At 36.2% G+C, this 110,811-nt stretch overlaps 1 protein-coding gene across 5 annotated transcripts; it reads left to right on the forward strand.

The window, feature by feature from the left end:
- Positions 1–25,561: 25,561 nt before the first annotated feature.
- On the forward strand, positions 25,562–107,302 carry LOC127880842 (sodium- and chloride-dependent GABA transporter ine-like). Of its 5 annotated transcripts, none has more exons than XM_052428316.1 (16): positions 25,562–25,658; positions 27,211–27,306; positions 30,674–30,810; positions 51,320–51,454; positions 60,374–60,623; positions 76,431–76,563; positions 82,462–82,596; positions 82,836–82,939; positions 84,568–84,692; positions 84,950–85,062; positions 88,283–88,423; positions 90,647–90,746; positions 94,730–94,830; positions 96,653–96,823; positions 98,438–104,992; positions 106,062–107,302. In XM_052428316.1, exons 3-15 carry the CDS (start codon positions 30,690–30,692, stop codon positions 98,621–98,623), a joined length of 1,815 nt encoding a protein of 604 aa, XP_052284276.1. In that variant the 5' UTR covers positions 25,562–25,658; positions 27,211–27,306; positions 30,674–30,689; the 3' UTR covers positions 98,624–104,992; positions 106,062–107,302. The 5 variants fall into 5 exon arrangements, with proteins under 5 accessions (XP_052284276.1, XP_052284259.1, XP_052284266.1 ...); XM_052428306.1 differs by lacking the exon at positions 25,562–25,658 and adding an exon at positions 25,815–25,976; XM_052428325.1 differs by lacking the exons at positions 25,562–25,658; positions 27,211–27,306 and adding an exon at positions 25,815–25,976 and having other exon boundaries at positions 98,438–101,291; positions 101,721–104,992.
- Positions 107,303–110,811: the final 3,509 nt, after the last annotated feature.

The raw sequence follows: 110,811 nt of genomic DNA on the forward strand, positions 1-110,811 counted from the left end.
TACAATATTGTCATCCGAGCAAGATTTTTCAATATTTAATGCTTTGGCTATAAAAGAACTAATTAAGAACAACTGCGAGCTTTTCTTATCAAATTGATAAACTTGGCTATGTTTATATTTATACCAAATTCTTTATAAAAAAAAATTAGCTATCTTTAATTTAAACCGCTGTTAGTTTACTTTATGACAAACATGTTTACTATTTTACTTTATTTGTACTTAAGAATAGTAGAGAGAAAAAAATCAGAAACTATTTGTGACTTTGTAAGTTATTTTGTTGGTTAAAGGGGTGGGTTATGAATTCCGATGTGTCCACAGTTGTAAGCGAACCTGAATATCTCACCACCTATAAAAGTGTGTTTTGAATATCAATTTATGGTACAAACCACTTCTGCTCTTTATTGCCTTAGTAATATGACATGCAGTTTAACACACGTATTGACACACTATTGATGATATTGGGATTCGCTTACAGTAACAATTTTAATTTCTTTCGTAATAAGAATGGTTGAACCCATGGAAACCTTGAGGTAAAAGACTGATTCGAGCAATATTATTTCAAAGCTGGATTATGAGCTGATGTCAAGCATCACAGGAATGTAACAGATTAAGCGCACTTTAAAATAATGTCGATTAATTAATTGGAAACTTTGATCTAGGTGTCTGTGAATTTGTGTATTTGTTGTCATTTAAAATCTGCACATTGTATGTATAAAGGTCCTCGCCTTGAAAGTCCTTAATTTGAAACGAACTTTTCCAGTGTTTGATATATATGCAAATGAAGGTCCTCGTGTTGCATGAAGCTGTCCAGTGTGTGTGAAATATGCAAATGAACGTCCTCACTCTAATGTCCTCGTAAGTGTAGCTCAGCAAGAGAGGTCCTTGAGGTGTTTTCTGTGGTAACTATTGCATGCATGTATGTATGTATGTATGCATGTATGTATGTCGTACGTACGTACGTACGCACGCATGCACGCACGCATGCACGCACGCACGCACGTATGCATGCATGCATACATGTATGTATGTACGTATGTACATATGTGACCATATGAGCATCTTGGTACTTCTATATGTTTTAATACAAATTCAATTAGTCGCTGCTGAGTGCTGAAACCTAAAAGGTTATACCTTATAGTGCCCATGGCATCAAAGGGCAATAACTCATCGAATCAGAATAATTAACATTGACATGAATAACATTGTTTTGTAGTTGTATTCAAATGTTTTCAGAATTAGAGAAATGGTTAAAGTTAAAAAAACAAACATTTGAACGTCAATCATTTGGAGAAAAATATATCATAAACATACAAACACTATTGGCAATAACTAATCGAATCAGAATGATTACATTGACATGAATAACAGAGTTTTGTACTTTCATTCAAATGTTTTGAGAATTATGGAAAAGGTTAAAGTTGAATAAAGAAGAGCTGTCTCCATAGGATGACATATGCCCCCGAAAAATGCTTTAATAGAAGTTATTAGTATTTTTCGAAACCTAAACGCTGATTTTGAAACCTAAACGCGGACTCTAAGTTCAAGGTCAAGGTAAAGTCAAAGGGGTCAAAAATTGTGTGCGTATGGTAAGGTCTTGTCCATATACACATGCTCACCAAATATGAAGGTTACATCTGAACCGACATAGAAGTTAAGAGCATTTTTTGAAACCCTAACGCAGATTTTGAAACCCAAACGTGGACCCTAAGTTCAAGAACAATGTTAAAGGGGTCAAAATGTGTGTGCGTATAGAAACGCCTTGTACATATACAGATGCATACCAAATATAAAGGTTACATCTGAAGCGACATAGAAGTAATGAGCATTTTTCAAAAAAGTATGACGGACAGTCCGATCACTATATGCCCTCCTTCGGGGCAATAAAAATACAAAAAAAAACAAAAAAACTTTTGACCTCCATCATTTGGAGAATAATATATCATAAACATAAAAAAATTATCCTTGAAATGATATCCCTGCCAAATAAATTGTGTTTAAGGATGGGTGTAGAACTAAAAGAAAAGGTATAAGTGAAGGGTTGTGCCTTTCCTCAATTTGTTTTTTAACTCATTTTGTACCTATGATGGGTTTTGCAGTCAACAAAATGCAGTTATTACAGATTCCCTTGGTGCATATCAAAGGAATGACTTAATAATGAATCAAATTAATGACCTTTGACCTCAATGTGTGACCTTAACCTTAGACACTAGGATTATGGGTGTTGAATGTGAAGCACCCCCAGATGATTGAGAACAACCATGGCAAGTTTCATAGCTCTGACTCATGTGTTAATGGAGATAAAGCTCTAAACTTATATTACAAAGCATTTTTTTTCAAGATATAAAGGGCCATCACTCCATTATTAACAGATGGCGTACAATGCAATTTGGCGTGCATCATCCTCTTATACATATATATACTCATACCAAATTTCAATAAAATCCGCCACAGCACTTCCAAGTTATGGCTCGGGACACAAAAGTGCCGGACGGACGGAAGGACGGACGGACGGACAGCGCCAAAACAATATCCCGCAGCCTATGGCGGGGATAACAAAATCAAGATTAACAAAAGACATAGCATGTTTAAACTTAAAAAAAAATGTCCCTCAATTACGTTTATCTAAAAGAACTGAACAAAAGTGTCACTATCTATGTAAAAGCCATACAGCACTAGTGATTGGATGAATCGTACTGAAAGTACTGAAGAACGCTCAATAGAACATTTGCGTTAAAAAACTGAACTAAAAATGAGCAAAAATAAACAAAACAATATAGCACAATAAAAACTGAACTAAAATGTTATTTCACAGTGAGTCGATATATACTAATCCGGCATGATCATATTATTTGGTTACCATATACGCTTCCATATTTTTTAAACAACGCCATTTGTCCACATAAATTATATCGACTCTTTAGTTATGTCGCCATGTCAACATTATGTTACTTGTAAGTCATCAAGATATATGCCGTCATACAGTAAACAATACAGAAATAGTTAAATTTACAAGACGGATAAAGGTTAAAATATCGTCAGAGATTTAGGCTCTTATGCCAACATGCGGGTTGTTTAAGTCTTGACAACTTATCTTATGTCGACAAATCAACATAATTTTAGGCGTCATGCTCTTTTGAAAATGACTTGCCATCGTAGTTTTAGTCGACATGATGAGTTATTTTTGACGACATGACACCTTTTTCATATCATGCCGTCATATAATGTTGACATCATCACAGTATCAGGGTGTACCATATACGTTTCCATATAAATGTGTCCGGCTTTTCCCGAAAATATATTCGGTCGACATGATCTAAGTCGACAAATCTACATAATTTTTGGCGTCATGCTCTTTTGAAAATGACTTGCCATCATAGTTTTAGTCGACAAGATGAGTTATTTTTTGCGCCATGACACCTTTTTCATATCATGTCGTCATAACATTTTGACATCATCACATTATTGCAGCATTGGTTCATGACTTCCGGGCGTCAAACAGAATTTTAGTTTCTGGTATATTCTTTCGAACCACGCAATACCTCAGACAGTCCATTTTTACAGCAGGAATGCTTGGTATAAACGTAAAAATAACATACACTGTTTGCAAGCAATACATATAAATGTGTTCGTTGGGTTTTATGAGCATTCAGAGAGCTTAAATCTCGATTGATTCATTTAGATATTTCTCCTTATATTTCTTCGTTTTCGGACGAACGGACACACAGACTAACTGACGGACAGTTCAACTGCTATATGCCACCCTACCGGGGGCATACAAATTTGAATATTTGTTTACAAGCCGGTATAGTTTTATATGAGTTGTGTCTACTTGTGATACACGTACCTAGATCGGACTATGGTCTGACCCTTTATATATAATATATATATGTATATATATATATATATATATATATATATATATATATATATATATATATATATATATATATATATATATATATATATATATATATATATATATATATATATATATATATATATATATATATATACTCAACCGGATTATTAATGTGTTGTTGAAAGCGAATTATGCATTTGATTGCCAATTATACGTTCAGTCATCATTGTAAAACGACAAAAGAGAACGGCGAATATAAAAAGTAACGCTTGACTTTAATGTCATTTTATTTTTCTTGCAGTTGACTTAAGAAATAATTCGACAACAAACTATAACGTACACGAATTATTTCGATTCTAACACGATTTTTACTAATAATTTATAGAATGTTTCTTATTTTTCTTGCATACTACTTTATGTGAAGCTCCGCCCATAAAAAAAGTTTTCGACTGTTCTGTCGATCAGATCTCCGCCCTCAATAACAGCCAAACTGGATGGAAAAAACCAATTTCATTTCTGCTGGTGGAAAATGTATCGGCATGTTTTGTTTAGCTACAGCGCGTGCTTTCAGTGTATAAGCTCCGCCCATAATTTGTTGCAAAATAACCCATGGACGATTTTCTTCTATGTTTATATGAAATTTAGCACGTGCCGTGTTAGAATTAAGAAATAATTCGTGTTCGTTATAGTTTGTTGTCGAATAACCCACGGCCAGAAGTTTAGATGCGTAGGGATTAAATCACGAGTGCGAAGCACGAGTGATTTGAAACCACGCATCTAAACTTCCGGCCGTGGGTTATTCGACAACAAACTATAACGTACACGAATTATTTCGATTCTAACAAGATTTTTACTAAAGATTTATAGAATGTATCTTATTTTTCTTGCATACTATTTTATGTGAAGCTCCGCCCATAAAAAATAGCTTTCGGCTGTTCTGTCGATCAGATCTCCGCCCTCAATAACAGCCAAACTGGATGGAAAAAAAACATTTCATTTCTCACGTTTGGTTAACTAAGAACAACAGCAACTTGCGTAAACTAACATGTTTTCACTAACGCAAGAGTGTTAAATCTACAAGAAAACAACTCCGATTCGAACTTCAGCCATTTTAGTATCGAAGCAGCAGACTAACACCGTGGGAAATTGGGTCAATTTTACGCATTCTGTTCATAGCGTAGTAGTTTGTCACGTGACTTTCATTCATAAAATACCGGATTATTACGCTGGTGGAAAATGTATCGGCATGTTTTGTTTAGCTCAGCGCGTGCTTTCAGTGTATAAGCTCCGCCCATAAGTTATTGCAGAATAACCCACGCTTGATTTCCTTCTTTGTCTATAGAAAACAAGTCAAGTGCCGTGTTAGAATACATAATAACAATTGCCCTATGTTCCACTAGTGTACATTATTCTGATTGGCTATGGTATATCATTTGACTGGGCGAGCTGCCTCCACGAAGCGCACGATGAAATCGAGCATCGAGCGTGGGACTACTTGGATTAATTATGCCACGTGCGACATGTACACAGTCGAAAAGGAGGCGCTTACTAAATTCATGAACGAATACATCCAAAATTATATTGTCTCTTTGCCAAACCAATGAAAACATATGCACATGCAGACTTATAATTGTAATTACATGTATAAGGATTGAAACGCTCGTTTCTTCGCGTCATCGATGTAAGTAGGTTAGTTTTGGTATTTAATTCGGCTTAATGCAAATTAGTTCCTCACAAAAAATGCACATTTTAAACTAGAGACAACTAAACATCTTACATTTAAAAGACCGGCAAGCGCGTTCAAGATAACACTTTAATAGCTGCAGTGATGCATCAAGCAGATACTATAATGGTGAGCATTAAAATACGATTCAAGTTCAGATTTAACAAAAGTTGAGCTTCAAATCTTCGCATAGAAGCTGATTATTTTAATTATAAATCTCTAATTCTAAATATCAAATTTCAAAAGATGATTTATAAAACAACATAACAGCTTATGAGTTTCAGTCTGTTCCTCAGTATTTATTCAGAAAAAGTAAGACAAATGGACTAAAGTTAAGGACATGTCCTTAAACAACAAAAACAAGTAACACAAACAAGAGGGCTAAGAGGCCCTGCATCGCTCACCTGAGGGAATGATATGAAAAGAAAGACGAGTTAAACTCGTGTGCAAATAATTTAGAACATTTATATGACAAAGGCTGACTTCAAGTCAAGGTTAAGGTCTTCCGAAGCATTTAATATAAGCAAATATAGAAAATTACCCGACCCCCTGGTAGACATGTTACCCGACCCCCTGGTAGACATGGCCCGACCCCCTAGTAGACATGGTTACCCGAACCACTGGTTGACATGGTTACCCGACCCCCTGGTAGACATGGTTACCCGACCCCCTGGTAGACATGGCCCAACCTCCTTGTAGACATGGTTACCCGACCCCCTGGTAGACATGGCTACCCGACCCCCTCGTAGACATGGTTACCCGACCGCCTGATAGACATGGTTACCCGACCCTCTGGTAGACATGGTTCCCGACCCCCTGGTAGACATGGTTCCCGACCCCCTGGTAGACATGGCCCGACCCCCTGGTAGATATGGTTCCCGACCCCCTGGTAGACATGGCCCGATCCCCTGGTAGACATGGCCCGAACCCCTGGTAGAAATGGCCGACCCCCTGGTAGACATGGCCCGACCCCCTGGTAAACATGGCCCGATCCCCTGGTAGACATGGTTCCCGACCCCCTGGTAGACATGGCCCAACCCCCTGGTAGACATGGTTCCCGACCCCCTGGTAGACATGGCCCGACTCCCTGGTAGACATGGTTCCCGACCCCCTCGTAGACATGGTTTACCCGACTCCCTGGTAGACATGGTTACCCGACCCCCTGGTAGACATGGTTTTTAATACTGATTGACCAGAACCATTTTACAACTCAAAAGTGTCAAGGAAACAAAAGTTTTGACCAAAGTTCATGAAGATTGGGCTAAAATTGAAACTTCTAGAGTTTTCACATGTCTGCATTATAAACAAAAAGAGAAACTGCCCAATCCACTGGCGGCCAATTCCCCCCCCCCCCCGCTCTCAGTACCAATTTCGAACTTGTCTGAAAAATCAATAATACCAATTTTCTGACTAAGTTCCATAACGATTGTCAAAAAAAAGTGACTTTAAGGGTGTTCATAAGCTTCTTTTACTACATAAAATATATGGAAAATGACCCCATGGTGACCATGTTTTTTGACGGACCAGAACCAGTTTCAAACAAACTATACAGATAGAGAAAACTGCCCCTGCCACTGAAAGCCATATTTCCCCACCGATCTTGGCAATTTTCGTACTCGTCCATGATTTAAATAAAACCATCACAAGGTCTTTATTCGTTGACCAAGTGACCTTGTTTTCGACCCGACATGACCAGTTTAGAAATCAGTTGAGGTATGATTTGGACCAATTTCCTGACAAAGTTTCATGAACATCGGACAAGAAATGCGATCTCTAGTGTTCACAAGGCAAAGGTTCACAACGGACACAGGTCGATCGAATATCACCATGAGTGTTAAAGAGCTTATGTGAGCTAAACACTGGGCAGCCAATGTATTGGCATAGGCATTGAAAGGACCAATATGTATGTATGTATATATGTATGTATGAATGAATGTATGTATGTATGTATGTATGTAAGTATGTATGTATGTATGTATGTATGTATGTATGTATGTATGTATGTATGTATGTATGTATGTATGTATGTATGTATGTATGTATGTATGTATGTATGTATGTATGTATGTATGTATGTATGTATGTATGTATGTATGTATGTATGTATGTATGTATGTATGTATGTATGTATGTATGTATGTATGTGTGTTTGTGTGTGTGTGTGTGTGTGTGTGCGTGCGTGCGTGCGTGCGTGCGTGCGTGCGTGCGTGCGTGCGTGCATGCATGCATGCATATATGTATGTATGTATGTATGTATGGATGGATGCATGCATGCATGCATGAATGCATGCATGCTTGCATGCATGTATGCATGTATATATATATGTAAATATGCAAGCATGCATGCATGCATGTATGTATGTATGTATGTATGTATGTATGTATGTATGTACATATGTGACCATATGCGCATCTTGGCACTTCTATATGTTTTTAATACAAATTCAATTAGTGGCTGCTGAGTGCAGAAACCTAAAAGGTTATACCTTATAGTGCCTATGGCATCAAAGGGCAATAACTCATCGAATCAGAATGATTAACATTGACATGAATAACATTGTTTTGTAGTTTTATTCAAATGTTTTCAGAATTATAGAATGAACGTCAATCATATGGAGAAAAATATATCATAAACATACAAATAATATTGTCAATAACACATCGAATCAGAATGATTACATTGACATGAATAACAGTGTTTTGTACTTTCCTTCAAATGGTTTGAGAAATATAAAAATGGTTAAAGTTGAATAAAGAAGATCTGTCTCCATAGGATGACATATGCCCCCGAAAAATGCTTTGACAGAAGTTATAAGATTTTTTTGAGACCTAAACGCTGATCTTGAACCTTAACGCGGGTATGGTAAGGTCTTGTCCATATACACATGCTTACCAAATATGAAGGTTACATCTGAAGCGACAAAGAAGTTATGAGCATTTTTTGAAACCCTAACGCAGATTTTGAAACCCAAACGCGGACCCTAAGTTCAAGGTCAAGGTCAAAGGTGTCAAAATGTGTGTGCGTATGGAAAGGCCTTTTACATATACACATGCATACCAAATATGAAGGTTACATCTGAAAGTACTGAAGTACGCTCAATAGAACATTTGCGTTAAAAACTGAAATTAAAATTAGCAAAAATGAAAAAAACAATACTGCACAATAAAAACTTAACTAAAATGTTATTTCACAGTAAGTCGATATAAACTAATCCGGCATGACCATATTATTTGGGTACCATATACGCTTCCATAATTTTTAAACAACGCACTTTTTCCACATAAATTATATCGACTCCTTAAGTTATATCGCCATGTCAACATTATGTTACTTGCAAGTCATCAAGATATATGCCGTCATACAGTAAACAACACAGAAATAGTTAAATTTACATGACGGCTAGGTTCAAATATCTTCAGAGATTTAGGCTCTGATGCCAACATGCGGGTTGTTAAAGTCTTGACAACTTATCTTATGTCGACAATTCAACATAATTTTAGGCGTCATGCTCTTTTGAAAATTACTTGCCATCGTACTTTTAGTCGACACGATGAGTTATTTTTGACGACATTGCACCTTTTTTTATATCATGCCTTCATAGAATGTTGACATCATCACAGTATCAGGGTGTACCATATACGTTTCCATACGTACCTAAACATCTTGCAATTTTACAAGATTACATTTGCACAGATGTAAAGTTTGTATTACATTTACACGCGGTGGAAGCGACAAAATTATTTTTTGTCTAAGCCAGGAACGTGCAACCACAAAAAAATATCTGTGATACTTTTGATTTAGATAATATTGTCAACAGTCCTACATGTTTTATTGTAAATGGAAAACCATCACTTTGAGATGTCATTTTAACAAACTGTAAATCTTTAGTTTTAAAATCATGAATTTTTTTTATGTGGTCTTTGCGATGTTCAAAACATTAATGGTTGTCAACATGAACTTGAAAATCAGACAAATAAAACTATTTCTGTTATTATATAAGTTAAAAAAAACTTTGATGTTGATAAGTTTAATCATGTATTAAATGATAAAATGTCTACTCTTGATATAAATGAAGATTTAAATACTGACTATGAATAATTCAGCAATGTACTTCTAAATTTAACAGATAAACATTCTCCTTTTAAACAGAAAAAGATGCTCCATAAACCAGGACCTTTTATGAATAAGACATTAAAACAAGCTATTCATCAAAAACGAATGCTGTTAAATACCTACAAGTACAAGAATGCAAACAACTGGGATAAATATAGAAAACAAAGAAATCTAGTTACTTGCTTAAAGCGAGTATGCACGATTTTGTCAAACATTTATGAATTTATATTAAATGTGTAAAAAACGTATTATACATATATTCCAATATAAATTAAAATAAAAGTGAAGAAGAACTTGTGTCGAAAAATGCGAAATAAGACAGGTATTTAATTCTGAAATCGAAAATGTCTGTACAGTCGAATTTGCCAGCATGTATACCATGCATGTACGATGTGAATCTAAACTTAGTTTACGGATAATTTTAATTTCCTGTAACGATATCTATTCATACGACACACGAACACTAACTCCGATCCTAATAAAAATACGAATGCTTCGATTATTGTAGGAAAGTATGTACAAAATATCTTAGTCACAATCGGCTCGGGGCGCTAATTTGTCTTTGCTGAATTTAATGAAATTCGTCTTCAATGTATACTTTTTCTTGCCTATTTTGTGTTATTGTAACATATTTTTATGCCCCGGGTAGGGTGGCATATAGCAGTTGAACTGTCTGCCGGCCGGCTGGCTGGCTGGCTGGCTTGCTGGCTGGCTGGCTATAGCTGAGGCATTACGCAGTGTATTAATCAGTCTTATGGTTGGGTTACATCCTCTTGTCGGACCAATGGCAGTAGTTAGGTGTGAGCCAGCACCAAATTTATTGCATTACAACGAGACGACGTGTTACGCAGATACCGTGTATAATTGGATTTGGGTAGAGTTAAGAACCCAAACAAGAACCCGGTTGCAGAAAAAATCTATTCTCTGGCTTGAATCTGAAATAGTTAGAAAAGAACCTAGCGGTCATCCACTTTCACCACTACAATTGGCAACTGCTACTGCGAGATAAAACTCCAGGATTCGACATGCAGGCTTTTTTCTAGAGAAATATGGACAATGAGAAGTCAATTCTCAAATGAGCAGATTCCCTTGTCTAATAGGGAGCTTATTTTGAAACAACATGATAACCGACTCAACAATCATCAGATGAATGCTAATTCTAAATGCAAAAGTTATACTTCAAATGCAGTGCCCAATAACAGTGTTGGTGATTTAGTGTATTTATATTCCAAAAGGAAGAAGCATCAATGTCGTGATCGTTATTTGGTTGTGTCTGTTGATAGTGCTAATCAGTGGTGCTTTAAAAAATTCATATGCAATCAATTACGCGCCTTGTCTTATAAAGTCAAGATAAGTGAGTGCTTCCATATTCCTAATCAATCAAGTGTTGAGTCGCGAGTACCTTTGTATCACAATTCAGTGGATAGTGATTCATAGGATTTACTGGTAACCCATCCGTACCCTCTATCCACGCAAGTCTTCGTTCCACCTACACTTACCCAGTCCAGTATGGAGATGGAGTCTCAAATTCCTACTCAGCAAGATTTGACTTCTTATGACAATCCCCAGGAAGCAGAGGTGCTGGTCGCTGCCATCGACTTGCCTAAAGGACCATGCAGTCAGCACGTTTCTAGGCCCCAACGTGCACGCAAACGGCCTAAGCATTTAAATGATTATGTTTTACTTTGAAGTTTGTACTCGTGTTTGTTACATTTAGTCTAACATTTTCTACTATGTAAAAATGCATATGTTACTTATATTACCATGTAAGTGTTTCATTTATGGTCCTTTTCAAGTAAAAAGTACTAAGGTTGTGCTAACATAAGCCTGCTTATCATTATTGCTGTTCTCTTTATTTTTATTACAAACTTAGTTTAAATTACTTGTTACTAGTTTGATGTTCATAGTACATGTCCAGTACAGTTAATCACTATTGTACTTATTAGCCTGAGATTTAATTAGATAACCTGCATGTATATGCATAAACATGTATTTTCTTAAAATAATCATTTATCACCTGGTCAAGTATGACTATTACTATTCCTTGAGACTTTTATTGAAGTTTTGGTATGTCCACATAACTATTAACATTTTAATTGCATTATTACTTCTCTTACACATATAAACCGTTTTATTTCATGTGTATGTGTTTTTTTTAAAAAAAAAATAATTTAGATTTGTGTAATGTTACTTAATGGCTGGCAGCTTTTATTCTCTTGAGTCATTGATATGGACAATTATGCATATACTATATTATGTCAGTCTTTGTGAGGGAGAAAAGAGGTAGCGCCAATATGTTTTGTTATTTTAGTGTTTCGTTATACTCGATTTGGGAAGAGTGACTTTTCTTACTTCGAATATGGCTACTGTTGTTTGAAATAATCGTTTTGCACAAACATTATTTGTTGTCTATCACACCTGAGGTTATTATTAACTACTGTCGCTTCAGTTCTGCATATGAAGTTTCAAGTGTGTATAGTCAAAGAGTTATTATCCAGGCAAAACCCTAAGTACAAATAAGAAACAAACATATATAACACAAAAGTTGTTCAGTCTAGAGAAGCCTTTATGAGTACTGCTCTTCTTCTTAATGAGCTATTTATATCTAAAAAGTTAACATTTTAAAGGGTTTGAAGTTATAAACGGACAAAACAACAACAAACATATGGGAGACATATAGCTTGGGTGAGTTCTATTGAGCATCCGCACATAAATGGGGTCTCTTTTAAGGAAAAATAATTCACACAGCTTTAAAGATTTATTAAAAAGAGAGATACATAAACAGTGAACATTAATTTTGCATGACATAATTATATTGCATAAGAGTATTTAAAATTAATATAAGTAAAAAAGTGCTTATTACTAAGACGATTATATATTGTATAGCAGATAAGTCCTTTAAAATGACATGTTCAGTGTTTTTATAGAAGGTTGAATCGAGAATGCTTTGTCTTTTTCACGTTTTAGTCGACTTACATGTAACTTTACTAAACCGATCGCGATTTGTCGTGACGGTGTTCCAAAGCTCCTTGTTATAAAACGTCAGGAGCCACTGACTCTCGATGACGTCATCTGTGTACGATATGGCAGACCATGACGTCGACGACTGACTGTTCCTAACGCAGTGAGACGGTCCATCCCATGATGACAGTGTCATCCGTTGCAACCAGGTATCTCCCTGACAACTGGTAGAAGGACGTCACATGTCCAACGGCGCTACAGTACATGCCTCTTATTTCCCCGTCACTGCACGTGATTCGCATGACTGAGCTGAGCTCATTCTTCCAAACCCCAGCCCTCGAGCAGCTGTTCTCATTAGACTGTATCTCGTTTAGCCCGCACATGTCTGAATAGAGTGCATGGTGTAAGTGAAATCCTTATATCACGTGCTGTAAATTATATGTATATCTAAACTATATAACTACATGTGTGCATATTTTAAGGTTTTGTTCACGATTTGGAAAAGGGACAAGTTTAGAAAGAAATGTTATTGATCAAACAAGAATGTATCTATTATATATAAACTAGAAAATTACACTACATACTTAGTAACATGTTCATTCGATTATTAATTTAAGTCGGGGAAATAAGCAAATTAGCATTTGTAACGCGTTTCGTTTCATCCTAGATTGAGCATAACCATATTTTACCTACATTGTATGTATTACAAACACGCTATTTTCCTCAGCGGTCCCTGCATCGAAAACAAGAATAGGACCATTGTGTATTGTATCTTTTCTTTTGCGACTACAACTATTAAAAAATATTCCAAAATATAGCATTTTTGCTAATAAAGTCATTTAATGACATTTGTCAAAAATATGATGTTTTAACATTCCCTTAAAGCGATAACAGAACGTGTTATGTAAGACGACGAAAGCTTTTTGTTGTGAAGCCATTACAGTAACTGAAGAACATAAATAAACAAAATAAAAAGAAAAATAAGACTGATACCCATCGTTATCGAGTCTTTTATAATGTAATTCAATGCATATTTGCATTAAAAAAAACATGCATTTATTAAAACGTCTTAACCGAAATACTTTCAAACAAATCATTACTTATGCAAATAAATTTTGTAAAATTACGACCGGAATACTTTAGCGCGTTATTTATATCGATATACTGATACACTTATGATACGTTACCAGACAAGCAGTCCATCCCACAGTTTGTACCAGAAGGGCATTATCCATTTCGTTGTGGTTCTCAGTACCTCCAAAATGCATTTCCACTGTGTCATGCGCCTCACAAGGGAACAGCATGCCTGGGACGAACAGCGCAGCCTTAAATCAGGGAAGGTAATTTTGTGCGTTCATATCATTATCATCACACGCATGACAAAGTTCTTGATTGTAATGCCACATGCATGACATGCTTATTGACAGATCAAACTGTTTGTGAAGTCACGGCATCTAGCCAATTTCCAAAGGTCGCTTATTTGGTATATTACCTTTATATGATGAAATAAGAAGCCGATTATCCTTTTAGCACCCTATCTAGCCTATTAAGCTTGTTTATTTAAATGGGTAAAATAATAAGCCTTTTTCCCGTATTAAGCTCCCGGTTAAGCCTATTTAGCCTACTAAACAAGTTTAATCAATATGATGAAATAAATAATTTTTTAATCGAAATTTAATTGACCATTTTAAAATTGAGTCTTAATCTGCCTTTTTTGCAAGCGCAACATGTAAGATCCCTTTAGCATTTAGAATTTTAGGCAAACTTGCAGATAACCATACCGGGGTCTTTGAATATTTCATGGTGGCCAGAGATAAGAGAGTACAGAGTTTCGGGTATTTCTGAAGCCTGTGGATACTGATATATCAATATTTCACAATTGAACTCTTCAGTATATATGGATCAGTATTAGATGTTGTTTTATATTGGTGACTATCTAAATAGCTAGTACCTAAAGACCGTACCACCATATGCTCATTGTTGGCTGTTCGCCCACTTTTAATTCATAATTAATACATTTTTTATGAAGAACATGTAAAAAATGAGACAGCTAGATGTGTATTTGTTGAACTTAACATGGTCCAAGATTATCTATATAGATTAAAAAGTATCACTTAGCTCGGGAGATACGAACATTGCTGTCTAGAGTGATGAGGGCGGGAGATCTGGAGGTTAAGGAGGGTCCCTTAATAAAGTATTGTTTCCTGTCGTTGGTGATACATGTATTGATAAGTGTGTAACTACTGGAAATTTCAATGCAAAAAGATTAAAGACCATGGAGCATTAACCAATTGTATTATCTGTCCATCAAAATTTATCAAAACTCAGCATTAAGAACACCTCGCATTAAGACTTTTCAAAAGTCTGACCAGTGGTCTTTATAGCGAGATTTCACTGTAAGCATGCGTGGTCTCCCATCTTTGGCTAGTGTGCGTCCATATAGGGACTGAAAGAGAACCAAGCCACTGACATTATCTAAAACCGTGCTATGCCACCTTATGGGGGGCCACCGTTTCTTAGCACTTATTTAAGACGCTGGATATATCTCTCTAGAAACCTTTCCGACGGATGGCTATGTCGCAAGGCAGCAAAGGTTTGAAATCAGAGTTTCCTTCTGCCTAGATGGGCTACCAACTAAGGTAAATGAGCCCCATGTACAGAGGCAACTGGATGTAAGGCGCCAGGGACCTACCTGCACCCCTTATTCTTTCAGTTAAAACATGGGCTTCCGGGTTTAGAAGCTTAGTCACTCGCAAATTCCAGCAGCTGGATTTTGGCTATTGGAGCCCTTTGTCGTGTTTGAGGAATCGCTAGAGAAGTGGGCACTTGCCCCACACTTCCATCCCGGCAATATCAACTTTTGCCATAAATCAGCTGCAGGTCTTATCACTGTCAGCGTCTATGCACTGCCCTTGTGCGCTTCAGATGATGACAAAGTCACCTTCAATGATCAGCATGGCTCTCTGACTGGTGGGATTTCCATGTCAGAGCCCATCCTGCTCCTCGGCAATTTCAATGACATACAGTATTTGGGACAGAGCATCAGTGATGGCCGTCTTGAATTGCACAGGTACTGGGAAGATGAACGACGTTTGGCACAGATTGCTGTGTTCTGTTCACAACTATCAAAACTTGTGCAACACTAACACTTTCTCTCAGTCTTAATCCTAGAACAAAGTGTTCTTGATAAATACCAATTCCCTAAAGTGGCACTTAATCCAACTCGCTATTACCAGACGCTACCTTCTTATTAGCGCTGCCAAGATGGGCGATTTCCAGCTAATGGAGAGATTTGCTTGCTGCCAACCTTGAGAAAGCCCTTTCAGCAGGAAGGGCTGAACGATTGAATTTTTTCAGGGACACCGTCTAAAATGCTGTACTAGCCGCTTTTGAAAGAAGTTTACAGAATCCTGATTGGTTCAATGCAAATCTCCAAGAACTTGAACAAGCCTTTGTGACCAAGCACTCAGCCTATCTCGCCCATATGATGTCTCCATGCGAGAAAACGCTGTCAGCTTGGAGTATAGCACGGTGCAGCGCTCATTACATCACCTTACGCTCTGGCAACGACTGCTGAGTGCAGCTTTCGAGCGCTCAGTCGACTGTTGTTATCTGCTTGGCATGTTCGGCAGTATCAATAGCGCAGTTGGTGGAGCACTACTCAGAGCTATACTATAGGGTAACTGTTTACACCAAGCCTGCCATTGAAGCCATAAATGACACGCCTGCAATGGAAGAGATTGATGCCATGCAAACCATTGAATAACTTGTGGGAACCCAACTCACTGAGCTGTGACAAAGCCCCAGGAAGTTACGGCATCCACCTTTGGCCATCTTCCACTAATGAGATATACATCCACACCAGGTCTGACGGTAAGCAGTTAAACTTTGCTCACGAACGAGCCAGAGCAAAAGGAACTGAAATCCCCATCAGATATATGTTGTTTGTTACGCATACAGAAAAGGCCCTCCAGAGACTCATAAGCTGTTTGCTTAAGTTTGTTCAGACTATTGGCTCAATGTCAGACTAAAACAAATATTATGGGCCTGGGTGCCAGCAACGTTCCCTGTATGAGACCCACATTGAGTTCATATGGGATCCGCATGGAGCTCATATGGGATCCACATGCTGTTTACATGATTCACACATGCTGCCTATATGGGACCGACATGCCGCCTATATGGGACCCACATGCCGCCTATATGGGACTTACATGCCACCTATATGGGACCCACATATGGAACCCATATGTATTGTATAAGGGAAACACATGCAGCCTATATGGGACCCACATGCCGCTTACATGGTAACCACATGCAGCCTACATGGGACCCACATGCAGCCTTTATGGGACACACATGTATTGTATATGGTACCCACATGCGGCCTATATGGGACCCACATATGGGACACATGTATTGTATATGGTACCCACATGCAGCCTATATGGGACCCACATATACGACTCACATGTATTGTATATGGGAAACAGATGCAGCCTATATGGGACCCACATGCTGCCTATATGGGACCCACACTCAGCCTATATGGAACCCACATGCAGCCTATTTGGGACCCATATGCAGCCTATATTGGACCCACATGCAGCCTATATGGGACCCACATGATGCCTATATGGGACCCACATGCCAACTATATGGGACCCACATGCAACCTATATGGGAACCACATGCCGCCTACATGGGACCCACATGCAGCCTATATGAGGTTCACATGCAGCCTATATGGGACCCACATATGGGACACACATGTATTGTATATGGGACCCACATGCCGCCTACATGGGACCCAAATATGGGACACACATGTATTGTATATGGGACCCACATGCAGACTGTATGGGACCCACATATGGGACACACATGTATTGTATATGTGAAATACATGCAGCCTATATTGGGCATGCATGCAGCTTATCTGAGACACACATATGGGACACACATGTATTGTATATGGGAAACACATGCTGCCTACATGGGACACACATGTATTGTATATGGGACCCACATGCAGCCTTTATGGGACCCACATATGGGACACACAAATATTGTATATGGGAACACACATGCAGCCTATATGGGGCATGCATGCAGCCTATATGGGACACACATGTATTGTATATAGGAAACACATGCCGCCTACATGGGACCGACATATGGGACACACATGTATTGTATATGGGACCCACATGTGGCCTATATAGGACCCACATGCAGCCTATATGTGACGCACATGCAGCCTATATGAGACCCGCATGCAGCCTATATGGGACCCATATGCAGCCTATATGGGACCCACATGCAGCCTATATGGGACCCACATGCCACCTATATGGGAACCACAAGCTGCCCACATGGTACCCACATGCAGCCTATATGGAACCCACATATGGGACACACATGTATTGTATATGGGAAACACATGCAGCCTATATGAGGTTCACATGCAGCCTATATGGGACCCACATATGGGTCACACATGTATGTATATGGGACCCACATGCCGCCTACATGGGACCCACATATGCGACACACATGTTTTGTATATGGGACCCACATGCAGCCTGTATGGGACCCACATATGGGACACACATGTATTATATATGGGAAATACATGCAGCCTATATGGGGCATGCATGCAGCCTATCTGGGACAAACATATGGGGCACACATGTATTGTATATGGGAACCACATGCCGCCTACATGGGACCCACATGCAGCCTACATGGGACACACATATAGGACACACATGACTTGTAAATGTGACCCACATGCAGCCGATATGGGACCCACATATGGGACACACATATTGTATATGGGAAACACATGCAGCCTATATGGGGCATGCATGCAGCCTATATGGGACACACATCCAGCGAATATGGGGCACACGTGCGACCTATACGGGACACACATTGACTCTATATGGGAGTGTCTACATTTGTATGCCCCCGGATCGAAAGATCGGGGGTATATAGTTTTTGGCCTGTCTGTCTGTCTGTCTGTCTGTCTGTCTGTCTGTCTGTCTGTCTGTCTGTCTGTCTGTCTGTCTTTCTGTCTGTCTGTCTGTCTGTCTGTCTGTCTGTCTGTCTGTCTGTCTGTCTGTCTGTCTGTCTGTCTGTCTGTCTGTCTATCTGTCTGTAATTCTTTCATGCATTGTGTGTGTCCCAAAACTTTAGTCTTGGTTAAAGTTTGATAACTTTTGCAATATTGAAGATAGCAACTTCAAGGTCAAGGTCATCCTTCAAGGTCAAAAGTAAAATATCATTTTATCACATGCTATACCCTGTTTTCCATGTAATACAACCATTACATATTTTTTTTATTACACATGTGTAATACAACTTTTTTTAGCGTTTTCATTGGCTTAGTTTTCGTTAATTGACCAATCGCATTTTGTTATTTTGCTGAAATGACGTTACGTAAAATGACGTCACGAAACGTAAACAACATTCGGGATTTATCATTATGTTTGCGTTAATATTTATTTAATTTGCTCATTTAAAAGCATGTGATAAAAAGATCTGACACTCGTTGTCATACTTACCATATTTTATTAAACTCGTCCAGGAAATTCGTTGGTAAGCTCGCCAAAGGCTCGCTTACTAACAAAATTCATGAACTCGTTTTATAAAATTTCTGACAAACACATTTCTTGTTTCTAATTAAATTTATAAAAACTGGTACTTATCATGGAATTGTTGAAAACGGATAAAGAATCTATGATTGACCTACCATAATAATATTGCCGAATATCTACATTATCCCCACGCTCCGAATTGTAGCGGGACGACTATGTGGTTTTCTCCGCCGTCCGTCCGTCCTGGCAACTATCTCCTCCTACACTTTTAGCACTAAAACCTGGAAACTTAAACAAATGGTAGCTATGAGCATGTGTGCGACAGTGCACTATTTGGAATTTTGCTGCGGCGTGTGGATACGCGTCGGCCGCGGCCGCGCCATTTCTAGTTTTAGATATTTCTGGTCAAAATTAAATTCAAATAGTTAACGTGATAGTGGTCACCCCCTGTACGTCGATAATCCAAACTGAGTTGGATAATTTAAACTGAAGAAAAAAATGTCGGCCGAAACTGAAAGGTAGGTGATTATTTTATCATTTCTGCTAATTTAGTAACTATAAGGACGTAATAGTTGTACATATGTGATAATGAATGTCTGACACACACGTGCTTTTTGAGTTTTGCAGTGATTTAATAGTTTTCTAGTAAAAAACGATAACTTTGTCTTCGGAAAATGCTAATGTTCATGAAATGCAACCTATTTGTTGAATTATTTACACGTTAATTAACAAAAGAGTGAACGAAACTGTAACAAAGATATGCCAAATTATATCATGAATGTCCTTTAAATTTTTACTTTTTACACCTAGTGTGTTTCTGTGTTAAAATCATGTGTTTGCAGGACGGGTATAAAAGTGTATGGATAAATCCAAACTGATATGAAAATTTCTGTGGATAATAACTAGGGATGGCGACGAATACCGATTTCGGTATTCGAATATTCGGTCACCCTTCCGAACGAATATTCGGAGATTCGGTCAACATCTGTTGGAAAAAAGTCAACTTTGTTTACCGTACCATTACTCCATGAATTCTACTTTCGTTTTTACCGGAAGTTCACCGGAAGTTACTTAATATTGACACAGCGTTGCCGTCGCTAATTCGAAGCTGATTTTGTTAATTACTTTTTATTGTTAAAATTGAATGACAAAAACTGTTTTTAAACTATTAATATCGTACATCAACAATAAAACGCGAAACATAATATTACATGACGACAAAATAATTAAATGACAAAATAGTTAGATCTACATATAATTAAAGCTGAACTTAAACGAATTATGTACATAGCCACAACACACTTTGAACCTGTTTAACAGACTAAACAGTCAGTCTTTTAAAGTTGCCACGTTTAAAAGACACTTGGATCGGCGACTTCTTATCGGACGATGTCGTGAAATACTTCCAAGTAGCGGAAGGCGTAGGTGGCATTTTGCTTGGACAGATATTATTTTACTTTATGCGTGTAGCAATTATAATATTTTCAATTAAATGAGGGTGAAATACCAAAAACATTTCTTAAAGTATAATACCTGATTGAATATTGAGTAATTAATTAATGTTTGGACCATACGATACGCAAATACTCATTAGAGGTTGAGTAAATTATTTTCTAAAAGCTTTTTTGATTGGACAACGTGATTATAACCATACGATCTGTTTTGTTGTTCACACCAAGTCGGCTCTTTCTTTACTCATTTAATCTTTGATCATTTTAAATGTAATTCGAGTTATTAGATCAAGACGGGTCGGTGTTTTAATTGCCATACGGTCTTATTTGTTTTTTACACACAGTTGGCTTTTCCTTTACTCATTTAATCTTTGATAATTTTAAATGTAATTCGAGTCATTGGATCAAGTGCAGGTCGGTGTTTTGATTGCCGACGCGATTTGCACCTATCATAATTTTGACACAAAGTGTCTGGCTTTGTTAGCGGGATTTATGACCGGTGTAGCGTGAGAATTGCAAGACCGTGAATTTCTTAAGATAAACCGGAAGTCTTGCATTTCTCACGTTACCCCCGTGAGAATTACAAACCCGCTGACCGTGAAAACATTAAGACCGATGTCCGATACAAGTAGCACTTATTTAATTTGAATTTTAGTAGTTTTGTTTATATTAAAAGTACACCTCAAGAATGCAAAAAAAACTACTGTTCGGATTGTTGTTATTTCCGGACATAAATGGTGAAAATTATTATTGGTAAAAATTACAACGGTCCCGAGGTAAAACGGACTCACAGGTTAAAATGGTCACTATTTAAAATCAATGTGCTTACAACCGGACCCAAATTTTTATGAATATGTTTATACTAAAGTGTTACCACAAGTATACTTAAAACGTTTAGATATCACACATTCTGTGAACGCTTATATGTGGAAATATGGTTAATTCTTAAGGTATTAAGTATCTGTAAGTGTTTAGATTGAATTATAATGATTTGTTATCTTGGTAAATTAATTTTTTTTAAATCCTGCCAAAATTACTTAAGATATGGGAACCAAAAAGTGAATATTGTTTTATTGTGTAATACATTTACATTTATTTCATCATTTGTCAAGTTATTAACCAAAATAATTGTGCTGGTGTTGGAAATATTTTATATTCTAATGGCTATTTCTAGCTTTTTCCCATTTTTTTATATTCCCAAAATATTGTTTTAAATTATAATTGTGGTGGTGTCCTATACGTATTGTCTATATCTAGTAATACATTTATTATAATATATAATTACATTTGATTCATGTAAGACTCACTTTAATATTGACTGAAATAATGATGTTGGTAACTTGGTTGCGGTGTATCATATTTTTCATGGCTTGCAAAAATGTTTGCCTTTTAGATTTGCAAAACCAACTTACAGACTGGCATTATCAGCTGATAATAATTGCCCTCGAGAAGTGCAAAACCAAGTAATTGTCTGAAATAATGATATTGGTGGTGGTTGTGTCTTATATTTGGCTTAAAATGCTAATACTTATTGCACGTTAGAAGTGCAAGAACAATCATTTGTCTAAAAAAATAAAATTGGTGGTGGTTGTGTCTTAATAATTTGCCATAACTATCTTATACTTATTGCCAGTGAGAAGTGCAATACCAAGTAATTGGCTGAAAAAAATGATGTTGGCATTGGTATTGTGTCTTATCTTTGGCTTGACCAGCTGATAGGAATTGCCAGTGAGAAATGCAAGACCAATTATTTGTCTGACAAATTGATGTTGGTGGTTCTGTCTTATATTTGGCTTGACTAGCTGATACAAATTGCCCCCCGAGAAGTTCAAGACCAAGTAATTGTCTGAAATAAAGTTATGTTGGTTGTGGTTGTGACTTATATTTGGCTTGACCTGCTGATACTTATTGCGGATCAGAAGTGCAAGACCAAGTTATTGCCTGAATTAAGGATGATGGTGGTTTTGTATTTAATTGTGCTTGACCAACTGATACTTACTATCATTAGAAATGTGCCAGACCAAGTAATTGTCTGATAATGATGTTGGTGGTAGCCGTGTCTTATATTTTGCTTGACAAGACCAAGTAATTAATAAAATCAGGATGTTGATTGAGGTTGTGTCTTATGTGAGGCTTGACCAGCTGATACGTATTGCCCATGAGAAGCGCAAGACCAGGTAATTGTCTAAAATCATGAAATTAGTTGTGGTTGTTTCTTATATTTGGCTTGACCAGCTGATAGGTATGGCCCATGAGAAGTTCAAGACCAAGTATTTGTTTGAAATAATGATGTTGGTGGTGTTTGTGTCTTATTTTTGGCTTGACCAGCTGATATGTATTGCCCATGAGAAGTGCAAGATCAAGTATTTGTTAGAAATAATGATGTTGGTGGTGGTTGTGTCTTATATTATTGACTTGAACAGCTGTTATGTTTTGCCCATGAGAAGTGCAAGACCAAGTAATTGTCTAAAATCATGAAATTTGTTGTGGTTGTGTCTTATATTTGGCTTGACCAGCTTATATGTATGGCCTGTGAGAAGTGCAAGACCAAGTATTTGTTTGAAATAATGATGTTGGTGGTGATGGTGTCTTATCTTAGGCTTGACCAGCTGATATGTATGGCCGTGTGAAGTGCAAGACCAAGTATTTGTTTGAAATAAAGATGTTGGTGGTGATTGTGTCTTATTTTGGCTTGACCAGCTGATATGTATTGCCCGTGAGAAGTGCAAGACCAAGTATGTGTTTAAAGAAGCAATCATACCACTTAAATGGGATTTTAAAATTTAAAATTGCAATTTTTAAACAAATAGTCATATATTCAATATGGAACGTAGGTATTATATTCAAACAAGCAAAATGACACTACCGGCTTAAAAACAATAACGGTGCTTTAATGGTTAATAATCAACTGAACTCGATTAAATAATAAAGCGCTTTAACGCTTTTCATTGTAACTTTGGAGAAAAAATCATGTGTTACTTTTAAATCGTATAAAATATACGATCTACAATAGTATAAATACGTATAAAATAAGATGCTAGCTTTTGGTAATAAAGGCCCGTGTCAAAATCCCGTGGTAGGCAATGAGATATACAACTAATGTGAAAATACTGAGCTCAAGCCCGGGATTGAACCCACGGCCTCCAGAGTGGTAGTCCGACACTTTAACCACTTCGCTAAAGAGCTAGCCCAACAACAAGGCTGTTGGAAGTGACATTATTTCACTACATTCCTCCCCCTTTTAATGTTTCAAGGCCCAGACACGCCCGATACAGCATGTCTTGCATCCGCATTGCCCTCCCAGAAACCATTAAACAGCTCAGACCCATTCCCGCATTCACAGTTCTTTTTTGCCTCGTCGCCATTAATGTGAAAATACTGAGCTCAAGCCGAGGATTGAACCCACGACCTCCAGAGTGGTAGTCCGACACTTTAACCACGTCGCTAAAGAGCTAGCCTAACAGCAAGGCTGTTGGAAGTGACCTTATTTCACTACACAACATTATTTATGGCTTCGTAATTGTTTTTACTTTGTACAGTTTTGTAAAGTTTATTAGGAAATAGACTTAATTAACCTTTTCAAAAAGGCGGAACTCGATGAAAATCTACGAAAAATCCTTTTTTACTCACGAAGTCGTTTGTGTTAAACATTATGAAACATTGACTTTGTAACAATAACATGAATATAATTTGTTGTAACTTTGATTATTATGTGCAATGATTGTCAATCTGTGATTTCTGCGTAGGTTAATAAAGGGGTGTTGGTAAGTGGCGTATATTTCTTTAAGCAAACAAATTCGTTGACCATTTAATGTTGGTATTGAACAACACTGAAGCTGTTTCAACATTCATATACTGTTTAGAGATTACAATTCTTCATTGAATACGAATTTTTTACGACACAAGTACTAGTAAAACGAGGTCAAAACGAAGAAAACTATATTTTTAAGTCATGGCATGACTTGCAACTGGTTTATAAGATATTTAAATGGATATAAAACGTTTATTACAAACCCCTTCCGCCCATCTTAGAAACAATGAATCTTTTTTATTTAAATTTTATTTTTTATATTGGGATCTTTGAGATTTTTGCTGGGCTGGTCAATGTCTGCGAAGGTTGAAGGTGGTGTCTCACTTCAAATAGATTGATCATTGTATCATAGAGGCAGATCACGTATGATAAAGCTGGATGTCAGCTTTAGAACATGCCACATCATATGTATGCTAACACAGGTGGAAGTAACGTACCCAGGATAGTATTTTTCATATATATATATTTTAGGAGCCCAATATATTCAAATTAATATATAAAATCATGTTTAATGAGAAAAAATTGACAAAGAGCCATGAAAAAAATCCCCACCCTCTGATATTGGAATCATAACAAGGTCATTAACTAGACTTTATTATAGACCTGTCTTCGCGGGCCGCAAAAATGTCAAAAAAAGCTTTAATCCAAAGCATCCCTTGATCCTACTATGGGCAATTGGACAACCTTTCAAAAAAAGTTAACTTCAAAAATATCTGTCCAGCCGTTAACTCACATTCGGTCGAAAACCGAGCTATATTTCGAGTCCGTTTGTCAACACGAATAAATCTTCTACAGACTTTCAAACAATATTTTTTAGTTTTTGCCCCTTAATCGATAGCTCCCGTCCTATTCCTTTGAAACAACGAAGCGTGTCAAATAATGCATGCATATGCAACCACACACCCCTAAAAACTTATTCCAATACAATCAGAATGATAATTAATTTCCATGTATTCACATTTATTAAAACATCGTTGTTGTTGTTGATTGGATATTTATGTGCCTGGCTCTGTCAGTGTAATTCACTGCTTAGCCGGGTTCAAGAGCGATGGCTTCTTTCGTTTTCAAGTAAATCAAATTTAGAGTTAAAACAGTTGTTGCAAAGAAAATATAACATTTTGGAATTAGTTTTTAGGGGTAAGTGGTTGCATATGCATGCATTATTTGACTGTCACTGTTGACGAAGCGTGTCAAATAATGCATGCATATGCAACCACACACCCCTAAAAACTTATTCCAATACAATCAGAATGATAATTAATTTCCATGTATTCACATTTATTAAAACATCGTTGTTGTTGTTGATTGGATATTTATGTGCCTGGCTCTGTCAGTGTAATTCACTGCTAAGCCGGGTTCAAGAGCGATGGCTTCTTTCGTTTTCAAGTAAATCAAATTTAGAGTTAAAACAGTTGTTGCAAAGAAAATATAACATTTTGGAATTAGTTTTTAGGGGTAAGTGGTTGCATATGCATGCATTATTTGACACGCTTCGTTGTTTCAAAGGAATAGGACGCGAGCTATCGATTCAGGGGCAAAAACTAAAAAATATTGTTTGAAAGTCTGTAGAAGATTTATTCGGGTTGACAAACGGACTCGAAATATTGCTCGTTTTTTGACCGACTGTGAGTTAACGGCTGGACAGATATTTTTGAAGTTAACTTTTTTTGAAAGGTTGTCCAATTGCCCATAGGAGGATCAATTGATGCTTTTGATTAAAGCTACTTTTGACATTTTTGCGGCCAGCGAAGACAGGTCTATGATAAATTCTAGTTAATGACCTTGTTATGATTCCAATATCAGAGGGTGGGGATTTTTTTTCATGGCTCTTTGTCATTTTTTTTCTCATTAAACATGATTTTATATATTTATTTGAATATATTGGGCTCCAAAAAAAAATACTATCCAGGGTACGTTACTTCCACCTGTGTATGCTAAAGGCTTTTGATATTGAAAGTCATAAGTGCATATGCTAAAACCCTGCAAACATAAATTTCTCAAGAGAGTTACATAAACTTCCTTAAGTATTTGTAATTCGTGAGACTAAAATGACAGGTAAAACATGTGTTTTCTCCCTTTGAACTCTACAAAGTTAACGCATTTGCTGTCCGTGACGACGATTAGAACATGTACCTCCGGGACTAGAATGCGTACAAGCATGAGGTCTAGGAGGGAATGACTGTAGACCTAATTGTATGACCAATACTTTCACGATGTATTGTTTAATTTTAAAAACAAAACGTTCATGACGATGTATGAGGAATACTATCATGACCTTGAAACTGAAAGTCGAATTGCAATCAGAATGTTCCCATTCCAACGATAGCATACTTATTTATAAATACATCGTATGCATTAAACATGTAATTGTTCTTGCTTTGAGACCGCTGAATTTCCTTAATTCAGCCGCCTGGTAGATCTACATTGTTTCAGCATATCTGGTAATTTTAGCAAAACTATTTTAAAAACTCTAATTAATAAACTGTGATTTTCCATCCGTCTGTAAGAACGTTACACACGATTGATTATTTTATATACATGATTTTCGACTGATTATTAAACATACCAAATTATAGTTTTAATCATTAATGTGGGTTCGCTCATTTACATATAATTTACTCAATGTTTTATCGTTTTTGTTGTCATTATGAAATTGCCAATAACTTTTTAAAACAATTCATTTTTTCAGTGAGGAGTTACCTCTCTTTGAAATATCAACGTTTCGATTCATTGCCACACTGTATAACGATTCACTGACTTTGAAAATAAAATAACATCAGTCGAGGTAAAGTTTATTCATAGTAATACCGCATGTGCATGTAGACGCCTACAGGAATGCGTTTAAACATAACTTACAATTTCTGCGTAGGTTTATAAAGGGGTGTTAGTAAGTGACGTATATTTCTTGAAACAAACAACTTATGCGTAGGTTTATGAAAGGATGTTCATAAGTGATTTAAGCAAACGAAGTCGTCGACCATTTAATGTTGCTATTGACAAGCCAATTGATAATAATGATGATGGTGACGATGATGATGATGATGATAATGATGATGATGAAGATGATGATGATGATGAATTGCCATTGACTCAGTAAAGCCCCAGATTCTGACCCATACTTTGAAATTTGTAAAACAAGCTGATCGAACAACTCTAATTTGCTATGTATTAAAATTGTTGGAAAATTTACTAAATATGAGTTAAGATTAAAAAAAGCCTTCCAGGCTTGGCCTCGAGAGTCGTCCTTGATAAGCATGTACAGACGAAACTAAAATTTGATTTTCGGTTAAGAGAGACTTCCCTTTAACAAATAAGTCCATTTACGCGAAAAGAGTCGTCTTGATTAGCCAGTTCAGACTTCACATGCATTAAGCCCAGCTTTTACACAAAAAGTTGATTAATTCACATAGATCGATAAAAAATTGTATAGGAAAACAATAAATTGCTACTCACTAACATAATTATAAGGAGAAAAAGTCTTGTTAACATCTGCTAGTCTTTAAGGAGAGTTATTAGGACGATACATTCAGCGTGACATTCCATCTGTTTACATAAAAAGTGTGGGTCACCAACATTGTAAAAACTATCTCTTATGTTTAAAGCGAGTATATTAGATCTTAATAGCCATTTATTTAAAAAAAATCCCGCGAGTAAGCCCGAATTAATAAATTACTGTTCTGCACCGGCAAACCGCAATTTACAACCTTATGCAATCTAAGTTACGTCGAAATCAAAATTAAAGTGTAATCATATTATCTTGAAATAATACCAAATTTGTTTTAGCCTAAAGTTTCTCACTGCCATCAAGATCTTAAAGATAAAGGCATAGGTATTGGAGGGATACAAAATAAAGCCTCATATATTTAAACAGAAAGTTGATATCGCAGAGTACTAGTACAATAACTGATGTGTTAAAAGTTGTGGAGTGTTTGTTAATGCTTTAATATTGTTGTTTTAATCTTACTTTATTGTATGCCCCTTTAACGACTTACATTTCATGACACGACAAAATAAGTGTTTTGCCTATCCGGATGAAGTAGCTCGTGTCAATTATTCGCATCTGCTGACGTCTTTGCTTTTGCAAAACATCCGTAATCATGTCTGAAAATCGGCTTAAGTATTATATCCTGAATGTATATTATATCCTGTATCTCATATAAAGAATAAGTGCAAAGATTCAACCTCAGGCCAAAACAGAAAATGCCATTTGTGTCAACTGACATCACAATAAGAAACTGTCACTTTTAACTCGTTCAAATTTCTTTAAAAACTTGAACTACGAGTCCAAAATTACCTGGTGGCGTCCTCAGTCAATGGACAATATGTTCGTAGCAACGATTTTGGCCTTACTTGCTTTATATACATATATCGAACGAATTTGTAACCTACCTGTTTACGCGGTCGAGTAAAGCTATCTGTCATCGACGGAACACTCTGCCATCGACGTGACGCGTAATACGGTGTGTATTAGCATAAACCTCAATGTTTCGATAAAAGATATCATAAGTGTTGACGACAACTTTAAAATCTTGAAAAAAAAAGCTGAAGCACCTCTTTTATTGACACATCCTTGTTTACAGGAAAAGTGATTTAAAAATAAATAAAACTGTACAGATATCGTTTCTTAAGATTTTCAATTGACGAGTTCAATTATTATCCAATTAAACGTTCAACGTGTTTGATTTTATCTACAACATTTCGTGGGGTGAATGTAAATTTAAATGTAATACTTTTTCACAAGTAATTATAAGATGAGAAGTCGTGTACCAATAACATATTTAGAAATAAACATTTAAAGCAACTATTAACATGCTTGGAAATTCCTCATGATATTGACTTCAATCATCTTCTAAAAATGAATTAATCTGAAACACGATTAGAAAATTTTTCGTTCGAATAAAATGGGTGGTACATGTGTATATTGTTTCATTTAGCATATGACACCATACGTTAAAATAAACCATGCATTACATTTAAATATTCGTGATTATACATCACTCGTTCGGTTTAAGGCCAAATGTTGCATGACGCGAAATTACACATTCTCAGCAGATACCTAAATGATTCTTTCTGCCTACGTGAATCCGGGATCCAAATTACGCCTTTTATCATCAAAAACCTAATGCGTCTTTCCACCCACGTAAATCCGAATTTATATATATATATGTATATCGAACAGGATTTCGAAGTAATAGAAATGTATACAAAACTCGGAGGTAGAAAATAATGCACTCGTCATTGACTGGCTGTAACATGTTATTTCTGTTTTGTAAACGTTTCACACTCTGACAATTCGCGTTGTCATCACATACGTAAATGCTTTTTGTTTGCCTACGCGAATCCGGATTCAAATATAAAGATTGAATGCGCATTGGGGGGGGGGGGGGGGGGGGGTAGAGGGTTAGGGTAAGGGTTAGGAGTCGGGTTTGGGTTAGGGTTAGCCTTAACCCTAACCCTAAGCCGACCCCTAACCCTAACCTAACCTTAACCCAGGGTTATCTCTCCTATACCAGGCCTGGCTCGTTATCGTTGTCCGCTTCCCACGTGCATACGGCACAATATTTAAACTTGCATAATATACATTACTCAGCATGTTCAAGGTTATTACTACAAGACGGATTTATTGTGAGCCGGCATTATATGCTATGTTTTTCGTGGGTCGGTCGGGTTATCCCAAACATTTTTTTCAACGTATGTGGGTAACATGTGTAGGCGTTGATAATTTAAGAACTTAATTCAGTACAAGAATAGAAACACTGGCATTATGAAGTCTTTTAATAACGCTATGCTGTCGTATTGACACTATTTATTACTGTTACTATACAGAAGGTGAATATCACTTACTGTATATAAGTTTTTAAACACATATTTTCAAGTACATGTGGCTTATGTTATTTCAGCAATGTCAACTGTTTAGTTCATAAGAGTCAATTCACAATTAATATATATATAATTATATAGAATCTATATATATATATATATATATACCAATTTTACTGCGAAAAATGTTTTGAAGATAATGAAGAAACGCTTTCTTTTTGTGCTTAGTGTACGGGGCGGGATCGACCCGTGCGAACTATGTCAATGCATCGAGTTGACCTATCAACTTGCAGATACGGCTGAACTGTTAAACGAAAGTAACTATCTTGCAGTGTGCGAAGAGTAACAATGGAAGACGGACGTGAGAAGTGGAGTCGGAAAATCGAATACCTTTTGGCCACAGCAGGGTATGCTGTTGGACTGGGGAACGTATGGAGGTTCCCATATCTGTGCTACAGAAGTGGAGGGGGTAAGCATACTTAATATGCAGCAGTAACATGCGTAAGGCTTGTCTTTGCATGCTAAATACTAAATTAAATTAACGTAGCAACCACCGCACCTAACTAATTCAGGGGAGATAAGTTGTTTTTTTGTATATTCACGAAAGCCGACCCCACTGTAGGTTGCCAAAATACGCGTCAAATACTCGTTGAAAACGTATTTTTAGCAAAAAAGTACATGGATTTAATAGAACGATGAACAAACTTGAAGAATTTGACCAACATATTTCGCGATCGCGTTGATTTCTTTGCCGATTTTTTATGGTAAGTTTTCATTTTAAATTATTTATTTGTTATATTACGAATTCTAAGTATTTACATGTAATGGTTTTATTTATTAGAAAAATGTATACTTTACATAATAAAAAATAAAATTCTGAAATATTTTGCGCGTACATGTATGTTTGTTATTTTATAATTACCTGGTAAAATACAACAAGGGAGGTAACTGTTACATTGTAAACAAACAACAACAACAACTTGGCTGTAACACTTGAGAAGTTTATTGGTTTGTTTTATAATTTAATTTTAATACTTACACCCGTGTATGTTTTTTTTATTTGTTTGAACCCATTGAACTTGTTTTTGTGTAAACATTAAGGATAACAATCGAATATAACTGTTTTATTTATGAAACAAAATTTTACGATTTATACCAAACTTCATTCGTGGGTGAATATTTGATTAAGTTCCATTCTTAATAAAAAATATTCAAAAACACAATTAGTAAAGCAGCGTCGACAGACTGTTTATCAGTTAGGTACATGTCAGACGGACGTCAACCTAAGCTGGGCACGACCTAATGGGACCCAGATCGCGATTATGAAGGCTTATTTGACGCATGTCAAAAGCTGTGAAGAGAACACCGCTACGGACATAAATACTTGTTTGATAATATTATTTTATTTCAACTTAATTTTAAAAAATTGGCGTTTCATTGTATAAGGTGATCATGAGTGGCTATTACATCAATTCCAAATTGTCAGTGACTTTATCAAAACATTAAGTGCGTAACAGTGTAAATACACGTTTTAATTAAGTTTTACAACTTTAAGAATTTCTATAAAATGTTTAGGTACATGTTTATATACGAAATTCTTCTTTCATTGGACACCTTTTTGACGACTTTATGATGTTAAAACACGTTTGCAGTTTTTGTTGAATCTTAATGTATATTAAAGTCTTCTTTTTTATGCGGCGTAACGGTGTTGTCACATTTGTAACGGTGTGGACAGATTGTCTTATACTGTCATATTCTTGTTTATTCGCATCGTGTTTTTTACTAGAAAGTATGTAAGATGAGTTCCATGTAAAATTTGTGATGCAGTGTTCGACACTAAAGGGAGTCCGGTAGTCTGAGACTCGTGGAAATGAGACTCGGACTGCTGGTTTTTGAATCAAGGAAGTCCATCGGACTCCTTCAAAATCATCTGTGAATTATAAAAAAATCCCTTTGTTTATTTATTTGTTTTGCAAGATCACAATGTCTGCACAAAGACATTTTTTCTCAGAGAAATTTTTCCTCAGAATAATCATTGTCGATCACTGTCTATAAAAACTTTCAATTTCAATTGTTTATTGTCACATTTCAATTGTAATTATTTAATATTCACCCTCTACATACCGCAGAAGAAAGCTTTTAATACCAAGTTATGACCTTACACTTCAACCACTGTTTGAAAGCTGTAAGAGTTCTTCTTAACAAGGAAGATTAAAGACAGCTGGACATCTATTGTTAGTGAGAAGTGTTCAATCAAAGCTAAGTGATGTCGGACGCATATAGAAAACAAGAACAATACCATCATTTGTACTATGCACTTGAATAAGTATTTTTCTATTTTCCTATTAAAACCCCTGTCTTGTCAACATGATTGTTGTCAGAAGATGCATTTTGTATACTTATAATTGTATTATTATAATGAAAATACTTTGTCAACAAAAGAAATACCATTTAAGAGTTTTAATCAAACAGCTTAGAACGCAAAGTAGACGTTGTTTTTTTCTCAGATACTTTCGCTTAAAAAATAGCTTTCGCTAAACAGTGTATAATCACTATAAACAATCATCACAATGCCCGTAATTGTTTACACAATGCACGTTTTACGGTCGCAATGCACTGAAGATTGGAACGACTGTGAATCATTGGTGCGTAAATAACCTCATGCCACTAGCAATGAGCTGTAACGACCAATCCTGAAGATCAACAAGCAAGCATATCAAAATGCATTATAAAAAATAATATTTTTTAAACTTACAATAATTAACTTAAATATTAATGGCATTTGTAAAATATTTTGCAATCTAAAATCACAAATGACAAGAAATATTGAACAGAAGTCACTTAGAACTTTGATATGAAACCAAACATGAAAGACGATTTATCAATTTATGGTTAACATGTGTTATTACCCCACAAAAAATACGGTATATAAAAAGTGTCATAATTTTTGGACTACATGAAGTATGATCGGACTCCTTAATTTCAGATGAAAGGAGTCCAATGAACTCCTTTCTCAGAATAGTTAGTGTCGAACACTGTGATGTTGTTTGAAAGACAAATCATATTGTTTGTATAAATTTCTCCACACCGTTACGATGTTGTCAACATCGTTTCTCATTCAGCGTAACGGTGTGGAACGTAACGGTGATGACATTCGGGAATACTGACAGAACTGATTCCAATTGTATTAATTCTCCATTTTTGTCTGATAAATTCCATGTAAAAGTTGCGATGTTGTTTGAAAAACAATCGGCGATATGAAAAAGAAGTTTATTCACACCATAATGTGTGTATATATTTGTGCACACCGTTACGATGTTGTCATCACCGTTACTCATTCAGCGTAACGGTGTGGACTGTAACGCTGATGACATTTAGGCATTTGACCATCCACAAACAGCATGCTACTTGTCTCAAAAACACATTACACACACATTATTTTGTGGCATCTAAGAATACATAATATTTGAAAATCATAAAAGAACAGGAAGTGGAAATAGCAAAGAAAATGGAAGAACGGTGTTGACACTGAATAAAAGTACGTTCAAAATTTTACTTACTTTTTGATGATTTTCACATTTTTTGCGCTCTTTTCATTGCTTAATTATGACGTAAAAGGTTGAAAGAATGTTTACTTTTCGGAAAAAGTTGTATCCCCGTATCATTCCCGTGCGGTAGATGAAATTTTCTTTGTAACGGTGTCGACTTAAAAAATTAGGACAGTGTTACACTGTAACTCCAATATAAAGCGCTCCGTTATAACGCTGAATCCAATATAACGCGGAGGGTGCTTGGATCCCATTTTTTCTCCAACCTTCCATTTGATTTTTGATTCAAATTCGTATTATGCAACTTCATGTATTTTCAGACAATTCAAAGATGGCGGCAATCACAGTCATGTTGATTGCTTTATTCAACCGTCCGTTGAACCGATTATAATCGCCTCGAGGTTAAACAACACCGACAGCTAATTGGTGTTAATCTGTTGGGTAATGTCAATAAAGGTGTGAAAAACTCGCGTGTCAGTGTTTATTACATGTATTCCTCATCAGAGCGGTTCAGTGCGATAATTTCCATAAGTTAAGTGCACGCGGGATAGTTATACAATTCAAGTAATTCAAAACGATTGAAACATTCTTACTTTGATATGGTTGCAGTTTGACTATGTTAAATGAGCGGCTGTGAAATATACTGCCTACTGTATAAAACAACTTTTTCTGTCATTTCATTATCATTCTAGTATTATGTCATTTAATCTTTCAGTTCGTGTATAAGAAATTAAATAATGCAGACGATTTATTCACATGCGAACGCAGTGTACTGGCAATTGTTAACAGAGTTTCACTTTCATTTTCGCGCGGTATCAGAAAGTCCCCGGGAAACACGTTTTTTTCTTGCGTATGACGCAATAAAACATTTTTTTGTACATGAGTCGTATTGCATTCAATCTAAATTTAATGTCGCTCGTCCAATGAAATCTCTGCCCCATAATGCACTGTACTCTTAACACTTCTGAAAATGGCATATATGCGTACGGTTGTGTTTACGAATTTCTTAAACATATATCGTCATTAATGTTCAACATTATTATTTTTAAGTGATGTTGCAATTTTATGAGATTATCAGATAATTGTGCACATAAGAAAAGCGGTATGTATACTGTTATCGATACGATTCGGTTTATATGCATGTATTTGCGTCAACACAGCATGGCAATATACATGACCTATATTATAGGCTATTCTATACCTGTTTTTTTTTATAGCGCCCTGCAGTAAATGAGCTCAAAACCTATAACGCGGATCCGTTATAACGCTGTTTCGCGGCTTGGACCCCATTGACCGCGCTATATTGGAGTTACAGTGTATAACTGACCATTTATAAATATTCTGCAGATAAAGCTACTAAATGTAGCTGTTATTAAGTTAAGTTTAAATATATTTAGCTCCATATGGTTGTTTTTTTTATATTTTCGTTTGACATTCTTTTATAAAACAATCAAGAAAATTACCCTTTAAGAATTCGGACAACACACCGTTACTAAAATACATGCGGGTTAGTTGCTTCGACAAAGCATAAAACTGCTTTAAGCGTATGATTTGCTAAGAACTCTTATCTCATATTGTTTACATATTATTTAACATTGTAATTATGAAACTTTTCTCTGTTAATGTCTACCATTTAGATAATTGTTGAATATGGACAGTTAATGGAACCTAATCAAATATTCACCCTCGTACCAAATTTCATTTATTTTACATAATTATTGAAAATAACATTGATACAGATAGTTGTACCTATTGATTGAAATTTTGTATATTATATAGATTACACAGTCACTAATGAACTATGAGTGAAGACCTGTATGAGTATGATTCTGAAGGAACTGATGGCAGTGATGCAGTTATAGAGGTACAGACACTGGCAAGCAAGGGGAAAGCAAGAATTATTTGAGAAAATCGTTTTATAAAAAGTTTAACAATTTGTATAAGTGCTATGTTTTAAAAGCAATACAATTTATATATATGTAATATATATTTTTGGAAGTTATAATTATTTTATATTCTTTAAAAGATATAAGATTATTAATTTAATTAAATGAGCAAATAAGATATTGATTTTATCATAACATTAATACATAAATATGGCATCTTTTAGATGAAAGGAAATTATTTAACCCATTGACTTGTTTGTGTTTGACATGAAACAATAACTTGTTTGTATATTAAATAAAATATCATACACATTTTAATAATGTTTAAAGTAACTATATACAATGTAACTATAAATAAATACATGTGTTTTAATACATTTATTACAATGTTATAATACTTTTTTTATTTAAAGATTTCAGATTCGGACGAAACTTTGCCGCCATCTGACAAAGAAACACAGCCACCTCTGGAGGAATGTGGTCAGGAAGTTGAATGGTCCCAGTCACCATTAGGATATTTTGTAAGTCATGGTGAAGGTAAACATGTTAAAAAGTGTCAAGTGATTTTTAACAGGACTACATTTTTATGCCCCAAAAGGTGGGCATCTAGTGATTGCATTTCCGTCTGTATGTCCGTCTGTCCGTCATACATTTTTTAAATATTGGTGCTTTGAGGTTATATTTAACTTTTTACATAAAATGTCAATGGAAGGAGTAGCAGATTGCAGATTGTAAGCCATCATGGAAGTTATAAGACTACATCAATGTTCACTTCATTTTCATCAACACACAGCAATAACATCAGTATTGTGGTCTCATTGGAGCAATTAAGCACTGAAATGGATATACATTTTTCACATTCACATGATATAAATGCCTTTTTCATTCTTTCTAACTTTCATCAACAAACGTTAAACTAACAGTTCATTTTGTTTAATACTAGTAATGCAAAATAAGGTTATGGTTGTTTTTCAATGTCATTGTTTGCAAATACATGTATTTGGTAATCATATAGTATAGCTTATACATATCTCATCTCTATCATTATCCCCATGTTTTTTGGAGAAAAAGTGGGGATATTGTGGTGATGTGCGTCTGTCCGTCCTGACCACCTGCTCCTCCTACACTATAAGCACTAGAACCTTGAAACTGGCATACATGGTAGCTATGAGCATATGTGCGACAGTGACAGTGACGGAATTTTGATCTGACCCCTTGGTCAAAAGTTATGGGGGTTGGGGCGGGGCCGGGTCAGAGATTTTCACTCATTTTTTATGTTATTTTACATTAACTTCTTAATTTCTGCACTGATTTACGTCAAATTGATACTGAGTCTCTCTTTTGACAATATGGTCAATCTCAGCTATGCATGGCCCCATAACCAACCCTGGGGCGCCCCGCCCACATAGGCCACTTCCACCCAAAATTGCCTTTTACTACAATTTCCTTATTTCTACACCGATTCACTTCAAATTGATACTGAATCTCTCTTATTACAATACAGTCAATCTCAACTATGCATAGCCCCATTACCAACCCTTGGGCGCCCCGCCCACATAGGCCATGCCCACCCAAAATTGCTTTTTAGCTCACCTGAGCGATAGCTCGGGGTGAGCTATTGTGATCACTCACCGTCCGGCGTCCGTCCGTCCGTCTGTCTGTCTGTCTGTAAACAATTTGTAAACATCTTCTTCTACTAAACCATTGAGCCAATTTCAACTTAATTTCATGTGGAGCATCCCTAGGTCATGGGACAAAAGAATTGTTAAAAAAAATTTGATCACATAACCAAGATGGCCGCCATGACCATATATGGTAAAAACCTTAAAAAATCTTCTTGTCAGAAACCGCTCATCAGATTTTCAAAAAATTTCACAGGGATGACCTTTGAAGGCTCCCCTGAAAAAAATGTTCAAAGAAATTTGATTCGTCAAAAAACATGGCCGCAGGAGCTCGTTGAACTTTGCATATTTATTCGTTTTTGCCTATTTTATGAAAACTTTCAAAAATCTTTCACATTTTTTGTCCGATCCTTTCCAAATTTGCACAGTGTCTTGATATCAATGAGGACACGAACCCTACAAAAAAATGAGCATTATTGGTCCATGAAGTACAGAATTACCTCCCCTTGAATTGAGAAAATGGTGTTTATGCAATAAAGTCCAAATTTTTCATCCAATTCTTTCCAAACTTTTAAGGATTTAGCATGGTTCAAACAAGGGAAACAACTACGGTTTATGCATGTTCTTTTTATTACAGATTTGCCTCCCTTTATTTCATTCAAAATCTCATTTTACAGCAGAGATTCCAAATCTGACCTGTAAATGAGCCCCATATTTACTGCCATTGCTAGGTTACCTTTTCCCATTTGATCATTCTTAAGTATTGGTCTTGTAATGCTGCTACTGCTTCTGCTACTGCTTCTGCTACTGCTTCTGCTACTACTACTACTACTACTACTACTACTACTACTACTACTACTACTACTACTACTACTACTACTACCACTACTACTACTACTACTACTACTACTACTACTACTACTACTACTACTACTACTACTACTTCTACTACTACTACTACTACTACTTCTACTACTACTACTACTACTACTACTACTACTACTACTACTACTAACTACTACTACTACTACTACTACTACTACTACTACTACTACACAACCACCACCACCACCACCACCACCACCACCACCACCACCATTCACAGTGACAAAAAACGTATTCACACAATGGCTGCTACAACAACTTATAGCCCATATAGGGGGGCATGCATGTTTTACAAACAGCCCTTGTTTCTATGGGATTTTAACCACAACTGTTCATGTTTATCTCCGACACATATTTTTAGGTCACCTGTCATGAAGTGACACGGTGAGTTTATGTGATCGTGTGATGTCCGGCGTCCGTTGTGCGTCCGTCCGTCAACAATTTGTTTGTGTAGACAGTAGAGGTCACAGTTTGCATCCAATCTTGATGAAATTTTTATCAAAATGTTTATCTTGATGAAATCCGGTTTGGGATTGTATTTGGGTCATCTGGGGTCAAAAACAAGGTCACTAGGTCAAATAATAGAACAACCTTCTGTAGACAACAGAGGTCACAGTTTTCATCCAATCTTTATGAAATATGGTCAGAATGTTTATCTTGATGAAATCTGGGTTGGGATTTTATTTGGGTCATCTGGGGTCAAAAACTAGGTCACTAGGACAAATAATAGAAAAACCTTGTGTAGACATTAGAGATCACAGTTTTCATCCAACCTTTATGAAATTTGGTCAGAATTCTTGATGAAATCTGGGTGGGATTGTATTTGGGTCATCTGGGGTAAAAATCTAGGTCAAATAAATAGAAAAACCTTGTGTTGACAATAGAGGTCACAGTTTTCATCCATTATTTATGAACTGTGGTCAGAATGCTTATCTTGATGAAATCTGGATTGGGATTGTATTTGGGTCATCTAGAGTCAGGAACTAGGTCACTAGGTCAAATCATAGAAAAACATTGTGTAGACAATAGAGGTCATAGTTTTCATCTGATCTTAATGAGTCAGGTGAGCGATTCAGGGCCATCATGGCCCTCTTGTTACTATAATTTCTTCATTTCTACACCGATTCACTTCTAATAGATACTGAACTTCTCTTATGACAAAACGGTCAATCTCAACTATGCATGGCCCCATTACCAATCCTGGGGTGCCCCTGGGTCAAACATGCGGCGTGGGGATACGCGTCGGCCTCTGCCGCGCCATTTCTAGTTGCATTTAAATTGTATTTAAATGAATCGAAGCGTATTGAATGTTTATTTCATTTTCAATATTTGTCATCATAATTAATGCAGCAGTACTGTGGGATAAAGTAAAACCACGTATTATTTAATTTTTATCTTTATTTCAGGATTATTATTATTTTTAGATTCCATCCTATGGTGATCGGAGACTAAGAAAACAGTGTTGACAAATTAGGTATTATTGATATATTTAGTGTATATTATTTACATAAGTATTTTCACAGTTCCAATTTTCAAATTATGTACGCAATGTTATTATTTATTTTTAGCTCACCTGAGCACAACGTGCTCATGGTGAGCTATTGTGATGGCCTTTTGTCCGTCATGCGTTGTGCGTCGTGCGTCGTCAACATTTACCTTGTTAACACTCTAAAGGTCACATTTATTGTCCAATCTTCATGAAACTTGGTTAGAACATGTGTCTCAATAATATCTTGGACGAGTTCAAAAATGGTTCCGGTTGGTTGAAAAACATGGCTGCCAGGGGGCATGGCAGTTTACCTTATATGGCTATTGTAAAACCTTGTTAACACTCTAGAAGTCACATTTTTAGTCCAATCTGCATGAAACTTGGTGGGAACATGTGTCCCAATAAAATCTTGGACAAGTTTAAAAATTGTTCAGGTTGGATGAAAAACATGGCCACCAGGGGGCGGGGCAGTTTTCCTAATATGGCTTTAGTAAAACCTTGTTAACACTCTACAAGTCACATTTATTGTCCAATCTTCATGAAACTTAGTCAGAACATTTGTTTTAATGATATCTTGAACGAGTTCGAAAATGGTTCTGGTTGGTTGAAAAACATGGCTGCCAGGGGGCGTGGCAGTTTCCTAATATGGCTATAGTAAAACCTTGTTAACACTCTAAAAGTCACATTTTTAGTCCAATCTTCATGAAACTTGGTCAGAACATGTGTCCCAATAATATCTTGGAAGAGTTCGAAAATGGTTCCAGTTGATTGAAAAACATGGCCGCCAGGGGGCGTGGCAGTTTACCTTATATGGCTTTGGTGTATAGTAAAACCTTGTTAACACTCTAGAAGTCACATTCATTGTCCAATCTTATTGAAACTTAGTCAGAACATTTTTTCTAACGATATCTTGGATGAGTTTGAAAATGGTTCTGGTCTGTTGAAAAACATGGCTGCCAGGGGGTGGGGCAGTTTTCCTTATATGGCTATAGTAAAACCTTGTTAACACTCTAGAAGTCACATAAAAAAACCATTGAATTTGACAAAAAGATGTTTTACAACCCTTACTTATCATTAATACTTCTCAGGTGAGCGACCAGGGCCACCATGGCCCTCTTGTTTTTTATATGAGCCTCAATTTGAGAAAATGAGCTTTATGCATGTGCATAAAGTGTCCTCCCAGATTAGCCTGTGGAGTCCGCAAAGGCTCATCAGGCACGACCATTTCTACAACAACTGGATATTTGTTAAGGGGAGAGATCTTTAAGCGAAAAATACAATAAAAGCAGAAAATGTCTTCCCTGATTAGCATGTGCTATTTATTGTACATATATAACCATTTGAAAAAATGATTTGTCATAAAATGTCATATAAATGAACTTTCATGTCGTGAAATAACATTGTGCAGGTATAATGAATTAAATACTCATATTACAATTATGCACTTTAAATAATTATATTATTACATTATATTTTCTTAATGAGGTATTTTTTTGCAAAATAGACACAGTTTTTTTCATTATTATCATAAAAAAATGTGCATTTCAATTAATTACAGCGTGCAATCCAGGAGGGGGAAGTTCTTAATAACTCGTATACAGCACTGTTGCAGCCAACCGGGTTTCCTTCTCTGTGTGAAATGTTTAATATATGTAAAATATGTTGATGCCATCTTTAATTTTGTCATATAAACAAATATATAGTACTTTTTAATGTGCGGTTCGATTTTCTTTCAAAATGTATATCCATTTATTAGCACCCCTGAATTTTGCAATTTTTATTCTATATTTAAACATTTCTCTTTTACATATAGGGTACAAAGTGTGTATTTTCTGATTAGTATTCACTAATTATTTAAGAAAATGTATAATTTGCCATTGATTATGGTGACATTAAAAATATGTGGTGGTTGTTAGTAAATTAGGTTACGTTTTCTTATTTTTATCATGTTGCGTAATCACGACATTGGAAAGATGCAATCGCTGTTTGACTTTGGCAAAGACTATTGCTGAAGCATCTGATAAGCAAAATGAAAAAGCTGATGCAAGTTTTGTTATATAAGGTGAAAAAACTGAAATGGGTTTGGAAATAAGACGGGCTTACCTTGTTTTTGAATGATGGTCAGAGACAGAAGCTGGGAGTTGTCTAAGTCCAAATAATAAGACGTGTAGGAGTTGGCTTATTCAAGGTGCCTGTACCGCTAACTTTTTCGGCTATGTGTGGGACAATCGGATGTCAACAAACCATTGCTTCAGGTACGTTTCTGATCATTTCTTCATTAATTCAAAACCATTAAAAAAAAAACAAAGACGAGAGCCCGGTCATTGTCAATATACACAACTGTGTTAAGTTTGCGCAAAATTAATTAAGTATTCTTCTAAAAAGTGCAACCGCGTGTTTGAAAACACACAAAGTGAAATGCTATGTGTGGTATATTTGTTATTCAATCAACAAAAACGTTCATTATAATATTGTTGAAGGTTTAAAAAATAGGACGGACATTGTAATTCTTCATAGAGAAGCTACATATATTGTATGTTTGCGCATATACATTTGATTCGGAGTCTTTGTATAAAAATGCAATAATGCTATGTGTGGGACACATTTTTGAAATGCTATGTGTGGTATGCAAGAATTTTCCCGTCAGTTCTGCATTTAATCTGAACACAGTTTTGTAAGAATCTAAAACATATACTTCAGTCTGTACTGCAAGTATATCAAATTTACCAAATGTTACATGATGGAATACTGAAGTAATTGTGTAATGTTTAGACAATTTATGTTTAATTGAACATAAATTTTAAATAAAATACACTGCGTAATTGTTATCCAACCAATGGTCTTTTTTAACAGACACGTTATGTTGAACTAAAATATTTTCGTTTTTTGACTTATTGTCTTTAAATAAATATCATGATTGATATTTCTGCCTGATTATTAAATTCGGTCCTTTTTTTATAAATGAATGACAAAGAAAGTAAAAGCGCTTGCTTTAAAATGGGTTTTACTTCTGTTGTTTTTCAGACTTGACAAGGATTAGTCGAAGGATTTGTAACGCTTTAAGGGGCGAAGCTGTGTTAGAATTAAATGAACACCATCAAACCACACGGAAGGTGTTTTGCGGCAAGTTAATTATCAAAACCACATGTTTATGTGTTTATGATGTTTATGTCAATCTTTCGATTCTCTAGTTTAGTTTGTATACCACACATAGCATTTCAAAAACGTGTCCCACACATAGCATTATTGCATTTTTAAGCACACACTCCGAATCAGAAGTATTTGTGCAAACATACAATGTATGTAGCTTCGCTATGAAGAATTACAATGCCCGCCCTATTTTTTAAACTATCGACAATATTATAATGAATGTTTTTGTTGATTGAATAAAAAATATACCACACATAGCATTTTAATTCGTGTCTTTCAAACGCGTGGTTGCACTTTTTGGAAAAAAAATACTAAATTAATGTTGCTCAAACTCAACACAGTTGTGTATTTTGACAATGATCGGCTCTCGTCTTTATTTTTTTTTTTAATGGTTTTGAATTAATGAAGAAATTATCAAAAATGTTACCTGAAGCGATGGGTTGTTGATATCCGATTGTCCCACACATAGCCGAAAAAGTCACGTGGTACAGGCACCTTGTTATTGCACCAAGGGATAACAGCTGTTTTTATGCTCCCCGAAATATTTTAGGTGGAGCATATAGTTGCCAGTTTGTAGTTCCTTACTTTCTTCCTTCCGTCCGTCACACTTTTATTACAGTTTCTCATAGCACCTTCAATACTTTACCGATCTCTTTCATATTTGGCATGTAGGTACCTTGCATGGACCTCTACCTTTTGATGAGGTTTGGGGTCAAGGTCAACGAGGCTAATAATAGATTTGTCCGTCACACTTTGTTACAGTTTCTCAAAGCACCTTCAATACTTTACCGATCTCTTTCATATTTTGCGCGTAGGTACCTTGCATGGACCTCTACCTTTTTATGAGGTTTGAGGTCATTGGGGTCAAGGTCACCGAGGCTAATAATAGATTTTTCCATCACATTTTTGTTACAGTTTCTCATAGCACCTTCATTACTTTACCGATCTCTTTCATATTTGGCATGTAGGTACCTTGCATGGACTTCTACCTTTTGATGAGGTTTGAGGTCACTGGGGTCAAGGTCACTGAGGCTAATACTAGATTTTTCCGTCACACTTTTGTTACATTTTCTCATAGCACCTTCAATACTTTACCGATCTCTTTCATATTTGGCATGTATGTACCTTGCATGGACCTCTACCTTTTGAGGAGGTTTGAGGTCACCGGGGTCAAGGTCACCAAGGCTAATAATAGATTTTTCCGTCACACTTTTGTTACAGTTTCTCATAGCACCTTCAATTCTTTACCAATCTCTTTCATATTTGCCATGCAGGTACCTTGCATGGACCTCTACCTTTTTATGAGGTCAAGGTCACCGAGGCTAATAATAGATTTTTTAGGTGGTTATTAACACATAGATTGACATCATCAGGGAGCATCCATCAGTTTCACTGATATTCTTGTTTAAGGAAAGCATGTTATTGCCAAGGTAAATTAACACATACAGCAGACTTTTTCAGTATACTGTTATATAACACACAGTACAGTTTTTCAACCAGTTCCGAATAATCAGCAGTTCCGATTAAGTATTTAATTTTCCATAATGCCCCAATAAAAACAAAATGATACGTGTCTAAGGTAGCATACATTAGTATACATTTTGACATTAGTTAAAGCAATAAATTAACAAAGTTCTAGCAAGAAAGCTTTTGTATTATGCTTACAGGGGGGATAAATGCCGCAAAAAGTTAACCGGAACTGATTGAATGAGTTATGTTTTGAAATGTGCATATGGATATAGAAGGCTTTATTATTTTCAAATAAACTTTTTGCTGATTGAAAACAAATGCCATGAAAATGTTTTGAAATACTAATTCTGTAAGTTGAATGATTTTTAATTGGGTGAACTTTAATTGGCTATTTTTGACAAAAAACTGCATATGCTGTCTAGCCTAACCTGTTATCATACAAAATAAATTTTACCCTTTATTTTTACATCTACTCACATTGACACTAAATCCTGAAAAAAATTATTGTGGTCAAAAGAATTAACGTTTTTTGCCGGGTGATTGTAAACTGGTTGAATGACTGTATTTAATGGTAGATGTATGGTTATCATATTAATGATATAGAGAATAATATTTAAGTGTGATTGTGTTCTTATAGTGCATCCAACGAGTTGAAGAAAGGTTAACATGGCGAGGGTAATGTTTCTTTATTTATAATTGTTTATGTCTCGACCCTCAAAGGGATGGTTTGTACGCAAGACCCAAGAGGGATATATTTTTATTCGTTTATTCATTAGCTCTATCAAAGAGCAACTTACTAACATCAATACATGCATACTAAATACCGCCAGCTTCTATTTGCTGAGTGTGCCAGTAGGGAGAACTTATCAGACATTGCTGACCATTACATGTACACCCCTCCTTTCTTTTAAGATAGAAGTTCAACAAAATGAACAAATATAGTGATGCATGATATAATTGATTATGTTGCTTTCTCATTAAACAATTGTCAAATTTCAGATGGTTACACTATTTATCAACACATTGTGTTACAAGATATGAGATACGGCTATTAATTGCTTTATTTTTATTTCCTTGAATTGTAATTCAACGATTTTCAAATAACGGGATTTAACATACAAACTATAATACAACTATCAAATCAATTACTAACAAAACATTCAAACAGTTCAAGCAAGCTGTTGTTTAAATGACATTTCCTGCCTAAGTGCCTCGGAAAATGTTCATCCACCAGGATGTTTGTTTCACAAATGTTTGTAAACTGACAAATTACTGATTGGAAATGCCATGCCATTCCTCCCCTAAATGAAGGGGTAATTGTTATGAAAGTTTATGTACACCATGTTACTACGTGTCTGTTATGCTGACTGACTCATTGACTAGAATGCATGAGGTGCCTGGAAATGCGAATCATTAATTTTAGGTGAAATATCACTGTTTAACTTTGACATTATTATGTGGTTGATTTCTTCTGGAAAAACGGTTAATTTAATCATGTAAAAAAACACTGTTTAACTAAGGCATTATTGTGGCCTCAGTCAAACTGATGTTAAAGCACTCTTCACAAAATTAATTATTTTAATAATAACCAAGTAAAATGCATTAATTCAACAGACATATGCATTTAAAATTTTCTCAGCAACACATCATAGCGGTGGGCCATTCTCCCTCTGAGACTGTTGTGGTCGGGAAGGCGTTGTTCTGCAATTATAATCTGTTGCGGCATGGACATCTGTTTGAACTGGCTTGAAATGTGATGCGTACAGGCGAAACAGTTTTTCTTGATGTTCTACTGTGATTGTAGAACCGTTCTTTTTAAAAACTTTGCCAGGCATAGAATTAAGTGGCATATCCTTTTTATGGAGGGGTTAAGACTCATTAAGACTATATGGCCTACGCTGATTCGTGACATTTTTATGCCTTGGTAGGGTGGCATATAGCAGTTGAACTGTCTGTCAGTATGTCAGTATGTGTGTTTGTCAGTCTATCCGGAAAAAAAACTTTAACGTTGGCCATAACTTTTGCATTATTGAAGATAGAAACTTGATATTTGGCATGCATGTGTATCTCATGAAGCTGCACATTTTGAGTGGTGGAAGTTCAAGGTCAAGGTCATCCTTCAAGGTCAAAGGTAAAAAAAATAAAAATAAATAATTTCAAAGCGGCGTTCTCATGAAGCTGCACATTGTGAGTGGTGTAAGTTCAAGGTAAAAGGTCATCCTTCAAGGTCAAAGGTAAAAAAGTAATATTTTTTTATATTTCAAAGCGGCGAAATAGGGGGCATTGTGTTTCTGACGAACACATCTCTTGTTGATTTTCGTTTGATATCTGCATTTCATTTTTTGATTGCTTTTTATGCCCCTGTTAGGGTGGCATACAGCAGTTGAACTGTCCGTCAGTATGTCAGTCTGTCTGTCTGTCTGTCCGAAAACTTTAAAGGTCATTAATTTTTCAATATTGAAGATAGGAACTTGATATTTGGCATGCATGTGCATCTCATAAAGCTGCACATTTTGAGTGGTGAAAGGTCAAGGTCATCCTTCAAGGTCAAATGTCTAATATATGGCTTCTGTCCGTCCGTCTGAAAACTTTAACATTGGCCATAACATTTTCAATATTGAAGATAGCAACATGATATTTGGCATGCATGTGTATCTCATGGAGCTGCACATTTTGAGTGGTGAAAGGTGAAAGTCAAGGTCATCTTTTAAAGTCATATGTCAAATATAAGGCGTCTGTCCGTCAGTCCAAAAACTTTAACATTGGCCATAACTTTTTCACTATTGAAGATAGCAACTTGATATTTGGCATGCATGTGTATCTCATGGAGCTGCACATTGTTAAAGGTCAAGGTCATCCTTCAAGGTCAAATTTCAAATATATGGCATCCGTCCGTCCGTACGAAAACTAACATTTGCCATAACTTATTTATGCATTCGAAGGGAGGCATATAGTTTTTGAACTGTCCGTCAGTCCGTCTGTCTGTTCGTCAGTCAGTCTGTCCGTCCGTCCGAAAACTTTAACATTGCCCATTACTTTTGCAATATTGAAGATAGCAACTTGATATTTTGCATGCATGTGTATCTCATGGAGCTGCACATTTTAAGTGGTGAAAGGTCAAGGTCATCCTTTAAAGTCAAGGTCAAAGGTCAAATATTGCAATATTGAAAATAGCAACTCAATATTTGGTATTCATGCATATCTCATGGAGCTGCACATTTTGAGTGGTGAAGGGTCAAGGTCATCCTTTAAGGTCAAAGGTCAAATTTTGCAATATTGAAGATAGCAACTTGATATTTGGCATGCATGTGTATCTCATGGAGCTGCACATTTTGAGTGGTGAAATGTCAAAGTCAAGGTCATCCTTCAAGGTCAAGGTCAAAGGTCAAACATTTTCAATATTGAAGATAGCAACTTGATATTTGGCATGCATGTGTATCTCATGGACCTTCACATTTTGAGTGGTGAAAGGTCAAGGTTATCCTTCAAGGTCAAAGGTCAAATATTGCAATATTTAAGATAGCATCTTGATATTTGGCACGCATGTGTATCTCATGTAGCTGCACATTTTGAGTGGTTAAAGGTCAAGGTCATCCTTCAGGGTCAAACGTCAAATATATGGCTTCAAAGCGGCGCAGTAGGGGGCATTGTGTTTCACGAACACAGCTCTTGTTGCAAATGAGTCCCTTTTTTGACATGCTCATCGTTTTCTGGTGCTCTGAAAATCAGAATTTTAGTTTCAAGTTTCCTTCCAAACATGATTTCTGCTGGTGAGCGGCTTGTGCTAGGATATGCTTTGGTTAGTCATTAGGAAGTTGCTCAGACCTTGTCTGATCTGTATTCCTTCTGTAACGGTCATTTTCAAAGCTTTCACAAGAGGCTTAAACTAGACCATAGGCTTGTAGCTGCAACGGTGTTACTCTGTGATGTTGAAATCCATATTTATGCCCCCCTTGGAAGTAGAGGGGATATATTGTTTTGCACGTCGGTCAGTCGGTCCATCTGTCGGTCTGTCGGTCCTTCCTTTCACCAGATGGTTTCCGGATGATAACTCAAGAACGCTTAGGCCTAGGATCATGAAACTTCATAGGTACATTGATCATGACTCGCAGATGACCCCTATTGATTTTGAGGTCACTAGGTCAAAGGTCAAGGTCACAGTGACCCGTAATAGTAAAATGGTTTCCGGATGATAACTCAATAACGCTTATGCCTAGGATCATGAAACTTCATAGGTACATTTATCATGACTCGCAGATGACCATTATTGATTTTCAGGTCAAAGGTCAAGGTCACAGTGACCCGAAATAGAAAAATGGTTTCCGGATGATAACTCAAGAATGCTTATGCCTATGATCATGAAACTTCATAGGTACATTGATCATGACTCAAAGATGACCCCTTTTGATTTTCAGGTCAACAGGTCAAAGGTCAAGGTCACGGTGACCCGAAATAGTTAAATGGTTTCCGGATGATAACTCAAGAACGCTTTTGCCTAGGATCATGAAACTTCATAGGTACATTGATCATGACTCGCAGATGACCCCTATTGATTTTCAAGTCACTAGGTCAAAGGTCAAGGTCATTTAAAAAAAGTTATGAGCTATTGTCATCACCTTGGCATTAGCGTCCGGTTAAGTTTTGTGTTTAGGTCCACTTTTCTCATAAAGTATCAAAGCTATAGCATTCAAACTTGGTAAACTTACTTTCTATCACGAGGGGACTGGGCAGGCAAAGTTAGATAACTCTGCCCTGCATTTTGACAGAATTATGTGCCCTTTTTATACTTGGAAAATTGAACATTTGGTTAAGAAAAAAGTATACTTTTTGCGATTGAGAATGTAGCCTAATTTCGGCTATAAAATCAGGGCCAAAAAAACAACCTGCTTAGGATCATGAAACTTCATACGTACATTGATCATGACTGGCAGATGACCCCTATTGATTTTCAGGTCACTAGGTCAAAGGTCAAGGTCACAGTGACTCAAAACAGTAAAATGGTTTCCGGGTGATAACTCAAGAATACTAAGGCCTAGGATCATGAAACTTCATATGTACATTTATCATTACTTGCAGATGACCCCTATTGATTTTCAGGTCACTAGGTCAAAGGTCAAGGTCACAGTGACAAAAAACGTATTCACACAATGGCTGCCACTACAACTGACAGCCCATATGGGGGCATGCAAGTTTTACAAACAGCCCTTGTTCATTTTTGGTTCGCAAATTTTTTAAAATTTTGGCTGTTAAACGGCGCTATATTGTCCGACTTTACTATGCTTTGAATCCCCATCATAGCGAATATTGTCTCCAGTTGAGAGAGCACTGTATGCACTGATACATGTCTGATAAGTTGGACAACTGGGAATCGGCATTAATCACATATAACTACCATTGCATTATCCCCATTCCGAAAAGGACCGCAAAAATCAATTGATACTTCACCCCATGGTCTCTTCATCAGCCAAAGATGATAAACGGGTTTGTTTTGCGTCGATTGTTTATGCCAAGTGTTGTTTGCTATTGCATGAAAGACAGATCGTAATATTTAATCTCTGCTGGTGGCCGTGGCTATATCCCCTAATGTCATTGAATCTGGTACTGCAGAAATTGCCAAGAAGATTACGTTATCCTCTATAAAACTTTCTATGTTATTTCCTGTCATTGTGTGTCTTGAGCAGTAATCAGGTATCATTTGATTCCCTGGGCGATATTTTACTGTGAAGTTGTATGTAAGCAATTTCAATCGCCACATTTCAAGTCGGGCAGATTGGATTTGTTTCGTGTTGTTGAAAATTGATTCCATGGGTTTGTGATTAGTGATTAATGTAAACTTTGACCCAAAGGGTACAGATGGAAGTGTGACCCTCACTCTATTTCTATGCATTCATATCCATGGTATCTTTCTGTCATGACCTTTATTTCAGCAATGTTACTATTTTTATGCCCCCCTTCGAAGAAGAGGGGGTATATTGCTTTGCTCATGTCGGTCTGTCGGTCGGTCTGTCGGTCTGTCCGTCCACCAGGTGGTTGTCAGACGATAACTCAAGAACGCTTGTGCCTAGGATCATGAAACTTCATAGGTACATTGATCATGACTAGCAGATGACCCCTGTTGATTTTGAGGTCATTAGGTCAAAGGTCAAGGTCACGGTGACTCGAAATAGTAAAATGTTTTTTTGAATGATAATTTTAGAATGCATACGCGGCCAACAGGGCACACTCTGAACAATATTACTGAAGCAACTGGTCTGTAATCCTAAATCTATAATTATCAGTCCAATGAAACATCATCCTTTTGGTAAAATCAGTGGATCAGTAAAAATATTATCAGAATATGAGAAATTTTTGTATATTTTGTATATTAAATATTGTGTTAATGTTTAATTTTGTTGATTAATATAAATATAAGCAGGACAGGGGAGGTAATACACTACAGGGGAAACAAATGCAATAAGTTTAAATTTATTGTTACAGACTTGCTTCCCTTGTAATATATTTAAATTTTACCAAATGTAAGGCTAACTGCATTTTTGTAATGCATACTACTACTACTACTACTACTACTACTACTACTGCTACTGCTGCTGCTGCTGCTGCTGCTGCTGCTGCTACTACTACTACTACTACTACTACTACTACTACTACTACTACTTCTACTACTACTACTACCACCACCACCACCACCACCACCACCACCACCACCACCACCACCACCACCACCACCATTCACAGTGACAAAAAACGTATTCAGTGACAAAAAACGTATTCACACAATGGCTGCTACTACAACTTATAGCCCATATAGGGGGGCATGCATGTGTTACAAACAGCCCTTGTTAAGCATTTATTTTGTTTAAAGGACAATTTAACCTCTTATTTTTCTGTCATACGATATTTTCTAAGACTGGCCCCTGTTCTGTTGTAGGGGCTTTCCTGATCCCATTCCTGATTATGCTGACCCTGTGTGGTATCCCTCTGCTTTACATGGAGATGGCAGTGGGTCAGTTCACGCAGCAGGGGCCAATAGGGGCCATTGGGAGACTGTGTCCTCTATTCAAAGGTAAAGTCATTCAGGGTGCAAGTGGTCAGTAAAAAGCGAGTGTTTTATGGATATATAGCAGCCCCATTCTTGGAAGACTGGGCTAAATGCATTTTTGTGGCGTAAGTCGTTACCATAACACAATAACTCCAAATATATGACAACTCAATAATTCAATTCAGAACAAAGTCGTTTGTAAAGTTAATTTTAATATAATTCTGCTTGAATAATAATTATGTTAATATGTTATTGAATTTTTATGCAAAGTTTCCAAATAATATAATTTCAAAGTCTTAAACAACAATTATCAGTTTCAATTTTATGAATTCAGCTGTAAGTCAAAAGGTTCTGATTCAAGCTATTGTTCAAAATGAGGTTAACTGAAGTACATAAAACATGGCACTTATTTATAGTCAAAACCACAAATCACCACATGGCTACTAAATATAGTACTTTGTGATCCACTACAGATCACACGTGGTTAGTGTGTGGCTATGATATTTATTAGTGAAATTATCATTTTGAATGATAAATAATCATATTTTAATGAAAAATCTACTTTTCTGAAAAAAATATTTCACTATCAAATATATATATAACAAGGTATCCAACTCAAAATCCGCCGAAAACAGAGTGCATCGCTTTGAACAGCCATAACGTCATCAGTTGTGCAGCGATTTTCATGATCTTGGTCGTATTCAACACAGAAATGAATATCCTTTCTGGATATGTATATATCTTGTTATATTTTAACAAATGCTGGGTCAAATTTTAAGAAATAACACGATACACAACTCATGTGACCTACTTTACAGCGATCAGACAGGATTAATGAATGAAAGCTTCAGGTGTAAAGACACACCTTCGCAATGGACCAATGAAATCACTCCTGTGTTTAAAATGTCGGTTAGTTGAAATGTATGTAAACAAAGGTTTCAAACGGCGCTGGACAGTTAATTTTGATGCATAATGCAAAGGCAAGCACGGTAAGAATGTTTTTTCATACGTTTTATTGAATAATGGTATCAAGGTCCTAAACTTTGCAGGGAAAATGCCCTTTACTTTGTGAAGATTTCATTCATTAATCCTGTCTGATCAACGTCAAGTATGTCACGCAAGTTGTGTATTGTGTTATTTCTTAAAAGTTTACCCAGAATTTGTAAAAATATTGAAAGACATGTACATATCCAGAAAGGAAATTCATTTCTGCGGTGAATAAGACCGAGATCGTGAAAATCGCTGCACTATTGATGAAGTTATGGCTGTTCAAAGCGATGCACCCCATTTTTGGGTGATTTTGAGTTGGATACCTTGTAATATATATATTTGATAGTGGTTTTTTTACAGAAAAGTTGATTGTTCATTATAAAATGATTATTTATTATCCAAAATGATGTTTTCACTAATTAATATCATAGCCACACGCTAACCACCTGTGTGACAGATGCATAATATCCTGTTATAAATATAATTATATTATAACATAAAAACTGTCTTTGTGTTTTCTAAATCAAAACTTATCTACATAACCAATGTCGATTCCCAATCATTAATATATTATTACATAAAAACTGTCCTCACATTGAATAAATTTTTGGTGACTTTAACAGGTCATTTTAATATTTTATCAATAAATTTAATTCTGTTATTCGATACAAGTCATATCCCAACAGCTGTGATTTTCTATCATCGGCAAGTTTGTAATATTTAATAAATTGTTATCTAAACTATGCATTAATAAATGTAAGGACCCATAATATTGATGTTAATATCCTCCATGAAAGGCATCGACGGTTTGCTATGTTAAGGCTAATACTGCTACATTCTCCGTTGATAGTGATCGGCTGACCTTCACATAGGTTTACTTTCATTATTCAATACTGTCTTACTTATCTTAAATTCTTTTGATAGAAATTTACCTCCACTGAAACTCCAATATAATGCGCTCAGTTATAATACTGAATCCAATATAACGTGGGTGGGTCTTGACTCCCATTTTTTCTCCAACCTTCCATTTCGATCTAGAGCGTTTTTTTGGCATTCAAATATGGCGGCGTCCGATGTGCTGATTGTATAATGGCTCAATTATAATCAATTAGAGACTAACCATTACTGGAGAATTTGACAGTATAAGTGTGATTATCTATTGTTCATTGCAATACAGGTGTGAACATACATGTAGTTTGCATTTCATGCATATGCTATCGATCTTTTGAATCATTGACAGCTTTGACAAGTTTTCAATACATGTTTCAAATCATTGTTATTTGTAGACAATATTCATTTAAATATTGTCTGCTAAAGTGTAATTAAAAATGAAGAGGCAAAGAGAAAATAATTAAGCTATCAAGACAAATAGATCCATCTAAACGTTAGGTAAATGTTTACAGAAATTTACTTTCATTTTCGCGCAATTTATAGGAAATGCCCAGGAAGCACGTTTTTTTTTCATCACTGAGGATGACGCAATGAAACCTTGCTTTGTTTCCTATTGCATTCAATCTAATTTAAACTCACTCATCCATTGGTTGTTACAATAAAATCTGAACAGTGCCCTATGAAACTGCTGTCCCATAATGCACTGTTGACTTTACACTTCTGAAATGGTGAATGTACAGTTTTTGAAATTCTCAACACATTTATTGTCATAAATGGTCAGAATTATTTGTTTTAATTGATGTAGTTATTCTTTACAAGTTCTATTACTTTTTAGGGAAAAATTCCATTAAAGCAGGAAATGTCTTCCTTGAATAGCCAGTGCAGACTACATAGGCTAATCTTGGATGACAGGCACAAGCATTAAGCCCTGTTTTCCCAGAGATAGGCTCATATACAGGTAGTTGGATAGGTATGTTTTTGAATACTCTGTCCAAATAGTTGGATGTTATCAATGTAGGCTGAGCTATACATTACATTTGTATGTGTGATGACTACTGAGGTAGCCTCCATACCAAGTCTTCACAGTTTATTTCATGTAGCAAATACATTTCATGTGATTTTAAATGTATCCTGATCAAACTTCAATGTAGCCCTAGCAACCAGTTCTTTCCACTGGAAATTTAACGGTCCCTCACAGGGGCGCTTGAATTTCGAAATCAGAGTCAGAAGGGCGCTTGGAATTTACCGATAAGTGTATTTTTCTGCACCTAGCCCTTCTAAAGATCAAAGCGATATCAACTTCGCCGAATATTTTAAGAGTTTCCTAACTAAAGGCAGAGCGTTGATTAATTGGAAAATCTATATTTGCCAATGAGAGGGCACGCTTTGCATGAGTGACAGCACTTGTAGACAGTCAATATCTGGTGTAAAATCATGCATACGAAGAGTGACGTAATTGCGATAAGTGCTTGATTTTGTGATAGTGTGTTTTCTACCAGACCTGTCGGTCTCTACGGTGTACATGTCAACGATTAAATCTCGGCAAGTTACTTGGAAGATTATGGCATCCGGGTGTAATTCTTGTGGAAATTGTGCATTTCATGCATACTATGGTCACACCATTTATTTGATTCATAAAGCTTTAAAAAAAATATTGTTGAATTATTTACACACCGCTATAAATGTAATGTTGATTTTGTTAATGAGCATAATTTAATTTATAATGCGAAACACTCTACCATTATTTAATGTTTGAGCCACTTAAATAAAAGCTAGCTTGAAATGAACAGAGCTTCATGTATAGTGTATTTCTTTGATTCAATAAAAAGTGCGTGAAAATTATGTTGACATGTACAACGTCTATTGTCGGCGTATTTATTGTTGTATCAAATCGGGAACAGCAAGTCATGAGATTATGCATGTGCAGTGAAAAAAACCCTGATTTCATCGAATCTTTAAATAGTCATATGCTTAAATAAATTTGATACTTAATAAAAATGACCAATGTTTCTGTTAATGAAATTTGTGAGCACTTTTATCATCAATATTTATCAGAATATGATTTTTAAAATGGAATATATGGGATTATCCGGTAATAAACAGTGATGGGAAAATACAGTAAGTATGCAATAATTTAGTCTGGTATATACGGATGTATTGGGGAATTGATTGTGTTGGGATTATGCATAACTATGCCTGAAAGGGTAAAAACAATTAAGATCAAAGCGCTGAAGGCATTGTAGGTGTTTGCTTTTGTATAAGTTTAGAAGCAACTCAGTTAAAAAAATTATGTTATAGCTTTTTATATTGCAAGCTTTAAATGAACACAACCCATTCAAATTTATAAAGAGTGTGTCTTAAAGCACAGGTCCAGATGTGTGTTTTTTTTTAAATCATTAATAAAAAATATAATTTAAGCTTCATTTTGGGAAAACAGGGCTTAATGCATATGCATAAATTGTCATCCTAGTACCAGAGACTCTCTGTAAACGAAAAACACCATTCAATCAGAAATGTCGTCCTTGATTTGCTTGTGCGCATTTCGAACCTTTTTGTCATTAAGAACACTAACTCTAACACTAGTTCTTTAGAGTGCTCTCCCTTTGTTGTTTTTTCGAAACGTCAATTTCATCGGTCAGACATATTACCATATATCCAATTCCAATTACAAAGGTTGTAACAAAAAACTACACATGAAGGAAAAAGACAGACAGTAAATGTACAGATGCCCCATTAACATCGTCAGCTTTTGTGGTGATCGAATCAAAACTAAGTTATTGTCAATTCTGTGCCTGAGAATGCAACCATGCAGCAGCCTCATTATACCATGGACAATGACATTGCAAAACTGTGTGACGAAGACTCTGATTGTGATTTTGATGACTTTCAGGATGAAAAGGGCAACACCAATTGTGCTATGTTATTTTGTTTTGAGTCTGACTAGAATTTAAAGCTGTTGTCCATCATACACTAATCACTAGAACACGCAAGTGTTTTGTTTTACTTTATCGAGTGTACTTATACACTGGCTGCACATTGCAATAAATATGAGTTAAACTTTACTTAATTCTTCAGTTATAAACTTGCGCTTTTCGGTCAAGTGAATTTTCGTCCGGACAGGCTAACTTTTCCATCAGCCTGTCCGGTTGACAGGCACTTTTTGGGACTTTTCATGAAGCCTTAGTATGTGTGAACAATATCAAAAACAAAACATGTTCATTTCACAACTTTTATTATTTATATCATTATACTATGTTTATTTGTAAAAACAATAAATTGTCACTAAAATCTACTTCATCATAACACATTTAAGTCATTTAACACATTTAATGTACTGGTAGCACCTTTTCATCACATATTTATCGTCATTATCATCATCCCTATGACTGCTTTTGTAACAAAACACAATCTTAATGCATGGAACATCTAGTATATCTATTACTGTTTATCCGAATACTATACATATCCGAAATATGTACACTTAAGAATGCCTTACCTGTTTCACTTTAATAATCCAAATTTTCCTTGTTGTTATCTGGTTTCACAAACCTTATCAAATGTTTGATAAATCCAGTTAATGCTGTCTCCATTATTAAATCACCATTACTTGTAATTTGAATCGCCAGCTTTGAATTGAACGCGGGTTGAATGTTATATACAATACGACCACCATTTGCAATGTTCAAGGTCATGACGTAGCAATTTAATTTTACTCGGATAATTTATACTTAATAGAGGAAATGTGTTTCTCAATGTTTATGTGTAGTATAATGACTTTTTAGTATAAAAAATGAACTGTTATTCCAATTACATTATCATTAGACAACTTGCGGCACACGCCAAGAAGCACGAGTGTGTTGTTATAACAACCAATAATATTAAGGGACTGCTTTGTCACGGTCAATTAATGATCCGTGCGTGGGGTGGGGGGCGAATCGCTTGCGGGCAGTAGCATGCCTTAGCAAAAATAATTGGGCGGCTTGATTTTCGCTTTACCGGTCTTGTTTACTCAAAAAATTGGGCGACTTAATCTTCGCTTTTCTGGGCTCGTAGGGCGAGATCACGGGCATAAGAGCGAAATTATCGCTCTGCCTGTAGGGTAGTCCCTGACAGCAAATTAAACAAGTTTAAATTTAATAACTGTACATTTAACAAGAAGCTTATATATGTCACAGATGGGATGCTTTCTATGGTGTACGAACTGGTCCAAAACTATTCTAAACCGTCTGTGACAGTTTGTAAACTGTCCGGGACGGTTTACTAAACTGTATCGGACATCTACATAATTTTGGTGTAAATTATAGTACGGCATAGGTTTTGAAGATGAGTCAATAAAAAAAACAGTATTTCTTTAACTAATTCAGAACATTTTCAATCTCCGGCTTTTCTTGTGGTATTTTTGTCAATTGCTTACTTGAAAAAGTATTATTCAGTCTATTAAACCTGTTCGGTTTAAAAGCTGCTTCCTTATATGTATCAAAAAATGCACTTTAAAAGATGAAATTCGTTACCTATGTCAGAAATACTTTGCGGGCAAATACATTTATTTTGAGTACTTAAAATATTCATTTTTAACTCTGACGTGTTTGGCAGCAATGATTGATTGAATATTATGAAAGTCATGTTTTGTTCGAGAAAAATAGCGTCGCTCCAGATGACAACGATATTACATTACGCTCCTAAAACTTCCAAAGTTAAGCTCTATTGTAACCCTACTCCAGCAATAATACCGTATCGGACAGTTTGAACCGTCCCGGATGGTTTATGCGCACGAACGGTCCTAAACTTTCATAAACCGTCTGTCCGGGACAGTTTACAAACCATCCGGGACGGTTTATAAATCGTCCGGGACGGTTTAGAATAGTTTTGGACCAGTTCGTACACCATAGCTTTATGGTGATCTAAAAACAAAAAATGAAATATATTAATATAATAGCAATTAATTTGTGATGAATTTTTAGTTTTTTAATTTTTTTAGAAATCTCATTATCAAAAGAATCTTCATTCACTTTTTACTAGGCTTTGTACATTCTGAACTTTCTATTTTGACGATTGAAACAGAAAAATTATGTCACATTTATTAAGCACTAATCAGTGCAAAACCTTTAATTATTGCCTTTAATCACACACATTTTGCTAAACACAAATTTTGTTGATTGATATTATTGTCAATCTAACATTCCTTAATCTGCTTCGTATAGCATGACAAACACTTCACCTATATCAAAAAAGTTGTTATACTACATGGTTGTCAGTCAGCATGCTTCAATGTGTACAGCAGTATCGCTTACATCATGGAGATCTATTGCATAACAACTGCCGTAATGCGGCTGGTAAACGGGTTTTTCTGTCATATTAAGGCAATAGTAAAAAAAAAAAAAAGTGGATGAAAAAAACAACAACACCATTTGTGAAAATTTTTCGCCATCATTTTTTATTTTATTGCCATTTGCAACAATGGCCATCAACAGTTGGAACCCTGAACATATTTTATGTTACAGGCGTAGGCATATTTTTGACGATGCTGGAACAGCGTCGTCTAAGGTTTCATAACCAGTAAAAAAATTCTTCACAATGGGGACCTATGTAAAAGACCGAGCCAGTCCGATTGAGATAACTCGATTTTTCAGTTACTTCCCTTGGCATTCGCCACTGCGAAGGAGATTGCTTGTTGATTTTCATTGATAACATTCTCCTAGCAGAGTTGTCGTTCGTGTTGATAAAGGTAAATATTAATAGAACAGCATATCCTGGGGAAACAGATTCAATAAGTGTATCAGAACGTTAATTTAAAATTAGTAATTTTACATCCATTTTATTTTTATGGACCAATGAAACAACTATATATTTTCTCTATTTTGTTTGATATTTGTTCTCGATTTAGTAAATAAATTGCGAATAAAAACATGTAATATTAACTTTTTACGTGATCACAAAACTAAAGAATGCGAACAATTTCGAACCTGCAAATTGTAAACGCTGCACGGCTATGATATATATATAGTTATAACAACATTTCTTTGCGTAATTGTTCGTCCCGCTAGCGCAGTGGTAAGGACGTTCGCTTTTTCACCTTGACGACACCGGTTCGATTCCCGCTCCCGGCGCAATGTTATATTTTGTCCGTTTTGTGGTCACCATTCCAGACAGGTGTTTTTTCCGGATAATCTCATCCCCCCCCCCCCCCCCCGCAGCATTTGACCATATAAAAAATTAAAAAGTATTTCAGTACAAAACAAATAGCTGGAAATTGCAGCTATCATTCAAAATTCGTCCCAACTGATGTCAATCTAATCTTATTAGGTAGGAGTGCTGGACACACTCCGGGTCCCAACATTATGCAGCCTCAGCGCGGAGGTAACTCATTACCTTGGAAAAACACAAATACACAGACTGGGTGCAGACTGGGTGCAGCCTAGGCGCGTATAGACTCAAACAAGGCAACAAACTCAAGTGTGGGCACTACATATTGAATACGATATTCGAACAGAAATTACACAACCACCTAAGTGTACATACCATGTTTGATATTTCGTTCGACTGTTAGATTTCAGCATATACATGTATAAGGTCATTTCGCTATTAGTTAACTTATCCATATGTTCGTGGGCGAACTTGGATAGTCAAGTGCTCATACGATTGAGCTCACATGGTCCGGCTATGTGCTCATACCTACTATCGAGAATCATCATGAAGGTATTGCCATACTTAATGAACAAGAATGTGACCCGCCTCCCAGTTTCGCTCAATGGGTTAAGTTACCCACGGGTACTACTTCCCCGTACCCCTAAACTTTTTTTCGTACCAAAAATGTTTCGTATGCAAATTTTTTTCGTACCAAATTTTTTTTCGTACCCAAAATTTTCGTACCCAAATTTTTTTTCGTACCCAAATGTTCGTATCAACATACACAATTGTGGTGATATAGATAGACTTAAATTGATGTTTTATATCCATCCTCTTCAAAAGCATCCTCACACCAGTACTGTCAGTACTTTGATTGAGGTTATCTATTGCCAGTTGGGCATGTTATAGTTGGGGTCATTTTTCTGTTCTTTGAAGGTGCTGGCCTTGCCACTGTGGTGATATCGTTTTTGTTTACAACGTACTACAACGTGATAATAACCTGGGCGTTCTACTACCTGTTCAGCTCGCTACAGGCCGTCCTACCATGGTCAGACTGCAGCAATGATTGGAACTCGGACACCTGTTTTGATGGCAGCAACAAGACTGTGGTTGACTTGACAACCAATATCACCATAATGGTCGCCAGGTCAAACAATAGCATATCACCAACAGAAGATTTCTATGAGTAAGTTGTAGTTTTACCTTAAAAATCATTTTATTGTCCCCTACCAGTTTCACCGGAGGGGACTTATGGTTTGCGCTCTGTCTGTCTGTCAGTTACACTTTTCTGGATCCTTCGATAACTTTAAAAGTTCTTAACATTTTGTTTAGATGGCAATATGGACATTATGCACGTCATCTCATTTTGTTCCTACGTCAAAAATTCTGGTTGCTATGGCAACAAATAGACTAGAAATACTGCTGAAAATGGTGGTTTTCTGGATCCTGCGATAACTTTAAAAGTTCTTAACATTTTTTCATGAAACTTGAAACATGGATAGATGGCAATATGGACATTATGCACGTCATTTCATTTTGTTCTTACGTCAAAAATTCTGGTTGCTATGGCAACAAATAGACTAGAAATACTGCTGAAAATGGTGGTTTTCTGGATCCTGCGATAACTTTAAAAGTTCTTAATATTTTTTCATGAAACTTGAAACGTGGATAGATGGCAATATGGACATTATGCACGCCATTTTATTTTGTTCCTACGTCAAAAATTCTGGTTGCTATGGCAAAAAATAAAAAAAAATATTCTGACAATGGTGGGATTTCTGACAATGGTGGAGCCGGTAGAGGACTATATTGCTTGGCAATAGTCTTTTTAAAAAAGTATTTCATTATTGAACCAGTGAAGTGCTATTATGGGGCCTCTTTTTCCCTTATCTGAAGTATGCATTTTAGGCATTCTGAAAACTGTTTATAACAAATAAGTAAACTAGCAAAAATAGGTGTATTAGATAGAATTGCTTGAAATAACATTTTTTACATATTTTCAGATGTTCCAAACTCCCTTATAGACTAATTGCAGCTCATTTTTCGGCGTAGCTGTATTAAGCCAGCTTTTCACCTTACCTGACCTTTGTAAGTGTCCAATAAAATTTCCCGCGGCTAGGTACGAATGAATACACTTCATTTATTCCATTGGCTGATTTGAGTATACCACCAGATCATTGGAAACATACCTGCGTCTTTGTAGCACTGTTTTACTGCATGAAACAATTTTATCTCTAATGAAAAGGCTTAATAGATAGAACAGTTTTACACTCAATTCTCGACATCAATACAGTTTGTGCGTGCACCTTTTATTTTCAGAGGATTGCCAGGGCAAAAGCGTTTATACTTAAAGGCTATGTTCTCATATTTAGTACTTACTTCCATATTCCTGTCAACATGGTTACATGTAAAAGTATAAAGAGCAGTGGAAGCGAGGCCTCACTTTTAAGCATTGCATTTCAACCCCCGAGGTATCGGCTCCATTCGCGGCCAGTGTGTGAATGTCAGAGTTTATATACAGGTCATCACTGGAGTGCGGCCAGTAAAATAATCGTTATATAATAAAGACGCTATCCGTGAACTAGGTGACCTTGAATTTTCTTTAGACCAGAAATATGTTTAATGAAGATATTCAGCAATATAATTATGGTATGTCAATAATAGATTCTTAATTTGTTTTCATTAATACAATGATAAATATTATTTTTGATTAATTTAACAATAATTATTCCACCATATTGACTAATGTATTAAGCTTGAGCGCGATGATTCTCAATACTGTTAATAATTGAATCAAATAGCAATGCCCGACAAACCACTAAAACAGGTTTGTTCGAAGAATGCGCCTATAAATACGGATACTTCGCGTGTGGCCGGTTGACTCATATGTTTTAATTTCACTTCCATTCTTCTTTTGGATTTCTGTTTTGTTTCTATAGGTTTATGACCAGCAATATGTAATATTGTAAAATAAGCTGCGAAAACTCCGCGTTACATACCGTACTGCGTGTGATGCAGCTAAGAACTGCACAGAAAAAGACATTCGCTATCCTTGATCTCATTCATTGAACTATCAACGCTGTTTATCTTTTTAGCTCACCTGATTGCTCAGGTGAGCTTTTCTGACCAGTCTTTGTCCGTCGTATGTCCGTCCGTCCGTAAACATTTGCTCGTAAACACTCTAGAGGCCACATTTCTTGTCCCATCTTCATGAATTTTGGTCAAAAGCTTTGCCCCAATAAAATCTCGGCCGAGTTCGAAACTGGGTTGTGCCGGGTCAAAAACAAGGTCAGTAGGTAAAATAAAAAGAAAAACCTTGAAAACACTGTAGAAGTCACATTTTATGTTCAATCCTCATGTAACTTTGTCAAAACGTTTGTCTTAATGATATCTTGATTGAGTTCAAAAGTGGTTCCTGTAGTGTTGAAAAACATGGCCGCCAGTGGGCGGGGCAGTTTTCCTTTTTTGACTATAGAGAAACCTTGTAAACACTCTAAAAGTCACAATTTTTGCCCAATCATCATGAAAGTTGGTCAAAACATTGGTTTTATTGATTTCTTGGACGAGTTCGAAATTGTCCAGATCGGTATAAAAACATGGCCGCCAGGGGGTGGGGCAGTTTTCTCTATATGTATATAGTAAAAACATGGGAACACTCTTGAAGTCACATTTTTGGTCCAATGTTCATGAAATTTGGTCAGAACATGTGTTTTTTGGATATGACAGTTGAGTTCGAAAATGGTTCGGATCGGTAAAACAGCATGGCTGCTGGGGGGGGGGTCATTTTCCTTATATTTATATAGTAATAACAGCTTTTGAACACTATATAGTTTATCATGTCAAGGGAATTAACTGCAAATGAAAAATTATGTTGAATTGACAGAGTTGTCTCCCTTTTAAAATATTTGTTGTTAGCACAAGAAGATTAAGTGGAATTAATTATAAATGATAGTTTTACATTCTGGAACATATCAAACTTTTGAAAATGTTTTTTATTGTTTGATGATTCTGTACAATATGGCATTCTTTTGTCAAACAATTAAAGCGAGACGATACGATTTTTGTATGTGTTAAATTGTAATATATTGATAAATACATGTTACAATAACACAAAATAGGCAAGATATTGAAGACGAATTTCATAAAATGCAGCAAAGACAAATTAGCGCCCAGAACTGATGGTGACGAAGATATTTCGTACATATTTTCCTACAATAAACGAAGAATTTGTCTGTTTATAAGGATAGGAGTTAGTGTTTGTGTGTCGAATGAATAGATATTGCTGCAGGAATTTAAAAACAACCATTAAACTAAATTAAGATGCACATCGTACATGCATGATATACATTCTGGCGAATTCTACTGTACAGACATTTTCGATTTCAGAATTAAATATCTCGCTTATTTCGCATTTTTCAACACAAGTCATGTTCTTCTTAAGTTATATTTTAAATTATATTGAAATGTATGACCTTGTTAACACTCTAGAGGTCACATTTATATTCCGATCATCATGAAACTTGGTCTGAAGATTTGTCCCAATGATATCTTGGATGAGTTCGAAAACGTTTTTTGTTGCTCTAAAAACATGGCCAGCAGGGGCAGGGAATTTTTCCTTATATGGCTATATATGGCTTTAGTAAAACCTTGTTAACACTCTAGAGGCCACATTTTTGTCCAATCTTCATGAAATTTGGTCAGAAGATTGGTCTCAATGATATCTTGGATGAGTTAGAAAATAATTATGTTTGCTTGAAAAACATGGCTTCCAATGGGGCGGGGCATTTTTCCTTATACGGCTATAGTAAAATCTTGTTAACACTTGTTAGTTTAATTCAGTTGCCCAATCTCCATGAAATTTGGTCAGAACATTGTGTCCAGTGTAGTAAAGTTTGGTTTTATTATGTCACTATTATGTACCATTAACTAAAAAGCTTGTGAACACTCTAGAAGTCACATTATTTGCCCAATCATCATGAAACTTGGTGAAAAGATTGGTTTTAAATATATCTCAGATGAGTTGGCAAATGGTCCCGATCGGTCAAAAAACATGGCCGTCAGGTGGGGGGGGGGGTGGCAGTTTTCCTTATGTGACTAGAGAGAAACCTTGTGATCGAACACTATAGAAGTCTCATTTTTTGCCTAATCATCGTGAAACTTAGTCAATACATTGGTTTTATTGATTTCTCGGACAAGTTGGAAAATGTTCCCTCTTCCAAGCTTTAGTGAAGGATGAGGGACATTATTTAAGTAAAGCCGGAGGCTGAGCATGTATATTTAGCATATCGGGATGACGATATCGAGTGATCCGCATTTTAAATAACGCGCTTAAAAAACCACATGACTCACCTACTTACCCAGATAATCAACCAGATTTTACCATTCTTTAAAACTGTTTTGTTGCTTCAAAATCGTACACAATTACGATCACTATATCTGCGAAGGCTGTAATACAGATATATAATTATTTATAGTTAATCTTGAAAATTTCAATATGTCTAGAATCAGGTTTGAATTTTGTAAACAGGTCTCTTTAATTTGATGCATATTAATTGAATCATCTAGATACAATATAAACACATGATTTCCATAAATCTAAACCAAGCCTGTATTGGCCGTAAATTTTATGTAAACAATTTTGGAGCTGGCGCTAAACCAAGCGTCAGGCAAACAAACTTATAGAGAGTTCCATTCAATCTGAATATTAAAATTTGTGTTCATGTTCATGCCAAGGTACTAAAAGTATATGTATCCTGCAGATCTATACTCTAAAATAATCATTCTTCTGAATGAGATCCAAAAACATTTATAACATTTCTTATTTACAGTGCTCATAAACAATTAATTCATTAGATATTTCAAATTAATTACTGGTCTATACTTCCCATTTGCTTTAGGCACTATAAAAATATTAGAAATAAACTGATTGTCTACATCACTTGACTGTACAAAAAATTGCTCCTTTTTAAGAAAAAGATTTACTTTCTCATTAACAATTAATATTTGATCAAAACTAAATGGAATTTCATTTGAAATAATGTTTAGCCAGGAAGTCTAGTATAAATTTCTCCCATTTTTGCGCATGATACTTAAATTTTCCCTCAGTGCACACCACTAGTTTATTGTCTGGTCAGCCATAGTAATAGTAGCATTGGGAATAGTCTACTCTTCTAAGGCCAGCATTTTTTTATTATTTGTTTTATGGGAGCGCCCGACCCTATTTTTCGACAAATACAAAAATAAAAGTCACTTTCGTTTTTTTTGTTTATATTTCACCCGCAGACCTGGTATTTTAACCAAAACTAGAAAAAAAAATTGGGCAGATCGCCGAAAGTGTCGTTCAAAATTTGTTTATTATACGGGTTTATTCATTGTTCCAAAATATGGAACCAGGTGGTTTCCGGATGATAACTCAAGAACGCTTGGGCCTAGGATCATGAAACTTCATAGATACATTGATCATGACTCGCAGATGACCCCTATTGATTTTGAGGTCACTAGGTCAAAGGTCAAGGTCACAGTGACCAGAAATAGTAAAATGGTTTCCGGACGATAACTCAAGAACGCTTAGGCCTAGGATCATGAAACTTGATAGGTAGATTGATCATGACTCGCAGATGACTCCTATTGATTTTCAGGTCACTAGGTCAAAGGTCAAGGTCACAGTGACCCGAAATAGTAAAATGGTTTCCGGATGATAACTCAAGAACGCTTATGCCTAGGATCATGAAACTTCGTAGGTAGATTGATAATGGCTTGCAGATGACCCCTATTGATTTTCAGGTCACTAGGTCAAAGGTCAAGGTCACGGTGACCCAAAATAGTAAAATGGTTTCCGGATGATAACTCAAGAACAAGACTAGCAGATGACCCCTATTGATTTTCAGGTCACTAGGTCAAAGGTCAAGGTCACAGTGACCCGAAATAGTAAAATGGTTTCCGGATGATTACTCAAGAACGCTTATGCCTAGGATCATGAAACTTGATAGGTAGATTGATCATGACTCGCAAGTGACCCCTTTTGATATTCAGGTCACTATATCAAAGGTGAAGGTCACGGTGACCCGAAATAGTAAAATGGTTTCCGGATGATAACTCAAGAACGCTTATGGCTAGGATCATTAAACTTCATAGGTACATTGAACATGACTGGCAGATGACCCCTATTGATTTTCAGGTCACTAGGTCAAAGGTCAAGGTCACAGTGATAAAAAACATATTCACACAATGGCTGTCACTACAACGGAGAGCCCATATGGGGGGCATGCATGTTTTACAAACAGCCCTTGTTATTATTGTAATATAAGTGAACATTATTGTCACTATCATAATGGTCCATTTTCAAATGGATGTTTGGTCAATTGTCTAAATTATGCCCATACTAGTGGGTAATGTTATCATTTTCCGTGACTACGTCATCGGAATTAACTCCAAGAGCAACTTTCAAATTGTCAATTTCTTGCTTGGACAATTTAGAAAAATCCAACACATTGGAATTCATTATTGAATTGATGCACGTGCTCGTAGAAGCTGACGACATATTTCTGTCAGTCTTTTTAACTTACTTTTTTATACGCCCGTCTATGACGGGACGTATTATGGTATACCCCGCGTCTGTCCGTCCGTCCGTCCGTCTGTCCGTCCGTCCGTCTGTCCGTCCGTCCGTCCGTCTGTTAATGTCGTACGCTACGTCAAATATCCTTGGACAGATTTTCTTCAAATTTTAACACAATCTTAATATTGATAAACCCTGATCCCCTTTCGTTTTTGACGGAATTCTGAATTGTCGTTCCAGAGTTATGGGACTTTGTTCGTCAAAATTTCGTGATTTCATTGAATGTCCTACTGTAGCTCAAATATCCTTCGATGGATTTTTTTCAAATTTCAACACAATCTTAATATTGATAAACCCTGATCCCCTTTCGTTTTTGACGGAATTCTGAATTGTCGTTCCAGAGTTATGGGACTTTGTTCGTCAAAATTTCGTGATTTCATTGAATGTCCTACCGTAGCCGTCCGTCCGTCCGTCTGTTAATGTCGTACGCTACGTCAAATATCCTTTGACAGATTTTCTTCAAATTTTAACACAATCTTAATATTGATAAACCCTGATCCCCTTTCGTTTTTGACGGAATTCTGAATTGTCGTTCCAGAGTTATGGGACTTTGTTCGTCAAAATTTCGTGATTTCATTGAATGTCCTACTGTAGCTCAAATATCCTTCGATGGATTTTTTTTTTTTTTTTTTTAGTATCCCTGAAAAATTGAACAAGGTGAGCTTTTTTCTATTCCGATTGTACACTACCACTTACCCATCTACATTTCTCTTTTATTATTGGTCAAAATATCTATAACAGGTTTACTTCAACTCCATATCCTCTAAAGAAATGCATACATATACTCAAAAAAAGATATGGTATGAATGTCAAGGAGACGGCGCTCCATGCTCATGTACTTATAAAATAAACCATGTATTCAAATACAAATAAACTGAAGTAAAAAAATGATTCAAAGGGTTATTTATTACCTTACTACTTCATTGGCGAACGACGGGCTTATCATGCGCTCATGGCGCAGCTCCTCAGTTAATAAATTACACAATTAGCAACCTTTGTGCAAACAACTGCCTTGCCTTTCGTTTTATTAATAACTACATACTTTAATGTCCTTTTGGGAACAAATGGCAATAAAAAATTCATCATATCCAAAATCCGAAATTTCGGACGGTGTTTTCCGCGAGCGAAGCTCGTCAGATATTTTTGCTCTAATTATTTCCAAACAAATTAAATAATAGGACTACGTCCTTAGTAATGCAGTATTAAACAATAAAAACAATAGATACAATCAATTTCAACAGGTATTTACCTACCTGTACAGAGAACAAACCACTCGACAGAATGCCAAATCGAAGAATGGTAAAATCTGGTAGAATATCCGGGTATGTAGGTGAGTCACGTGGTGTTTTTAAGCACGTTATTTAAAATCACTCGATATCGTCATCCTGATATGCTAAGTATACATGTGAAAGCCGTAGGCTTTACGGAAAATAATGGCTCAGATCGGTGAAACACACTTTTTAGCTCACCTGATTGCTCAGGTGAGGTTTTAGAATTGGTCTTTGTCTGCCGTCCGTTCGTCCACATTTGATTTGTAAACACTAGCATTCGCACTTCTCAAGCATTCTTAATGAAAGTTGCTGAAAGATCTCAGTCAAGTTTGATAATGAGCAAAATCACATAATTAATGCCATAATTATTGCCCTTAGATTGTCCAAATTTTCATTATATTATACAAAATCCTTGTAAACACTCTAGAGGTCACAATTTTGTTTCAGATTTTATGAATCTTGGTCAAAATATTTATTTTTGTAAGCAAAGTTTGATGTTTGGTAAGGGGGGTCAACTAAAATATCGGTCACCAGGTAAAATCTTACAAAAACAAAAACACTTTATACGCCAGAGTTTTGGTTCAATAATGATGTTTGTCTGGACAATATCTAGGTCAACTTTGACGTTTAGTAAAGATTAAATGAACTGATTCCTCTCAGGTTAGCGAACTAGGGCCATCTTGGCCCTCTTGTTGAAGAAGAGTGGATATATTGTTTTGCACATGTCGGTCCGTCCACCAAATGGTTTCCGGATGATAACTCAAGAACGCTTAGGCCTTGGATCAGGAAAGTTCATAGGTACATTGATCATGACTGGCAGATGACCCCTATTGATTTTCAGGTCACTAGGTCAAAGGTCAAGGTCACAGTGACTCGAAATAATAAAATGGTTTCTGGATAATAACTCAAGAACGCTTAGGCCTGCTATCAGGAAAGTTCATAGGGACATTGACCATGACTGACAGATGATCCCTATTGATTTTCAGTACTCTAGGTCAAAGATCAAGGTCACAGAGACTTGAAACAATAAAATAGTTTCCGGATGATAACTCACGAATGCTTAGGGTTAGGATCAGGAAAGTTCATGGGGACATTTTGTCATGACCGACAGATGACCCCTATTGATTTTCAGGACTCTAGGTCAAAGTTCAAGGTCACAGTGACTTGAGGCAGTAAAATGGTTTCCGGATGATAACTCAAGAACCCTTAGGCCTAGTATCAGGAAAGTTCATAGGGACATTGGTCACAAAGTTCAAGGTCACAGTATCTCGAAGCAGTAAAATGGTATCTGGATGATAACTCAAGAACGCTTAAGTCTGGGATTAGAAAAGATCATAGGGCCATTGGTCATGACTGACAGATGACACCTTTTGATTTTCAGTACTCTAGGTCAAAGGTCAAGGTCACAGTGATATTTTTGGATATTTTTTGTATCTAAGTTTTTGGACACAAAAAAAATGTATAATTTTTAAGTGTCCCAAAACGTAATTACGGTATGTCTAATGATACATTAAGCTATAGATTGGCATATTAAAAATGTATGGTTTTTAGCTCACCTGAGCAATAGCTCGGGGTGAGCTATTGTGATCACTCAACGTCCGGCGTCCGTCCGTCCGTCTGTCTGTCTGTCTGTAAACAATTTGTAAACATCTTCTTCTACTAAACCATTGAGCCAATTTCAACTAAATTTCATGTGGAGCATCCCTAGGTCATGGGACAAAAGAATTGTTAAAAAAATTTTGATCACATAACCAAGATGGCCGCCATGACCATATATGGTAAAAACCTTAAAAAATCTTCTTGTCAGAAACCGCTCATCAGATTTTCAAAAAATTTCACAGGGATGACCTTTGAAGGCTCCCCTGAAAAAGTTGTTCAAAGAAATTTGATTTGTCAAAAAACATGGCCGCAGGAGCTCGTTGAACTTTGCATGTTTATTCGTTTTTGCCTATTTTGTGAAAGCTTTCAAAAATCTTCCACATTTTTTGTCCGATCCTTTCCAAATTGGCACAGTGTCTTTATATCAATGATGACACGAACCCTACAAAAAATGAGCATTATTGGTCCATGAAGTACAGAATTACCTCCCCTTGAATTGAGAAAATGGTGTTTATGCAATAAAGTCCAAATTTTTCATCCAATTCTTTCCAAACTTATAAGGATTTAGCATGGTTCAAACAAGGGAAACAACTACGGTTTATGCATGTTCTTTTTATTACAGATTTGCCTCCCTTTAATTCATTCAAAATCTCATTTTACAGCAGAGATTCCAAATCTGACCTGTAAATGAGCCCCATATTTACTGCCAGTGCTAGGTTACCTTTTCCCATTTGATCATTCTTAAGTATTGGTCTTGTAATGCTGCTACTGCTTCTGCGACTGATACTGCTACTACTACTACTACTACTACTACTACTACTACTACTACTACTACTACTACTACTACTACTACTACTTCTACTACTACTACTACTACTACTACTACTTCTACTACTACTACCAGTACTACTACTACTACTACTACTACTACTACTACTACTACTACTACTTCTACTACTACTACTAGTACTACTACTACTAGTACTACTACTACTACCACCACCACCACCACCACCACCACCACCAACACCACCACCACGTCTACGATTACTACTTTTACTACTACTGCCACTACTACTACTACTTTTACCACTACTACTACTACTACTACTACTACTACCACTACTACTACTACTACTACTACTACTACTACTACTACTACTACTTCTTCTACTACTACTACTACTACTACTACTTCTACTACTACTACTACTACTACTACTACTTCTACTACTACTACTACTACTACTACTACTACTACTACTACTACTACTACTACAACTACTATTACTACTACTACTACTACTACTACTACTACTACTACTACTACTACTACTACTACTACTACTACTACTACACCACCACCACCACCACCACCACCACCACCACCACCACCATTCACAGTGACAAAAAACGTATTCACACAATGGCTGCTACTACAACTTATAGCCCATATAGGGGGGCATGCATGTTTTACAAACAGCCCTTGTTTCTATGGGATTTTAACCACAACTGTTCATGTTTATCTCCGACACATATTTTTAGGTCACCTGTCATGAAGTGACACGGTGAGCTTATGTGATCGTGTGATGTCCAGCGTCCGTTGTGCGTGCCTGCGTGTGTCCGTGCGTCCGTCCGTCAACAATTTGTTTGTGTAGACAGTACAGGTCACAGTTTGCATCCAATCTTGATGAAATTTGGTCAAAATGTTTATCTTGATGAAATCCGGTTTGGGATTGTATTTGGGTCATCTGGGGTCAAAAACAAGGTCACTAGGTCAAATAATAGAACAACCTTCTGTAGACAATAGAGGTCACAGTTTTCATCCAATCTTTATGAAATTTGGTCAGAATGTTTATCTTGATGAAATCTGGGTTGGGATTTTATTTGGGTCATCTGGGGTCAAAAACTAGGTCACTAGGTCAAATAATAGAAAAACCTTGTGTAGACATTAGAGATCACAGTTTTCATCCAACCTTTATGAAATTTGGTCAGAATTCTTGATGAAATCTGGGTGGGATTGTATTTGGGTCATCTGGAGTAAAAATCTAGGTCAAATAAATATAAAAACCTTGTGTTGACAATAGAGGTCACAGTTTTCATCCAATATTTATGAACTGTGGTCAGAATGTTTATCTTGATGAAATCTGGATTGGGATTGTATTTGGGTCAGCTAGAGTCAGGAACTAGGTCACTAGGTCAAATCATAGAAAAACATTGTGTAGACAATAGAGGTCATAGTTTTCATCTGATCGTAATGAGTCAGGTGAGCGATTCAGGGCCATCATGGCCCTCTTGTTTTAAATTTTTCCCTTAAAATATTAAGATGTTTTCATTAAGAGGGCCGATACTACGGATACACATGCTAATGTCAGTGATGTGCAGTAAATAACTAAAAATTTTAGTTGTGCGAAAATAAATTGTTTAGTTCTTTAACTACTTGCAATATGTTCAGTAAGAGATTTCGATCTACAAATTAATGCAATAACAAGCCCCAATTGCTTCAGCTAAAGACATCCTTCATTGATTCCCTTTTTGAGCTCACCTGAGGTGAGCATTTGTGATGGCCTTTTTGTCCGTTGTGTGTCGCCCGAAATGCATTGTCATTATTTAACTTGTGAACATTTATTGTCCTATCTTCATGAAATTTAGTCAGAACATTTGTCCCAAATATATCTTTTGACAAGTGTCAAAATGGTTCCAGTTGGTTAAACAACATTCTTTCCAGGGGGCGGAGCAGTTTTCCTTATATGGTTAAAGAAAAACCTTGTTAACACTCTAGAAGTCTCATTTATTGTCCAATTTTCATGAAACTTTGTCAGAACATTTGTTTTCGAATAATGTCTAGCATGATTTCAAAAATGCTTCAGGTCTGTTGTAAAACATGGCCTCCAGGGGGCATGCCATTTTTATACGCCCGTATAAAATACGGGACGTATTATGTGAAACCCCTTGGCGGGCGGGCGGGCGGCGGGCGGGCGGCGGGCGGAAGGCATCACTTTGTCCGGACTCTAATTCAAATTGTATTCATCCGATCTTCACCAAACTTGGTCAGCAGTTGCATCTAGTTGATATCTAGGCCAAGTTCGAATATGGGTCATGCCGGGTCAAAAACTAGGTCATAGGGTCAATAAGTGCATTTTCAAAGGGGCCACTTTGTCCGGACTCTATTTCAAATTGTATTCATCCGATCTTCACCAAACTTGGTCAGCAGTTGCATCTAGTTGATATATAGGCCAAGTTCGAATATGGGTCATGCCGGGTCAAAAACTAGGTCATATGGTCAATTAGTGCATTTTCAACGGCGCCACTTTGTCCGGACTCTAATTCAAATTGTATTCATCCGATCTTCACCAAACTTGGTCAGTAGTTGCATCTAGTTGATATCTAGGTCAAGTCCGAATATGGGTCATGCTGGGTCAAAAACTAGGTCAAAGGGTCAATTAGTGCATTTTACTTTGTCCGGACTCTAATTCAAATTGTATAAATCTTATCTTCACCAAACTTGGTCAGTAGTTGCATCTAGTTGATATCTAGGCCAAGTTCGAATATGGGTCATGCCAGGTAAAAAACTAGGTCATAGGGTCAATTAGTCCATTTTCAACAGCGCCACTTTGTCCGGACTCTTATTCAAATTGTATTCATCCGATCTTTACCAAACTTGGTCAGTAGTTGCATCTAGTTGATATCTAGGTCAAGTTCGAATATGGGTCATGTCGGGTCAAGAACTAGGTCATAGGGTCAATTAGTGCATTTTCAACGGCGCCACTTTGTCCGGACTCTAATTCAAATTGTATTCATCCAAAACTTTTAAACAACTTTTTATCCTGCGTCAAAGTGGTATGGGGGTATAAGTCACATTCAGTGACAAAGCTCTAGTTGGGATTGGGAACATAGCCGAATTTCGGCTATAAAATCGGGCAAAAAAAACCCCTGATATAGCATGATGTCCACTCTCTCTTATTGAAGTAGTTTTCGTCTGATCTTCACCGAATTTAGTCAGATGTTACGTCTAAATGATATCTAGGTCAAGTTCAAACATGGGTCATGCCGGGTCAATAACTAGGTCTCGAGGTCACTCAGTGCATTTCAAGCATTGAGCATGGTGTCCAAAACCTTCGAACGGGCGTATCTTGTGACAGTTTGACACTCTTGTTCCTAATATGGCTAAAATAAAACCTTGTTTACAATCTAGAAGTCACATTTATAGTCCAATTTTCATGAAACTTGGTAAGAACATGTGTCCAAAAAATATCTTCGCAAGTTTGAAAATGGATCCAGTTTGTTAAAAAACATGGTTGTCAGGGGTAGGATTTTTAGCTCGGCTGTTTTCGGAGAAAACCCGAGGTATTGTCATAGCCAGCTCGTCGTGTCGTCCGCTGTCCAACGTCCTACGTCCGCCGTCTCACGTCCGCCGTCCCCGTCATGCTAAAACCTTAACATTTTGTTAAAGTTTTGAACATTGCCTCTAAAATCAAAGTGCTATTACCTACAACTTTGAAGCTTCACATGAAGCTGCACAATGATGAGTTCTACATGCCACACCCTTTTTTGGGTCTCTAGGTCAAAGGTCAAGGTCATTGTGACCTCTAAAAAAAAAAAAAAATCTGACAAGCTTTCGCAGCCGAGCGTGGCACCTGTTATGCGGTGCTCTTGTCCTTATATGGGTATAATATTTAAAAACTTGTTTCTTCATGAAAATTAGTCAGAAAATGTTTTGTAATGATATATTGGATGAGTTCCAAAATGATTCCAGTCTGTTAAAAAACATGGACACAAGGGGAAGGGGTATTTGTCCTTATGTGGCTATAGTGAAACCTTGTTTACACTCAAGAAGTCACATTTTTAATGCAATCAAAATGAAAGTTAGAACACATGACTTCTCGGATGAGTTCTAAAATTAATCCATTTTGTTGAATAACAAGCTTGCCTGGGGCAATTTTCATTATATGGATATTGTTTAAACTTGTTGACACTATTAGCCACATTTATTTGACATTCTGCATGAAAGGTGGTCAGAACATTTGTCCCAATTAAATATTGGCTGAGATTAAAACTGGGTCATAGGAGCTCAAAACTATGGCACTTAAAAAAGCAAATTAATACTCTTGAAGTCACCTTTTTGGTTCAATCTTAATGAATCAGCTTGCACTTTCTCAGTATAGTCTAGTTCAGTGTTCTCTGAGCATCAGCAGCCATGTGGTTTTCCCCAGTAATTAGTAATTTTTGCGCCGGCTACTTTTCCCCCAAAAAATATTAATTCTAAACTACGCAACAAACCCCTATTATAGTCGCTTAGTGCTTAGTCGCTGGCTACTTTGAAAATATACATTGCTTCTAAAATATTTATGGAGGACACTGGTCTAGTTCCTTTGGATCTCAGGTAAGCCGTAGGGCCCAAATTTAACATCACTAAAAATAAAAGACATACAATTTTTATTTGAAGGAAATTTTATCTAAAGGAAATATCTATAATATTGTATTTAACATATTTTGAAATCAACACATTTATTCTATTTCTTGTTGGGATGTATACTTTTTAGGCCCCTGAAGGAGGGCATATAGTGATCGGACTGTCCGTCAGTCCGTCACACTTTGCGTTTAGGTTTTGAAAAATGCTCATAACTTCTATGTCGCTTCAGATAGCAATTTCATATTTGGCATGCATGTGTATATGGACAAGGCCTTTCCATACGCACACAAATTTTGACCCCTGTGACCTTGACCTTTACTTAGGGTCCGCATTTAGGTTTCGAAATCTGCATTTAGGTTTCGAAAAAAGCTCATAACTTCTATCAAGCGTTTATAGGGGGCATAAGACATCCTATGGTGACAGCTCTTGTTATAAAATAGTTTATGCAAATTTAATAGGAAAGGAAGTACATTTGGTATTTTTATGCGCCTGATAGGGTGGCATATAGCAGTTACACTGTCTGTCTGTCTGTCTGTCTGTCTGTCTGTCTGTCTGTCTGTCTGTCTGTCTGTCTGTCTGTCTGTCTGTCTGTCTGTCTGTCTGTCTGTCTGTCTGTCTGTCTGTCTGTCTGTCTGTCTGTCTGTCTGTCTGTCTGTCTGTCTGTCTGTCTGTCTGTCCATCTCACTTTTGCGTTTAGGTTTCGAGAAATGCTCATAACTTCTATGTCCCTTCAAATGTAACCTTTATATTTGGTATGGATGTGTATATGGACAAGGCCTTTCCATACGCACACAAATATTTACCCCTTTGCACCTTGACCTTGAACTTAGGGTCTGCGTTTAGGTTTCAGAATCTGCGTTAGGATTCGAAAAAGCATTTTTCGGGGGCATATGTCCTCCGATGAAGACAGCTCTTGTTTAAATATCTTTTTAAATTTTGTATTATTTATATTTACTCCTATGATTCAATATACATTCCAAATTATGTGCCATTAAGTTATTAATTTTAAAACATACTTTAATTTTATTTGTCAACATCACACGTACTGCATTTACATCCTTACATTGTAAATTTTGTCAATTGTGTTCTTTGTAGGAGCCGTCTCCTTCAGAAAACCTCCGGTATTGACTCCCCAGGGGCACTGAAATGGGACCTGTCCCTTATTCTGCTGTTCTGCTGGATCCTGGTATACTTCTGTTTATGGAAAGGGCCAAAACTGACAGGCAAGGTAGTAATTTATATACCTTAAGCCTATGTTAGGATCAATTGTTTGTATTACAACCTATCATAGTAATTAACGCTTAATACACTGCAACTCCATTATATTGCAGCTTGCAGAGTCTTGGGATTTGTTTCCCAATCAAACATTAGTAAATCATTAAAAGTTATGTGTACATGGCCACGGTTTTTATCAACAAATGAATTTAAATTAAATGGAATAGTTGCAACATGTTCAAACTATGTTATGAAATCAGGCAATAATAAACTTATTTTCCTGTGTATTTATACTAACTCAAGTTACTGTACAGAGTAATTTGCAGCTGGCCCTTTCATATCAACAAACTGCAATAATATCAAAGTAAGAATCTCTTACTAAACTTTGATTTAATAATTCCACCTTTACATACCTTATTGAACAAAGCACATTGAACTTCTTAAATAAGAACCCTAAACACTCAAACAGGGGGCTGTTTCATAAACGTAGAACAATTTCAACTTACGAGAGAATTTTGTAATCTGAATAAGTAGACGAACTAGCTCGCCATGCTCGTCAAATATATACGGCCCTTGAGATGCCAATGTAATTAATTAAGTACTGAAATTTTTTAATCATATGATATGGACATAAGCAATTATGTATCTTCGAAAAATGTATTGAATCGTAAATGGGTACAACAATGTTTATTGAAACGGTCTCCAGATGTTTTTCACACCTTTATTGATGTTGAATGAAAAATAACCAATTTACTTTCTACTGTTTTTAGCTCCACTGGCCAAAGGCCAGCGGGGCTTATGTCATGGTCCTGTGTCCGTCGTGTGTGCGTCCGTGTGTGCGTCCGTGCGTGCGTGCGTTTACTTTTTCTTTAAACATCTTCTTCTCCTAAACTACTGGTCCAAATCTGATGAAATTTCTCAGGAATGTTCCTGTGGTGAACCTCTTTAAAATTTGTTCAAATTATGCCCCTGGGGTCAAATTTGACCCTGCCCCGGGGATTCAAAAAATTGAAAATTTGCTTATATAAGGCCTATTTTGTGCAAACTTTATAAATCTTCTTGTCCATAACCATTAGGCCTAGGGCTACCAAATTTGGTATGTATTGACATCTTATAGTCCTCTACCAAGTTTGTTCAAATTATGCCCCTGGGGTCAAATTTGACCCTGCCCCGGGGGGGGGGGGGGGGGGGGGGTAAAAAAATTGAAAATTTGCTTATAAGGCCTATTTTGTGCAAACTTTAAAAATCTTCTTGTCCATAACCATTGGGCCTAGGGCTACCAAATTTGGTATGTATTGGCATCTAATAGTCCTCTACCAAGTTTGTTCAAATTATGCCCCTGGGGTCAAATTTGACCCTGCCCTGGGGGGTCAAAAAATCAAAAATTTGCTTATATAAGGCCTATTTTGTGCAAACTTTAAAAATCTTCTTGTCCATAACCGTATGGCATAGGGCTACCAAATTTGGTATGTACTGACATCTTATAGTCCTCTACCAAGTTTGTTCAAATTAAGCCCCTGGGATCAAATTTGACCGTTCCCCAGGGGTCACAAAATTGAACATATGACGTTTACCAGTGGAGATTACTGCGGCTGTTTGGCTGTGACCAACAACAACATCAACATCTTGTAAACATGAGATAAAACCCTGTCATTTAGTGCCATTTTAGGTCAGATGGTGACTGCTTACAAAGGCATTGAAGTAAGAACATGTGTTATGAATGTTTTTCTTATAAACTGAAAAAAGTCGGGTTTTATTTAAATATGTCGAAAGTGACCATATATCCGGATGAAAATATTTTGGATGACATGTTAATTTCATGTCTTTTTTATAGTGTTAAAACCAGTTTAATAATATATTATTGATTTAAAAAACACAGCTTCCATGAACATAATTATTTCAAGGAAAGTCAATATATGATACTGCACGGTAAACTCAAACTTTGTATCGAAGAGAAGGTGTTGAAATTAATGAAGTGCAATGTCTTAACTATCGTATATGCTGCTTTTTAATAACTAAGATTCATTGTTCCATTTGTGAATCGTGACTGATCATGAATTGTTGAAATGATTGTCAATTGCTCAACAATCCATATATATTTCTGACCATTTTATAATTTTCTTAATATAAGTTATGAATTGATCTTAGAAGTCAAATGTATTACTTAATTAAATACATTTATAAATATAAAGAAATAGTCTTTAGATTATCATAATATTCTCAGGCTTGTTGGTCTTAGGGATGTGTGGGTTGATGAGCAATTTCTCCTTTTATCACAATTATTTCTACCCTACCTGATCATTTCCTTCATATTCCATTTTAATTCAATTGACGTCTGCAACCTCTTTCAAATTGGGAAAGTCCAAAATGTGTTGTTTGGTAAAGGGTTAAGGAATTTTGATTCCTATGGGTCTTGTGAATCTGTTTCAAATCAAATGCGTAGATTTGATCTTCAGCATCTAAAAATATGTGAAATAGAAAGAACGACAATATATTTTGGAGAGATAAATGTACCTACGTTATAAGCAATGAGGACCTGTGCAACAATTCCCAGGCTTTTTTGTCTGTTTAGTTAACACGGTAGTAACTTTTTCCATATATAAAAATGCTCATCCTTCCAACTTTAAGCGCCCAGTGGGACGAGGGATAGAAAGAGAAAGTCACAATTTGCTTGAGTACATTTCAACCCATGCGCATGACACGTTTTTTTCGCAAAGAAAAAACAGTGGAGCGATGCAGGGCCATCATGGCCCTCTTGTTTTTAAATTTAAATTGATTCTTATTGGTTAATTAGTCTATTAAATTAGGCAAGCTGTGAGCACCACCATCTTTGAATGTTCTTATTCCTAGGATATGTACATTTGAACTAAATCCATGCATAATATGTTAGTTTGTTGAATAAACTACCTCAATATTTATCTAGCAATTGAATTGAATCTTCTAGTATTCCATCAACATTTAAATGCAGATGTGCATGGCTTTCATTTATGAGTTATGTACCCTATGCTTGTTTTAGGTGTTCTAATCATAAATTGAACATTGAACTTGGCAGGCATTTTAACGTACAGTGCGAAAACCGACGAACATGCTTATTTTGTTTAACAAGATTTGACGTACCTGTATTGAAGAACGAATTTCATGCGTTCTTTGAGTGTCCACAGTACACTGATATACGAACAAATTATTTGTATAATTGGTATAACGGCCAAAGAAACAAAACGTCATTTAATATCGTAATGAGCAGCACTGATATTTCTGTTATAAAACAATTAACATTCAATCTTACGAAATAAATGAATGTCATTGGGACTATAAATTTACCTTGATTACAAACTTTGTTATGTAATATTTATTGTTGTATAATAGTGTGTATTTGTCAAAACAAAAGTGTAAAACCACAATTTATACAAGGTGGCATATATCAGTTTATAATGTATCTGTAAATGAATGCTGTATTTGGGGCCGGAGGCCTTTATTTACATGATATCTAATAAATCTTGAAATGTTGAAAATCTTAAAATTATAAAGTGCAGACGCGCATGACTTTTTTTTCACATGCACTGATGCTTTCATTTCTGAGTTATGTACCCTTTACATCAGCAATAGCTGCTGTTCCTCTGACAAAGGTATTTGTCTCATTTGTTAACCAGGTTTTCCGAAGGAAAAAACTGGTTATTAGATTGGCGAATGCGGGCGGGCTGGCTGGCTGGCGGGCTGGCTGGCGGGCTGGCGGGCTGGCGGAATAAGCTTGTCCGGGCCATAACTATGTCGTTCATTGTCAGATTTTAAAATCATTTGGCACAATTGTTCACCATCATTGGACGGTGTGTCGCGCGAAATAATTACGTCGATATCTCCAAGGTCAAGGTCACACTTTGAGTTCAAAGGTCAAAAATGGCCATAAATGAGCTTGTCCGAGCCATAACTAAGTCGTTCATCGTCAGATTTTAAAATCATTTGGCACATTTGTTCACCATCATTGGACGGTGTGTCGCGCGAAATAATTACGTCGATATCTCCAAGGCCAAGGTCACACTTTGAGTTCAAAGGTCAAAAATGGCCATAAATGAGCTTGTCCTGGCTTTAACTATGTCATTCATTGTGAGATTTTAAAATCATTTGGCACATTTGTTCACCATCATGGGACGGTGTGTCCCACGAAAGAATCACGTCAATATCTCCAATGTCAAGGTCGCCACGACTAAAAATAGATTTAAAAAAAAAAAAAAAATTACAAAGGGGGTTAATTTTTTTTGGTCATTTCAAAAGTTCAGTTTGAGTTTTCTCCCTTTATCAAATTTTTTTTTCACAATGAAAACCTGGTTTTGTGACAATTTTGTCCCTTGTTTAAATGTATATTTATGTTTTTAACCAGGTTTCAGGGGTGGCGAAATCTCAAAAAACTATACTTGTCCACGGACAACCATTTAGGAAATTTAACTTGCCCGTTGCTGAACTACACTTGTCCGTTAATGTTTATATAAATTATAAACGCATTTATTGATTAATGTTAAATAATGTGGAATATATGAAAAAGAGTATGATTTGCTTGTTTTGTTTATAATTGTATTTCAATGGTACATTCATTATAGCAGTATATTATAAACAATATAAAGACTTTCTCAAACTTTAAAACTTGCGAAGCTAGTATTATTAAAACATGTGCTAAACATAAGTACATTGTAATCTTAACAAATTAAACTAGTCCAATATGTGGACCTCATCAGACTGAGGCTCCGCTACTGGTAGCAATTTGATTATATAAACTGGAAACCATTGAAAATCTGTTAGCCAAGTTTCTTGAAAAGTTCTGGTGCTTTTACTTAGATCCTATTTTTAATCATAATATTTTTAGTTTTTTGGGAGGTGGGCTGCTCAAAGCTTCGGGTTTCTGCTCCGTTGTTGAAGATTGAAAAAAAGTTTCATCTTTACCATTAAAGTCGTCTTAAATAACAAGGTAGACCGTGTTTTGATTATCTTAGATTGATACTTTTTATTTCCGTCTGATTGTAAAAATAAAGAAACCAGTCTGTACACTGTCTAACAGTCGGGCCGAATGTTGAAAATGCGGCATGCTCCCGGTCTCTTATATAATAAGGGCGATCACTGCGCAGGAAAGTGCACGTATTTTAGCTTGATTGCTCCGCAAATAGCATTGACAATGTAATCGCGTGTCAACATCCGGTTTTGTAAAACTTCATTACGGCTTTAATACAATGTATTTTTGTATACCTGGACGCGACTTTTAAAAAACTTGTTGTCCACGGACAACTTAATTGAAAAAAGTCAGTTGCCCAGACAAGCAAATGTACGACTCGGGCAACTCGGACATTTGATTTCGCCACCCCTGGGTTTTCCGAAGGAAAAAACTGTTTATTAGATTGGCGAATGCGGGCGGGCTGGCTGGCTGGCTGGCGGGCTGGCTGGCGGGCTGGCGGAACAAGCTTGTCCGGGCCATAACTATGTCGTTCATTGTCAGATTTTAAAATCATTTGGCACATTTGTTCACCATCATTGGACGGTGTGTCGCGCGAAATAATTACGTCGATATCTCCAAGGTCAAGGTCACACTTTGAGTTCAAAATGGCCATAAATGAGCTTGTCCTGGCCATAACTATGTCATTCATTGTGAGATTTTAATATCATTTGGCACATTTGTTCACCATCATGGGACGGTGTGTCACACAAAAGAATCACGTCAATATCTCCAATGTCAAGGTCGCCACGACTAAAAATAGATTTTTTTTAAAAACAAACTTACAAAGGGGGTTAATTTTGTTTGTTCATTTCAAAAGTTCAGTTTGAGTTTTATTCCTTAATCAGATTTTTTTTTCACAATGAAAACCTGGTTTTGTGACAATTTTGTCCCTTGTTTCTCTTTATAATCTTGAGGTGTGTTGTTACACTCTAGGTTGTGTATTTCACTGTCACATTCCCATACGTGGTGCTGCTGGTTCTCCTGATACGAGGTTTGACACTGCCTGGGGCTGTCAACGGCATCCTCTATTTCATTGTGCCACGTTGGGAACTCCTCCTGAATGCAAATGTAAGTCATTGGTGAACTAGACTAAGTCTTGGTCTGAAAGCAGAAAACAATCCTTGATATTGGAAGATAATGTTTTTTTATTCAAGTTGATGGTAGATGGTGTTATTAAGAAATGAGAATTCATAACGGAACATGATTTTAAGCTTTGTTGCCTGATTTCATATTTTAGATCATTATATACTTGCAAACAAACTACACAATTGTACCCAAAGATCTTTTATGTTGGAACTTGTTCACAGGTGTGGGTGAATGCCGCTGCTCAGACCTTTAACTCACTTGGTATTGCGTTTGGAGGCATCATCACCATGTCCAGTTACAACAAGCGTAACAATAGGATACTTAAGTATGGCCATGTTAAATTGATTGGTTTATTGTTGATCTTTGGTGTCACGTCTGTATTGATTGTTTTCCTTCGTAGTAATGTTAGTTTTATTTTGTGAATATTGTTAGTTAAGGCTTGAAAGAAGAACTGGGAAAGGTACTTGAACTTACCAGTAATATTTTTTAATTTGCAGGTTTTGCATATAAGCTGATGTGAATGAACATTGATCAGAAATGTTTATTATAAGACAATATAGGTTCTTAGAATGCATAATACTTGAAACATGTTATTTTTAAGGCTTCTATGTGTCCCAAGTATTTCAAGTCAAATTTAAATTTGACAATAACAAACAGTAGAGGCTTTAAAAGCAAACTATGACTTATCAAGAGAAAACTTGACCATGTAACAAGTGTTAAGTATTTGTAACATTTGACATCACAAAAAATACCATAATTGTTTGCTGATTAGCATGGATTTTGTGAGGCATCAATATGTGATATAATAGAAACTGATAATTACTCAGGAAACCTTTTTTTTGCTCACCTGATCACAATAAATTTTCTTTACCAAGACATTATATGAGCATATAAATACACATGAACAATTATCAAACCCCTTGCTACACATTTGAGAAGGTTATACAGAACACATCATGGACCCATGTCTGTTTTTCCAAGTTTTTATCAAGTCATAGTCAGTGGGGCTACAAGCCGTGTCTTTATTGATTTGCCACCATGCCCAAACAAAAGCTATGTATTGCCAGTGCCCTTCTATATATTTATGTTGCCCTTGGTGATAACTTTTTGTCTGATGCCAGTTAGTGACAAACTGATAAGGTCAGCTGCAGAGCCAGTAGGCTTACTAATTTGTGCAAAGATGCAATAAAATTTTGTGCTCTTGTTTGAAAATTATGATGGATAAACATTAATTGTTTGCCGTGTTCCTTGTATGGCTATAATAAAACGACATGAGGGCCTTAGAAGTCATATTTGTAGTCCATTTATCATTAAACTTGCCAATAACATTTTTTCTAAAGATATCTTGGATAAGTGTAAAAATTGTTGGCAACAGTTGAAAAAAATGGCACATGGGGGTGAACTCTCTAACAGTCACATTTTTTGCCTAGTCATGATGAAACATGCTTTATTGATGTATTGAGGGGAAAATTGTCCATGGGAAAGATGGCAAACAGGGAGCAAGGCAGATTTCCTTATGGTTATAGTGAAATCTTGTAGATAGTCCAGATGTCAAATTTTTGCCAAATTATCACGAAACTTGCTCTGATTTTTTGTTCCAATCATTGAGTCATATTTGAAAAAGTTCTAGTCTATTGAAAATCATAGCCCCTGAGAAGGGGGGGGGCAGATTTCCTTATTTGGCTAAAGTGAAGCCTTGTGAATGACCTAAAAATGCTATTTTAAGTCCAATCATCATAATTCGTGCTCATGTACATGTGCATGTTTCAATTATATCTTTGTGTTTAAAAATGGTTTTAGTCCATGGTTACCAGAGAGGTTTAAGTGCAGTTTTTCCATGTATGCCTGTAATGAAATCTTGTGACTGCTACTTGTTTGGATAAGTTAAGGGCCTCAGGTAAGCATTATAGGGCGTTTTACCATAATGTCGGAATTTATTGTTGTGCACTGCAGGGATGTACTTGCGATAGGGCTGCTGGATGTGTTCACATGTGTGCTGGCAGGCTTTGCAATATTCTCTATCCTTGGGTACCTAGCACACAACCAGGGCAAAGATGTCCATGATGTTGTCAAAGAAGGTCTGTTTAATAAAGAGTCAGTAATTTAGTTGTCTGTATTGATAAGAAAACAGTGTGTGTTTTTTTCTTTTTTGGCTTATTTGACAATTAGATTTTTTGCATGCTTTAATGAAGAAGACCATAAGCCATGTCCATGGATACACAAGAAAACAGCATTTTGTGTTTTGTTTTCTAGAATACATGTTTAATCTTTTGAATATTTACATAATATTATGTTTTACTATGTTTGCCTCTGCAAGTAACGTTTTTATTTCCAGGGCCAGGTCTTGTGTTTATCATCTACCCTGAGGCGTTCACCAGCATGCCTGTGTCTCCATTGATATCAGTACTTTTCTTCCTCATGCTCATCACCCTTGGAATAGATAGTCAGGTGGGTTTGGTCTTGGTTATAAATGTCTAAGTGTTGTTGATGATTTATAATTATGTGTTGTTGGCATGGTATTGATGGTTGGCAGTCTAGAATACCATTGTTTGATGTTGAGGTGAAACACTCGATGTTCCAGATGTTTCTTTTTGACCATGCTTTCTGTTGAGCACAACATTTAAAATCCCATAAACACTCAATATCAATGAATATTTCGTACAATATTTGAAAAAATAAAGTTAACAGATACAAAATCAATGTTCCTTATACCAATAGCTAAAATTTCAACACTTGATGTTGTGTGGAAACATAGATTTAATGCGATACAAAATACTCTTTATTATTTTTGTGTGTCACAATATATTCCATGTGAATTTCTGGCTAGGATATCCGAACATTCACTAGGGAGCGTGAGATTGGCTTTGGGCAGCTTCACAAGCTCAGCCTAGTTCTCATGAATACATCGTTGTTCTGACGCTGCCAGAAGCAAGTCTCGCATTCAAACGTATAGTTTGGATATCGAGGCGGGAAATAAACAAGGAATATATTCTCGCACAAAAATAAAAACAAGCATTTTGTTTCTTGTCATATCTATGTAACCAGACCACATCTTGCATTAACATTTAACGAACACTGATTTTTTTACTGGTTAACTTCATTTTTACGAAATATTTTGCGAAATATTTGTTCAGTTTTAGTATTAATGTTCCTTAAATATTTGATGTTTAAACAAATGTTTCTTCTACCATTTTAATCCTTAATACTCATCAAAATTATGGGGGAACCTAAGAGTAAAATGTGTAAATTATTTATATGCCTTATGGTTATTATTATAAGTTTGAAATATATTGAAAAAAGACGATTGGGATTTGATCTGTGTATATCTTTCTAAATAGATGACATGCTTCTTTTTAACTTTTATAGACATAATTGTTCTCTGCCACATTTTGATTTATCTCACTTACTTTTCCTATTGTTAAATCAACTTACACGTTCTCGCATAATTTTACCACAACAAAACATCGAGTTGTAATATATCCTGATGGGGTTATAGTTCTTAATGCACTCTTCCGATGGGTCTAAAAATATTAACACTGGTTTTAAAACTCGATACAAATTTACTGAAAGGTATGCAAAAAATGTATGTAGATGATTGCTTAATTTTCAGCTGATATATGCTTATAGTTCTTGTCTGTCTGTCTGTAAACAATTTGTAAACATCTTCTTCTACTAAACCATTGAGCCAATTTCAACTAAATTTCATGTGGAGCATCCCTAGGTCATGGGACAAAAGAATTGTTAAAAAAAATTTGATCACATAACCAAGATGGCCGCCATGACCATATCTGGTAAAAACCTTAAAAAATCTTCTTGTCAGAAACCGCTCATCAGATTTTCAAAAAATTTCACAGGGATGACCTTTGAAGGCTCCCCTGAAAAAGTTGTTCAAAGAAATTTGATTCGTCAAAAACCATGGCAGCAGGAGCTCGTTGAACTTTGCATGTTTATTCGTTTTTGCCTATTTTGTGAAAACTTTCAAAAATCTTCCACATTTTTTGTCCGATCCTTTCCAAATTTGCACAGTGTCTTTATATCAATGAGGACACGAACCCTACAAAAAATGAGCATTATTGGTCCATGAAGTACAGAATTACCTCCCCTTAAATTGAGAAAATGGTGTTTATGCAATAAAGTTCAAATTTTTCATCCAATTCTTTCCAAACTTGTAAAGATTTAGCATGGTTCAAACAAGGGAAACAACTACGGTTTATGCATGTTCTTTTTATTACAGATTTGCCTCCCTTTAATTCATTCAAAATCTCATTTTACAGCAGAGATTCCAAATCTGACCTGTAAATGAGCCACATATTTACTGCCAGTGCTAGGTTACCTTTTCCCATTTGATCATTCTTAAGTATTGGTCTTGTAATGCTGCTACTGCTTCTGCTACTGCTACTGCTACTGCTACTACTACTACTACTACTACTACTACTACTACTACTACTACTACTACTACTACTACTACTACTACTACTACTACTACTACTACTACTACTACTACTACTACTACTACACTACTACTACTACTACCACTACTACTACTACTACTACTACTACTACTACTACTACTACTACTACTACTACTACTACTACTACTACTACTACTTCTACTACTACTTCTAGTACTACTACTACTAGTACTACTACTACTACCCACCACACCACCACCACCACCACCACCACCACCACCATTACTACTTCTACTACTACTGCCACTACTACTACTACTTTTACCACTACTACTACTACTACTACTACTACTACTACTACCACTACTACTACTACTACTACTACTACTACTACTACTACTACTACTACTACTACTACTACTACTACTACTACTACTTACTACTACTACTACTACTACTTCTACTACTACTACTACTACTACTACTACTACTACTACTACTACAACTACTATTACTACTACTACTACTACTACTACTACTACTACTACTACTACTACTACTACTACTACTACTACTACTACACCACCACCACCACCACCACCACCATTCACAGTGACAAAAAACGTATTCACACAATGGCTGCTACTACAACTTATAGCCCATATAGGGGGGCATGCATGTTTTACAAACAGCCCTTGTTTCTATGGGATTTTAACCACAACTGTTCATGTTTATCTCCGACACATATTTTTAGGTCACCTGTCATGAAGTGACACGGTGAGCTTATGTGATCGTGTGATGTCCGGCGTCCGTTGTGCGTGCCTGCGTGTGTCCGTGCGTCCGTCCGTCAACAATTTGTTTGTGTAGACAGTAGAGGTCACAGTTTGCATCCAATCTTGATGAAATTTGGTCAAAATGTTTATCTTGATGAATTCCGGTTTGGGATTGTATTTGGGTCATCTGGGGTCAAAAACAAGGTCACTAGGTCAAATAATAGAACAACCTTCTGTAGACAATAGAGGTCACAGTTTTCATCCAATATTTATGAACTGTGGTCAGAATGTTTATCTTGATGAAATCTGGATTGGGATTGTATTTGGGTCATCTAGAGTCAGGAACTAGGTCACTAGGTCAAATCATAGAAAAACATTGTGTAGACAATAGAGGTCATAGTTTTCATCTGATCTGAATGAGTCAGGTGAGCGATTCAGGGCCATCATGGCCCTCTTGTGTTTTGTATTGTGTCTTGTTTTCAGTTTGCCTCAGTTGAAGTGATTGTTACAACCATACAAGACCATTTCAGCCTTCAAGTGAAGAAGTACCTCAAGAGGAAGGAATTCCTCGTACTGTTAGTCTGTTTGATCTCATTTCTTTGCGGCCTGCCAAATGTTACTCAGGTAAACAAGTCAGGTATATGATGGAAATCCTTATACAAATCAATGTGTTTTATTTTCTCTGGAATATAAGCATACAAACTTTTCCATGTAGGATTTGAACAAAAAATTGTTTTCTTTAATTGCGTTTATTTTCTTCTACATCAGCATGCCAGCTAATTAAAATACAAAAACCATGAAAAACAAAATACACACTGTGGCATAAACTGTGTTAATTAACAATTTGTGCTTATACTTAAAAATCTACCTTAACAATTTAATGATAAGCTGTACTGCATTAGGGTTAACATGAAATGTTAAATGTCAGCTAAGATCAGAGTGTAATGTTATGTACACTAATTGTTTGTTCGGATCTTACATTTGTTGATTGGTCTATTCACTAAATCAATAAAAATCAATGTCTCACACTAAAAGTGACTGCAGTAACTCATTTAGACTATTTAAATGCAAACAATATATCATGTTTAGATACGCAAAGCAATTTTAGAAAAAGATTTGTATATGTATTCCATTCTGGGTTTCCAATATTCCATTCTGGGTTCCCAATATTACATTCAGGGTTCCCAATGACAAGTTGTCTCCTCTAAATTTTGCCATTAAAAAAAAAATTAAGGTAATTTTATTGAACACAATTCCTTGTTGGACTTGCCACCTTAAGATAACCTTCATAAAATATTTATTATTTTAAACATTATTAAATCTTAGCCTAAAAGCTCTTAACAGAAGGAATTATATGTTTTCTGACAATTCATAATATTTAATAATATAAAGTGTTGTCAGCATAAATTTTAGTTTTAGGATCACTTTAATGTATGACAACAATTATATGTTTAGGTCGCTTGAGCACAACGTGCTCATGGTGAGCTTTTGTGATCACCTTTTGTCCATTGTGCGTTGTGAGGCATCAACATTGCCTTGTTAACTCTCTACAGGCCACATTTATTGTCCTATCTTCATGAAACTTGGTCTGAAAATTTGTCCCAATAATATCTTGTAAGATTTGGAAAATGGTTCCCATTTGGTTGAAAAACGTGGCCGCCAGGGGGTGGGGCTTTTTTCCTTATGTGGCTATAGTAAAACCTGGTTATCATTCTAGAGCCCATTTTGTCTGATCTTTCTGAAACTTTGTAAGAATATTTGTCCCAATGATATCTTGGATAAGTTTGAAAATGGTTCCGGTTGGTCAAAAAACATGGATGCCAGGGGGCTGGGCATATTTCCTTATATGGATTTATATGGCTATAGTAAAACCTTGTTAAAGGGGCCTTTTCACAGATTTTGGCATGTTTTGAAGATTGTCATTACATGCTTTATATTGATAAATGTTAACATTGGATATAAAAAGCTCCAATAAAAAAATCAAGAATAAAAAGAAAAAAAAGGTAACCCTCAGCAGGGCTCGAACCACTGACCCCTGGAGTCCTGGGGTAAAAGTCTCCCACTAAGACCACGCGGCCATCATTATGAATACAATGACAGGTGTATGTTTGATACATATAACCAATCCTCGTAGTTTCACAAAATATAACGACAACAACAGAACTCACCAAATTATTAATTCGTTTCGCGTTGCAACGCTTTTTAATGTTCGGGTTTTTAAATCGTCAAAAGATGCATATAATGGCTATTTTAGAGCATGGTAAATGTTCAATATTACTGTTTCCTCACAAATATCATAACTAAAATGAAAATTTGCCAATCTGAAACAACTTTTTTCAATTTTAACAATTTACCCAAATGTGAAAAGGCCTCTTTAACTCAGTAGTTAATTGTAAAGTTAATAAACTGGTAAATTGTTAAGAAATTCATATAGACTATGTGTTAGGGCTGCTCTTTCAATTTATGCTGTGCTAGTAAAAATATTATAAGTTATGATAGCCAGAACATGAATGTATGTAAGTCTTAAATGTTGTCTTATTTAGTATTAATAATGACTAGAAATTGCTTTTAGATATGATTTATCTGTATGAACTGGATTATCAGGTAGCGAATAACCATGTTTGTTTCAAGTTATCAATTTTATCAGGTTTATTAGTATCTTTGGCGATAAGGGTTTTGCAAATATTTTGACTAAAAGATTCAGGTTTAAATCAATAAATGGCATACTAAGTACAAAATGCATGCCCTATTTCAGATTTGAAGGGAAAGAAGTGAATTATATGCATCAGATTATGGAAGGTGATGTTCTAAATGTAATTTATTAAGTATAACTCCATTATGTTTCAGGGTGGTATATATTTCTTCCAACTCATTGACAACTTTTCGTCAGCCATGTCTCTCATGTATCTGGCATTCTTCGAGGTCATAGCTATCACATGGATCTATGGTAAGGCTGCCATTATCTCTTATATTCCACATATGATGCTTGATATTTGAAATAAAAAAAGCCAAAATTGCTTCTGTATCGTTAGACAAGTGATTGAAAATCCTAACAAGCTCTTAGGTAATCTGTAAATTACAAAATTTAATGGAACCTTAGGAAATCAATGTTTCTTTGTAGTTTGCTCAAAAGTACATTTATTATTTTGATATTACTTTAAATCATAATGATATGTTCATTTTTAGCGAGGCTGTTTTCGGAGAAAACCCGAGGTATTGTCATAGCCTGCTCGTCGTCCGCTGTCCGACGTCCGCCGGCGTCGTGCTAAAACCTTTACATTGGCTCTAAAATCAAAGTGCTTCCACCTACAACTTTGAAACTTCATATGTAGATGCACCTTGATAAGTTCGACACGCAAACTTCATATGTAGATGCACCTTGATGAGTTATACACGCCACAACCATTTTGGGTCACTAGGTCAAAGGTCAAGGTCACAGTGACCTCTAAAAAAAAAAAAAAAAAATTCTGACAAGCTTTCACAGCCGAGCGTGGCACCCGTTATGCGGTGCTCTTGTTCTTAATATTGTACAGTAGAAGATACAAAATACCTGACCAAGAACACGCAGACAATTAACAAAATATCCCATTTGCATCATTTTTATGTCCACCACCACTATAGTAGGGGACATATTGTTTTTGCCCTGTCTGTTGGTTTGTTGCTTTGTTTGTTTGCGCCAACTTCAACATTTGCCATAACTTTTGCCATTTTGAAGATAGCAATTTCATATTATACCCCCGTCACACCGGACTGGCGTCCTTACGGCGACCCAGGTTCTGTTAAGGACACAATAGTCTTAGTAGGAAGGTGGTAGGGTCGCTGTAAGGTCGCCATGGACGTCGTGCGGTCGCCGCTAAAACCCAAAGAAAATGATAATTGACTGCAAGGCGATCGTACGGCAACCTTTTTGCGACTTTAGTACGTCCTTTGTACGTCAATTGCATCCTCAGAATGACTATAGCGTCCTTACTGCGACTTCATTGCGTTCTATGGCGTCTATTGTGACCCTACTACGACTATGGCGTTCCTACTGCAACCCCAGTGCGTCTTTAGGGATGTATTTAGGACGCCGTGAGGAAGCGCAGAACACCATAAACCAGGACGCTGGTGTGGCGGGAAGGTGAAAAACAGCATTTTTACGGAAAAAGTCATTGGCGTCCTTACTACGACAATAAAAGTTTTCCAGAAACACAGTCTTAAGTCGCTGTAAGGACGCCAGTCCGGTGTGACCGGGCTTTTAGGCATGCATGTGTATCTCATGGAGCTGCACATTTTGAGTGGTGAAAGGTCAAGGTCATCCTTCAAGGTCAAAGGTCAAATATATGGGTCAAAATCGCTCATTTAATTTACACTTTTGTAATATTGAAGATAGCAACTTGATATTTAGCATGCATGTGTATCTCATGAAGCTGCACATTTTGAGTGTTGAAAGGTCAAGGTCATCCTTCAAGGTCAAATATCAAATATATGGGGACACAAACACATCTTGTTTAACATCCCCTGAAATTGATTTCTTTTATTGTATCAGTAAAACAATTATTTAAATTGTAAAGCACTTGGGTCTCTTTGCATTTTCAAAAACGAGTTATGTAAGTGCACAAGCTGGGATGGTTAAAGAAATGTCGCCCTTCATAGTCCCTTTGTTATCTTTGTACAGTTAAAATTGAACATGGGTAAGTTGACAAGTAGCAGGCAAGTTTCACTTTCTGCATTTTCTGTTTAATATAACTGGTTTTCTCAAGATTTTTATGAAAAAAGAAATGGCGCTGTTGAGTTGACATTTATTAACCAGGTTTTCCGAAGGAAAAAACTGGTTATTAGATTGGCGAATGCGGGCGGGCTGGCTGGCTGGCGGGCTGGCTGGCTGGCGGGCTGGCGGAATAAGCTTGTCCGGGCCATAACTATGTCGTTCATTGTCAGATTTTAAAATCATTTGGCACATTTGTTCACCATCATTGGACGGTGTGTCGCGCGAAATAATTACGTCGATATCTCCAAGGTCAAGGTCACACTTTGAGTTCAAAGGTCAAAAATGGCCATAAATGAGCTTGTCCGAGCCATAACTATGTCGTTCATCGTCAGATTTTAAAATCATTTGGCACATTTGTTCACCATCATTGGACGGTGTGTCGCGCGAAATAATTACGTCGATATCTCCAAGGTCAAGGTCACACTTTGAGTTCAAAGGTCAAAAATGGCCATAAATGAGCTTGTCCTGGCCATAACTATGTCATTCATTGTGAGATTTTAAAATCATTTGGCACATTTGTTCACCATCATGGGACGGTGTGTCCCACAAAAGAATCACGTCAATATCTCCAATGTCAAGGTCGCCACGACTAAAAATAGATTTAAAAAAAAAAAAAAAATACAAAGGGGGTTAATTTTTTTTGGTCATTTCAAAAGTTCAGTTTGAGTTTTCTCCCTTTATCAGATTTTTTTTTCACAATGAAAACCTGGTTTTGTGACAATTTTGTCCCTTGTTATTATTATTATTGCATGTTACAATTTCCCATTTCCACTCACATAGTCGGAGTAGAATTAGACAAATTGAGCTCACCTTACGGCAAAGTTCTCTGGCTGTGGCAGGTGACCGGAAATTTATGCCCATGATAAACAATGTTTGAAGTAACTGTAATCTGAACCTCTTCAAAAATGTGACAATAACTTTTGTGGAATTGTATGGGTCTTTAGACCCAAATGCCATACAAAATTTTATGTCCAAAGTCTTACATCTAAAATATATTCAAGAAATTGTGACACCAGACTTAAGGGGGGAAACTAGTTTTGAAAAGCCCTTTTTTCTGTTGGCTTTCTTGATTCTTTATTCACATTTAAATGCACACGAATGCATACTTACGCGTGATTGGTCATTGTCGGCTCGTGTAAATGTACCCCGGGTACTCTAAAGTATACTTTTATGTATCCCGGGTACAGAAAATATGTGTGGTAAAACACACTAAGAAATACAAAACAAAATTCTCTTTGAAAAAAAAATCCTCAACATGCGTACTGAGTAGGAGTTTCGATATTATAGAGGCTTTTTTAACAGAATAAGGATATAAATATGAACATAATTAAATGTTAATAAATAGCCGACAATGACCAATTAAGCATGATTAGAATTTCTGAGTACGTGTATATTTACCGTACCCGGGTATATTTAAGTATACTAAAGAGTACCCGGCTTACATTTAAGTATTAACGGAGCCAATAATGACCAATAGAGCCATACTTACTATAAGCTAAATAATTATGGAAGTCTTGGAAAACCTTAGTTGCTATGTTTTGGTTCAAATATAGAAACGCGTTTCTGAACACGCGAGATATTGCCTGAAATATGGATGAAAAACTGTTATACAATAAGAATATGCATTCAAATATTGAAATTGAAACAAAAGTTGTGGATTCTTGACTTAAATAAGTTTGCTGTACTTTTATGAATGCATGATGTTTTCTTATTGAATAAAGAGATTAAACTGACAGAATATCACAAGGTAAAGAGTACTTACTTATAGCTGTTGAAGCACTATGGTTTTTGTTAATTTCTTCAAAGGATGTTTTTTTATGCTCCCCCTAAATTTTGGGGGGAGCATATAGTCGCCGCTTCGTCTGTCCGTGTGTGCGTCTGTTTGTCCATGCACAATGTTTGTCAGGGCTATTTCTCAGCAACTTATGACCGGAATTCAATGAAACTTTATGGGAAGCTTCACTACCAAGAGGAGATTTGCATGTTATCAGTGGGTTCTGGTCGGATGATTTTTCACAGGGTTATGGCCCTTTGAAATTTTGAATAAAAAAATTATTGTCCCCCCAACTACTGGGCCCTCAAGATGTTTCCTTTTATCTGAATATATAGTGCAATATTGTAAAAAAAAAAAAAACTTTGGGGAGCATCACCCGTCTCCGACGGTTTCTTGTTTAATTCAGGAGCACGTCGTTTGGCAAAAGATGTTGAGATGATGACTGGTGTAAGGCCAAACATTTTCTTTGTTGTTTGCTGGTATGTCTTCTCACCTCTTCTCATACTGGTAAGTTTCTTACTTATCAATTATTTGTATTACAGTCTTAAAATTGTATTATATATATTTTTTTCTTTTACGAATCAAACAGTATGTGTTAAAAAGTGTCAATTTAAGCGATGCTTTTGTAATAATTGCAAAAAGGATCAATAACCATTATCCAGTAAGACTTGCAATATGTTATTATTAGCTTTTCTTCATCTACCGGTGTTTCCATTTATATATATGTATATATGTGAAATAATAATTAGGAAAAAAATTCAGCATTTATTATGTACATATGTTCATTTCATTATTTAAAAGCCATCTATTCTTAGATTGTTTATTATCCCCGCCGATTTTTTTTTTCGGAGGGGATATAGTAATTGGTCCTTTCCGTTCGTCCGTCTGTCTGTCAGTCCTAAACTTTGTCCGGAGCATATTTCTAAATCTACTGAAGGGATTTACTTGAAACTTGAAATATAAACAGATGGCAAGTAAGAGAAGTGCAATGACTAAGAACCATAACTCTATATAGCTTAGTTTTTAGCTCACCTGTCACGAAGTGACATGGTGAGCTTATGTGACCGTGTGATGTTTGGCGTCTGTATGTGTGTGTGTGTGTGTGTGTGTGTGCGTGCGTGTGTCCGCCAACAATTTGTTTGTGTAGACAGTAGAGGTCACAGTTTTCATCCAATCTTTATGAAAATTGGTCAGAAGGTTTATCTTGATAAAATCTGGGTTGGGATTGTATTTGGGTCATCTAGGGTCAAAAACTAGGTCACTAGGTCAAAAACTAGGTCACTATGTCAAATAATAGAAAAACCTTGTGAAGACAATAGAAGTCGCAGTTTTCATCCAATCTTTATGAAATTTGGTCAGAATATTTATCTTGATGAAATCTGGGTTGGGATTGTTTTTGGGTCATCTGGGGTCAAAAACTAGGTCACTAGGTCAAAAACTAGGTCAAATAATAGAAAAACCTTGTGTAGACAGTAGAGGTCACTGTTTTCATCCAATCTTTATGAAATTTGGTCAGAATGTTTATCTTGAGGGTTGGGATTGTATTTGGGTCATCTGTGGTCAAAAACTAGGTCACTAGGTCAAAAACTAGGTCAAACAGTAGAAAAAAATTGTGTAGACAATAGAGGTCACAGTTTTCATCGAATCTTTATGAAATTTGGTCAGAATGTTTATCTTGATGAAATCTGGGTTGGCATTGTATTTGGTTAGTCAGGTGAGCGATTCAGGGCCATCATGGCCCTCTTGTTTAATTATCTCCCTTTATTTAATTTCAAAGTAATTTTTTTTCTGAAGCATAACTCTAAATCTACTGAAGGGATTTACTTGAAACTACAAATATTAACTGATGGCAACTAGGAGAAGTTCAGTGAACTTGAACCATAACTCTTTTGGCCGTAGTTTTTTAATTATCTTCTTTTATTTTATTTATATTTTATTTTATTATAATTTTATTATTTTAATTTCATTTGATAGTAAATATTTTAGCTTTTCAGGTGCCATGTTTTACAAATATTATTCTACTCTCTAAAACAAATGTTGTCATACAAGCAAACACATTTTGGCGGGGATTTGGCACTACTGTGACAAGCTCTTGTTTTTCAATAATTTCACATATGATTTTTCCCAGGATTGTGCTTAGTTTTCGTGCTTAGTATTTCCCCATTCAGATTGCATCGTATCTGGATGTCCAGTATGGTATGGTATTTGCCCCATTCCCATTTCTGAATATAGTCTGTTGCTTTCAGTATTTGCCCATTCCTATGGCAACCTGCCAAGGGATCTGGATTTGTATTCTGTTGCAATCATTATTTTGCTATTCCAAATGCAGGGTATCTGGATATTCAGCCTGGTACAATACACACCCTTCTCTATGGCTGGTTACGAGTATCCAGGCTGGGCTATTGGTCTAGGCTGGTTCCTGGCTGCTCTCTCCATTGTCTGCATCCCAGCAGGCATGATACATGCTGTCCTCAACAGTAAGGGGCAGTCACTCTGGCAGGTTGGTGGAAATATCCATGAAATTCATGTTTGCTATCTGAAGGCCTGTTGCAATTACATTCCGTGTTATTTGTAAGCAATTTTTATACGCCCGTATAAAATACGGGACGTATTATGTGAAACCCCTTGGCGGGCGGGCGGGCGGCGGGCGGAAGGCATCACTTTGTCCGGACTCTAATTCAAATTGTATTCATCCGATCTTCACCAAACTTGGTCAGCAGTTGCATCTAGTTGATATCTAGGCCAAGTTCGAATATTGGTCATGCCGGGTCAAAAACTAGGTCATAGGGTCAATAAGTGCATTTTCAAAGGGGCCACTTTGTCCGGACTCTATTTCAAATTGTATTCATCCGATCTTCACCAAACTTGGTCAGCAGTTGCATCTAGTTGATATATAGGCCAAGTTCGAATATGGGTCATGCCGGGTCAAAAACTAGGTCATAGGGTCAATTAGTGCATTTTCAACGGCGCCACTTTGTCCGGACTCTAATTCAAATTGTATTCATCCGATCTTCACCAAACTTGGTCAGTAGTTGCATCTAGTTGATATCTAGGTCAAGTCCGAATATGGGTCATGCTGGGTCAAAAACTAGGTCAAAGGGTCAATTAGTGCATTTTACTTTGTCCGGACTCTAATTCAAATTGTATAAATCTTATCTTCACCAAACTTGGTCAGTAGTTGCATCTAGTTGATATCTAGGCCAAGTTCGAATATGGGTCATGCCAGGTAAAAAACTAGGTCATAGGGTCAATTAGTCCATTTTCAACAGCGCCACTTTGTCCGGGCTCTTATTCAAATTGTATTCATCCGATCTTTACCAAACTTGGTCAGTAGTTGCATCTAGTTGATATCTAGGTCAAGTTCGAATATGGGTCATGTCGGGTCAAGAACTAGGTCATAGGGTCAATTAGTGCATTTTCAACGGCGCCACTTTGTCCGGACTCTAATTCAAATTGTATTCATCCGAAACTTTTAAACAACTTTTTATCCTGCGTCAAAGTGGTATGGGGGTATAAGTCACATTCAGTGACAAAGCTCTAGTTCAAGTTGAATTCACCAAACTTGGTCAGAGGTAGTATATAGATTATATATCAGTCAGGTCTGATTGGAGACATGCAACCGATTAACACATGCAATATTTTTTTATAATTTCTAATTTGGTCAGAAGTTGTGTCTAGATGATATGTAGGTCAAGTTCAAATACGGGTCATGCCGGGTCAAAAACGAGGTCACATGGTGCATTTCAAGCATTTAGCATTGTGTCCGCTCTCTAATTGAAGTAGTTTTCATCTGATCTTCACCAAATTTAGTCAGATGTTACATCTAAATTATATCTAGGTCAAGTTCAAATATGGGTCATGCCGGGTCAATAACTAGGTCTTGAGGTCACTTAGTGCATTTCAAGCATTGAGCATGGTGTCCAAAACCTTTGAACGGGCGTATCTTGTGACAGTTTGGCACTCTTGTTGTAATTGATAATGTTAATAAAATGTTCATGTGGATTTGAGGGTTTATAGTATTCATACTTTGACTTTTAAATATGTGATTAAATAGGTGTTAAAAACTTTATTTAAGGTATTGTATGAACCATTGAATTATGTTTTGCTTCTCCAGAAATTCTTGAATGCATTAAAACCTGTGAGTGAAGAAGAAACAACCATAATGACTTCTGACACAAAGGAAAGAGATGTAGAGTATGTTAAATATAATGGTAGTACTAGAGCCACTCAGTTCCAAGAGGAACACCATGAATACCCGAATGGAAGTCCGTTGAAGCCTCTAAGCTACACGAAGGTGTGACCTGCACACTTTTCTATGAGTTCTTATTTAGCATTGTCAATTTGTGTTGTATGCCATCGTCAGAACCCAGTCACTCACATGTGCTATGCATGGTTGAGTGTGGGAGATAAGGCAACCCAAATTGTGTTTGCATAAATAATTGCATGGAAATTCAAGCATTATTTTATAACACATTGGTAAGGTGGCATATAGCAGTTGAACTGTCTGTCTGTCTGTAAGTCCGTGTGTCAGTCCGAAAACTTAAACATTGGTCATAACTTTTGCAATATTGAAGATAGCAACTTGATATTTGGCATGCATGTGTATCTCATGGAGCTGCACATTTTGAGTGGTAAAAGGTCAAGGTCATTTAAGGTCAAAGGTCAAATATATGGCTTCAAAGTGGCACAGAAGAGGGCATTGTGTTTCTGAAAAAACACATATCTTGTTTCTATATTAAATGTAAAAAAAGATATTTTAATCTTTCCTACCTTGAAATTTAATATAAACATATCACTGTTTTATTGACTTGAGTATACAAAAGTGCGCTTGTCCTGCTGTACAACTTCTTGGAACAAACATAACTTGTCAGGACTAGCGGAATTTTTATGCGGTGAGTTACATGGCAGGCGACATTCTTTTTGTAATATGTACATGTTATCCATATGCTTTTATAATGTTTAAATTGTTACCTGCTCAAAAGACTGTTGCTTCCTAGATTTCATTTAAGCAGTATACATGTATAAAGCGAATATGAAAGTCATTTTTCATTATTTGACTCGTAAAAAATAATGAAAGTATAATTTGCCAGCCAGATCCCTCAAAGTATATAATGTAGTTTTTATGGTATTTTTTATGCTACTTGCGCTTAATTATATTGGAGATGCTGATCCAATACTTAAAAGTATTACTACACCCCTGACAGATAACAATTATCATGCTTTCTTTCAACGTTTCATCACTTGTAAATCACCTCCACTTGTAATACTGTTTGTGTGGGAATGTCTTTAACAAGTATAAACAAACATCATTCTGATTATCGTGCTTGGCGGTTTATAAATCTTTGTCAAATTAGGCATGATTGAAAAAGTTTTGAAAATAAAACATGCAAGTAGTATAACCAGTTAACATACATGAAGTATTTCCTGCAATAATTAGAAACCATCATCGTTACAAAATTCATGTCAATACAATTTCAACCATCACCATCTTAATAATTAAATGTAAAACCCTAACTTGCATGCATAATGTTAAGTCCAAAATATTGCACAGTGATGATTTTTGTGTCAAAAATGTTTGAGCTGTCATTTTTGTTGTGTTTGCAACAAAGTAACTCATCTTATTGTACTACATTATTGTGTTAAAGATGTTGCTCTCAGCCATTAATTTCCCATTATTTTCTCAATAAATGTATGTCATGGAGTGAGAATATGTCAAACAAATTATTTTTTCTTTCAATGCTACACAATACAATGATTATTATATTATTTTTGTTATGCCCCCGGTAGGGTGGCATATAGCAGTTGAACTTTCCGTTAGTCAGTCAGTCAGTCTGTCCGTCTATCCTAAAACTTTAACATTTCCCATAACTTTTGCAATATTAAAGATAGCAACTTGAAATTTGGCATGCATGTGTATCTCATGGAGCTGCGCATTTTGAGTGGTGAAAGGTCAAGGTCATCCTTCAAAGGTCGAATATATGGCGTCTGTCAGTCCATCAGAAAACTTTAACATTGCCCATAACTTTTGCAATATTGAAGATAGCAACTTGATATTTGGCATGCATGTGTATCTCATAAAACTGCACATTTTGAGTGATGAAAGGTCAAGGTCAAGTCCATCCTTCAAGGTCAAAAGTCAACTTTTGAAATATTGAAGATAGCAACTTGATATGGGTGAAAGGTTAAGGTAATCCTTCAAGGTCAAATGTCCAATATATGGTGTCTGTCTGTCTGTCCAAAAACTTTTACATTGACCATAACTTTTGCAATATTGAATGAAGATAGAAACTTGATATTTGGCATGCATGTGTATCTCATGGAGCTGCACATTTTGAGTGGTGAAAGGTCAAAGTCATCCTTCAAGGTCAAAGGTCAAATATATGGCTTCAAAGTGGTGCAGTAGGGGGCATTGTGTTTCTGACAAACACATCTTTTGTTTGTGTTTGTTATAATGAATACAAATTTCTTGATGTTGACATCCTCAAGCTGTTTCATTTGCATATTTTGCTGTATTGTTAATCACTTTATATGTGTGTTCTGTTTTATTTCCAATTATTAACAGTTTAGTAATGAAACGCTTTATATGTGAGTTCTTGTTTATTTAAACTTATTAACAGCTTAGTAATGAATCGCTTTATATGTGCGTTCTGTTTTATTTCAACATATTTACAGTTTAGAAATGAATCGCTTTATATGTTTGTTTTGTTTTAATTCAACTTATCTACAGTTTAGTAATAAACAATTAAAAAAGTAAAAAATAATGGTGCAATAAATAAATTTATGGTTTGTCACTTTTTATGCCCCCCTTTGAAGAAGAGGGGGTATATTGTTTTGCACATGTCAGTCCGTCCGTCTCTCCGTCCACCGAATGGTTTCCGGATGATAACTCAAGAACGCTTACGCCTAGGATCATGAAACTTCATAGGTACATTGATCATGACTCGCAGATGACCCCTATTGATTTTCAGGTCACTAGGTCAAAGGTCAAGATCACGGTGACTAGAACCAGTAAAATGGTTTCCGGATGATTACTCAAGAAGGCTTACGCCTAGGATCATGAAACTTCATAGGTACATTGATCATGACTTGCAGATGACCCCTATTGATTTTCAGGTCACTAGGTCAAAGGTCAAGGTCAAAGTGACTTGACACAGAAAAATGGTTTCCGGATGATAACTCAAGAACGCTTACGCCTAGGATCATGAAACTTCATATGTACATAGATCATGACTCGCAGACGACCCCTCTTGATTTTCAGGTCACTAGGTCAAAGGTCAAGGTGACTCGAACCAGTAAAATGGTTTCCGGATGATAACCCAAGAACGCTTTTGCCTAGGATCATGAAACTTCATAGGTACATTGATCATGACTCGCAGATGACCCCTATTGAATTTCAGGTCACTAGGTCAAAAGTCAAGGTCACGGTGACTCAAACCAGTAAAATGGTTTCCGGCTGATAACTCAAGAACGCTTATGCCTAGGAGCATGAAACTTCATAGGTTCAGTTGATCATGAATCGCAGATGACCCCTATTGATTTTCAGGTCACTAGGTCAAAGGTCAAGGTCACGTTAACTCGAACCAGTAAAATGGTTTCCGGCTGATAACTCAAGAACGCTTACGCCTAGGATCATGAAATTTCATAGGTCATAATCAGGTTAATAGGAAAATCTGGTATATTTTAGTCATCATGTTTGTGTTAGGAAACAAAATGTACTTGGCGTTTTAAGTATACATTTTATATCAAAATATGATCATGTTGTTGGTTGGTATTTCATGATGTTTGCTGTAGAGAAAATCTTTGTATTTACAAATTATCTTGGTTGTTATTGTTACTCATTAAAAAAATGTATTAACCAATGATGTGTGGTTTTATTAAACGTTGAGGTAGAAGCAGTAGTATGCACAGAACTTAATTAAATGAAAAGTGAAATTAAAGTTTTGAGCTCAACTGAGCACCAGATTTTAATAGTGATCTTAAGTGATGGCTTTTGTAAGATGTCATTTGACAGTCATCAACATTTGGATGTATATATTTCTTCTCTGTTCCTTTTTAATATTTTCATTGTTATAGTTGGTTAAATAATTTGTAGTCTTAGTTTGAAAATAGTTTTTGTATGTTGAAAAACATTGCCTCCAGATTTTGGGGCGGTGTCCATTTATTGCTAAAATGAAACCTTGTTAATGTTCTATCACCGTGAAAATTGGTAAATAAATTTGTCCCAATTAAATGTCCCTTCATTTAAAACTGGGGTGAGGTGTACAAAACTAGGTCATGTGGTCAAATAAAAAAAGAAAAGTTAATTAACACTCTAGAAGTCACATTTTTAGTCCAATTTTCCTGAAAATTGGTCATAGCATTTGTTCTAATGAAATATCAGCAGAGTTCTAAAATGGTTCCGGTCCATTGAAAAATATGGTAAATAGTTATATTATTATTATATCAGTAGATTTGTTCTAATGATTTCTGGGCCGAGAACAACAATTATTCCATTCTGTTAAAATGAATGGCTGCTAGGGGGCGAGTAAGTTTTTCTTACAATGGCTACATTTAAACAATGTATGCTCTTATGTCACATCTTTTGCCCAATCTGCATTAAAACTGCTCATAATTTATATTCTCATGATATTTCAATTTAGGTCTATATCGTTTTGGTCTTTTGAAGAATATTGCTAGGATGGGATGTTTTAGTTTAGCTTGTTATTTCGGCTCAAGTGGAACCTTTTGATACTGGTTTAAAGCCCCTTTCTGAAGATGATTACAACCAATGTAAGAAATACTATGAGTGCAGCAATATGTTGCTGTGCACCTATATGTTAAGGTTTTACAATTACATGCATTTACCTCAGTATTTGAGACATTGCTATCTTTTTTGACTAAGAGTAGTTCATTTCTGCTTCGTAAGGTAAGGGTTTTAGGCTTGTTACCAGACAAGCAGTCCATCCCACAGTTTGTACCAGAAGGGCAACTATTCATTTCGTTGTGGTTCTCAGTACCTCCAAAATGCATTTCCACTGTGTCATGCACCTCACAAGGGAACAGCATGCCTGGGACGAGCAGTGCAGCCTTTAATCAGGGAAGGTAATTTTGTGCGTTCATATCATTATCATCACACGCATAACAAAGTTCTTGATGGTAATGCAACATGCATGAAATGCTTATTGACAGATCAAACTGTTTGTGAAGTCACGGCATCTAGCCAATTTCCAAAGGTCGCTTAATTGGTATATTACCTTTATATGATGAAATAAGAAGCCGATTATCCTTTTAGCACCCTATCTAGCCTATCTAGCCTATTAATATGGAACGCCACAGCTGTCTTATGTTCAACGCTGGTATGCTGTTTGCTTCATTCTTGTGTTGTTGGGTTTAGTGAGTATTATGTTTAGTTCGTAATACATCATGTTTAGTTGATTAAAAATGTTGCTGGATCAAACTACATCATGCTTAGTTGATCAAAAATGTTGTTGGGTCAAACAATTATATTGTCCAGTTTAACATTATTTTTGTCGGTTATAAGCACATGGTGTTTGGTTAAACCAATATGTTGCTCAGTTAGTACGTTGACTTGTTATGTTTACTTTGACATTACGTAAGGTTAACACGTGCAGTTATTGGGTCACAGAAGCAATGTATTCGCTCGAAAATTATGTTGTTAAGTTACCTTAACATTGTGTTTAGTTAGTATTACATTATGTTAAGGAGGTACACTCACTTGCTATGTCAAAATATAAACATGTCTTGTTTAAAAATGTGTTTATCAGTTATTGTAAAATGATGTTAAGTAACGAGAATATATTGTTCAGTTGAAAACTATATTATTTCGTCCTAAACTCATTCTGTTATGTCAATGTTGGCCTTACGTTCGGTTATCAAATACTGTTATTGGGTTGGAGCAGCAAATTCGCTTCAACCCTGTGTTGTTGGGCTACTCTAATATTATGTATATTTAAAATGCATGTTTAGTATTTTACACTGCTGTTAAACCATAATGTTGTGGGGTTGCCGTGACAAGTTGTTATGTTCATTTGGAATAAATCGGACTGTTTCTCTAGGCTTTATTAAAGTCTATCATTGTTTTTATTATGGACAAGGAAGAATCTACTGTTTTAAACTGTGTCGTTCTTTTTGCAGTAAACAACGCTCTTACAAATTATATGTCAACTACTTTTTAACGTGTGTGCATTTTTAAACTATGGAGAGCATCTTAAATAAACTTGGCTTGCAAAAATACGTGAACATATTTAGCGAGGAAAAGATTTCCCCAGACATTATTTGTGACATGTCACTGTATGATATGGCTTGTTTGGGATTAAATAACAGAGCTGAGATCATGAATTTAAGGACAGCTTGTATTCACTTCGGGAATAGCCAGGTTCGTCGTGATATTGGATCAAATGGAGGACCATCGAGATCTACATTTCAGATTTCGAAACAGACATTAGAAGGTCTAATAGAATCTGATTTCGAGGTGAAAGAAATAGCGGAACTGCTGTCAGTTTCCGAGAGCACTGTATACAGAAGAATGAGGATGTATGAATTGAAAAAACTAAATTTTACAGAAATTAGTGATGAAAGGCTTGTTAATATTGTGAATGAAGTATCAAAAGAATTTCCCAGATGCGGCGAAAAGATGGTTAAAGAAATACTTCGACAAAAACATGTACATGTATGTATCATTTATCACGACACCGTTTTCAGAACTTTTTCTTAAATATATAAATATCAAAATGACAATACATTAAAATAAATAATAATCCATGTGTCTCAAACTTGTATTCGACTATGGGTATATGTCACATATAGATCATTCATGACCTATGTTCGATGATTACATTATTTGTTTGTTTGTTTACATCTGTCGACTGTATTTAATTTATTTTGCGATGCTCCGCTCAGTAGAAATGGAGGGAGAACCCAACTACTTGTATTGACTCCATAAGGGCTCGGTCAAGCATCTGGACAAGTCGGGATTCTATTTCAAAGCGAAGAGGGGTCTAGTTATTTCAATAATTACCACCACCGGGAATTGAACCCGATATCCGGAAAAATACCAAACAAACAGGACAGCCGTTCTACACATTTGATCAAAATACCCAAACTTGTCGTTTTGTGAGGTCAGGATCTTCGCTGATTGAATAAGTCTACCGTAAGCTAGTGTCAAAGGCCACTATATAAAATACATTGTCGAAAGTAGTCTGTGTACTTCGATTTCGAATTAAATTTATAATATGCTTCTGCTCGTAAAAGGAGCTTAACTCTTTCTCTCAAACGACGCAACGCTATATCATGATCACAAACACAGCAAATGTTATAAATGCGGAATGTGCCGTCACGGATTCGCTTGTGGAATGGCGTCCTAAATAAGTTTGTGCGGACTGTACAGGCCGAACCGTTACACTATACAAATTTTCTAATTGGGTGATTAAGTTACAACCTTTGTGTTTACAAGCGTTTAGTCAACCAAGTACGTATAAATGAATTACTCCGGGTTCAGTTACCGCGTATATACCATACCTTTCCATCCATCACAGACTGATAAACAATTAAAACACCGAAAATAAGTATATGTCTATATTATTCTTCATTTCTCTATTCAATTGGTTCATTAAAGATTGAGAAAACTATTTGTCGTGTCTGGAGTGGTAAGTAAGAGGTCTAAGCTATCAAAGCCCAACCCGATTTCCACAAAGTCAGGCTTCTGAAATTGTCTGAAATTTTACTGCTTACCATTTCAGATACCAAGATATCGTCTTCGAGATATTTTACATACACATGATGAAGCTGGGATAAAGAATAGAACACTGCGGCGTCTTCACAGACGTGTATATCACGTACAAGGGCCAAATCATATTTGGCATGTGGACACTAACCACAAACTAATACGTTGGTATTTTATAATCTCCGCGGGAGTTGATGGTTTCAGTAGAATGATTATGTTTATCCGTGCATTAGACAATAATAGAGCAGATACATTACTTCAAGTATTCACACAAGGTGTCGCCGAGTCTGGAATACCACTGCGAGTGAGAACTGATAAAGGAATGGAAAACGTTAAAATAGCAGACTTCATGCTCGAAAATAGGGGCAATGGTAGTATGATAATAGGAAAAAGTGTTCACAATCAGCGTGTAGAGCGCATGTGGAGGGATGTATACGAAGGCTCATTAGGATTTTATTCGGAACTGTTTTCATTTCTTGAAGATGAAGGTAAACTAAACATAATGAACCCATTACACATATATGCCCTTCATTATGTGTACATGCAAAAAATCAATGAGAAACTTAAAATATAGAAAGATGCATGGAACACTCATAGACTGCGAACAGTTGGAGCATCACCACTGAAACTCTGGACTTCTGGTATGATCAATAGTCCAGTTCCTTCACAAGAATGCCCGTCATCAACAATTAGCTTTTGACCACACTAGAGGTCACAATTTTGGTTCAATCTTCATGAAACTTGGTCAGAATGATTGTCTTGATAAAATCTTGGCCGAGTTTGAAAGAAGACCACGTGGGGTTATAAACTAGGTCAATTAATAGGGAAACCTTATGATCACTCTAGAAGTCACAATTATCATACAATCTTCATAAAACTTGGTCAGAATGATTGTCTTGACAAAATCTAGGATGAGTTTGAAAGTGGTTCACATGGGGTAAAAAACTAGGTCATTAGGGCAAATAATAGGAAAATCTTTTGACCACTCTAGAGGTCACATTTTTCACCCAATCTTTGTGAAACATGGTCTGATTGTTAGCCTTGAAGAAATCTCGGACGACCTCAGGTCAAAAAGTAAGTCACTTGGTTAAATCTTAGAAAAACCTTGTGTGTGTTCTAGTTGTCCAATCAGAATTTTCCAAGTCAGGTGAGCGATCCAGGGCCATCATGACCCTCTTGTTTTCTTTAAGTGTAAATGAGTTAAAATGTAAATGTTTGAAATCAATAACTGATGCAGAAATAAATCATTCAAATCTGTTAATTCTTATGGCGTTTATTTGTTTTATATAAAACCAACCTTCAATTATGATACGTCTATGGAATGGAAGAGCCTCTATGGCAAGCGGTTCGACGCATAATCCCAAGAAACTAGGTTTCTCATGAGAACCTAGGTTCTCAAAATGAGAACCTAGGTTCTCAGAATGAGAACCTAGGTTCTCGCTTGAAGATTGCACATGACGTCAAGAACCCAAGTTTTCAAATGAGAACCTAGGTTTTCATGAGAACCTAGGTTCTTATTTGAAAACCTAGGTTCTCATGAGAACCTAGGTTCTCATTTGAAAACCTAGGTTTTCATGAGAACCTAGGTTCTCATTAACCTAGGTTCTCAGAATGAGAACCTAGGTTCTCATGAGAAACCTAGTTTCTTGGGATTATGCGTCTAACTGCTTGCCATATCCGTGGTTTTCATTTGGGAACCATAGGTTCTCTGAGAACCTAGGTTCTCTTAGAACCTAGGTTTTCAGAGAACCTAGGTTCTCTTGATAACCTAGGTTTTCATTATGTATTATGAACTAAAAATATTAATCACTAAACCCAACAACACAAGAATGAAGCAAACAGCACACCAGCGTTGAACATAAGACAGCTGTGGCGTTCCATATATTAAGCTTGTTTATTTAAATGGGTAAAATAATAAGCCTTTTTCCCATTCTATACATAGATGGTGACGTCACTACGTTATTGTCAGTAAGACCGGTGTGTACACAATGCCTTTTTCCCGTATTAAGCTCCCGGTTAAGCCTATTTAGCCTACTAAACAAGTTTAATCAATATGATGAAATAAACAGCTTTTTAAGCATATCTAAGTTTAGGCGTTATCGTATTGGTATCCGGTCTCCGCTTGACTTCAGATTTGCGTTGACAAGTAATCCGGTTGCGGTTTTAAATGCACCGACATGCGATTTAGTGGGGGTTTGTGAGTGATTGATTAGTATATACAGTTTACGTTTCTCAAAAGGTCTTTTAATGTTTTTAAAAGTATGTCGGCTGAAATGCGTTATATAAATACTATGTATAATACAATCTTTGTGTCTATGATGAATTTTATAGTATAAATAATAAACTACAGTTGTTATTGCATAATGACGTCGTAGCTTTGTAACGTGTGTTTGTCAAATCATAATAGTCAAGATTGAATTATTTTTTACCGAGAATAACACCCTTAAATATCCATAGTTCCTGGTGGCCTTGTTCATAAGCTTATCACTTATTGCAAATTAAATGAAAATGCATCAATGCTGTGAAAAATACCCAAACTTGACCTATGTACTGAATTATAACCTTGAGCCCATTGACCTTGTTCTTGCGCGCGACTCTGTCTCATTATGTCTACCATGGTTACGTATGGCTTTTGATTTGAAAATCAATGGTACATTTTATAACGTTAATATTATTTTTAAAAGTTTATACATTTTTGGTTCAGCTCGCGCAGAGGAGTAAATAAAAAATCAAAATTAGCACAAACTCATACCGCAAAGATCTCCCCAAAAGGCATCTAGTACTGTTTCTTTCTAGAAAACGAACTCCAGAGCGCTTCAATAAGCCTATGGCTTTCGATGCAACAGGGCTTAAATATATTATTTAAAACATATGTTCATAAAAAGCTTCTTTTTTTTTAAATTAAAATCCTGCTGACTTGTACTTCGCAATTATAGTTTACCAGATCGCGCAAGATTTATTCATAGGGATGTCCTGCGCGTATTGTTTTTAATTGTTGGTATCCTATTAAAATTCATATTTCTGCACAACACAAGTACGTATAGACTTATTTAATGAATGCAGATTAGTTTGAGAATTTCTGATTACGTTTTAAGGCGTAGAACTTGCATCTTTAGTCGATCGCGATGTATAGCGTTGCCTTAATAGTTAAGCATGCATTGCAACGGATTGACGTCCTCATTGGCTTTATCCCGTGATTTTATTATATCAAGTCATCACGTTGTATCCACTCATTACGTTGTATCCCGCCATTACATTGAAGTCCGTAATTACATTTATCCCGTCATTTTATTACATCACGATACGTATATGCATTTACTTGCTTGAGGACATATTCCTTTTCTTGGCCACTATGACGTAGGACAATGAAAACCGCCTTCGTGCTGATTCAACCAAAAACAACTGATAATCAAAGTACTGACAGTACTGGTGTGACGATGCTTTTTTAGAGGATTGATATAAAAGCATCTATTTAAGTTTATCTACATCACCACAATTGTGTATGTGGGTACGAAAATTTTGGGTAGGAAAAAAATGGGTACGAACATTAAGGGTACAAAAATTATGCCAAAAAAAAAAATAAGTACGTAAAAGGATTTGGTTACGAAAAAACTTTGGGTAGGAAAAAAAATGGGTACGAAAAAAAATTTGGTTACGAGCAAAAATTTGGGTACGAAAAAAAATTGGGTACGAAAAAAATTGGGTACGAAAATGAAGGGTACGAAAAAAAAAATTGGGGTAACGGGGAAGTAGTACCCGTGGGTAACTTGATCCTTTCAGCGAAACTGGGAGGCGGGTTACATTCTCGATCAGATATAACAAGAAATATCTTTAAAAAGGTATTCGACGTGTATTTTCTGTACCACTTATCTTAAAGAAACTGTCTGTTACAGTAAAACTTTTGTGGGTTATAACATTACGTTTCAGCATATAAATTCAAAACTTGACATGCTTTTTTATGACACCATGCTCTTTAATTTCACATGTATATCATACCATACTTTATATTTCGTTGTTTCCTTTCCTAAGTTAATGATGCTATGTGTACGGATGTGATTTCACAATCCCATGTGCATGAACATATACTTTTTCTCTTTTGATTATCGTTCTTTTTCTCTAATTCAATAAGCTTAGACATGTTTGTTCGTTAAGTACGGCAATAATTTCATGATGATTCCCGATCGAAAGTGGGTATGAGCACATAGTCGTTAGAGCACTTGGATACGTGAGTTCGCCCATGAACACATGGTAAGGTTAACTAAATCTCCGCGATATGACCTAATATGTGTTTAAAACAGCAAACAATATCCAACAAACGAATGAATTGTCAAACATAGTATGTGCCCTGATGTGGCTCTGTAATTTATGTTTGAAAAGTTTATAAAATATGCAAAATGAAAAAGCACGCAGAAGAGCGAGTATCACAGATATGTTACGGCTATTATGCTGTTTATATACCATAGTCGCTACAACGTTTACAAATGGCAGGTTCGAAATAATTCGTTTTCTTTACACTCATGATCGCGTTGAAAGTTAATTATACACGTTTTAATTCGCATTGTGTTTACTGAATCACGACAAATGTCAAATACAATACAGAAAATGCATAGTTGTTTCATTGATCTATAAACATATAATGGATTGAATATAACTGTTTTAAAATTAACGTTTTCAAACTTTTATTAAATCTTTTCCGAGAATATGCTGTCCTATTTATAGCTGAGCTTCCTATACCTTTATCAATGATAATCAGCGAGGTATGCCGA

The sequence above is a fragment of the Dreissena polymorpha genome, chromosome 1, assembly GCF_020536995.1.
Source record: "Dreissena polymorpha isolate Duluth1 chromosome 1, UMN_Dpol_1.0, whole genome shotgun sequence".
In the NCBI taxonomy this organism is placed as follows: domain Eukaryota; kingdom Metazoa; phylum Mollusca; class Bivalvia; order Myida; family Dreissenidae; genus Dreissena; species Dreissena polymorpha.

Bases quoted from the DNA above. Each gene is read 5' to 3' on its own strand.
- LOC127880842 (XM_052428316.1), top strand. From the start codon at position 30,690: ATGGAAGACGGACGTGAGAAGTGGAGTCGGAAAATCGAATACCTTTTG. The intron at 51,455-60,373 runs GTAAAGTCATTC...TGTTCTTTGAAG, and splicing joins ACTGTGTCCTCTATTCAAAG to GTGCTGGCCTTGCCACTGTG. The intron at 76,564-82,461 runs GTAGTAATTTAT...GTTACACTCTAG, and splicing joins GGCCAAAACTGACAGGCAAG to GTTGTGTATTTCACTGTCAC.